The sequence below is a fragment of the Netta rufina genome (genome assembly GCF_964035555.1).
Source record: "Netta rufina genome assembly, chromosome: 8".
In the NCBI taxonomy this organism is placed as follows: Eukaryota; Metazoa; Chordata; class Aves; order Anseriformes; family Anatidae; genus Netta; species Netta rufina.
In genome coordinates, this window is record NC_140131.1 from 17,567,616 (window position 1) to 17,711,794 (window position 144,179).

A 144,179-nucleotide genomic window follows, 5' to 3' on the forward strand; every position below is an offset into this window, starting at 1 on the left:
GACTTGTTGTATCAGCTGGTTCCAAGGAGTAAGCTGTATTAAAGTCAGAGGGGCTGTTTGCACTTAAGCCAGCAGCAAATTTATCCTCAAGAGTTTTTAATATGTTTCAAATGTTTTCCCTTCCCTTGTGATTGTGGGAATCTCATCATCATGTTTAATAGCACAGTAATTTCCTGGCAAGCGGGCCAACTTTATTTCTTCAGTCTGTACTTTTCTGTTCTTTTATTGCAAAACGTGCCCAATCTGAAGCTCGCTATCACCAACAGTCTGACTGTGTTGTAGCCGAAGCAAAGACACACTCTGGAGATGGTGGGTACAAAGATACGATAACAAATCTGGATGTTCTGAAAATGTTCTTGAAAATAGAAGGACACAAGAAGGAAGTCTATGTCTTTAAGATTCTTTTGCTGCCCTCTGCTAATCAGGAACATGTTCACAGAAATCTTTGGTTATGTATTTGCTTGAAACTTTCATGTAATCATCTGTGGGTTTGACTGGCCAGCGCTGCCAGTTCTCTGTCTCATCTTCTGAGTTCTGGAGTGCTCCGGTCATTTGGGTCACAGTTTCATTGGGACTCTGCTGGAAAACAAAAATAGGCTCTGCTGGAAAACAAAAATACTCAGTTACCTGGATTTAAAACAAGGGAGGTTTATTTATTTTTCCAGGAAAATCATGGTAAAAACACACTTAATTTGTGGAGCTTCTAGACTAGAAATTTTGCTGTTGTCATCTGGTACTCCAAAACAATTAGTGACAGTGAAAATGATGCATGAATGGAAGGTATGTGAGGTCTGGGATCTGGGTGGCGGTGCTCCAAAGCAAAATACCATGGACAGTGATTGGGAAGAGCAGCTTGGGAAAGTGGGAGTATGCCTTAAATCCAAATCAGTTGTTTTCTTCTGGAATTATCCAAAAAAATGTGGTAGAAATGGTGGGTAGGTGGCACAAAAAGCTACTTCAGATTTAGGCAATATCTGAGCAAGTTTGGGCCCTAATTTTTTTTTGTTTTGTCTTCATGCATTTTGTCTTACCTCTGCATTTCAGCTACCAAAGAGGAAACATAAATCCACTGCTTGTGTTTTATTTCGAAGCCAAGAGGAGTTTGAGGGGATGCTTTCCAATATGGGAAAGTTGCAGTTTCTTTTGGCAACATCTTCTCATATAACTCTTCCCTTGCTTTTTTTATCAATTGTTCTTGTTTTAATCCTCTGATATTCTGGACAGAATAGTTAGTTTTACTTAGTAAAACTTAGTAAAACTAAGGTGAAATGACTTAATGTCAAATTGAACTAGTGACATGAGGTGTGGAATGAGACACCTATGCTCTTCAGCTTCATCGTGCTGCATCCTGGCCATTTTTTTCCCCAGTGCTGTCTGTTTGCTCTGTAATTTATTTGCCATTTATCCATAGTATAACACCTCTATAGAGCGTCTGCACACTTCTTGGTGCTTGTTAAATAGCAATTTTTCCCAAAACTAGACAGAAAATAAACAAGAACTGCTCATTAATAACTGCTAAAAATTGAATCTCAGCCTTATCCAAAGCAAGGGTGAGCTCTCTACTTTGGGAGGTTACTGGACATTAAATTCATGTCGCTTTAAATGAAAGTCAATCCACAAATCTTCAGCAAAAATGGCTTCCAGAATCAAGTGTTTTGTTTTTGAGCTGAAATGTATTAGACAATATTGCTCTTTTCCTCATTTGCAAACTTGGTAGTCACAAATTCAGTCCTGCTTGACTAGTTCCTGAAAAACAAGCCCTAAATGACTTAAACTCAGCTTGAAGCACTCTCAGATGAACTTTTTCCAGGGAGTGTAGGTGAATGGCATATGGAACAGAATATTTTTATCCTATGGGATAGTTTGAGTTTGCAGCAGAGGTTGACCCTGCATATTTCACCCTCACTATTTGTCCTATTTTCTTTAGGTGGCAAGACTTTGAATTTCTTTTATGGTTGAATTTAAAGGAAAAGGCCATAAACATAAGTCATCAGTTTCTGGCAGCCACAATACATCAGATCTATGGATATTTTTAAAATTCCAAATAAATTTTCAGAAGCCTTGTTTGGATGCAATTGACTGTGGGATTTTCTTCCTAATTGAACTGCACCTATTAAACAGACAGTATTTTTCATTGTTCCTTGAATGAAGGAAAACAAGTTATCCTTATTGACAATCAGCTACCAAAGCACTGAACTTCTCTGCTATTGTGATTTGGTTCTCTGGTGTTTTGTTGTTTTTTTTTTTTGCAGACTCCGTTTTTTGTCGATGTAGCCTCAATATGTTTTGTATTTCCTATGTAGACATTTGATCACAGCTGCAACAAATACGTCATGAGATTTTGTAACTCTCTTACATAAAGAAGCATCAGCTGACATTTTGTCTGTTTTTTGTCATCTCACAAGAAGGCTGTAACTCATGTTAGGGTAATTGCTTGTGTTATGCCATTTATAATAAGCATTTTAGATCAAAACAATCAGAAGGTTATCTTTCCATGGAAAATCCATCCATAAAGAGTAGATTTGCAAATACTACCTTCCTTATTGCAGATGCTGAAATTTGCTTTTAGCTACTTCCTGCTTAACTTTTAGTAAATCTTTTCATTCAGTCTCATGCTCTTTTGTTGTCCAGCTGAAAGCAGCTCTGTTGTCACACAGTGAATACCATATTTTGTAATTTTCCACCACTTTCCAGCACACTGACATTAAACTGGATAAAGGAAGCCATAGTAGGCTTTATTGAGTAGAAAATCATTTCAGCATAATGCTTTTATACATAAAACCTCTTTAGGTAATAAAGTTTTTTTAGGTTTATTCACAAATGCCTTTTCTCATTCACTTTTGAGAAAGTAAACATTATTTCTGCAAAGAAACTTTTTTTTTTTTTTTTTTTTTTTTTTTTTTCCTACCAGAGCATTTAGCAGATCTGTTTATAGCAGTGCATAAACTCCTGTTCTGTCTAGTTACTATTATTCTGCGGGGTTTTGTAAGGTTTCCATACACTTAATGGCTCCATAAGGTGAGCTGCCTTTAGTCACTAAAGGAAGCCCACAGATCTTGTAGATACAATGTTCTCAGGTGTGTTCATCAAATGCTTACATGTAAGAGCTAAACACAGAATATGATACAAATGCTCTTTTTATTGTGTCGCTGAAAGCTGTGCGTATTAGATCTGGGAATTTTCCATCATTTACCAAAGGGAAAAAAAGGGGAATAAAGCAGCACTTCAGCATAAGCTACGTAAAATGAACCCTGGCAGGGTTTCTCGATTAGAAGATTGAATCTAACTCAATGTAAAACATTTATCCACATAGGTAGCTATATATGCTACACACTCCATATAACTATATGTAACTATAAATCATCTGTAATTCACAGACTAATATGGCCAGTCTCTCAAAACCCCAAATTTGCAGTGCCTTAGTGCAGCTCATGTACCTCTGTGGGGCGCATGTGCCCGAGGCTGCCGGGCTGCCTCACTCACAGGCTGGGGGCTACACAGAGTGCTGCACTTCTGTGGGCACCACGAGCCTGTGCAGATGGATGGGCTCATTAACCCCGCTGCTTCATTGTGAAGCTCTGTCCCTAAGGCTGTGCTTATTGGAAACACTGGGATGGTTTTTACAGTATTAAAGGCTGAAGTGTAATTTCTCACCGCGGCTTGCCTTTCTGTTAGCTACAGAGCAGTTTTCATCGTGGTCTGATATATCATAGTATCACAGAACCATTAGGGTTGGAAAAGACCTTCAAGATCATCTGGTCCAACCACCATGCTGCTACCAATATCACCCACTAAACCATGTCCCTAAGCACCACGTCCAACCTTTCCTTGAACACCCCTAGGGACAGTTACTCCACCACCTCCCTGGGCAACCAATCCCAGTGCCTGACTGCTCTATCTGAGAAGAAATGTCTCCTCATTTCCAACCTAAACCTCCCCTTGTGCAACTTGAGGCCATTCCCTCTATGTCTATTACTAGTTATCTGTGAGAAGAGGCCACGCCCAGCTCCCCACACCTTCCTTTCAGGTAGTTGCAGAGAGCAATAATGTCTCCCCTGAGCCTCCTCTTCTCCAGGCTGAACACCCCAGTTCCCTCAGCTGCTTCTCACAGGACTTGTGCTCCAGGCCCCTCACCAGCTTCATAGCCCTCTGTGTGAAGCTCACAGGTGAACAGCTATTTTGACAACTTACACATACAGTGCAGTAAGGCAGACTTCTCGTTAGGGTTCTTGCATTTTTAACACAGGATGGGACTTTGGTGACCAGCACAAGATGGATACACCTACAGTCTGTCTAACAGCCTTCTGCGGAGATTTACTACGTTGCAACTTTGTGGAAGTGTAAGCTATCCTCAGCTTGTTCTCCACTTTTCAAACACCACTTTGCAAATATTGCAGATGCTTGCCTTGACACCGCTGTACTTACTGTGACCTGCAAATTAATTTTAATGTAACTCCATTGGGGGATGCAGTATGCTCTGAGAGCCTTGCTAAGTAAGCACACGCTATGCTGTGAGGAGGCAGCTCAGCTCTGCAAGCTCTTGTTGTCAGCCTTCACTCAGTGCCCACACAGGAAGGAGCCATCAGGGTGTACATCTCATTAAGGACTGGATGTGGATTAAGCTGCTGATGTTAAGATGTTGCGTTGATTAAAACTGACTGTAGCTCCTCACAATGGAGTGGCTGGACGAGTCACTTGGTGTCAGCCAAAAAAATGTTCCATGACACAGACCTTGTGGCAGCGTGCTGTGATGGGCAGCATCACAAATTAGAGTAGTAGCTCACAGAGGGCAGGTTCCTGGAGCAAGTTGTGCTCCAGGCAGGGTGCCCAGTGCCAGCTCCCCAGACTCCCAAGTCTCCCTTCTGGTTACCTCCACCTCCAGACTTAAATCAGTAGTGTTTTCCAATATCCTTGCCACCTTGCCTCCCTCTGACATGTTCTTAGGGTTGAAAAAAGGAAAGAGAAATTAAGAAAGTAAAGGTCTGTAAAAAGACTCAGAGACCAGAGAAAACTGTTCCCTGTGATCCTTTTCCTTAAAAGGCTTTTGGAAACTCCAGCTGGGTGGGTAGCTTGCTGTAATTATTCGTACTTACCAGTGGGAACTGAAGGCATGCAGGAGAACATCGCAAGTTGAACTACTCAGGTCAGAACAAGAATTATAACGCAGGGCTATTCTGCCAGCAAAATGTAGAGCTTGGAAGAGAAAATCTGGAGAAACTACTGCTTTTTTCAAAGTGAAATTAGATGATCGTGAAGGAGACATCACATCATGTTATGTCTTGCCAGACATATGACTCTAAGCAAAGGCAAATAATTTAGAAATTGTTCAAATGCTTTTATGCTTTTTAAGACAGCCAATTATGTAATGGCACCAACAACTGCCTGGCTCAGTAGGCTCAAAAGCAAGCCTTTGAGGGAAATAATGCCACAGTGATATTCATCAGGAAATAAAAACTTGCTGTTTACTCTCTGAAGGTTTTTAATTTCTTTTCCCTAGAATTTTCAATTAAGCAAAACGTGTAACAATCAAAAGTATATAAAAATAGAAAATAATTAAGGAGGTGTAAACACTACAGTGGCTGTACTAGATGAGACCCATAGTCTATCTAGTCTAGTATCTGCAAGGGAAAATATCTGACATTGTTGGAATTGTGTTATAGGTTTCAGCCTGTATAATGAGAAAGGAATGTCATCCACTTATAATTTCTATTTATGTTTGTTAGTGAACCAGAACACAGCAAATTCCATGGCTGAAATGCACCTTTTGCCTGTAGGACAGCACCTTTACAAAGAGCAAAAGATGAAGGTCTATCTCCTGAAAGGATATTTTCTCAGAAAAAAGTATGTGCTCATTTGATTCGGATAGAGTCAGCTTCCAGATGCTGAACTGACAGCATACAGTTTAAAGGATTAGCTCAGGTCTAGCTGAAAATGTCATTACTGTCAGTAAGAGGTATGCATATGATCCTGTGATCAGTTCTGATTATTGCACTCCACACGTTATATCCTATATCATGAATTTTTAATGGCATTTCTTTGTGGACCTGAAGCAACTGTTAATTTGGTGTAATGTCGATGTGACTCTGTTTTTCTGTTTATCCAGTGGCTGTCACTAAAATATTTTTGGATTTATTTCTCTTCCCAAGCCTCAAGGAAGAGAAGGTAAATCACATAAAGCCAGATGAAAGCTTTTCAGATTGTCTTCTTCAGTTGTTTCCACCAGCTGTGGAAATGCTGTGCTGGTACTACTCTGTGCCTTGCTGTGGGACAGGTGCTATCACTTATTGCTTCTCCTTATAGATAGTTAATTAAGCAAATGAGGGCTTTACAACATGTTATGGCAATGTGTGTTATTTTGGGTCTCTGCTTTGCATGGCATTTTTCCTGGGACTGTTTTGGAGAGAGTTGCCAGAGACCTCGGGCCAGGCAGTGTTGGCTTGAGGCCAGATTTGGGAGGAGCAGCTGAGCGCTGCCTTGGTGCCACCAGAGAGCTGCTTCCTGGGGCTGCCACCAGCTCCCTGAAGTGGCTGGCTCTGACCTCTGCCTTGTGGTGCAGGCTCTGGGTCAGCGGGTGGTGCCAGGGCTGCAGCTGACTGCCTGTGAGGTTTTCTTTGCCTGCAGCTCCTTGGAGTCGGCAGAGGAAATGTGTTTTGCAACAGACTGCAATTAAGAGTTTTAGCTCTTGCTAGGAGAAGAATGCCTGGCACCCTGCGTTGTGTCTTTCCTCTTGACTTTATTTTTGCAGGGAAGGGCTGTAGCTCCCATGCAAATAGCTTGCCGTTGCCCTTGCTAACCACCAAGCACCTCCCAATGGGCTCCTCCACCCTCTCTCCTGCACTCAGTGAACTCGGGCGATTCTGGGTTAGGCCCGTGGGCACCTCAGGGAGCATTAAATAGAATCATGGATTTGGTGAGCGAGACCTTGTGAACTTCCTCCTGGTGAACTCATTTGAGACAGTGCTCCTGTCTGTACCAATTATTACACAGTTTCACACAAAGTGGTTCTTAGGTGCTGTAACTTACCTCCTGGGGATTTGAAATGCTTATAGACTTTCCAGAGGGAACGAAAGCAGAGAAATATTTATATGTAGAACAATTTCTCATTTCACTTGGACAGCAAGAGTGATCACCCTCTCACCCAAGGCTCCTTGTCCTCTGCTCTTTAACACTGATGAATGTAAATGACATATTGGCAGTACTGTGAGAAGTCAAATATTGTCACACTATGAGCAATATAGAATTGGGAAAAAATCCCCTTCAAGTGCTAAGCACTTTGCACAGCAAGAGCTTCTAAGTAATCTGGTAACATCCTTTTTCTCCTGCACTGTGTATACCAAGCTGTGGTATCAGCTGATGGTTACCCACTCCCAAACAAGTCCGTGCAGCTGCATGGGGATTTACGTGGGAATGCTCTGGATACTCTGCCAGCACTGTCCTGGGATGGAATATTTCAGCATTTGCCAGTTACCTGGAAGTCCTTCTCAACACTAGCCAGCATGAGATTCATGTGAAATAAAGAACTTATGCCCAATATTGACATTTGGACAGTTGAACTGCTGGGCCAACAGGGAGTGAAGGTCCTGCCCATATGCAGAGCTCTGTCTCCAGATTGAGGCCGAAGGGCTTATACTGCAACTGGCTTGTCAGCTTGTCCCTTTTACCTGAGGAACCAGTTCCTCTGTAAAAGCTGTGCCTTTGGGCTTGCAGTCATCAAAAATAATGTTGATTGAAATAGAGGTGTTTCATTTTATACCCTAATCATGTTTGGATTTCATTCAGGTGAAATCTCAAAATCTGCCCTTTGTGGGCTGTTCTGATGCCAGTTGAATTAGGAGGTTAATTTTAGTCTTCCTTTTGCTAAGCTATTCCTTGTTGCTCAGAAGCTTTACTAAAATACTAATGAATTGTTAACTATTGTGGATTAAAAACAGCCTCTTTCACTAGGCATAGCCATGCCCTTATCTTAAGGTGAATCTTCTTCTCTGACCCTGACCTTCCCATTTCATACAGCCACTTTTTAACCATCTTTTTAACTACCAGCACCTGGGATTGATCAGTTGTGATGAGGAGGTGCTCTGTCCTGGGCTCTGATGCCCGAGGGTCAGGCATTCCTAAACAGGAGGAACAGGAGCACTGGGACAGGTACAGAATAAGTCTTTAAATATATTGGTCCCTATTATATCCATATTCATATCCAGGTCTGAAAGGCAACCTTCAAGCTTGCCACAGACAATGTGTTCCACATTTGCATTTTTTTTTTTTTTAAATGCATCACAATGGTCTTTCCTGAGTATATGCTAAGGGCTTCCTTTTGACAGGAGCTGATCTTTGTAGTCTGACCTGGCAGACAGATATGCCCCTCCGCTCATTCAACACATCTGTTGTAGATTAGAATTATGCCCCCTGGAGAGGTTTTTATGAGTATGGCTTATGGTTTTTTTAGTTGTTTGAATTGATGATGGAAGACAATGGGCTATTACAAAAATATGAAAAACAGAAGCTGGACAGACAGTTTTGGAAGAAAACTTGTTGTTTTATGTCCAAAAGCACATACAGAGCAGGAGAACTATCATGGCATGGACACATCACTCAGCTTCTCAGATACAACATGAACTGTGGCTGCAGTGCCTCCCAGATGCTTGCATCGATTTCCATAAGGACCCCCAGAAAACATTTAATTATGTCTTGCAGTGTAGGGAGGATTTGAAACTCCTCTTAGGCTGACAAAAGTCATGGAATAAGAATGTGTTTGATGTTAATTTGTGCCCAATTCAGTTGATGGATTTCATTGGCCAAGGGCTGATTTATTTGCTGAATTAAAAGTGTAAAATAACTGAAATATCTAAAATAATTGCTAAAATAACACTCTGTCCCTGCTAATTTGGGAACATGAGGCATCATTTTGTTGACTTCTGTACAAAACCAAGTATCGTTTTCTTCTACTTTTTGCTCTAATCTTTTTCCAGTGAGAAGAGAAACTGAAAATGCCTGTTTTGAGAGTTAGTGTGCGTGCTGGGTGCAGTGGGCAAAGGCAAAACCTCTAAAAAAAAAAAACACAGAATTTTGCTAACTGCAAAAATAAAAGATAATAACTAACAAGGTAAATGACACTAAACAGCAATAAATGTTCTGTTCAGTTACCGAACAAAGTATCGTTATGCAAATTAGATTGCGAATTTGACTGGATGTGCAAATCACACAGGGAATGCATCCCAAAGTAATCCACACAAATTTTGCAGTAATGATAACCACCTTTCTTGTTTTCTGAATTCACACCTCCTTTTGTCTCTATGACGTGACATGGTATGGGAATTGGGTGAGACGGTTGTTTGCCTTCTCCAGTTACAAGAACTTTCCAACTTGTAAAGGTTGTCAGAAACCCCACCTCTTGAAAAGCTTGGGGATTATGGTGAGCTGCAAGCTCTACAGCACCAGGTTATTCCTGTGTGGCTGGGATAATGCCTTCAGTTCAGAAACTGGACTTAATAAATAAAGGGTATGGCTAGTTCATTGGTGTTTCACCCAGAGAAGGTGAAAGCTTAGCAAGACTGAACGAGATCATCATTTCGCAGGTTCTTCTTCTGTTGTCTTCCCACTTCCTTTTTGAAAAGGAAAAATGTTGGTTTTGAAAACATTTCCCAACTGAAAGTGCACAGCAAGTTGCTCTCGGTTGGGTGTGTACACATGTATGATTCAGATCCCCTTTTGCTGAAATTCATGAGAGCATACAGGTACTAATAAGTCATGAATAGCAATGTACACATATGCCTGCTTTTGTCTCTTCCCTCAGGTTCTGAACCCAATATTTTCCTTGCTGGGTTTCTAGTTTTTTTTTTTTTCTTTTTTTTTTTTTTTTTAATATATATATATTTTCCTAACTCAGCTAGGTAAATATGCTGAAAGATGAATACAATATATCTTAGCATAACAAATTAAAATAAATTGTAAAAAAAATAACAGAAAAATAATATCAAATAAATTATAGTTTCTAGGAGGGGGCTCGAAGATTAGCTGATAGCCCCCACAGAGACTGCTGATCTGCTTGCCAGGGAATATACTTACAGAGGGCTGATTAGAGTAGGATCAAACTACATGCAGGTCAACACAGTCCACCCTGGTTTCGGTCTAGGAACCAGTGCAGTGAAATTTTAAATAAGATAGCTTTTTACATTTTTCATACTCATTTTAGGTGTAATAAATAATAAATTAATTGGTAAATAAGAATAATAAATAAGGCTTTCCTTTGGTGTATTTACTTTTTCAGACGATGATGATACTTGCAAAAGGATGAGGTTTGGGTATCTGGGGATCCACCATACAGGCATGGTATGTGCTGTTGGGTCTAGCCAAGCATGTTTCTGCATGTGCTTCTCTCCATATCTGCTCGAGTTTAAGAATGGTGACACCTAGACTAACAGGTCAAGAGCCCAACACATCTGTGTAGCTTTTCAGGCAGCCAGATTGACAGAGGTGTTTGAGCAAATCATGCAGACTCACAGATATTTGGCAGGAAAGGGGCTAACTGTTGTCAGCTGCCGAAGGTACCGAAGGCACAGCCAGAAACCCCTGTCTGCAGCAGATAAACGGAGGACCTATGGTGAAGAGTCAATAGTCAGTGTCTCTTGTGCTCTGTGTCATTCAAGGAAACCCAGCCACATGACCTAGACACACATTTCTTGGTGCATGAAAGCTGGTCACACACATCCTAGTGCTTGTGATGCTGTGGGCATAAGGGTGTGAATGTGAGCAAATGACATGGGCTTTACTTTAGAACAAAATCACCTTCCCTGTCTGTTGGCTCTTACATTGAGCTTTAATCTATTGTTACTGTGATGCTATTTCTTACACGCTTCGTTTTCCAAGGACAGCAGCAGTTTTTCACACGTTATTTTGGTGACCGATGCTTTATAAGACTTCAAATTTGAAAGAAAGAAATGTTGTATGTACTAATTATTCAGTGACATTTATTATTTCCTTTACTTCACAAAATCTTTAAATGCCTTTCAAAAAGCTTCTGTGAAATAGTAGTTCTCATTTTGGTGTCATACGACAGCTTAAAAATGGGAAAGCTAGGCACAAAATGAGGTTGATCTTGTGAAGTACTTTGATTTAAAAATACCCTGTGAATATCTGCATTGAGAGTGGTATGGCCTTATTGCCAGGCTTTATACACAGGATTGTGATGAGGAAAAGTGGACAGTGATTAATTTGCCATTGTGATAGTGTGTACAATTTATAAAGCTTAAACTAAAATGTAGATGAATACTATGCCTGATATACGGCTTTATACACACATATCTACCTTTGACAGGTATGGGAGTGATTTCATGACTCGGCCTGCTGCCCAATATGGGGTATTTGTTTTCTAACAGCAGCACTAGGTGGCACACAAGGTCAGGGCAGAGCACCTCATGTCAGGAGTAGGTGCTGAGCTGCTCCTTTGGGTCAACAATGGCAATGGCTGTGCTGAGCCCGTGGCTCACACCCAATGCCTCTTGCCATCTATTTCTGCACACTCAAAATCATAGAGGAGGCTGAAGCTCTTCATAATGACAGCAGAGCTTAGGAGCAACAGACATTTGCCACTCTTGGATGTGTTAAGCCTGCAAGCACACCTTGCTCCAGCTTTGAGAGGGAAAATCACATGAGAGTAAAGTGCACACAACCAACAAGGACAGCCTCAGTGTGAGTTAATCCAGTCTTATCTCTCAAAGCTTAGAAGGACAATGGAAGTTTGGTGGTCTATGAGGTTGTTTGGATACTAGATGGCTCCTGCTAAGAAGAAGAGAGCTCTGCACAAAGTCTGGGTGGTGAATCCCTGCTCTGCACTACCTAGGTGAGATCCTGATGGGGAAGAGCATCAGCAAGGGACCGTGGCTTACCACCACCACTGTAATGGGAGTTGTTTTCCAGTTCTCTTTATGGGCTGCTATCTTTATCTAAGTGTACTTAAGTTTAGAAGTGCCAATGTTGTAGTGTACTTGAGAGGAAGCAGACTTCAGCATTCCTCTCAAGTATCAAGATTAACTATAGAGACTTTTTTGACCTCGTTAGCTTTGTGCAAATGTATATATTTTTGTCTTACACTGGTTGGTGCTGAGGAACTTACAAACAAACTCCCTAAAAATGTCAGTGTGAAAGGGCAGTGGGCATGCACACAACTGCCAGCTGAATTTAGTGAGAGTTCCATGCTTAAGTACTCACGAACAACAGGATGGACCTAAAGTGGTGAAGAGCCAAAGGCTGCAGGTATCTCAAATACTCTGGATCGAAAGCTGAATGTAAAGTTGCAAAAGGATTTCTCATTATTTGGTAAAACCTGGTGTATGAAATTGAAAGTAATTCATTTAAGGAGAAACATTCTGTACATAGTCAGTGGTGGATACTAAAGCAGGTCCCCCATGCAAGACACTGTGGAGCTCCCACATTCTGTTTGAATATTTGAAGCCATAGAAAGAATTTGAAAATGTTTTCCAGACTAAAATGAGTTCTCAACATATGAATGTATGCTAGAGTTTGTTTAGGTATATCTGTGCTCAGCCCATCTCCATGGTTTTCAGACAGGAAAGAAGGGAGGTTTTGACCTCCCTTCAAAACCTCCCTTCTTCCAGGATGACTCCGTTTGCTTGCCCTCTCTGCTGCCTGACATGTTGCTGACTGGATATGATCTCTGTTTTTCCAGTTCTGGCTCATAGCCAGCATATTTCCATCCAAAGTTTTATGCTCCTGATAATGGTACCTATCCGTCTGTCCTTGGATCTGTCTCACTTCCAGCAAGTGTTTTAGCAGGTGTTTTAGTTTTTGTGACAAAACAGAAAAAGTGTTTTATTTTTTTCAAGGGACCTTTTGTCCCTTGTATAATTGCAGCGCAGTGGCATTTATGTGTCATGTCAACCTGTCACTGTCTGAAAGATTGTATTTCAGCAATCCTTCAGGCAAACCCAGAGGAGTGGCTGAGCAGCTCCATGGCTAGGAAGCTATGAGATGCCAAGTCAGACACCAGCAAATAGATCATCTGGGAGAAGAGTGAAGAAATAAACCCAGTTTTGCACCAGATTTGCAGTATGTGGAGAGAACATTAGCAAGGTGAAAATTAAATCCAGAATCAACGAACACTCACAGAATGATGAATCAGCCGAACACAGGGACCTCTCAATACACAGCGAGCATCTGGCTGCCAGAGAGTGATGAACGTCTGATGGAGAGCGGTGATCTGAATTCTCCAGCTTCATTAGCAGCAGTCTGCTAAATCTGAGTGGATGCAGCTGTATGGAGAAAACCTCAGCTGGTAAGGATTTCTCTTCTGGTTTCTTTTTATCTTTCTTGGTGTTGATATTGTACGCAACGATGGAGATTGTTTGCATTGCTTTTTGTGGGTGTTACTGGGTTCTACCATACTGGGCAGATGTACTTACATCAATACAGAGTATCTGTGTGCATATCTACGTGGCACAGCCAGCCACATCAACATGTCCTCAGAGGATTTTCTGAGAGCCCAGTGTGAAACACAACTCGGTGTGTTTGAAACTCTATTATTTTCAATCTGGGTCAGAAATCAAGAGTATGTGATTTATGAAAGGTCTGTCTGTGGACAAAATGTCTTTAAATTAATGATTTTTGGAACTTGGAGCCATCTCGGTGTAGATGTAAATTACTTCAAGCTAATACAAGTGATTCACATGGATGAAGAGGCTTTGTGTGGTGCTGGTGGTTTCAGAGTGCCACCATGGATGCCTGCTGAAGTCTCTTGTACCAGGGGCTTGTTGTGCTCAAAAAAGGTAAAATTAATGATGGCAGATTGGTTCTCTGGCCTTACTTCACATTCTTTCCTCCTGCATTTCTATCCAATTACTTGAGTCTCTGTCTGAGAAAATGGCACAGATATTTCTTTAATTTGGAAAAGAAGCTCAATACTATATGCATGTGCACTGGGTAGCATAATCTAAAGCATTGCATAACTCCAGTAAAAAACATGCAGAGCTGTTCTGGCATCAAAGGTTGGCATCGAAGAGAAGCAGTGTGCTTGGCTGGAACAAACAGTTCTCTATTAAGACACATTGCAAACGCAGGGGTGTCCTCCTTGAGATTCCTCTAATTCTGTAGCCCTTTTACCACTGTGCTAAATTTAAACTGGAAATGTCATTTACATGTAATAATTAGCAAAAGAACACTTTGTTTTTTCTACCTAATCTTTCCTTGCTAATGACCCCCTTCCCCCCCCCCCCCCCGCGTCTGCTGGGCAACTAAGCACTTTGACTCATTATACCCATCTAGCAGATGATTAAAGGTTGATTAAGATGATTACTTTGTATATCTAAATCTTATAAATCTACTGATAACAGTTATTCCCAGTGGGCAATAAGAATGCTGCGTGGAGAGTAGGGGTTGGTTATTTCTACTCAAGATTTTCCTAAATTTCAGTAAGCATGTCAGCAAGAATGGGTTCACTTTGGCGACTGGTGTTTTCTGAGAGGAAAAGCAAGGACTGTTAGTTAACCTGGATTTATAACCTGTGCTCTTTTACCTGTAACAACGTGGAGCTTCAGAGATCTTTGAGTTATTACTCAGTTCTTAGAAGCAGTTAAACACCTGGGTGTTGAATGCTGAAGGATAAAAACTGGAAAAAAAAAAAAAAAAGTTTAGGGCAAAAGTATCTGGATGCAAGATGTGCCTCAAACTTTAAAAACTTCAAATGTTGTGGTTCAAGCTCCAGTTGAAAAATGCCACGTTAGACCCAGGAAGAGTAATCTTCATGTTATTGCAGAGCACCCCCCTCTCTCTCTGCCCCTCCAAAATTCTAACATTCCTTCTTAAGGGAGCTTTGTAAAGCTACTGGCTGAAGAGATGGTGGCACATCATAAAACAAAGCTTAAGTAAAACATTGTCAAGAAGAATACAAATGAAATCCAGCAATTTCAAGTACAAAATTACTTGAAATTTCCTGTGGACTGATAATTGGCAGTACAGTACATTCAAGATAGGAAATGATAATGATTTACTTACAAAAGTAAGTATCCAGTTAGTTATTAATGAGGAAGTTGATTATTGCAAGTGAATGCTAACCAAATTTCAAATATTTGCAAAAAAAAAAAAAAAAAAAAAAAGAAAAAAAGAAAAGAAATGTTTTGATGAAGATTTTGATTATTTTTAAACTAAGAAATGAATTACTAATTACTAGTGGTCACATCAACAAGATGATACTGTACTCTCTTAAATTTGTGGCAATACAAAAGATGTCATAAACTGAAAAGATACAGTAATACTTCATTATGTTTTACTTCTACTGCTGGTTTTAAGCTTGCAATGGATGAAGTGTTACAAACATGTCTGTGTATGGAGAAACCTGAAATGACACTAAATGACATGGAGTTGTGAGGACAGGAAGGCACAGAAGTAAACAGGGTAACCACTAGCATAAGAAATTGGGACAAAAATACAGGAACTGCAAAAATGTGCAGCCAAAAGGAAATTGTCTGAAAAAGAAAGTGAAAGATAGAAATAGTGAAAGAATGATACCATTCTGATATAACGATTCACAACACGTTGGTCTCAAACACCCAGATCAACCCCAGTATGTTTTTGAGATTGATCCCGTCATGTACTAGAGTGGGACATAGTGCAAACACACCCAGATTGTGGCATTCCCTTCTGAACAGAAGGCAGCTGGAAGAAGTTTGGAGGGTACCAAGAAATAATAAAAAAAAAAAAAGGTAAGTGGCTGGAAGGTTTGAGTTATGAGAGGATATTAAAATACATAAATACACAGCATAACTTGGCTAAGTGACAACTCTCTGCACAGCTAACTATCTACAGACATTGGAAGGGTATATACAGGAGGATGATAGAAGAGCTTCAGGTGTCTTTAAAAATAGCAGGCAAAGTAATGGAGGAAGCATCTCATCTGGATAAAGGAAGGGGATCCTTTGACAATGACATCTTGCAGGCCATCACGTTCTCTCAGGGAGGTGGTGGAAACAATAATGAGAGTGCTGAATGAAGTACGAGGAATGGGGAGGAGGTGGCCTAGTAGCAAGAAGCAAAGCAGGCACAAACAAGAGTCAGGAGAGGGAGAAGATGAGAAATGTCTTGTTCTCTCCTCTTCCTAACCATGCTTGGCCAATCTTCCCATTACTGTGCTGGAACTAAATTCTGGGGACAACCTCCAGCAGCAGTGGCTTGATCCATGAGAGCTTTTCCAGATCCAGCATATTTGAATGTTTGATCTCAGCGACTGAGTATTCATTCAGTCCAGCTTAGAACATACATTCCATAGGAATGACAGTGGTTTTTTAGTTAGCAGCATACACATTAATTAACTTTTTTTTCAAGCGATTGGTAGGAAGGAGCCAGTGGGGAGCTCTGGTGTTGAGAGACCAGAGGGGGATGCATACCAGTCCAAAGTAGTCAGAGCAAGAAATGGTTGTTATCTGCAGTGACACCAACTAACTGGGTAGTCACTTCTGAAGTGATAATCTTCTGGGTATGTTCTTTTGGTTTTCAAAGAAATCAGAAGTTTGAGAACAAAACTGGAAAGATGGAGGATTAGAGGAAAAGCTTATGGCAGATAAATTTGTTTGGTGACCTTTACCTGTTGGTACTATTAAAATAAATTCTAAGGAAATATACCTAGGAAATAGGTTATTTGAAACAATTAATGGCCTGAAAGAGCAGTTTGCAGCCTTAGGCAAAGCTTAACACCAAAGACATAGCAAATTAATAATTAACCATAGTAATGTTTATTATAAGAAAAGTAGTATTTTAATGTCATGTCTGAGAATTATTATTCAAGCTTTAGAAATTTCTCCTGGTTAGGCTCAGGATGGTTTACGCATACAGAGTGATAAAAGCTTTTTCTTGAAAAAACTAATGTGTGAACACAAGAATTAATTCCCCTGAGGGAAATGCAAGACCCCATAGGATTTTTAATGAATGTAGTGGCCATCTATGACCCGTTTCAGACCAGCCTTTAAGTGTGCAATTAAAGTAAAGCATATGCTTAAATTTCTTTGACGTCAATGGGACTTCAACAGGGCTTAAGTGATGTCCTGATTAGAGAAGCTTCCATCACCTCATACTTCCGCTTGTTTAAAACTGGACACAAACAGAAGTCCTTAAAGCCTATGTGCCCTTTCATGTGGTATTAAAGTTCCACTCTTACAAATATGTGCACAATGGAATAAAAATACATCAACGAGTCATAGTCAGAACCAGAGCTAGCTGGAGTATTTATTGCATGTTTTTATGTAGCTTTTGCACAATTTTATATGCAGGAAGCTTGGTTGGGACACACAGAAAGATATTTCTGTATGGGTAGTAGCAGCAGGAAAGATTTTTCCATTCATTGAATTAGGTGTAGTCCTGCCACATGAGAAGGGAGAGAAGAGATAGCCAGAAAGGAAACAGTTTTATTCTGATACGCATAATGCTGGAACAAGCTCTTTGTTCTTGGCATCAAATTAGAGGGAATAGTGATGTAAACTGTGCTGAAGTTGCTGTTGAGTGCAGTCCACTGTTTAGCAAAAAAAGTTCTGCTTGCTAAGATTTGTGCATTGACTGCTTGCTGAAGGCTGGTGATGAATTATGTTACTTATGTAGTTTAAAAAAAAAGAAAAGAGGAGAACAAAAGAAGAGAGGTCAGGGTCTGTAAACACCAAAGTTTAGAGCACAGCTATAGGTGAGGTACCCGGTTTCTATACAGTGTTTTCCCTTGTGCTATCCTCAAAAGTGCTGCTGTGCAGCGCTACACCAAATGAAAAGTAGAACAATAAAAAGACAAATTCTGCAAGCATCTCATGCAAAAGTATTGGTTTGGTCTATTTTAGTTTATGCTTCTATTTCTAATAACTTGCATGCTTGATTTCCTTGTTGCCCAAACAATTCTTCAATGAGTCTTTATGATAGTAGAAATTGTTTGTCTACTGTTCATCTCATGTATCTCACTCACTTCACTCCCCCTCTAAGTACCCTGACACAAGACTGTGTCTTCCTACCAGTAACGGGCTGGCTTGTCTTGAAGAAACATCTCAGTGTCCCATATCAACAAAAACATTTTTTATACATCAACCTGTAATTATTTTTCTTTAGCTGCTTTCCTTGACAGCTTTTCAGGAGTAAGCCCTCTTGTGCTAAGTATGGGGCTATCTCCTTTAAGATAATTTGGGAATATCCAGGACTGCAAAGAAGCACATTCACCAAGGACTAAGCTGTTTCACCCACTTAGTCATTAATAAAAGGGATTATTCTGCATAAAGTAATATTAACATCCTTTACTAATTCCAGTATAAAGTTTGTTTTATTTGGCAGATCAGTGTTAATTATTTCCCAATAGATAGCAAGACTATAAGGGGCAAGTAGATGAGACATGAAGCTAAGGGGTGTTTCAAAAATTGCAACACTATTCTCCAATGCATCAATGCATTGCAGCTGTATTTACTGAAATGGGAGGGGATTGGGGTGGGTGGTGGGCTGCAGCCTGTTCTTTTCCAGGCAAGAAAGCTGTTTTTCTGGTCTTCTGGAGTCTGATTTTTGGTTCTCTGCTGTGGTGATGAGGAAGTCTGATTGCCAGTGTAACAGAAGGGAAGTGGCAAGGGAGGGGCCTGGTCTGATGAAGGGCAGACAGTCACTGTATGCGATGAGATGGTCGCACCTGTGGTCTCTGCTGCCTTTCTGGTGCACACCTCAGGAAAGAATATAAGGAGGGTCAAGTACTTGTTCCAGCATTCACGAAGCAGTGTCTGAGAACATGCTGAGGCCACTGAGGTGGTAGCTGTGGCACTGCATTTAATGGCTGCATGTGGATGTATTCATCATGCATTGCTCTAACTTCTGATTTCACTTCGTATTTGGACCTTTACAGCATCTTCTGGTGGGGACCTCCACAATTTCCTTATGTGACAAAAACTACCCAGTTCTTGGAAGACACAGTTCAATACACTCAGAGATCAGGGTTGTGAGGCATTGGAATGGGTTGCCCAGGGAAGTGGTGGAGTCACCATCCCTGGAGATCTTTAAAAGACGTTTAGATGTTGAACTTAGCAATATGGTTTAGTGGAGGACTTGTTAGTATTAGGTTAGAGGTTGGACTCGATGATCTTGAGGTCTCTTCCAAGCTAGACAATTCTGTGATTCTTTGATGCAAATCATAGGGCACAAGCCATGTTTATTTAGGAATCATGCAGTGCCGAGACATTAATCCTTCATTACTTTTGGCTGTGCCGGATGCCCCTGGGCCTAGCACAGCTCCTTCCAGCTGCAGGACAGGCCGCAGAGGGCAGAAGGGCTTGCTGCACCTTGTGTTGCCTGCAGCCCGTGCCGGGGGAGCCAGAGTGGGGCGCACGGTGGAGAGGCGAGCGTCTCCTTGCCAATACTGATGGCTATGGGTCATCAGCCCGGCACTGGCACTGCTTGGCGCTCCCCCATGCCTCCTGGGTCCCAGCTCTGCTATCTGGGGCCTACGGCTGGCTGTGCTTTCAGTCACATTGGGCCATAGGCTTGGCAGAAGGCTAACAGTTTGAGTAACAAGAAGATAGGCAATAATTAAAAGAACAGAAATGACAGCACTTGGATGAACCAAGCACAAATCTGGTCCCAGGCAACTTCAATATGTGTAGGGCTAAACCGGTGGCACAAAGCACACTGTGGAGCAGACTGCCTGCAGGCTGACATAGCCTCCACCATCAAGGTTCTGGCTTTTGAGAGTCTCTCTACAATGAAAGATAACTGACAGTATAAGAGAATGAGGGCAGGTGTAGGAAAATTACCTGGAGTGTGTTTGTAACTCAAAGTTGTGCAAGGAAAGCAAACCAAGTGGTATTCCCAAGCCCCAGGTTCTGAGACGTGAAATATATTTTTTTCTTGCTGTATTGTGTTGCCCAGGTTTGTCTACAGAAACATAAAAAATATTCTGATTGTGTCGTGTGTTTGTCAGCATTTCCATGTCGATCTCTGTGTTGGTCATGTCAGCTGTTTCTGGGTTTTATTTAAAATTTTTGGCTTCTACTTTCTGACTGTCAGTTTGTTATTTGGAAGATAGTGCCAGATTGCTGCCATGTGGGGTGGTGGTGGTAAAGTTTGTTGGGTCCTAAAGCTTTCCAGCTATTTCTAGGAGCAGATGTCTTTCATCATAAGAATACTTTACTTTAGAAATAAATAACGGAAGTATTTGTAACAATAGAGATACTCAAACTCATGGAGCAATTTCATAAGTAGCAATCCACTACGGATCATTTTAATAAGTAAGAGCAACTCAAGAACTCAGCTTTCAGAAAGTAGGAAGTCTTCAGGTTTACTGTTATTCTTGAATGCCTGTATCCATTTGTAACATAAATGATTTCACGGTTTATCTGTGAGAGATGTGTACATCTATAATCTCTGAGGAACAGCTGACTATTTTTTTTTAATTTTATTTTTATATTACAGCAAACATTTGAGACCACAGGGTGACAAGTTTAAGATGATCTATTCCTTATGCTGCAAAACAAAAAAAGAAAGAAAAAAAATGTAGTTTTCTCATTCCACAGATGTAGAAATTGTTCATTGTTAAGTGTGGGAAATTTGATCTTAATTCTTTACAAACTTTTGAAACTGTTGGTTGAGAGACTATTCAATAGGAGACTGATATTTGATTATTAGATACTTGGCCCCTGATAGCATTTGTACATTGAGGTTCAGCTATTGTAGAAATATTTTGCAAATTCAAGTTCAGCCTCAGTACGCTAAACTGTCTTCGTTTCCTCATAATGGCTAAAGGACAACGAGTCCATAACTTTTGCTGGTAGAACAAATTCCTAGTTGAGTTTAACTTGTTCTACAAAGTGTTTCTTGTGGTTAAAGAGTATTTTATGTGTGTTGCTTTTGTCATAATAATATAGTAGGTTTAGGTCATTGTGGAATAACGTTTCCTGATAGTCAAAGACTCTGTAAAGATATCCAGAAACTTTACTGAATGTGAGAACATGTACAAATGAAGCTGCTTCTCTGCCTAGTATAGTTTCTTATATGGTCTTTTATGCAGGTTTAGGTCTAACTGTGTTTATGGATATGAGAACAAAGAAGCAATATTCAAGAGAATGAAGCCAAAATAACCCAAAGAGATTAAAACAGAATTTATTGTCAGAATAACTTTCAATAACCTGCAAAGAAAAGTCTCAAAGGGTTCTTCACATTGGTCTGTCACACCTAAATTCCTGGCTGGTGAGCGTTCCCTGGAAAACTCTCTGCTTTCTAGAAGCTGGAAATCTGGTTTTCAAATTTTTTTTTTTTTTTCTAAAATTTTTTGAAATTTCCAAAGTCTCATTTAAGTAACAGAGGCAGCAGAGAAAGATGAAGGTTCATTAAAGGGATGCAGCTGAAAAAAATGTTTACCCTTCTTATCGCAGTGCATTGTCATTTGGTTAACTGCCTGAGCAGTTATTTTAGAGCAATAGCACTACAGACAGAATTGTATTAATCTGAATGAGAAAGACATTTCTGGTGTGTTTTAAATGTTTAATTGTAACAGACATTTTAACCACAAGAGGACAGGCTTAAAACAAACAAACAAACAAACTTCAAAAGGAAAATTTATGCAAAATTGAAATGTTAGAGATTCGCTTACAGTACTGTTTTACAGTAGTGGATATTCTGTCGTAAACAATACAATGAAAATCTTTACATCACAAAAACAAATAACAAAAAAATAAAAAAAAACACAAAACACAACAAAACATTATAACAGAAAGGCACTCATTTAGAAGAGGAAATGTGCAGATTACCCTTTAACTGGAGTGTTACCTTTGAAGAACCTGAATGAAGTGTGCAGAAAACCAGTGACCCATGGTGTAAATAAGAGTGTGTTAAAAGAATGGTTGTTATGCAGTACTTTCCAAAAGGGCAAATAATGAGCTTTTTAACAGAAATATTTTATCTCCTGAAAAGTGCCTCTCAAACACAGACTATGTTATGGGTACCTTTCAACTTTCCGGTGATATTCGTGTGAGTTCTTTGCTGAAACTTTGTTTGCTTGACTGAAGCCCTAGCCCTCTCCAGGACTACACAATCCAGAACAGAGTTTGAGCTTTTCCATAATGTCAATGTCAAAAACTTATTTCTTTTTTTTTTTTTTTTTTTTTTTGGTGTTGTGCAAGGGTTTTCCATAAGTCCCTATGCACATAAAACATTTGCAAAAACAGAATAAGCAGTGAGTCCTTCAAATACTTATTCCTGTGAATAGCACCATTTACTTTATTTGGACAACTTCTATGAAGAAAGGTTTGCTGGAGAGAACATGCCTGTAAAGGGCAGACATGATGAAGTCCCTGAATGCACTATATTCATGTTCTTGTTAGTGTTGTGATGATCAGAGTACAGCCCCAGTGTGTTTTCCTGTACTTCTCACAGATGTTGCCTTCCAAGTTCCTGGGTATTCTGCTTTGAATATTTTGAACCACTCTAATGTTTAGTAGTGGAGTTAACTTAAGTTCTTGTGATTTCTGTTTTAATACTTTTTTTTTTTTTTTCAAATCAAAGCCTTCCTTAGTTACTTATATTTTATTTTAAATTTCAAATAGAAAGGTATTTCATGTAGTTTTCTGCTTACAGTTTCTTTTTCTATTCCTTTCAATGAGTGTAAGTTGTGACAGGAGCACTGAAGGATAACAGCAAATTGTAGGAAACCTAAACAAATTCAATGCATCTGTCCTTCATACAGCAGAAGTCAATGAGATTCCTACGGTGGAGCTATTGTTCAAGGGATGGGGTTAGATGGAAAGTCTTAGCAAAAGAATTTGGGGACAGGCTGCTAACACAAATTTAGGAGTAGCTCAAGTAGAAAGATTTTGTTGTGTGCAGCCTATCATTTGATTCAATGTCACTGTGAGGCCAGTAGCTGGTATACTACTGATTTTTTTTTCAAAGATGGTTGCAGTGCAGAGCTAAGACTTCCAGATCAGTGAGTTCTTACTCCTTACCAGGCAATATTAAATTATGGCTATAAAATGCAGTAACAACATTTTTCTTTCAGAGGAAGTCACGCCTCAGAAATCTGCTTTGAAGATGTCAACCATTCTTTAGATGAAGTTGATCCGATCTAGTAAACTAGGATTTTTGAAAATGAAGATAAAATATCCACACCCCACTCAAGAATTAATAAAAGGTTAAAATGGTTAAAGGGGGTTGGGGGAAAGGTAGGAATAAGTGTTCAGTTTTCATAACTGAGAGCAATAATAAGTTCAGTTTTTGTAACAGAGCAATAACCTGTGGAATCTCTCGCTGGAAGCTCTTCTATTTGATATATTCATAAATGAACAGGAAAATAAAAGGTTGAATAATGGAAGAGCCATCTTTGCAGCTAGCAGAATTATTCAATGTAGTTGCAACTACAGTGCATACACACAGCCATAGGTCCAAAGCTGGCATTCCTGTTTAGGAAGGAGAGCTGGTCATTCCTGTGGCTAGCTTAGCAGTAAGCAAAAGGAATGTAAGCAGTTAAAAATAGTTAGGAAAGAATTAGAAAACAAGCAAACCATTGTTACTGTACAAACTCAGTGCTAGCCCATGTTTTGGATGACACATATCACACTAGACACACATCTTGCGAAGAATATACAAGACAGAAAATGTAAATGAAAGAGTGGTGAATTGCATGCCCCCCCCAAAAACAAACAAACAAACAAACAAACAAACAAAAAACAACTAAATAAACAAGGACTCTCCAACTAAATAAACAAGGACTTTTCCAGCCTGGAAAAGAGATGAGTGACAGTAAGTGATCAGCAATTTGGAAAAGGTCCACAGGAAATTACTCGCTATTACTTGCAACACAAAAAGTCATCTGCATCCCAGTAAAATGATCAACCTGAAGACAAACAAAAAGAAGTAAATTTTTATTGACTAAAACTGTGGAACTTCTAGCCACAGGGAGGTACAGAAATAGTGGGTATTCCTTCAATAAGATACAGCAGAGATGACAAAAGTTACGTTCAATGACAGCTAGTTAAAAGTCATGGTCCTGGTGCTACCCCTGGGGGAGGAAGTCCCCACTCTGTGCATTGCTGCCAGAGAGAGGAGCACATTGTGGCCTTTCTATTCCTCTTCTCCTTGGGCATCTACTGGTAGTCACAGACAGGGACAAGATGCAGACAGGCAGGAAGGTGCGGAATTATGGTCAGAACAGCAGCTCTTCAGAATAATGAACTGTACCACTCAGATGTCAAATGTTGACCAAATGATGATTTTTTTTTTTTTTTTTTTTTTGCCTACTGCTTTATATTTATTTGTTTGTTTATTTATTTAATGACTGATTTTTGTTCATACTGAGGCAGCTTTGCTGACTTCTGTAATGTAAATAGTACTCCAGGGTATACTTTAATTCCATATTCGGTCCTGTATTCATCTCTTTTAAAAGTGAATGCTCTTATGTGGCCCTATTATAAATAAGACCAGCACTAGTGTATAATTATTCTTCATTGGGAAGTCATGCGATTTTTCTGCCAAGCATGTGGCAAAGAAGCTGTTAATACTATATAGGATTTCTAAATACTGTAAAACTTCCTTGAAATGCTGACTGCTGTGACGTTACTTAAATTGATGTAGTTGTTCACAAAGTGGCTGTCAGGGGCACTCAGCCAGCTCTTCAGTTTGTACTGATTTGGGGAAAATCCAAGTGATTTGTGCCGTTGTGACAGACCCGGCTGCTTGCCAGCTCAGGACTGCACATGAAGTAGTTGTGCATGCTGTGAGGGGATCAAGAAGATGGAGCCAGCTCCTGCCTGGTGGTGGTGGTGCAGGGCAAGAGAACCTGAGATGATAAGCATGAGTTGAAGCAGGAGAGTCATAGGATCATTTAGGTTGGACAAGACCTCTGAGATCAAGTCCAACTGTTAACCTAGCAAGAGGCATGCAGAGGTATGGAGTGGATTTACAGAGGAACATTTTCCCCCATGAGGACAGTCCAGCAGCAGCACAGCTTGCCCAGAGAGCTTGTGCTGTCTCCATCTTTGGAGGTTTTCAAGTCCTGACTGGCCCAAGCCCTGGGAAACCTGGCCTGCACCCAGAGCTACACTGGCTTTGAGCAGAAAGTTGGACCAGAAAACTCCTGAGATCTTTGTCCAGCCTGAGTTACCCTATGATCCTATCATTTTATGAGGTCAGACGTTACAGATATAATAGCAGACAATTATGGAGACTAACTTCTTCCTTAATATGAAGGTTTCACCCAACATGCTGCACTTCAAGCTCTCAGAAGATATTTCAGGATCACAGCATTGTGTCTCAGGCCTGCTGTTATTTTAGCCCATCATGTTTGTTTCCATAACTGCCATGGGTGACTTGGCCACAACCCGAGACAACCACCATGTAGGTGGGAGGAAGGACAGAAAGAAGGGGTCTGCCAAAGAACTGGACACCTGAGCAGAATTCACTGTGAATGCAATTTTTCCTCATTCACAGTGGAAAGTCCTCAAGAGCAATTAGTTATTTTTTAATTGATGGGGGAAATTGATGGGGGGAAGCGGTTGTGTGCGGATGTGAGGGAGTGAGTACAGAGTGAAATGTGCGTAGAAGAAATTTCAGTTTTCCCCTGTGCTGATGAGTCTGATAAATTGCCTCAGAGGAGCAAACTGGAAAATCAGAGTGCGTTTATTCTGCCAAATATCAATGATAAGAGGCACTTGGATGGCTGCTGATAGTTGGGAGTCCGGCATTAGCCAGGAACCCACTTCAGATTATGCAGCTGATAAGCACATGGTTATTTTTCACTAGAGGCCATCTTAAAAGCAAGAGCTATTTTTTTTTTTCCTATGGTGTTATATACAATGGATGAAATTATTTTTACTACAGAAAGAGAGATACTTTATCTTGGCAAGAGCAAACATCTCAGGTTATGCTCTTCATGGAGGCCTCAGGGAGGTGGAACAGGAGGTGATCCTCTGTTGAATAGCTGGAGTTTGTGAAACGTGATCAAAGAGTAATTTTTTATTTATTTTTTTTCCCCAATGCACTGTGAACTGTTTGTGACTAAAAGAAAATTCCGTGTTTGTGTTAAGCATCTGGCAAAATATCCCTTTTTGTGTCCTTCGTTGATTGTTTGTCCTGATATGTCCACTCTTGCTCTCAGTGGTTTTGCCTAAAGTTTTGTCTGGGCCCTGACGCTTGAGAGCAGCACACTAAAATGGCCTCTGTAATTTGTCATAGCTTCCCTTACAAGTCTGCTTCAGAAAAGCCCTTTGTCTGCTTCGTACTTCACAATGCCATTTTCCACAGCCTCTAATTGCCTCACCGCAGCTCATGGCTTGTTTCCACTGCAGACCACACCAAGATCTGCCACTGTCGCGGAGAGGAGCTAAGGGGGTGGCTCTCGGTCAGAGGGCTTTGGCCGAAACACCTCCTGCCCGAGACAGGAACGCGGTGACATCCTCACCCTGTGGGATATTGTGGAACCAGTGGCAGCACAGGTAGTTGTTAGTGGGTTGATGGTCTGAAATGAAATGTAATCAAAAAGCCTTTCACATAAAAGAGAGTGCAAGGAGGTTTCCTAACTCAAGTCATTCAGACATTGGTTGACCCACCAACAGATTACATGGACACAGCAGGGTGAGTAATGGGCTGCAATGTGGGGGGTAGAGCAAGGGATCGGGGAAGGCATCTGTTCAGTTAGTTTGGTCACAGGAAAAAAAAATCACGAAATCCTACCCATAATTTTCTTGAAGAAACAGGACGAAGACCAAAAATAACTTTCATAATATCATAAGAAATAACAGGAATGTCATAATGTAAATGAAAGCTTTTCATTTTTTCTGTGTGCATCAAAAAGAGCAAAGAGGAATTTTTTTTCTATCCTCATTAGTCAGCTCCTTATCAAGAGTCTGCATTGCTTTCGTGGGCAGTGAAAAATCAGTTTTGCTACTCAGAACTAAAGCAGAGATTTTTGATGGAAATCCTGCAGTTCCCCTATTTGTTGTTTTTGTGTGCATGTGTGTGTGTGTGTTTGCATTTGATATGTGTAGAAAAAAAAAGAAAAAAAAAAGAAAGAATATATCCAGAGACATACCCTGGCAGTAGTGTTTTACATAAATTTAAAATGCTAGGAAGGAGAGTTGGAGATTGAGTCTGTTTGCAGACAACTGTTCCTTGGCACAGATCAGGGACGGGTAATCAAGCCTGCAAGCAACATGTGGGTTCACAGCAGTTTGAGTGTGAGCAGAGCAGGACACGTATCTGGAGTGATGGGTGCTTATGGTCACCTCTGAGACATGCACACCTTCTGGAAACCCTGCATTTCCAGCACTACAGAGTGTGGTACGTGTCTTCAGCAATTCAGAATCAGAAAGTTTGGGCATTTAGATAACAGGAAAGCTGCTCATGCCTTCAGCCTTGCCAACCAGGCAAAGGGAAGAAAGTAAATGCCTTGCTAAGAGGAATCACATGTATGCTGTCCTAATTTCCACACATGCTAAGACCGTTACTGAGCTCTACTGACACATTTTGAAGTCTCCTTTCATACCAAAGGGTGAGTTGACAGTGATCTTCAGAGAGCAGTTGACGTGGAAGTCAAAATGACTTGAATAATGACACCATAGTGGTTTTGCTTCCTTTTTCTGGCTAGTGTTCCCTCAAATAGGCATGATGAGGAAATGGGTGAAGAGGCTGTCCACATCAAATAAATGCTTTCTGAGCTGGCAGCCCTAGGTTTGCTTTCTAAACATAAACTTACCCTTCTTTGTGACAGCACTTACAGGACAGCACTTTCCTACCGTAATGCCTTTTTTCCTTGCAAGATGAGACAGAAAACAAGGTTAAAAGGAATGGCCAGAGTTGCTCAGCTCTTGCAGTGCATCATAGCAGGAGACCAGTAAGATTATGGAGAAAATGAGGTTTCTGGCTTGCGTTGCTTTATACCAAGGAGTGGTTCGCTTTCCTCTAATTGTGGCTACCAGCTTACTACACATTTAGGAACCTTGTTAACTGAATGTGAATATTTACCTCTCACTTGTGGGAGCCTAACCTTTGGTTTTCTGTGCTTTGAATCATCTAAGGCATTTTTCTTTTTTTCTTTAAAGCCCCAGCAAATTCCATTAAATTCCATCATAAAGCTTAAAACTGGAAAGAGCTTGACATCAACATCAAAGAAAAATTCAACCTTGTTTTTTGGTGCCTAAAGAACTAGCTTGTTTGATATCTGTTATGTTGAGAGGGCTAGTTAAGGTTGAGCAGCAGCTGAGGCTGATGCCTGTCAGGTTTTCCCATTGACTCAGTACGGAATCCACATCCCAAGTGGGATTTTTTTTTTTTATAGCAATAATGCAGCAAATAATATAACACTTCCGTTTATAAATTTTCAGTTTGAATAAGGCACGATGGGGGTGTGTTTCAGACTAAAAAATTTAATAATGCTAAAGTGTGCAGAGGAGCAGTAGTCTGATGATGAGAGACAGCAATAGGAATGATTTCCGTGTGTGTGTGAGCTCAGAGGCTTTGTCTTTGTAAGCTTTAGACTGGTAAAGCAGTAACTTGAAACTCCAACTCTCCATTCCAGAGACTTCCTTCTCTGAGCTGGAGGATTTCGGTGAGGCCCAAGACACAGAGACCATGTAGACAGAGGGCAAGCCCAGGTGCATAGCCACATGGGTTTGACAGGCAGGGGCCCTGGCGGTGCAGCCATAAGCATGTGTCCCCAACTGCTACTGCAGGCTCGTAGCACGGAGATTTAGGATGTTAGCTGCCTGTTCTCCATGCTACCCAGCTTGGTATCTGCAATGACAACGTGGGTCAGTGATCCCATTCTGGCAGCCTCCCACTGTGACGTCTTTTAATCTGATTCAGGCAGATGGAAGGGAGAGGAAGCATCGCCTGGCCGCTGGTTGATTGGAGAGGAGATTGTGGTGGATGTCATGTGGAACGAAGAGCGGCCATGCAGTCACCTGCGGGTCTGAGTGGCCCCTGGGCGTCCCACTGTGCTGGGCACCATGGCCAGGGACGCGAGGGGAGCACGGCATGTGCCACCATGAGTACCCACAGGCCGAAAGTTTCCATTTAGCCGCTGCTAGTAACTGAAATCTATTTTGCTTTTAAATTTGCTTTTATTTATGGACGTTGTCACCGTAGCTGCTCTCTCACCACGGCCTCAGCCCGGCGCCCCCTCACGGCTGCCCGCGGCCCCGGCCCGGCCGCGCTCCCCTCCGGACAGCCTCCCCGTCGCCTCCCCAGCGGTCGCAGCGGGACGGCGGTGCCAAAAGGGCGCTTTTTCCCCCCAAAACTACCGCGGCCGGCGCCGGACGCCTCCTTTTGGAGGCGGCGGTCAGCTGACGGCTGGCGCCTCCCCCGCCGCCCGGCTGAAAAGTGCCGCATGCCCACCGAGGGCAGCCGGTCCGGGCCGAGCCGAGCCGAACCGTGCAGCCGAGACCGCGGGACCGCGCGCAGCTGTAAGCCCTCGGCCGCCCGCTGCGGGGCCGGGCCGGGTCGGGCCGGGCGGGGGGTGCGCGCGCGGCGGTCGGGGACAAAGGGGCGGCCCCGGCGGGCAGCGCTCGCAGGGCGGCCCGCGCGGGAGGGGAGGGGGATGGCGTGAGGCGGGGGTGGTGTGAGGTGCCAGCGGCGTCAGGTGCTGGCCGGCGCCGGGCGCCGCGTCTCGGGGTGGCGGCAGGGGCTGGGGCTGGGGCGCGGGCACCAACTTCGGCAAAGATCGCGGCGAACGCCGTGGCTTGTGCCAGCGCATGAAGCAATCCGTTTTGAAACGTATAGGGAAGTAAAGCAATATGCCTGTTAGGGAGAAACGTCACAAAATGTCTGCGACAGCAGCTCTGGTTTTGTGGCAAGTACGGGACGAAGCGCACCCAGGCGTGCTGCTGGCGGTTCGGGGCGCGCACCGGGAGGCTGCCGTCGCCGCTTGGACGGGACCGCGCCGTGCCGGTGCCGGTGCCGGAGGAGGGACGTGCCGGGGAGGTGCGGGCAGGACGGGGCCTCCTGCACCTCGGTGCGCCCCGGTTCTTGCTGTGCTGGTTGGTCGCTGGGTCAGCTCCGCGCTCAGCCTGACACCTTCGGAGAGAAAACGTGAACCTGAAACTGGTGTGCTTGCTTTTTCCTCCTGTTAGGGGGGCAGTTTTGAATGTATGATGGGAAGTGTTCGTCGGCCGTTGTTGTCTTCCAAAATCTACTTCTTGTCCCCTTATGACCACCATCGGGCATTCTCTTGTGTTCCTCTAGCAGGGATATGCAACAAAAGAGACATCAAAATACTTCCGCCACATAATTTAATCTCCTATTGCACGGCCAATTAATCTGCAATGGAAAAATACCATTTTTGGCTCTCGGCAGCAGGTGCTATTCATGGTCTAATTTTTGTTTAAGTAGACAGAAAGGAAAAATTTCAAATCCTTTTGCTTCACTAAGGTCGTGTACTTAATTTCACCTCAATGTGAATTAGTTTTATTTAGCAGAGTTACCATAAGGTGCCCCTCCTGTATTTGCATGATATTTTGAGTAGATTTTGCCCACTGGCCTAAAACAGCCAATGTAGGAAGTGCTGCAACCAGTCTGTTTGGGCTTCAGTGCACTTTAATTTATAACACTTAGTGATTGAGGGGAAAAATGATGCGTATGGAGTGAGCCCTGACCATTGCCTTCAGAGGTATCCCTGATGAGCTGCCGAGTGCACTTCACAGGCCTTCCACATGAGCTCCACTTGTTTCCTTGGCATGTCTTCCCGACAGTACCCGGGGGCTGGATCCAGTGTGGCACAGCAGTGGCTCTCCAGGCACACATCACTGCAGGAGTAGTTGGAAGTGGCTCTGTTTGAAGACACTTGAATGGTACGCAGGTGCATGGCAACCTGTGTGATTGTGCAGATCAGACATGGACAGCCATGGCGGTAGAGCTGGAGCTGTTCTGGATGTTTAGGATCTATGGGTTAACTGAATGAAGCCCGTTGACTGGCTTGGGCTGGAAGACATGGGGACAGACTTGTGTAGCACCCAGAGAAGTAGGTATCTCCCGCTTCTATCTAGAAGTTCAAGCAGATGAAAGCTGACTACAAAATACAAGAAAATACTTAGTTTCCCTCTTAGGCAGTAAGGAGCTGGAATCCACTTCCAGAGCAGGTGTCATGCCACCGTGTAACTGGCCATGCCGTGGTGTGCACTGCTGATGCTTTCCAGTGCAGCAGGTTGGAGACATCTCAGAGCATGGCGCCAGCTGAGGGTTACTTCACGGAGTTGAGAGATGGGAGATCGTGCTCAGATTTATTCCTTCCCTGATACAAAGCACCGATAGGGATCAAAGTCTTTGTATCCTTCAGGACAGTATCCAAACTTAAGGAGTGACCTTGAGGGAGCAAAACCTAATATTTGATTAAGTGTTTACTTCATATTGATGGGAAAGCCCACATTTTAGTGGTTATTCTAAAGACAGATGTCAAAAATATCTCTAGCTTATAGTCCAGAGATGGTTTAAACAACACAGTCAAGCATTTTCCTACAGTTCTGGTTCAGCTGGTGTTTAAGCTCCCAGCTAAAGCCCGGGGGACCAGTCATGAGACACATGTTTAAAGTGAGTTTACAGACTGGCCAGTTGTTATTTCATTCTCTTTCTGACTGGGAACTTGTTGTAATCTTTGGAAGGGTTTCTTTTTGATTTCCTGGGCAGTGGCAGCAGAATGGGCTATCATCGTGCTGAGAGGTGATGAACTCTGCCTCATGTGTGTTTCCCATTCCTCAGTGATATAACTGTGTCTTTCTCACTAGTCTGAAAAACAAATTCCAGAACCTGGCTTAGTAATGGAAATTATCTCATCATGCCCTAGGTTATAATAATGTGATGTAGTAAGAGAACACTTTCAAAAGAACTCTTTTTTTTTTTTTTTTTTTTTTTTTTTCCTTAAAACTGGTATTCAGACTTTCCTGAGGGCTTTTGTTTGCTGTTTTACCTCAGAGAAATGATATGAATTTCCTGACTGTACCAATTTCCAGTAGCCTGTGTGTCAACGTCTGGAGCAGCATTACTCAGCCCATGATGCAGGGACAGGAGGTGGTCCCGAGGACATGAGACAGTGGTCCATGAAGCAGGAGCAAAGAAAGCACCAAGAAGCAATAAACCATTTTTTTTTTCTCTTTCCCGTAAACAAATTGTGGGGAAAGTAAAAGTAATTAATGACCAATTAAATGTGATCCTAATTTTTATGAGTGGAAAGATGAAGACATCTGTTAGCTAAATGGGGTGAATGTTGCCTCTGGTTTCTGTCTGAGCACAGTAGTCTCCTGTGCAGACTGCACAGCTCACGCACAAGCACTTGTATTTTAGTTTGAGGAACAAGCTGCTTTTGAGTGAATGGTGGCATTGGCAGTGGTGCATGCTGGGGCTGAGGAAAAGGAATGCATTGCTTCTTTCTCTCTTCTGAGAACAAAACTAGTTTGGCAGACATTTGTAGGCTTAACTACTAAATTAAATGTTGCTCATTGTTAATTTTCACCACTTTAGGATGCTGAGAGCACACTTTCCAAAATATATGGTAGTCTGTTTGCAAACAAGAATCCTTGCCTCTCTGCTGCCCCAGCTTCCACCCCTAAATAAACAGATTTGTGAAGAAACATAACTCCCATATACACAAGTTCGGACCTATACACGATTTGACTCTGTCATATTAGTGTTTTTTTTGTTTGTTTGTTTTGTTTCTTTTTTGTTTTTGTTTTTGTTTTTTTTTTTGGTGGTTATCTGATAATAAAGCCATCTAATTTAATCTTCTTTGATATTTATCTTGCTTTCTTTAAATGATCTCAGCAAAAAACAGTGAAACTTGTATTTCTTTTCCTATTAGTAATATCTAACACTCCTTAGTCTTAGCTGAGATCCACAGGCACAGATTATGAGAAGATCTGCATGAACGTGCACTTACTGCAATAAGTAACAGTGACAGCCTCCAGAAGGTTGCATTTCAGAAGCCATGGGTGATGAACAAGGCTGATAAATGGGATGGTGGGTGAGGTGGAGATGGAGGCGAGGAATGGTGAATACATTTGTAGGGGCTGTCGCGTCCCATACGGTTTGCTGCATTGGCCAAACTGCTGAAGAGAAAGATCTTGCTTTGGGAAAGCCTCGTCAGTTGGTGTGTGTTTGGTGGGGGTGTTTCTTCTTTTTTTTTTTTTTTTACCTGTGACCATGTCTGTTTCCAGGATATAGAGTGTAAACGGTGCTTAATTACTAGAACTGTTTTTCTGATGCATTTATCTTACTGCACTGTCAGTTGGACAGTAAAAATAAATGCCTCCAGGTAGAATATTTGTTTTGGCCTGTTCCAAAACCCATTAACGTCAGTGGGAAGGGAAAGCAAACAACACGCATGGGTAAATGTTGTACCAGACACAGAGACACTCTCTCTGCAGCCCAAGCCATTGCTTTGCATGCTCTTTCAAAGACTGCTGTTGTATTCAGCATGCAAAAGTTTATCTGTATGCAAAATCAGCAGCTGCTACATCACATTGCAGTCCTGTTAGAAGAAAACACACAGAACTTAAAAAGAGTTGTGGGGAGAAGGTGACTACATAGACCCTTGGAACTAATTAGAAATTTCCTGGATGTTACTCCTGGGTGCCATCTCTTAAAAATAGTCTGTAATGGAATTGTAAAAGAAAATGGCTTTTGAGGCACTTCTGCTCTTCAGTTTCATAGATAGGGATGCATGCGTAAACGAACATCTGGAATAGTGATGCAATCTGGACCTAGACAATTTCAATAAAGCATGAATCAAGCCATTCTTACGTTGCTGTTTTCTTTGGATCATTTTTCCCTCCTAATCCAAAGAGAATTGATAATGAGTTTCTAACCATTAGACTAAGCACAGCACCCCTTTATCTTCTGATAAAGGCATGAATCTGCTGAGGTTTCGCAAGCAGAGTGTTTGCATCGTCTTGTTCTGTGAAGGAAATGCATTTCTTCTCGTAAGCAAACACCTTCAATGATCAGTGAAGGACAGTGCAAGTGGAAGGACTTGTCTAGGCAAATGGGAGCAGTAGCTGGTACAGCATTTAAGGGGAAGATTAAAGGAAGCAAATCCTCACTTTACTTCCGGTTTATTTTTATGGGTTTGTGTCGGTTCAGAGATAATACTTGCAGACGTGTTTTTTTTTTTACCAGGCAGCGTGAGGTTCCTGTAGGCAGCTGGCAGTGCCAGCAGCACTGAAAAGCAGTTCTTCTCTAACTGCAAACACCTGCTTACACCTTGCATTTCTTGGGCATTTTCCACTTTGAAAATTGCGTGCTCACATAGACCTGCCTGGTAAGTGACTGATTAGGTTTGACTGTGACATACTTCTAAGAATTATTTTGGCTTTTCTACTTGAATTACTTTTTTGTCCAAGGATCCCAAACTTACGAATCTTTTGTGTGGGGTAGTAAATACAGGTTTAATTTTGATAGGGCTATTTTTGATATAGGAAAAATAAAATAGCTTCATAATGGTCATTAAGTCAAATCTGAATAAGAATTATATATTAAAAAACAAACAAACAAACAAAAAACGAAAGCCATGACTCAGTTTTACCTTCTTAGGTATTCCTCTCTCACAAATCTGAAGTGCTGTGGAAAAAAAATTCCCATTGTAACTATGGTGAATTTTACTAGGTGGTGTCTCAAAATGTGGCATGTGTATATTTATTATTTTGATTTGTTTTTGTTCCTTTTTGCTTATCTTCTGTGTGTTCCTGAGATTGTCTTGTAATTTAGGAACTGAAATAGTACAAGCAGGAAAAATGTTTGATATGGCTAAAGGGAAAGGAAAACAGGTCTTGCTGCTTGTAAAGCTTGCTTCACGTTTGCCGGTGGAAGAAAGGAGGTTAGGGTGAAGCAAGCTTGGCTTCTCCCTCCAGTTCCTTCATTTTAAAATTTCTGTTTTGCATAGGTCTGCCTGTGATCAGTGATGACACTGGAAAGATCCTGCTGAAAGAGCAGGATAGGGCTGGCTAACATGCCTGTGTTCTTCACAGTGCAGATGGAAAGCTTGCCCCAAATTTCTCGTGTGCTAGAGCAGAGCAGAGTTCATTAGTGTTGGGGCCATCGCTCTTGTTGGCACCATTCAGTGTGTTAACTGATGGCTGGCGGAGGACTGACTTGCTGAGGCGATTAGCTCTGGGGCAGACACGTTCTGCAGCGGAGTGGGGGATCAGACAGGCAGGGCTAATTTTTCTGGCACCAAGCCGCCAGGACCCGGCAGCCCTCGCGAGGGAGGTGAACGAGGCGAGAATGAGGCATAGGCGGAGCCAGCAGCACCCCCTCCCTGGCCGTTCAAAAGCTGCCTCTAGGGAGCCCAGGATGGGCAAACAGGGCGTGGCACGTCAGAAGGGTGTGGCATATCAGAAGGGCGTGGTGTAGCAGCACAGCAGTTTGTGCAGGCAGGGTGAGCAGGAAGGGCAGAGCGTGCCACCCCGCCCATACGAACACCTCCTCTAACGGCTACCGCTAGCTCAGCTGCAATGGTCTCCACCAGGCCCAGTGCGCTCTCCAGGAAGTCTGTTCACACCCAGACCGACTGCCCGCTCAAAACTGTGGCAGTTCTGGTCTCCGGGTGCAGGGAGTGCCTGAGCCTGTTGCTACCACCTGCAGGGGGCAAAGAGACTGTGTGTGTGAGGTGTGAGCAGGTGGACGACCTGGTCTGCCTCATGGCAGAACTCAAGGAGGAGGTCAAGAGGTTGAGGGTTATCAGGGAGCGTGAGTGGGAGAAAGACTTGTGGAGCAACTCCCTGCGTGGCCTGAAGGACATGTACCGGGATGAGACACCCCAAATGGGGGTGGACCCCCTGCCCTGCTGCTGTTGGGCAGAGGGAGGGGACCTAGGAGTTGAGGAGGAATGGAAACAGGTCCCTGCTCGACATTGCAGGCGATGCCCTCCCCCTACTGGCCCCACCTTCCCAGGTGCCCTTATGCAACAGGTTTGAGGCCCTGCAGCTTGAGAGATCGGTAGCTGAGGAACAGGTAGAAAGTCTACTCAGGAGGATGACCCTGACCCTACCCGTAGGGAAGTCTGCTGCCTCCTGGGAGCCAGGGTCAGGGACATTGCCAGAAAGCTTCCCAACCTGGTTCGCCCCTCTGACTATTATCCTCTTTTAATAGTCTAGGCTGGCAGTGATGACATTGAAGAGAGAAGCCTGAAGACCATCAAACAGGACTTTAGGGGACTGGGACTGGCGCGGGAGTACAGGTGGTGTTTTCGTCCATCCCTATGGTGGCAGGGAGGGGTATGGAGAGGACACGGAATGCCCATCTGATAAACACATGGCTCAGAGACTGGTGCCAACACAGAAATTTTGTTTTTTTTGACCATGGGGCACTTTACTCGGCACCCGGCCTGATGGCCGCAGACGGGTCCCTATCTCTAAGGGGAAAATGGATCCTAGGCCAGGAGCTGGCAGGGCTCATTGAGAGGGCTTTAAACTAGGTGAGAAGGGGGATGGGGCTGAAACAAGGCTTGTTAGAGCTGTGCCAGGGAGAACAATGGCAAGGCTGGGAGAGAAGGCAATGGCCCAACTGAAGTGCATCTACACTAATGCATGCAGCATGGGTAACAAACAGGAGGAGCTGGAAGCCATCGTGCGGCAGGCAGGCTACAACTTGGTTGCCATCACGGAAACATGGTGGGACCACTCTCATGACTGGAGTGCTGCAATGTCTGGCTATAGGCTCTTCAGAAGGGACAGGCAGCATGGAAGGAGTGGTGGTGTGGCTCTCTGTATCAGAGTTTTGATGTCGTGGAACTTGAGGCTGGGAATGATAAGGTTGAGTCCCTATGGGTTAGGATCAGCGGGAAGGCCAACAAGGGAAGCTTCCTGGTGGGAGTCTGTTATAGACTGCCGAACCAGGATGAGGAGACTGATGAGGAGTTCTACAGGCAGCTGACAAAAGTTGCGAAATCATCAGTGCTTGTTCTCGTGGGGGACTTCAACTTCCCAGATATATCCTGGAAGCACAACACAGCCCAGAGAAAGCAGTCTAGGAGGTTTCTGGAGAGTGTGGAATATAGCTTCCTGACACAGCTGATTAGAGAGCCTACCAGGGGAGGTGCCCTGCTAGACCTTCTCTTCACAAACAGAGAAGGACTGGTGGAGGATGTGGTGGTTGGAAACTGTCTTGGGCAGAGTGGGCATGAAATGGTAGAGTTCTCCATTCTTGGAGAAGCCAGGAAGGGGACCAGTAAAACCGCTGTATTAAACTTCTGGAGGGCCGACTTTGAACTGTTGAGGACACTGGTTGGTAGAGTCCCTTGAGAGGTGGTTGTGAAGGGCAGAGGAGTCCAGGAAGGCTGGGCGCTCTTCAAGAAGGAAATCTTAATGGCACAGGCGTGGTCTGTCCCCACGTGCCCAAAGATGAGCTGGCGGGGAAGAAGACCGGCCTGGCTGAGCAGAGAATTGTGGCTTGAGCTTAGGAGGAAAAAGAGGGTTTACAATCCTTGGAAAAGAGGGCAAGCCACTTGGGAGGACTATAAGGATGTTGTGAGGCAGTGCAGGGACAAAATTAGAAAGGCCAAAGCTCATCTGGAGCTCAATCTGGCGACTGCTGTCAAAGACAACAAAAAATGTTTTTGCAAATACATTAATGCAAAATGGAGGACTAAGAAGAATCTCCAGCCTTTACTGGGTGCGGAGGGGGGAACTTAGTTACAAAAGATCAAAAGATGCGAAAAAGGCGGAGGTGCTTGATGCCTTCTTTGCCTCAGTCTTTAGAAGCAAAACCAGTTGCTCTCTGGATACCCAGTACTCTGAACTGGTGGAAGGGGATGGGGAGCAGAATGTGGCCCTCACTATCCATGAGGAAATGGCTGGCGACCTGCTACAGCACTTGGATGTACGCAAGTCGATGGGGCCAGATGGGATCCACCCGAGGATACTGACAGAACTGGCGGAGGAGCTGGCCAAGCCGCTTACTTTCATTTATCAACGGTTCTGGCTATCGGGGGAGGTCCCAGTCGCCTGGCAGGTAGCAAATGTGATGCTCATCTACAAGAAGGGTCGGAGGGCAGACTCGGGAAACTATAGGCCTGTCAGTTTGACCTCAGTGCCAGGGAAACTCATGGAGCAGGTTATCTTGAGTGTCATCACGCAGCACTTACAGGGCAACAAGGCGATCAGGCCCAGTCAGCATGGGTTTATGAAAGGCAGGTCCTGCTTGACGAACCTGATCTCCTTCTGTGACAAAGTGACGTGCTTGGTGGATGAGGGAAAGGCTGTGGATGTGGTCTACCTTGACTTCAGCAATGCTTGTGACACCATTTCCCACAGCATTCTCCTCAAGAAACTGTCTGCTCGTGGCTTGGACTGGCGTACACTTTCTTGGATTAAAAACTGGCTGGATAGCTGGGCCCAAAGAGTCGTGGTGAATGAAGCCAAATCCAGATGGAGGCTGGTCACTAGTGGCGTTCCCCAGGGCTCAGTACTGGAGCTGGTCCTCTTTAATATCTTTAATGGATGATCTGGATGAGGGGATTGAGTGCACCTTCAGTAAGTTCACAGATGACACCAAGTTAGGTGCCTGTGTCGATCTGCTCGAGGGTAGGAAGGCTCTGCAGGAGGATCTGGATAGGCTGGACCATGGGCTGAGGTCAACTGTATGAAGTTCAACAAGGCCAAGTGCCGGGTCCTGCATCTGGGGTGTAATAACCCCAAGCAGAGCTACAGGCTGGGAGAGGAGTGGTTGGAAAGCTGCCAGGCAGAGAAGGTCCTGGGAGTATTGGTGGATAGTCGGCTGAATATGAGCCAGCAGTGTGCTCAGGTGGCCAAGAAGGTCAACGGCATCCTGGCTTGCATCAGAAGCAATGTGGCCATCAGGTCTAGGGAAGTGATCATCCCCCTGTACTCAGCTCTTTTGAGGCTGCACCTCGAGTACTGTGTTCAGTTTTGGGCCCCTCGCTACAAGAAGGACATGGAGGTGCTTGAGAGAGTCCAGAGAAGGGCGACAAAGCTGGTGAGGGGTCTGGAGAAGAAGTCCTACGAGGAGCGGCTGAGGGAGCTGGGTTTGTTCAGCCTGGAGAAAAGGAGGCTCAGGGGTGACCTTATTGCTCTTTATAAGTACATTAAAGGGGGCTGTAGCGAGGTGGGGGTTGGTCTGTTCTCCCACGTGCCTGGTGACAGGACGAGGGGGAATGGGCTAAAGTTGTGCCAGGGGTGTTTTAGGTTGGATATTAGGAAGAACTTCTTTACTGAGTGGGTTGTGAGGCATTGGAATGGGCTGCCCAGGGAAGTGGTGGAGTCACCACCCCTGGAGGTCTTTAAAAGATGTTTAGATGTTGAATTTAGCAATATGGTTTAGTGGAGGACTTTTTAGTGTTAGGTCAGAGATTGGACTCGATGATCTTGAGGTCTCTTCCAAGCTAGACAATTCTGTGATTCTGTGATATGATAATCCCTTTCCAAAAGGTGTGTTACCAGAACTGGTCTGGTTTGCCAGTGAAAGCTTTTTGCTTTTGCAAATTGACATTTCCTGACCAAAAACTATTGCTGAAAAGTACTTGAACAGCTCTGTTGTGTGCATTCCCCTGTGTTATAGTATGTTGTAGTCATTTCCCTTTCAGCACAGCATGAGCCCATGAGGCAGTGTCTTAATGTGCTGAGGAAGAGTTTGAGCTGGTGGGGGAGGTACCAAGTCCTTGCTGGCTTAAGGAAAAGTTAAATTAAAAACTTAGGCAAGTTTGTAAGAGAGTAGTCATAGTTCATTCAAATTATATTGAACTTTCACCTACTGACCAATTTTTGATGCATCAAGGAGAAACTTGAAAGTCCCTCTTGTGCCCCTGACTTTGCAATGCTGTTTTAACAAGAGAATACGTATATTTGGGGGTTTCTTTGTGAATTTGATTGCTCTGCATTTACTTTTTGAGTCATCTTTTGTGGCTTCTTAGTGAATTAGGCTGTATCACATTCCTGATGGCCACATTTAAGGTCTGGTTAGCTAGCAGTTAATGCTTTTTTGTTGGCTTTGTGCTTTTTTTTTTTTTTTTTTTTTTTTTTTTTTTTTTTTTTGTGAAACCATTGCAGTAGCTAACCACTTAGTACTGGCAGAATCAAGACACAGTACAGGTCAACATATCTTACGGTGGCTTATGATAGAAAAATGTTGAATAGTTATGTTAAATGAAAATATTATTTTTGTTTTTACTCATCCACAGAGCCTTAGTTGATAATGTTGTGCATCCATTAAGGGTGCCTTATAACCTTACATCACAGAGTGGTTTGGGTTGGAAGGGACCTTAAGGATGATCTGGTTCCAAGCCCCCTGCCATGGGCAGGGAAACCTCCTACTACATCAGGTTGCCCAAAGCCCCATCCAGCCTGCCCTTGTACACTCCCAGGGATGGGGCATCCACGGCTTCTCTGGGCAACCTGTGCCGGTGCCTCAGCACCCTCCTAGCAAAGAATGTCTTCTGAATAGCTAATCTAAACCTACGCTCTTTTAGTTTAAAGCCATTACTCCTTGTCCTATCACTCCACTCCCTGAGGAAGAGTCCCTCCCCAGCTTTCCTGCAGCCCCTTTAGGTACTGTCAGGCCACTATAAGGTCTCTGGAGCCTTCTCTTTTGCAGGCAGAACAACCCCAGCTCCCTCAGCCTGACTTCATGGGAGAGGTGAACTTTCTTCTCATCCTCTCAGGGTTTGGCTGTGTTGTTAATGGTAGCACTTGAGACAGGTGTCTAAAAGTGAAGCAAGCAAGGCCCAGTTGAAAATGTTCTTCCTAAATCAGCAGCAGGATTGCACTGAGCGCTGGTGGCAGTGGGGTGTCCTTGCTGTTCCTCTGAATGTGGTGGAAGTGGTGGAGCAGAAAAGCCAAGCCATTCTGAGCAGATGGGCGGCAGAGATGGTAAATGACCAGGGTGGATCTTCAGAGACTATGGGAGACACCGTGGAGAAAGAGGAAGCTCGAGAAGGGGCAGAAGAAGCTGCCATTCCCTCACACAGTTAGCTGGGAGGAAGACACACAGCTCCTCCAGCCAGCTGGGGGAGCAGGGCTGCGGAGGAGTCTCCTTTCAATTCACACAGAAAATCAGAAGCCTGGATTAAACAGTTTCTTTGCACTCTTGATGTAACTATGGCTTCAAACAAGTTGGTAACTCAGGAGATTTTTTGGTAACTGCTCAGATTTTGGGCTGAAGGTCTCTGCAGCTGGAGGCTTGACTGCATGGGGTTGGGCAGGCTTTGCCCCATGCTGTTTGGCTTTGTGTTACAGCTGTGTACCACATGTAGATCAATAAACAGGCATTGATACATTTCTGTTTCAATCGGTTCCTTATAAAATTACTAATGTCTGAAAAAAGTGAAGAAATCTTTCACAGTATAAATTCACCGCCTTGTCTCTTCCCTTTAGAGAGCAGCATATGCAGTAGGGATGACTGTAACTGCCTTTTGTCTGTGCTCATGTATGAGACCTACATTTTATTACATACTCAAACTCAAGCTTGGCAACAATCATAAAATATTTCCGTATAAATTTTACTCACATTGTTTAAAAGATGCTGAAAAATCTCAACGTCAGAAGTTTTATTTATGACTACTTTTACTAGAAAGTCCTGATGAATTTCCGCAAGGGCTCACTCATCAGTCATTCTAACTACTTTGTCATGCTTTCAATATTATCACCAGCTAGACCAGAGGAAGTGCAGCACTATTGTCCCCTTTATTGTGGACAGTGGCCAGAGCTCATATTTTGAATAAATAGTCCAAAACCAGAGCATGGAAGTTGTAACACTGAGTCATGTTGCAGAGATGTGCTGAGCATTGGATGAGGAGAGGCACCTTTGTGAGCAATTCTGTCACCATCCTTGCGGTGCAAGCGGGGCAGCAGCTTAAAAAATCTTTAAAGGAAACGTTTGAATCATAGAATCATAGAATATCCCAAGTTGGAAGGGACCCATAAGGATCATGAAGTCCAACTCCTAGCACTGCACAGGTCTGCCCAAAATTTAGACCATGTGATTAAGTGCACAGTCCAATCGCTTTTTAAATTCAGACAGGCTTGGTGCAGTGACTACGTCCCTGGGGAGCCTATTTGCCTAACTTTCAGCTAAATTTGTTTTATTGCTGACATGTTTTACCTGAACAGAAGCCAGCTGTTAATTTCCCCAGTTTTTTGCATATTTGAACTATTATTGTGGTTGTCCTATTGTGTGAAACCACTGCATAACTGTAACACAGAGGCATTTTCCTTTGCAGTTGAAGCCTGAGAGCATTGGACAACTGTGCATGCATTGCAGTAGCTTTCCTCATCCCCCCGAAAGCAAAACATAAATACTTAGCAAAAAATATGAGGATAACTTCTTTTAGTTCATTTTTTTTTTTTGCTTCCCTGCTGTTAAACAGGGATGGTTGAAACCGAAGAGGGAACAAAGGTGCAAAGATATGTAAGAACCAATCTGTCATTATTATTTTTTTTTTTTTAAGGCATTGTCCTGAAACATTTAGAAGTTGGATGACATCCCTGTTGTCACCAAGGCAGAGTGAAGGCTGAAGTATTTATTTGGAGTCTAAATCTAGTGCCCCAACTGTAAAATACTCAGCAGTAGTTAATGCCACAGTTCTAGAAAGACTTCTTTAAGGGTGGTCATGGAGACTTTTGCAAACTGTTCTCAGCCAACCCACTGAAAGTGGAAAAGTTGGGTAGTTTAGTGGTGTTTATTCCTTTTTACTTCTACCTAAGTTTTAAAAGAATATAGTCTACAAACACTGTCCTTTTTTTTTTTTTTTTTTTTTTTTAAGTGTTGCACTTCATATGCATCAATTGATTTTAGAACTTTTATATAAGTGTTTGCATTTTTGGCAACACTTTTAAAACTGACTGGTATTGAGTTTTCCCATTTCAGACAGCTGAAACATGCTAGTTAGTTGGAGCACCCACTATCTTGAAGCTGAAGAGAGAATGAATGTTGTCTGTTGCCTTAAGTTGGGCTTCCGAAAGTGAGAACACTCCTAAATCAACAGCTATTGTATAGTTAAAAATAAATAAATAAATTGTAGAGTAACTAAATCCCCAAATCCTAATGTACAGAAATGTTGTGCATTTTAAATCCTACTTGTTTAAACAGAAATGTGCATATAACAAATGGTCTGCATAGACAATCTTCTTAGAATGTTTTAAGCAATAGGTGAATTTGACTAGTGTATTGTAATTGTTTTTACTGGGAGTATACCCAAAGAATTCCTCTTTTTTGGAACTTGTGATTTCTCACATTCTTCTCTGTCTTTTGGCCTTCTTGCAGGAAAAACAAGATAGCTGGTTCCAGCATAAGGTTGTAGGGAGTCTGACCTGTGCAGTGGTGGTTACTGATCTTCTGTTTGCTTGAGGGTTTTTGATGAATTTTGAAACCCTACCATCTACATTATCTGTCTTGTGGTTTGGATTTCTGTAGAAAAAGATTAGCCAGTGATCTCTACCATTTTTAAAAAATATTCTTGGCATCCTTTAGCTGAACTTTTTAAATATTCATGGCTGATTTTTGTTGTTGTTATTGTTACTACTAGCACAATTTCAAGTAAAATGTGAAGCATTGGTGAAAAGTTACATTAAGTTAGTAAGGCAATCTTTCAGAATCTGAATTAATTCCTTAAGTATTTCTAGGAAGATACAGTTCTGTTCCATCTTCTAAATTCTGTAAGATGGATATGCAGTGAAATCTTGTATGATGACATAGCTTTTTTTGTAACCTCTTGTGAACCGTTGTAGTGAGTGTTTCTCGTTAACCCTTCCTTGCGTAAGCAATATAATTGTAGGACAAACCATTATGCACTGAATCAGTCACCTCTTCCTTCAGGCCTGTAGTTAGTGTCCACGGTGAAAATGCAATACTTGGCTAGAAAGGAAATGTACTGGGAACTCCCGTGGCCAATGTGTAATAGATGCCAGGTATGCAGGCAGAAATGCTTCCTGAATATTTGTTGGTAAGGTATTTGCCCGCAGAATATAACAGAGTTCTTCTGTTGGACTAAGCCCAGCTTAATTAAACTTATTATGGCAGCATGTCTGAATTTCCCCTGAATCACCAAGCCTCGTCTCCTATGGCAGGAGGCTGCTGTAACATGGAGATTCCCAGGAGATGCTGGTCAGCTTGTACACAGAGTACTGGCCTGGTAACAGTGCAGTTTTCCTCACTTTTGTCCTCTGAAGTCCTCCAGTGTAAATTTACCTCACCTCGTCTTCTGAAATGTTTTTGGAGTTTCAGTCCTGCTGGTGTGCTTTGAATCTTTTTTTCTTCTTCCATTGAGAAGAAATCTCGTTGCTCTCAGCGCCACCTATAGCTTCAGCAATTGCTCACTGGCCAGGAGGTCATCTTTGCAAACGAGATTCATGATCCTTTCATCTGTTATGCTCTCTTTAGCAGGAAGTCAGATATGGTTTCCCAATCTTAAAATCTCCTCTCCAGTAATTTATACAATGTCAACTTCCTTACCAGACATAGCCCTCCAAAAATGTGATAAAAAGGTCAAGCTTCTTGCTTTTCTGCTCAGAATCCTTCCCTCTACCCATGCTGTCTTAACAAGGCATGGGAAGAACAGTCATTATACATCAAAGCATATAATTTTTCACTTGTGGTGAAAATTGAGTGATGGATGCCCTACACAGAAGAAGAGGTAATCCTTGTTTCTTGTGTGGGAAGACCTCAATTGAGAAATAACATTACAGTGATTTTCCAGGATGCTTGGGAAAATCATGTAGAAGCAGTATTTGTTATTTCTGTTGTACAATCACAGGATCGATCTGTAACCAAATAAAATTCTGTAATCTGATTTGATAAAAGTGGATGGTGACATTCATACCAAAACCTTGAGGCAATATTTAGGTTATTCTGGACCCTCTACTTTTATCATGTTAATGACTACAAGTGAGTCACACTTACTATCTTTTAATTGTCATTGATTTTTAAAAGGAATTGGTGAACTTGGTATAAACAGTCTCCCTTTTATGATTTTCTTAACATCTCGAGGATTTAGTCTGGTGGTGATATTTATAGTGTGTTGCGCTTTATTCATTTTTGGAGTTTTTCCTGCTCAGTGACACTAACTATGGAGTAACCTCATATTCAACATGGAACAGGAAAGCCTCATTATTCTTCATGTCTTTCTTTCATCCTTGACATATCCTGTGAAACCGTAAGGTATCTGTAAGCAGTGTTACTGGATCAACACTGAGAAGTAAAACTTTTCCAGTCATAATCCATGTGTGCATTAACTTCTTTTGGGGAATTGCTCTGTTTATCGTTTGTCTCTATAGTGGTTTCCCTTACCCTTTTCAGTTTGTCACCTCATGTGAACGTGGAATAAGATCAAAAAGTCTTGATTTAAACAGAGAAATGCCTGTCCACTAACAGCTTGTTATTTTTGATGTCTGAAATTGTACCTAACAATTAGATACTTTGGGCTGACAAAGATAGTTAATTTCTGGGTGCAAGTGAGATTAGGAGTTTAGCAGAAAGCTCTCTCTATGTTACATGACCAAACTAAACAGTACTCTGTTCAAGATGCTATGTTTAATGTGGTGTTTTATAAATGTAATAATTTGGAAACGGGGCAATTGTTGGTAAAACATCAAGAAACGCATCTTTAATCAGTCAGGCTAGCTTGTTTAATTTTGGTGCTACTGTATTAACTGACAGCTTTTAGGCGTGTGTTCTTGTAGAGCTGCAGCGTACCAGCTATTGGGCAGCCCTTTAGGAAGGAATTCTGTTGGCCCTGGGAACCGCACTGCTCAGGGGCAATGCGACACCCACCCTTCGGGTCTGGTTAGAGGCTCATCTTTTTCTCAGTCCATCAAGGGCTGGCCTGCCACCAGCGTTACCTTGTGCTCTGCTCTTTGTATTTGCTTATGAAGTCTTTAATTAGCTGATGATTTTTCCATTAGGCTTCTGTAGCATGAGTGGTGCGTAGGGGCAGTGTAATGTGAGATCATTGTGGGATCACAGCTTTATTTACTACAGATGTCTGAAGTAAACATTCTTTGGGACTTTCCTTGAGGCTTTTGATGAGCTTAATAGGTAGCTTCTCTTAGTGCTGTATTTTGGTTCTTCTGTCACAGGAAGATTTTAAATAGAGAAACACACGAGTGTGATTAGCCCAGATGCATCCTGACAGACCTTCAAGCCAAGAGCAGCATCATGACCAGGGCTGGGATTCATCGTCCCATGAGCTGGGGGTGTGTGGAGAACCAGAATGGTTGCGCTGTGGATCACATCAGGCTCTGCTTGCTTCATGGCTGCTTTTTTTTCCTCGTATTTAAAGCCTCTGCCTGTTTATCCTAAAACGTTGCATGTGTGTTTTTGATAGTCGCTAATTATGCCTTTGCATATTTGTCTGCCAGCATGCCACTTGCCTCATGCAACATGGAGGACAGATGTTGCTCGGGAATTCATTACGGCTCTGTAGTCAAAGAGCCTGTTGTTTGCAGGATCACAAATGTATTTCCCGCAGATATTGAAATAAATGAGGCAGGGGGTTATAGGAAGAGCATGGATGATCTCAGTCGAGCAGAGGAGTGACCGGCTGGAGACCTCGATGCCTGCCTCCAAGCTGCTGGGCATCATAACTCGGCCCAGCCTTCTGCCTGGGCCTGGCCTGCTCTCCACTTCCCGCAGGCAGTCCCTCAGGTGGGGCGGCAGGCTGGTAGCATGGCCGTGTACTTACAGCAGTACACACCTGTTCTCAATCCGCTCCTAGGTTGTTTCCTCCGTGCTACAGTGACTGGATAGGCCTCACTGTTCCCTTTGCTTGGTGGCCTTCGAAGTTTGCAACATGTCCTAACTACCACTGTGGCCGAGCTTGTTTACCAACACTCCCCAGTGTCCTTCTTTAAGTGGGATGAAAGGCAAAATAAAGGAAGGTGTATGTAGCAAATCAGCTATACAACATATATGCAAACACAGTGCTGCTTCCCTCCCACCTGTCTGTTTATAGCACTACTGAATTTGGTTGATGAATTTTTCATAAATATAAGTCTTAGCAGTTGTTATTAGAATAGGGTTAATAAAGGCGTGTTATGTGTTAGCATCCTTTAGGTCTGAAAAGCTGCTTGCTTCCTGTAACAAAGATGGGTTGTTCCTGGTACCCTGACACTGAGATGCTTTAAATGAAAACTATGAACGGAATGTGTGTTGCAGTGTTTCTTATTCAGACTTCCTTAGATTAAAATAAATAAGTAAATAAAATCAGGGTAATTTCTAGCCTCAAGCTATTGTTAGGGCTGACAGGATCAAAGAAGGGATGCAGTGTGTTCTAGTGAGCTTGGTGATAAAAATCTTTTATGGGAAGGTGTGCATGTAGTTGCTTGAGTGAGTTTTTGGGAAATAACGTAAATCACCGTTCAGGGCTTATTCTGTCCTTCAAAAATGGGTGAAGAGGCAACATTTGCCTCACAGAATGCTTTTTGCTTTCCAGCCTGAGGCTTGTGCTGGTGGCGCAGGTGTGACTGTGGTCTACGTGAATCTGAGAACCAGTCCTGGCCAGCAGTTATTATCATTGTTATTATTATTTCTTAAGAGATACAGAAAGGAAAAACATTTCATAATGTATTTTACTTTGATGGTTGAAAAAAAATCTGAACCGTAAGGCCTTGGGTAGTCCAATTTCAATAGAAATCCTCACAAAATCTTCAGAAAATTGTGGCCTATGGAAAACCTGTTTAAATCCTGCAAGGTGGTGGGCAGTTTGCCCAGCAAAACCTCCTGTGGATCTCTGTAGGCAGCTGGGATGCCTGGGGGGGTTATCTACATGTACAGCTCTAGCTGGAATTTCCTCTCCAGGTTTACAGAGGGCACTGTTGCTGCTAGATTATTGATGAATGGAAAGCTGACTAATAACTCCCCTGTGCTGGTGCTGCTGAGATAGTAGAGTTTGTTTTCCATTACTACTTTCAGTGCAGTTAGGTGCAACTTTGTGAATTTTTCATTTGAGGAAAAAGCTTGGAAAGTGAAGGTGGTGTTAAAAGCTGCATTAAAAAAGCTTAACAGACCCTCGCCATGGAGGGCTGCAGTTGTCCGATGCAAGCTGCCGACTCTCATGCTAGAGTTCAGTTCTAAATTTCACAGCTCCTGGTGTGAATGTAGAATGTATCCTTGTGTAGTGAGGAAGACACAAAAAGAGGAGCCTCATCTCTGGTCTGTCTTGACCATGTGAACACCTTCATGTAGAGGCAAGCTCCAGGAGTCAAGAATTTGTCACTACAGTAAAAAGTGTATTACTTAAGCAGTGATTTAGTTAGTTCCATGCATTACAATGAACATATACATATGAATGCACCTATTGTATACATGAAATTGCTTTATTCTTTTCTTTATCTGTAGAGGTGCTGGAAGCACTTGGATGATTGGAATTGAAGATATTTTGTTTGTACTGTTACACTGAGTCAGAAGAAATAAACACAAGACATTTCTGTAGTTCAGGCAAGTAAATATCTCTACCTCAGTAGCTTATATGAAAATAAAGTTTTGTTTAACAAATGAATTGTGGGAACATTTTAAATGGATGAACTTGTTTGTTCTGTTACAAAATATAGTTTAAAAGGAACACAGGAATTTTACCTTTTTTTTCATTATTTAATAGTTAAAGGATCTGTCATACTGACCTCTGAATAACTGAGAAGCCTCTTCAGTGTGGAATTGAACTAGACATTTGACAGTTGTATTGAATAAAAATTGAGACAAAAATGTCCTTCATAGATCCTTATCAACACATCGTGGTAAGTAGCTATATGTCTTCTACTTATAGTTTCTCATGTATTGTCTTGTATCATGTATTCTTTTATAAATTATTCTAATAAGCACACAGAACTAGAGTTATTGTGAATTCCTTTAAGTAAAGTTAAGTGTGGTTAGAGCAAACTTATGAAGAAATTTATTTGAATGAAATTTGAAAGAAACTCAACTTTTCAAAAAGAGGTAATGACTTTGAGTTGTTCTTGTGTAAGTCACAACAGAATACAGGCTTCTAACTTAAAGTAACGAGGGTATTGTTTTAAGGGAATTGCCTGTTTGAAGTATTTCGTTAAAGTGCCTGTATTTGACTAGTTTATCATACAAGTTTATTACATGCTGTTAGTCAGTAGCCTACAAAAGTAACATTATGCTACTTGCTTTCTCCCTTCCGATACAGTTTTTCTATACAATTTTATGAATTTACACTTCTCCCTTCTCATCAGTATGGGTGGAGGGATGAATTGGCAAATTTAGATACACTGTTCTTAAACCAGTGTCTATCAATGATGTTGATTCAAAGAGAATCTTCAACATACAGCCTATAAACTCTAGGTAAGGATCAGTGAGAAGATCTGTGCCGCTCAACAACACATTGGTGCCAAAGTGCTCCCTCCTTCCCACTGCCTTGCAGTGGCCCTCCTGCATCCCTTGTACCAACTCTGAAGTGCAGCTGATCTGAGTGAGCTCACTGACTTTGCTGAACTGAGAGAAAACCAGTTTGAGGCAGAAGATGAGATAGGTGCTGTCAGAGCTGGCCCAAGCAAAGGGCAGGACAAGCTGTATGAGTGGAGAAGTAGGGGGCAAGGGAAGGAGAAGGAAAATGGGAACAAAACTGCCTGTTGTGTGGTGGCAAGCCAGCAGGATGGGTCAGTCAGCAGCTTGCTGAACACAGTGGCTGCAGTGTGCTCTCACATATCTCTGCTTGAATGACTTTCTAAAGTAAGCACTGAAATCACAATTTCTATCAAAACTGAAATCTCAAAACAAGCTGATTGTGTTCCTATGAGCTACTTTTCGTAATTGTCCCAGAATCTCATGGCAGGAAAAGTGATACATACTCAAAGATAGCTACCATATACTTGCCGTAATGTTGAACATTGCTAAAAATATAGTGTGTGCTTCCTTGAAATGATCTCTTATCAATAATGTGGTTTCCACCCCACGCAGTCACATCCTTTATGTGAGTTTGCAGCCTACAGATGTCAAACTTGTGTTTTACTCCCTATGCAGTTCTGTGAATGCTGCTGTAAAGACAAGTTTCATGTTGATGTCTCTATTTACAAGTGTTTAAAACAATATGCTAACATATTCCTTTCACTATCAGTGCCCTCTCCTGGATGGAATATTTGGTTTGCTGTGTACCTTTATGAAAGCGGTCTCAGATGCATTCACTCATTTCATTGACTCATTCACACAAAATACCTCTTTTGACACCAGTATGTGCACCATAGTGAACAAGATACAGTTTCACAAGAACAAATAATTGCAGTCCTCTGGCAGTGCTGAATTCTGATGCAGCGATGTTGTAATCGCAGGCAGGACTATTGTTAATGCAAGAGCTGATTCTGTAGTTGTTTGAAAAATGCATGGAAGTCTGAGTTCTTTTTTCATTCAAATTTAAATTGCAAGGAAAGTTTTACTAAAATTTGAACACTCGGGGCAGCAGGCTTATATCAGTGCAAAATAGTGCATTTTTATAACACTTGGCATTAAAAGTCTCAAAAGAATTCTGCATTTTCCAAAAGTCCTTATGCTAACCACTATGCATTTTCTGATCTCTTTTATTTTTATTCTTTCCTCTTTTTATGAAAGATTAGAAGGAATAAAAGAAGGTGTTCACAGAGTTGCTGCAGAGTTGCTTCACAAAATGCTTTTGGGTTCAGAGAAGAGTTGAGACATAATATAACTTGTTAACTTGGTATTGGGGTTAAATATTACAATAATGAATGAAATAACTTCAAAATGTATGTGTATACACAAGTATTTACCTTTATTTGTAATATCCATGTAAAAGAATGAACTTCATTAAAATCTGTTATTTAACAAAATAAGCATTTTCATTTGTCCAGCTCAATTGTCAGCTTGAGTGTCCTGCTTATAGTTAAGGAAGTAGAAGTAGTAAATCCTTATTACGCAAGGTATACCAGACCTTCCTGATTTGTATTTGGTTTATATCTCCTGATTGAGTGATATTTTGTGACTCAGCATTCTGGGGGATGAAAAATACTGTATTCAACACATGCAAATTCCTTGCTTTCCTGGTAAGTGTGGAAAGTTCACAGGCAAAACCTGATAGTGCTACAGCAGATTTTTAGAGCATTGTTTTGTTTCCCAGACTTGTAGTGCAAAAGTATGTATAAAAGTATAAATGAGGGGAATTAGATAATAAGAGAAATTTTACTGGGAGAAAAAACACAGTTCAAGGTGGAAAAAAAAGGAAGGAGGCAGGAGGAGGAGTTAAAGAAGGAGACGTGTGAGGGCAGGAGATACTGAACAGTTGTTCTGTGTACTTGGAAAACCTAGTGCTTGTACCTAAAAGGAGTGGACTGAGCAAGGAGAGCATATTCTGTCATAACTTAGAAAGCCCATCTTTAGAGAAGGCATATTGAAGGTGGCTGTTTCTGTCTTTTCTCCCCTCTTCTGCCTCTCTCCTTCCTTCTCAAAACTTATGGAAGAAGTAAAGTGAAAGAAATATGTAAAGCCAGGTCACCTTGGAAGAGAGGATTTAGGCTTTTCAGTTTTGTGAGCTTCTGCAATTTTTAACCTGTCTTAGATTTAAAGATATGCAGATGTTGCTCCACTCAGTGTTGCAATGTTTAAGTGATTTATACCATCTTGTTTTCCTCTGAAGTAATTGAGGAGTTGGCAATGTACAGATTTTTATCAAGACATAAGGTGAACTAAGTCACATCAGAAAACATAGCTTTGTCATCTAAATTAGCAAGGATTTAAGTGTTTAGAGTCAATATACTGTGTTTTCAGGGGGCTTTTAACTTCTGTAGGACTTAGTCTTTCCAAAAACTAACATCCAGCAAGTCTTTTGGGATCATTTCTTTGGTAATGTGGGTATTTAGGTCTCTTAGAAACTGGATCCTAAGTGTAAAATTGCCTTAATTTCCGTTTGCACTTCAGTTGCATTAAAAACATTTATTTTAGGATAGAAAAGATCTAGGCTTTCAAGCTTCCTGTGTATCTGTGTACATTTTTACTAAGAGGGAGATCATTTATTTTAGTCCTGTGCAAATTTCTTCTAAGCATGTGATTAAGTCTAGATATTAATAACTCTATAATTATGAGCCTCAGTTTGTTATTTTGGGTGAGGCATGGGGAAAGAACATAATGGTTTTCTGCTGTTTTACCAGGCCTCTGTGTATTCACATTGCTTTTGGAGGATACCAAATCCTGTGCCACAGTTAACTCTTGGCACAACAGCAGCTGGAATTAAGAGGTTTGCTGCTTACATCAATAAAAAACAGTTCTCATGGTAGCATTAGGTAGCAACTTGCAATAGAAAGTAATGACAATCTCCATATTGCTGTAATGAGAAAATTCCAGTGAGTGGTGTTTTATCCTCGTTTTGACAGTGGGCATTTTATTTAGGCACGTGAGATGTATGGATAGGACTGAGATGCAGGCAAACTACTTTCCAGAAGTGCTTTCTGTAGGTGAACATCTTGCAGTATCACCATTTTACAGCCAGGACTCTGGGGACCAAAATTGTCCTCGAGCTTCGCATAGCAGCTGAGAACAAAATCCAGCACGCCCTTGTCCTATACTCGTAACTTAATTATAACTTCAGCCTCCTCTTTGTTGCTAAATATTCAGTGATCTCTGATTTGTGGTCTCAAGCAAGGACAGGAGCTTTCCTAACAGCTAAGAATAAGGGGAAGGGTGGTGTCTTTGTACTTCGGGCTGTTTCTTTTTAATTATAAGGTTGTATATGACAAAGCAGTGATATAACAACATCAGTCTGGGTGAACAAATGCTGGGGCCAGCACTGCATTGTGAAACCAGCACTTCAGCGATCTGACATGGATGAATGTGGCACACACTGATAAAACAGCTTTGAGCATGCTCAAAAAGCAAGGTAGAAACAAGGGATGGAGAGAGAACCTGTTTTCTGGAGATTGACACCTTGTAAAAATTCTTGAAACCATGTAATTTCAGAGCTGGGGTAGTTTTATGTAGCTGTGTGAGAAGTCCTGACCTCCTTCCTGTTCTTCCATCCACTCGTGGAAACTGCAGTGCAAAAGATAGATATCATGAAATTATTGGGATGTCTTCCTGTCAGGACATGGCAGGCTGTTAAATAGGTGATTTAAATTAAGTAGGCGATAGATGTGAAGTCACACGTCTAACACCTTCCTGCTCAGTTTGATACTTCCGAGCAGGTTAACAGTCCTGGCTGGGAGACTTGGCCAGAGGCTGGATCCCATTTTTGCTGCAGTTGGCGAGCCGCTTGCTGCGAAATGACAGCTTCAGTATACCGCTTGTAAGCTAATAGTTTGCATTGCCACAGTTTTCCCACTGCTTGCTTACTTGTTCTCTGAACCAGACAACTCCTACAGCTTTACAGAGGAAAAATTACAGAGTTGGTATTTCCTGCTGGGCAGACTGTCATGAAACGAGCCTCCAGACATCCCCCTACCTGCGGGTGACTACAGCTTGAATGAAGATGCAGCAAGTCATTGTCTGGGTCAGCCAGTGTCTGCAGTGAAGTCATACCCTTAGCACCACTGGGGGCATTTTCCCTAGGTATTTGCCACTGTGATGTGACTGTGCCTTTGCAAACTTCTAGACTGCAGAGTTGGGGAGGAGTTGATGTTTCTGCTGTTGTTTTTTCAATGAGCCTTGACTCATCTCTTACTTAAGAATTCACAAGCCACTTTTGCTATCTATAGATGATGATTGATTTTTTATTTTTTATTTTTGAGCAGATGATATGTAACTTACAAGAGATTGTTGTTTCTTATCTTATTTGTATTGAAGCGGGATGCAGTCTGGTTGTGGTGCAAGAATATCATGTATGTGAAATAGTGAGGCTTGTCTGAAACAACCAGTTCTGCAATAACTGTGAGAACCTCTTGATTGCCCTTATAAGTCTAGCAGTTGAAGCAAGCTGTAGCTTAAATGGAAGTACAAGCCACTGTTAAAGCTAAACCATGAATAATGAATTGTAGTGTGTTTTTTTTTTTGGCTTGTCTGTTTCTTTCTTTAAAAAAGGTGTTTTGAAACAAAACACACACACACAAAAAGCACCGGGTGCAGCCTGAATAAGCATGTCCCACTCTTAAGGTGCTGTCTGTTATTTTAAGTAAACTTCAAGGAATTTCCTGATTCTGGTAGTTCCCTTTCTCTTCTGATTGGGATACATTGCAAGATCTTCAGTACGTGGTTAGCTGTCCTAATGATTCTAATGGGTGAGTAAGAAAAAACAGCAAGAATGTCAAGGCAGAGACCTGTGACACAGGTGTGTGTATGAGCTGTAGGTGACTGCCTGAGCTCCTCTGGGAGCTGGAGAACAGCTCGGACGTTGTGCCTAGCGCAGGAGCAGAGCTCAGGGGCAAGGGGGTGCCCCAGTTTCCATCCCAGGAGGGCTCATGGGCTGGTGCCGGGGATGAACCAGTGTCCAGGCAGTGTGGGCAGCCAAAGAAGCTATGGTCAGGCTGGGCGTTAAGGTAGCAGCGTAGGTATGAGCACACAGAGACAGTTGTGGGGGACTTGTGCCTGGTCGTAATACCGAGTGCTTACAGCTTACCCATGCTCTGCTTCCTTGTGGAAGGCTGATGGTGTCTGTACACAGTGATGCTACTCCTGATGGCATTCAGTAGTTTGGTCAAACTTGTGACTCTGTAAGCAAAATAGATGTGAGCTACTGGCCTCTTTCCATTGAGGTTTTTACTTTAATTTCTTAATCTCACTTGCTTCCATTCAGGACATATATTCTGGCTACTTTTAAAAGGCAGTTCTTTTAAAAAACTCCAAAAACGGTGTGAAATTTGCTTGTGGATGTTTCAACACCTTGCTTTTTGCCCTCACTCCATTGTCTTAGGGACACTTACACTTTGAATAATGATGTGTACTAAAAAGTATACTCTGTGCTTTACTAATTTTATCCTTTCCGTGTGCAGTATGCATATATCTGTTCCAGAACATGTACTCAGAAGTAATTGCACCTGTTCTTTTTACTGGGGAAAGGTAATTACAAAGATGAGCACATGGTAAAATAGCCCCCTTTTTATTTTATTTTTCTTACCATACCAAGTTGTCCTTGACTGACTAAATGCCTTAAAGCAGGTTCTGTAGAGAGGAGGAGAGTTATTTATTGAGATTAGTAGGTGTGGCTGCAGGAAAATCAAGCAACCCTAGTGTAAGGCTTGACCTTTCAGTAAAGCTGCAGGGTGCAGTTCAGCTTTAAGATGCTTTATCCAGTAGGCATTTCATTTGCACTTTGGCTTGGGGATTTCTCTCTCAGTTCTTGGATGAAATGAAACCTGTTTTAATAGAATAGCTGCTTTTTGATTCTGGAACTTAATCACCTCTAACTCTCTGACTTCCAGGTGGAACACCAGTATTCTCATATATTCACTGTGACAGTAAAGAAAGCCACAAATGTCACAAAAGGAGCCATTGGTGACATGCGTGAGTATTTCTCTTTCTGTTTTGCCTCTTTTTCTAGGAGACTGTTTCTGTAGGCAGGGGAAGGGGACACAACAAGATTGTCATGCATTAAAAGATTGGTTGTGTAGTTGTTTCTGTTTCTCGTCCTGCTTGTTAAAGCTGGAGTGGTGTAACCATTTCAGTGCTTGTTCACTTCAACTCAGAAAGCTGATTTGCCACTCCTTCTTTCCATCGATCCAGAACAGATGAGTGAGTTGTAAACAATTTGCCTACAAGCAGACACCACCTACGTTTAGTTTTTTGGCGTAGTCGGAAGTGCTGTTCTGAGTATAGTGAAACTGGCAACTGCTGTATATTCAAAAGGCTGTGGTTTGGTGGTGTGAACACTTGGAAAGAAAGAAGCCCAGAGCTCTGCTGAGTCAGTACAACAAAGTGTGGGGGGGGAATAAGCAGATCTCATGATGGGGAGCTATATAAGACTCCAGCACTTCTTCCCTTTTCAGTTGCACTTCTGAGTCTCCAGACTTAGCAGCTGAACAGGAAACAACTAGGAAGAGAGACCCATGAAAACTCTCATCTGTTCTTAAGGAGGGAAGAGAGAGAGAATAATATATTGGCTCAGTCTATAGAAAGAATACTCTTGCTTCCTTCCTGATGAGTGTTTTGCTGTCAGGTCATGTCTCACTTTCCCTGGCACTTGATCCATAGCATTACATAGCCTGAGACTGCAGGCTGAGTGGTACCTTGCTCCTGCTCTTTGATCAAGCTGATTTGAGATGCAGATTTCCCTCCCAGCACATTCCTGGGGTTTTGAATTTCTTTCAGGTCAAACTACAGCAGCTGCTCTAATGCACGGTCTTTGCTTCAGCAGGTGAATGATTCTTTTATGTTTAGTATCCAGCATTGATATCAAACAAGGTGGGTGGCTGGGGAGAAATAGCAGGGAGTGTTGGCTGGGGAAGAAATGGAAATCCATTTAGCATCTACTGTGGGGTGAAGAGAAAAGCACAAGCAGAAGGTGCTGTGGGACATTGTTCTGGCAGCTTCTGAAAGGGTGTTCATGTAAGAAAACCTTGGGAGAAGTGGTCTGGCCTAGGGACCCCACAGGTTTGTGTGAAGGAGAGGACAAGCAAAATGGGAGGACACAGGATCCTGGCATGAGCTAGAGTGTGGGGAGCATGCGAAGGGAAGAAGAGGGGTTGAATTATTATATTAAATGGACTATGGAATGGGTTAAAAAGAAAGCCAGAAGACCATCAGGGCAGGTATGGTCCTATTGCATAAATTCCAAATATTATGCATCAAGAACACTGAATTTTCTTCCAGTAAAAAAAGAAAATGTTTTGTAAAACTGACTGAATCATCGAAACTGAATAGTTACTCAGGAAGCACTCTGATAAAACCTGGCAGAACTGTGCTTAAGGGCTATTGAAACCTGCTTGGCTTCCTGTCTGAGGCAGCTACTAGTGCTCTGTAGCCCGAGGCACCTCGGGCATCTCACAGTGAGCTTCCAAATTCCCAGGGCTCGTTCTTGGAGTCCTGGCAAATCCCTGAAGTGTGTATGTGTGGGGCGACAAACAACAGAAAAACCCAACTCAGATGACTTTTCATTTTTCCAAAACAGAAACAGAAGCAATGTTTTTATTTCCCATGTACATACACATCTCTGTGTATTGGAGCTTGGAAGCTATTTGATCAAATCAGTGATCTTGTTAATACTGAAGAAAGATGCGTGAAGCTGTGAGCAGCACAGGGCCTTTACTGGTCGTGCCAGCCAGTATTTTTTTCATTTGATTTGTCAAAACTGCAACTTGTTAAAGGAATTTCTGAAATCTTACTCTTGGTTTCTGTTCTCAAGCACAGGACTTGCTAACAGGGGGAGTGGCTGTGATACATAACATCACATTCCCTGGTCAGGGTGGAGTCCTGATTGTTGCTGTCCTGTGTGAGAGGCACTACCAAGTTCTTGACTCTTCTGGTGGGTTTCTCTCAGCCTCTTCTGCTAGGGTTGCTCCACTTTCTATAGATAGTGACCAGCTCTGTGGGCAAGAGAAGTAACCTTTCAACATGGTGGTGATGGAGGCCCTGGGAACGTGAGAGATTAATGGTTTGTTTTTTTCCATGCCACAAGTGAATGCCTCAGGTGTTAAAAAGTCTACTAGAAAATTTTCAATTCATTTACATTTATTTATGTATTTTTTTGCCCAGTGTATGAACAGGAACTCTTCTCTTTGGAAAATCCTTCTTAGGTGCAGGAAAGTTTTATATCTCTACAGGTTGTCAAATGCTGCCTTCTGAGGAGATTCTTGTGCTCTGGCTTATGGGGCAAGGGTGGCCAACAATTTTGATCACTTTGTATTTTGAAGTACTGCTGTGCTTTGCAGCCACGTTTTACAGCTTTGCTATTTTTTCTGAGACTGATAGCTTTCAGGAATAGTTTTGAAGGTTTAAAGTAGACCCAAGTTATTAAATGTATGGAAGTGCTTATAATTTTGCTGTATATCCAATGTAAGGATCTGCAGTCAACTGCTGTTCAAGGGATCTTGGGTCTGGTGTACATGGTGCTCTGACTTGGCTGGGCATGGAGGCCCAGCCACTGTGGCAGTTATCCACACCTCCTTCTCCCCAAGCCTAGCTTGTGGAATTCCAAGCAAATTTTTAAAGATGTTCTACACTCTTTGTTAATGAAGAGCATACCTGGTTGTATCAGCCTTAAAACTTAGTCATAGGCAAACACTTCCATAGGTAACTTCCATAGGCTGCCACTTCCACAGGCTATGAATTTCCTTGTGTGAACAGTTCATGTACAGCACTGCTGATTCAAAAAGTTTTCTTCATTTCCTGGCCAATCTGGGTGACTGGAACAACAGAGAAAATTGGAGCTAGGATAGCTGCCAGATGTTTTTCTAGCTTCTATTTTTATTTTTTTGGCTGAGGTTTCCTATTGTCTCGGTGAGCTTTAAAATCTTTATTAGAGTGATGTGATGGAGATTAGCAATCAAATCTGAATCTGTGTCATACCAGTCTCTGAGTTACCAAGCTGCGGTAGCTTGGATTTGATTTCTCAGTGTTAAAGAACATCAAAATACTAAGAAAAGAATACTTGCATCATAATTTTTTCCATGCAAATAATTTTCATTTATCTTAGATTTTAATCAGTTATTCAGAAGACATTCTTCACTAGAAGGGTGCTGAGGCACCGGCACAGGTTGCCCAGAGAAGCCGTGGATGCCCCATCCCTGGGAGTGTACAAGGGCAGGCTGGGTGGGGCTTTGGGCAACCTGATGTAGTGGGAGTTGTCCCTGCTCATGGCAGGGGGCTTGTACCCAGATCATCCTTAAGGTCCCTTCCAACCCAAACCATTCCATGATTCATATATGAAATTATGTCTTTCTCTGCAGTTCAGTCTAGTACCTTCTGATTTCAAATATCTACCCATTTTCTGTTGTCTTCATAGAAGAGAACTTCTAAAGATTTCACTTATTTTAATTTCATGGTCCCACTTTCATGGTGTCTCTCACACTCTGGATGTTGTCCTAATAACATCCAATCAGGGCAGCTCTACCTTTGAAGAAGGTTTGAATTCTGTGGAAGTGATTGCTGCTCTAATAGTGGTAGTGAACTTTTCTGAGTAAGTGTTTTAACAAGCTGCATGATTTAGGAGAAGAGCAACTGCAGCATACAGAGTATCTCAATGTCTGTGTGTTTTTGGAGAGGACATCATCATTCCTCAGCTTTGTGTTGGTCACAGGGTCAGTAGACCTTGTAAAATCTTTTCTTTTGTGTTCAGTGTAGTTGATTCTTATATAATTGATGTTTGTTTTTGAATGTGTTATGAAGATACCACTCCATACTGCAAAGCCTTTCGTTACTTCCATGACAATACAAGAACCTGCAGAAAAAGATCAGAATCCAAAACTACAGCATGCTGGAAGAGAAATGCTTGAAAACAGTGATGGTTCTTACACTAGGACCCTGTTTCCAAAACTTGCTAATGTGGGGATGGATCTTCTATAGGATCTAGATGGATCTTCTAGAGGTAGCTCTTGGCTTGGCTAGCTCATGCTGCAGCAAGGAACAATATATGTCTCCTGCAAGTCAAGGAGATGTTCTTTCAGTGTGGTCGGTGTTCTTCCAGGCTGCCTTCCGCTTCTCCAAAGGAGATAAGGAGTTGTGGCATTTTGCAAGACAAATGGGTGTCTGTCCCCGCCTGCTGCACCTGCCTGGCCCTGGCACGAGGATCTAGTCGAGCAGCATGCATGGGAAGGGGAGGTGATGTCTGTGGTTTCATTTGCTGTTTGTTTCCTTCAAGTCAATAGGTTGGGGGAACTTACCCATGGGGTTGTGTTTACTTTGAGCCATAGGTCCTGGTGTTGAAGCTGGTTCATTTAAAGCCAGAGTCACATACTTGAGTGCAGTTCAGGCACACATATGCAGTGTTTTAAACCAAAAAGTTAGCCAAAAGGGAAGGAATTGGAGATTTGCTTGCTCGTAATAGATCAGGGATGCAACAGTTTCCATTACAACAGCTCATTTAGTACTAATCCAGCTGCTCACTTTATAACTTCTGGCAGGTTTAGCACCCTAACTTAGCTACAATACTTGATTTAACTGTTGACATGTCATCAGATAATGCTCTTCCTACAAGGCCATGAAGCAGGACCTGAATTTTGCAAGGGAGCTCCAACAGGAAAACAAGCCAAACCCTTCCCCTTTGTCAGCCCAACAACCTGGAAAAAGTAGGTCAGAGTTGGCCAGTTTTCCAAGTCCTACAAGCTGCACATGCAGATCTTCACGTGGCCAGAAGCCCTAAGATGTGCTGCATACCTAGCAGGGCAAAGAAGTGCTGGAATTAGCTCACTGTGATGAGATACAAGAATTTCTGTTTGGACCCATGCTGCATTGATCTGTGTTCGGGTGGCCTGGATGGGCAGCAGAGTCCCAGGATGACCATGCTTTGTGGGCTTCAGCATTCCTTCTCGATCTGACTCTTTCCAACAGCCTTGTACCATCTCTTCCATCAGTCATGTTTTGTGGAGGTCAGTGCTCTACTGCCAACCATAGGAGCTGTCTGACTCCAGAGCCATGGGTAGGTATCTTCAGAAGACACGGGTATGCCCATCTTCAAAAAGGAGCACTACGAATAACAGCTGCTCATGAAATGTCTACTGCATATCTCAGCCAAACATCGATGCAACTGTAGGCTTGATTATGGTTTCATGGATACATGCTGTGGTTTTGCCCTGTTGTAGGCTGCTGCATCCAGAAGTAGTGCTGGGAGGTGCAAGCTTTATTGGAAACAGGCTTATGAGTTCCACAGTGAAACTGATGCAAAAAATGCTGCTCTTCCTACTCATAAAAATATCTTTTTGATGAAAAATTCTATCTCTGAACGCTTGCCATGTAGCTATTGAGGCAGGGACTGGATTTTGTAAAATATTAGTGAAAGCTTGTTTTCATCCTAGAGAAAGGCTTTTCTGGTACTCTATTATGCTGCAGTGATAACATCAAAGCAGGCATGCGAGCTTAGACCAAGGACCCATCTTGCCTGATACTCTGGCTGTAGGACCTCCCTCTCCAAGCCGTGGCCATGTGCAGCCCCAAGAGAAGGGAGCTTGATGGTGACTGGAAATGGTTGTGTTTCATGTGCTGTCACATCAGCAGGCAGAACTTTGTGGTGGGGCTCTCTGTATCCCTCCCAGGAGCTGTGGACACTGCTGTTTCTGCAATTTGAGCCTTTCACCCCTTTTCTGTAAGGGGTCTCCCTCCTTTTTGTCTGTTTGTGCTCTGTAATAGTTTGATTTCTTCCTGCTTTCTTTTCTTTTCCCTCTCATCCCCTTTCTCAGGGAGGACTTTGAAGTTTTGTTAGGGTTGGGCTAATGCCTGATCCCAAGGGAGAACCAAGACGAACATTGGTCATAGTTGGATACCGAGCAAAAATAAGAACAGGATAAGTATGTGATGTTTTCTTCAGATCCTCTCGAAGCAATCATCTGTTCTCAGTAAGGGACTCCCTGAACTGGATGTGAGGGCTCCTAATTACATCAAAAGCAGAGTTTCTCTTGCATAAACTTCACTGGTTTTCCTTACATCCACATAAGTCTTCTCATCCACAGCTCCTTTGATCAGGAGTTCTGCAGGTTACTATGTACTGTGCAGAATAATCACTTTTTAAATTTGTGTTAAAACTGGGTTTTGTAAGTGTGACTTGGAGCTTCCCTTGGTTACTGTCTTGCATTTGTTGGACGTTAACTTGCCCACATATCTGTCTGTAGCAAAGGAGGTTCTCACAAATAACAAAAAGTGCTAATCTGTTGAAACACGAGGAATGTCTGCTGACTCAGTGCAAGGTTGTGCCATGCTTAGTAGGGCAGACTAGCTCACATGCACGACCATCCTTTTCCCTTTATGGGCCTGTTAATGTCGGTGTACATATGCTGTTCTGACCAAGTGCACAACCATCTGTTGCTCAGCGCTGCAAATGAAATGCCTGTGATAACCAACCTGAACAGCAGTGTTAGTGCAGAAACACTTTGCAGGTGTCACTTGATTTTAAAACCTCCCATGACTGCTCACAGCAGCAGTAGTGATGGTTCTCCTGGAACGTGGTGTTTAGGTAACCACCCTGAGCCTGTGTTTACCCACGGTTCTGGCTCGTTTGCGCAGCTCCACGTTTGTGGAGGCTTCCTGACAGGCCCAGGGAAGAGCCTCTTCTCCCTGCAAGGCGTTGAGGCCAGGCCTCAGCAGCTTAGTACATCAAGCTCTAGGGCTGCTGGTAGAGGACCAAAACCTCTAAAGCCTCATAATACCAAATACAGATCTAGTATAAACTTGTTCTGTGGATTCAGGGATGTTCAGAAAATGTTGACAGTTTAAATTTACTTTAGCAGACTATGCCAGACTAGGAGTAATCTATACTCCATCAGCGAACAAAAATCTGGAGTCAGAGTCACATTGTGGGTTTTGAGTAATTTACCAGGAATGTGACGATCTGCCTAAACCTACTCTAGACCAAATTATCGCTGCCTGGATCTGGCATTAACATGGACCTGCAGTCACAGGGGAGCTGGGCAGCAATGCTGCCTCCTCCTGCCTCTCCTGCTGCTGTCTGTATTGACAAAGTGAGATGATTCACAAATTTAACACTGTAAAACCTCTTAGGAGCTAAGCATTTCAACTGAAGAAGGCAAAAAAAAAAAAAAAAAAAAAAAGCAACCCTTAGATTCTGTCAAATCACCAGAAAAATGCATTTTTCTCTGGATTATTGTAAGCTAATGTTTTAGTTGCTTTTCACTGCTGTCTCTCCACAAAGGGAGCTAGAGAATCCAGAGAAGGGATTTACTTTTTTTTTTTTTTTTTTTTCCTCTTGGCTCTTTTACAGATTTGATATGAACCTGTTAAAGGGTTCATCTGACTTTTATTTTACTTTGTTTTGTTCAGGGCCTCATCAGCAAAACTGCCAGTGGCATCCCGCCTGCCAGTAAACTAGGTAGTAGTGCACTCCCAGAGCTGGGAGCTCAGTCCTTTCCATCTTCTAAATTATGCCGGAGATGAAAAGCGCTGCAATGCAAGGCACTAATAATCTCTAATAAATGCATTACTCAATGACAGGATTTCTCACAGCAAAGCTGCTGTCTCAGGAGCAGTCTTGCCTCACTTGTAGTCACCTTCTGCTCATGAAATCGAGCCCTGCATTATCACCCTTGCCAAATCCCTCTGTAAGATGAGGGACAGAAATCTTGGCAGTCCTTATCATACCTTGAACGTGACAGCAAATAACCTATGGCCTTCAGCTTGTGACTCCTTACAGATAGACTATGGCTGTGTTTGAAAGCTTCCAAAATATCCACTCCAAAGTAATGGGAAGCCTGAATGTAAATGTAGCAGTTAAACTGCATCAGTATCTATTGTGAACACTCTTTCAGAATTAAAATAACTGAAGTAAAATTCAGTGATGAGATGGACCACATATGGGTTTAAATAAATTTAGCCAATGTGCTTCACAAGTTATTTGTTTATTTCATTAGTTGCTTATGTATCAAGAGCTACAAAATCAACCAATCTGAAAAACTGAAATAGCTGAAACAGTCTTGTCTGATACCTGTGTTACAGACAGGGCTGGAGGCCACTGCCACTGGCTTAGGTGGCATGGGCTAAGCCACAGTCTTCTTGGAAAGTGGAAACTGAGAACAAACCAAGAAGATCAGAAGTCAGGCCTTGCTGCTTTTTGGGTCCTTCTGTTGGCTGCAGGAGGTGTTAACGTGAAGGTTACCCAAGAGAGCCACGAGGTGCTTGGCTGCCTTGCAGCCCGACACAGCCAGATCTGCTGTGTTGCATTCCCAGGCTCCACCTCTCCAAGTAGGAGAAGAGCTTTTCGGTTTCCAAAATCACACCTCCAGCCTCCATTAAAGACAGTACCCGCTTACGTGTTGCCTGCGAGTTGGCAGGGAAGGTACACTGAGCAGTCCTCGCCCTGAGTGCCTGGTGGCTTGGTCAGACATTTTGCTGCCTCTTTCCACGGCAGTAGCACTGCTGGCTGCTGTGTAGGGCACCTTGTGGCTCTGGCTCCTTTTTCCATTCCTGCCTGCCTGAGAGTGAGGTATGTAATTAATTAATGGTGCCTCTGTTCTCTTGAACACGGGAGCCACCTTGTCAGACCTTGCCTTAGCCTGTCATTTCAGCTACTGTCAGCAAAGCAAGGGGAAGCCAAATCTAATGATACAAATGTTTGCAAATACATTGTTTGAGGAACACTATTTGGGACTTACTGATGTTGGACAGGTATTAATGAACACTGCTTGTAGTTCCCATTTTACTCTCTTTACACATAAAATTCACTATTTGAATAAAAAATTGGGTAATCATTTATAAGCACGCATTGAAACCTATGAAAAGATTTATGTAGCATGTGTCATGCTGGTTTACAGTGATCGATGCTAATGCATTTTCAGCCTGTTGAAAATGCCTTCAAGCACCTTGCTTAGGGTTTCTCTCAGGACCCAGCAGGTCTGATAGCTTCCATAAGGCAGTGGAAATGTGGCACACATTCCTCCTTGAGTCCCTTCCCCGAGCAGAACTGCTTGTGCCTAGGGCAGAGCTGGCGTTGGACTAGATGATCTTCAGAGGTCCCTTCCAACCTCGGCCATTCTGTGACTCTGTGAGGAGGGCAGTCCAGCAGTTCCCAGTAGGGGCCTCAGCTGAGCAGCACCAAAATTCGTGTTGTTAGTGCTTAAATCAAAACAACAAAGCAGCATGTGGCACAGGGAGAGTTATCTGTGTGGCTCTCAGTGTCACGAGAGGAAAGAATATCAGGCATTGGGAACGTAGATTGAATGGTACACTGATGGGGAAAGGCTCGAGGAGTTTGTGGTCATTCACGTCTAGTTTCATACCTCAAACCTCACTGTTTGTGTTTAAAGGAGAATGAGATACAAGGAAGTTAGAGCTCCCATGTTAATAAGGTTAATAAAGTTGTACTTCAGTATTGTAATCCAAAAAGCTGATGGAAGGTGGTAAAGGTGGTCTTCTGGGACCTAGTAATAATTTATGAACCGGATAGCACTTACTCTTAGAGGATGTTGGTTAACCAGGAGGCAAAAAACTCCAATAAACCAAACTAACATTCTTCTTTAAGGAAGTTCTGCAGTATGCTTGCTGGAATATTCCTGTAGGTGCATAGGTGTGGTAGCTGGAGATCATGGGTCCAAAAAACCTGGATCCAGATTTACTTTCTATAACAGTGATGCATATATTAACTGAAATTAATGTTAATTTAGTTTTATTTAATAATCCATTATGGTCGCTGGTATTCACAACATGCTCGTGGGAGAAAAAGACAGATTCTTTTGTGACAAATCAGATTTTGCAATACTTCAAGAGCTTTGCTTTTCTTTCAAGGCTTGATGGATATTAGATAAAGTTTAATGTATGGTTGAGGTGGGTTTATCCTTGGTGGTTGAGATTTGAACAACCTTAATATTGTTTCTCTGTTATGCTATAGAAATAATTGCAATTGGAATGACTGAAATATGTACAGTTAATTATATTAATATGGGGGCCCGATGACAGTCATCCTACCAAATCAGTAACAAAAGAAACACTCATAGAAAATTTTACAGGTTTCTTTAATAGATTGCTTTGAGCATTACTCATTTTTAATGTGAGAATGATTGATCCTAATTAGTGTCCATTGTGTGTTTCACTTATGATTCACAGTATAATTTAGAGATAGGATTCTATAGGAATTATATATGTAGAGATAGATGAAAAGTCATTAAATTGTTACTTCCTACCTCTCGGCCATTTGTTAAGCCAGCATGTTTAAAAATAACTTCATGCCGAGTCTGCTTTAGATCTTAGATATCTGTTTTCAACCCCTGGGAATTTGGCAGATGCTGTAAATCTTTCAGAAGGCTTATTATGATCAGTTTGTTAACTTCCTTTATAATTAGTCCAGCTCGAAGCTGATAATTGGAGGACCCTGTGTTAGTCTTATTGAAATCAACACCGAGACCAGTGTTGTGTAAAGGTAGGTTTTTAGATACATGTATATGTCAGCTCATACTCTTCACATCTGTGCCATTACATAGGCAGCGCTTAGGCACTGTAGAAGAATGATATTTTAGTTGCATACACACAATGAGACACCATAAAGCGTTGGAGACTGCCAGGAAGGGAGGAATATGAAATCACACTCTACAGTCACTGTCTGGCAATAGTGCTTGTGTCCGTAGCTCTGTCATTTGCAAACCGTCCACGTACTTTACCTGCATTACAAAATTCAAATGCAGGGCAGATTGCTGGCCCACAAATTATAAAAGAGTCATGCAGGAATCTGTGTGCAAAGCATAGCCCTGCAGAGCTGTGTGGAAGTGCCATTTTCTGCAGAAGTAGCTTGAGGGAGAAGTACGATTGCTTACACGTTGTCTCTCTTGAGAAGTGTGTGGTTGGTCTTTCACATAGGTTTTCTTCCAAGTTTTGCTTTATTTTAATGAAGGAGCAAATCTGTGACAGTGCTGCCCCTACATATAGAATCTTCATTATCTTGTAGTGATTATACTTCTAAAGCATCAGCTTTTGACTCATAAGCTGTTTCATAAGGATGCTTTCTTTTTCCATCAAAATATAGATAATAGGAGTGATCAAGCTACTTCTCACTGATACTTTCGGATTCATTTTCTGAAAAACATACCTGGGAAATCAACTAGCAAAACCACATACAGGGCTAAATAGATCTGTGCAAGAGGATATACACTTCATCTATTTTATCTGCATATGATAAAATGTTTTAAAACACATTAAGTGAATAATTTTGCATGACTTGCCAGTTTGCCAGTAGCTAGTTTTTGAGTGTCATCCCCAACTGATAACAAGGAATAAAATTTTGATTTACATAGCATAGCTTATAGCAATATCTTAATCAGAGCACAGTCTTCCAGTATTTTTCCTCTTCAGCTGAAGAAGGAAGTTTGGAAAGAATAGATTTTCATTTTCTTAATTGAAAATAGCACAAAATAAACTTTAAAACATTAAAGGGCAGATGATTAACTCTTCGCCTTGGGTTAAAAAACATAATAAAGGCAGGGAGTGAGGGGGAGGCTTGGCAAGACAGAGTTACCAAGATATTTCTTTTATTTATTTTAGTGACTGATTTTCTAAGTTTAGTTGTTCTGTGCCTTGGGTTTAGTTTCTGTTTCAACACTCACTTGGAGTCTGTCTCATAGGAAGTTAGAAACGGCAGCTGTGTGCCAGCTGTGCCGTGGTTTGGCATTTCCATGTGCTTTGGGATTTGGAAAGCAGGTAGCAAGCCATTTTGCTCTTTGTGTTTAAAAGAAAAATGCGAGTTTTGTAACTTAGATTTGATCCCCTAACCACATAAAAATGGAACGGAAAGAGCAGCATTGATGTAAGCTCAGAACACTGCTTAGTGCCAGTATTTTTGTTAAAAAGCAAGTTTTTGGGGGCAAGTTCAGCCTCTTGGCACTGCGAGTCTGTAGTGTTTGTTGCCAAAATACTGCTCGATGCTTGGACTTAGCATATAAGATCTTGTCGCTGCTCATTTTGGTAGGTGTTTTGCTGTTTAGTTTCACAGGGCTTCGATTCCCTGCCTTCTGGAACAGTTTTGTGTAGTGATTCAAGGGAGCTAATGCATTCAGTAGGAGCTGGCAATTAAAAAATAAATTTTAAAAAATCTGTCAGTGGGAAAACAAAAAGATGTGAAAGGCACCTAGGGGTTGATCCCCCCTCTTCCTCTGACTTGAGGTAAGAGGCAAGCTAAGATCAATTCTTAGGAGCTAATGAAGATTGCCATTTAAAGGCTTTTCTCGCTGTTCCCCAACTTTCAGTAGCTGAGTGTTAGTTAACAGGTAGTGGTGTACCCTGCCAAGTGGTGGCAATTAGCTGAGACCCACAGGTATGGAGCACAGTGTAAAACTCCCTCAGAGTCTGTTTACATACAGATTTTTAGTTTCTTGAGTCTCCATTTCTGAACAGGTTTGCTTACTGTCCTTGAAGAACATCTAATTCACAGCATGACACTCAGATGTTACTCTGACTCTGCCACACTATTTGACCCACTTTTTGTGGAGGTTCAATGCTTCTGTTGGGTGGTGGCAACAGAAAGCATGTTGGGTCCAGCTGATGTTCCCCACTGGAAGTTTCGATTCCATTCTTCCCTGTTACACAAACAAAACCTCCTGAGTGTTTGCAAAAAGCATTATTTCGGTTTTGTGTTTTCTGGAATGAGATTGATACCCATTTGAAGGTATTGAGCTGTTTTTGTTTTGCTCTTTTCTTTCTCCTAGCTGAAGGACCCGGTGGTTCTGGGCTTCAGCACTCACTGATAATGTTTTATTGAAATTCTGGAGTTCCTAAACACATTTGGCTTTGTTGAAAGAAGTCTTCAGACTTCAAGTATGTACAAGGAGGGATGTTCAGACCTGTTTGACCTTGAGATGGGTTTCAATCACTTTCACAAAGACCTATTTAAAAGAAAAGGATTCTTATTTGTAGTGATTATTGCATTTTCTTGAAAGTGTTTCCCAAGAGTCAAGGGCAACCTTTGCAGAGAGGATACTGAAAAGATAATAGAATCATAGAATTGCTTAGGTTGGAAGAGACCATTAAGTCCATCAAGTGCAACTATTGATGTACATGTATGTGTTTTGCCATGTTACAGCAAATGGCTTTTAATGATCACAAAAATCTTGGAGATAACTTTCCATGCTCTCCTGTGCAGCAGTGTTGTAGAGTCTGGAACGGGCTTCATCAGACTGGCTCTTGGATTTGTAGGATAAGAAATTGTTGAAAAATCTACTTTCTATAAATATTTGATTGACAATGGTGAAATGGAGAAAAAAAGAAATTCCTTACTGTTACTGGATATGTGTTTGAAGTGAAATAAACTAATATGGACTTAGAAAAAATAAGTCAGAGAAATGTTGGTGCAGTTTCAAACACAGCCTATTTTATACTTTGGACCTTGCATTCAAAACTGATAGCATGAAGTTCCTATTTACACAGTGCTCTGTCTTTTAGAAGTTTAACTGAAATGTGAAAACACGATATAATCTCTTCTGGAAATACAATGCAGTGCTATACAAGGATTGCGACAACTGGAATTTCTCATTTAGGAATGAACTGTCATTCATAATAGAGATGTTGACACTGGTGATGGTTAAATCTCAGACAGAAAAGAATCTAATTTGATGGAAAAATCTCATTTGACAGAAGAAAATTACTAGCTTTAACTGTTTGGATTTGTCAGGCTGCCAACAATGCGTGCTTTGCTTTCAGGAAGAAATAGCCATCACTGAACATGTCAGGTGAATTTTTTCAAGGTGTATTTTTTCTCCTACTAGTAATTCTGATTAGGTACTGTTGGCGTATGTTACTATATTTTCAATCAGTGTTCTGCACAGTTATTTTTCAAATGCAGCATGTTCATAAAGTGTTGGTACTGTGGTGACCTCCACAAAACTGCAGGTGTAAGAGGCTCCAAAACTGTACTCCCAGTTACTTGCTTTCATTTTTAATTAAAGACTGTTTCTGTGGAATACTTCTTGGTGTGATAGAAGCCAAAGTAATTAAAGGCTAGAAAGAGAGGAAAGGATAAGAGCTTTTAAAAATAATTACCACTGCTTCATAGAGGTATACATGTTTCCAATAAAATTGAATTTATCTCGGTGTCCTGTTTGTTCAAGGTGCTCTCCTCTCTTAAACACATAATTTCTGTTTCTTTTGGCATATTGGTAATGCCACTGTATCATTTACGTCACTATATTCATAGATTTATATAGTTCCATTTAAATATATTCCTGTCATAGACCAAGAGATGATCTGTAGTTTAACATAACTGTTACAACCCAAACTTGAATTTTATCTAATGTTTGCATTGTTTTGCTGTGTAGTTGACACTCCAGACCCCTATGTGGAGCTCTTCATCCCCTCTGCCCCTGACTGCAGGAAGAGAACTAAACATTTCAATAATGACATCAATCCCGTGTGGAACGAGACTTTTGAGTTCATTCTGGACCCCAACCAAGAGAATGTTCTTGAGGTAAATCAAGTTACTGATCTGCATCTGTGAAAATGGAACTCGAACAATGTCTGGATGGTTAAAATAACAGTACCTTCTGTGTGTATGGCATCTGTTGTGTGAAGATTGAAGGGTTTGTTTTTTAATATTACAGGCTAGATTTTGTGTTTAGGCATGGTGCTCAGCAGGAAGTATTGTATGAATTCTTTTATTCAGGGAATAGTCTTGAGAGTCATTGTAAGATAGTTCTCTGAGTCATCCTTCAGAGTGCTCATGAGGGCTAGTGGCTTACTGTTCCTTGCATCAGCCATAAATTATTTTGTCTCTGCTTCCTTCACTGATTCAACTATTACAGACTGTGAATAGCTGGGGGTAAAGTCAAGTCTCTGCTCTTTCCCTGCTTCTCCCTCAGAAGGTAGAAAGCAGAATCATGGTTCTGCTTTCTCCTTGTGCCCATCCAGTGGTGTTTTGGGAACTCTTACACCATGTGCAGGCTTGTTCACCAAGCCACCATCTAATATCAATATGTTAAGCCTTTCAGGGTTGTGTACAATAAATGAGTGGTAAGTATAATTATTTTATCAGTGCGCATGGTAAGCATGTAAGTTTTACAGTGCTGTTAGCTTGGTTCTTCATAGGGTATGGCCCTAACATGCAAAGTCCTCTGACCCAAGCTTACAGGTTTTCCATCTAAATTAGTTGGATAGACAGGACAGAAGCCAGAGCCTGTGAAGCTAATAACTATAATCTCTTGAGACTAAACTGTTCAAGATCCTAAAACTGTGTTGTGTCTGCAGTAGTGCTCCCTGTCTTCCTTGGGTGAGGATCAGGATTTACTGTTTGGACAGGAAGAATTGCATGCTTATCGCACTGGAGCATGAAGAACAATCATGCACATGTAACAACACTAGTTTTTGCAGAAAGGAGGTTATGCAAAATAGCTTCCAGTTTATCAGGTGCAAGAGTCACCTGAGTTGATTTGATCTGTTTTGGTCATAGACATGCAACCTGGCTAAGTGAAACTAGAGAAAAGGTTGAAATCTCTCACATAGTTACTGCTTTCTTATAATAATACAGGCAAACAGTTATCAGGACTTCTGCATTTTCTAGCATTGATTTATTCAGTCATTAGAAAGTATAGGATTTTATGAGCTGCCAGGTGGTTGATTTCCAGCATAGTGTGGCTGTAGTTTACTGCTAGGATTATGCAAGTCCCTATTTCCTGTAGCAGAACACAGTAAACTTCATTAGAGTTAGAATTTGGAAATGTATCTTTATAGTACCTAAAGAATGTTTTCTGAGACACATGCTAAAAAAATCATGAAAATTGCCTGCAAAGCTTCAGTGATACCATGTAATAATGGTTAATTTTGGACCTGTTTGATATATATCTGCATACATACATATATGCTGTTCATGGTAAATGTTCTCTTCACCATGAGAAATATATTCTCTAGGTTAAAGCCAGTATTTGTGTTCTGTCAGTGTTGTACACGCTTACAGTTCCTAGCAGAGCCTTTGGGGTCTTGTGGGGGGTACAGTGTCAGAATTCAAATCTGTGAAACTACCTAGGCTATCTTCTGAGTGCAGACTTCGCGATCCTCTCTACTTCTTGGATTATTTTAATCTAAATCTTTAACTATGTCCCAAGTGCAGTTTTTACTCTGTGAAGTGTAAGAAACTCTCCAAAATCCTCTTAAGAAGTTCTTGCTATTGCTATTTGTTTTATGTCAGCCCTCAGAGATTACAGCAAAGGGCATAAAGTTCTGTGAGAAAACAGAGAAATGTAGATACCATTAAAATAATGAGTTCTATACTAAAACACAGTTCCTCATCTCAATGGGTTGATTGTGGCATAGGATGAAAAAGATTCTTCTTAGCCAAGAAGAGGTCGAACCCAGATATAACAACTAGTCATTCAAGTGGTTGTGTCTTGATTCCATTTATTTTATGCAAAAGAAACATTCTAAGCTGAAAACACGATATTTTAGAAGAAACTATTTCACAAAGCAGAAAAAACTCATAAACCAAACGAGTTTGGAGAACTCATTTACTAGAAACCATGGAAATGGTAATTTGAAATTCTTTCTGAACATCTTGAGAACTTGAAAGGCTACCACTGAGATAAAAGACTGCCAGATGTAGACCAATGTGGGTTAGAGCAAATGCATTGAACAACATTCTGCTGTGTCTGCATGAGTGTTTGTATAGTACCACATTTTGAAAAGGCATGTGCTTTGACATGGAGGATGAGAAGAGACTTGAAGATCTGGTTGGATACAGAGAAAAGCTTTGTGTAATTTGGAATGCTGTGTATTTTGCCAAATCATTGCTGTGAAATTCTTGGTCTGTGGATAGAAGGTTAGGACATATGGATTCCATCTTTGCTGAAAAGCTGCTGTATGTTTTTTGGCATATTGCATTTAAAATACTTAAAGTTTCTCTATGGAGAAGTTTTGCTAACTGGAAATTTGAAATAATTATGTATGTACTATATATAATTTGAAGTAATTACATCTGCTTAGTCAGGTGGTGATTTTTACTGACAGAAAGGTGCTCGCATGAAAAATGCTTTGTAAATGATGCTGTCCTACTCTTGCCATTGAATGCCTTGAAAATGCCACCTACGCTATGCGTTAACTTATCCTGTTTTAAAATGATATCACTGGGTGTTGACTGGGTTGGGTTAGTCATATTAATTTCCCTGTCCCTTTTGTAAATTTTAATTTTAGGCATAGACTGTATGGAATTAATAAGAGATTTATCAGTGTAGAATTGAATGTCCTTGTATCTTTTCTAGGTTACTTTGATGGATGCCAACTATGTGATGGATGAGACTCTTGGCACATCCACATTTCCTATATCCTCTCTGAAACTGGGAGAGAAGAAGGAGGTCCAGTTAACTTTCAACAATGTGAGTGGCAACATTTGAAGCTTTACCTGTGTTGATGCAGCTTCAAATGTGATGGGAAGTTTTTAAACCTGAACTGAGACCACCTAAACTGCTGTGTAGATCTGGATAGTTTCAGTCCAGTATCAGGTGTCTGAATTTTAACTGTGCTGTGTTGTGGTTAGACAGAGCTTCTTCACAAATCACGGGAAACTTGCTGCTTATAAAGGCTGTGATGTTTCCTAAGGAATCTCACTGAGTGTGATATTACTCAGAGTTTTCCCTTAGTCACTTTGTTGAAGCATAAGAAAAACATTTAGCCTGCTCATGATACTGGTTGGAAGTACACGTTCCTAGATAAAAGGAAATCCAAGACTATTTCCAATTGCATCAGTATGCCTCATTAGTATTTATGGCCATACTTTCTCAATATAGAACCAAATTTTGAATTCAGTAAAGGATTAGAATATATCATAGATGGGGTGATGGCAGCAGCATGCCAGTCAGGAAATAGCTAAATTAACTAAATGTGGAGGCTGGGGAGGGGTATCTCAGGCAAGGATGGTTCTCTGCAGGCCCTGTTCATTAAGTGTTGGCTATGGTTAAACATAAGGCTGACCCACTGGCACTATTTATCTCCTTACGCTCTTACTGAGAGAAGAATTAAGAAAATCGGCAGCACTGAATGCTTTTGTTTCTGAGAGGATCCTCTTTAAAAGCCTAGTTTCAAACTTTTGCTCTCTAGAAAAGTTTCTGCACCACTTAGTTCAATTTAGTTTAATGGTCTTTGTTAGTGAGAGAGGTTACATGGGTTTTGCTGTTCAGTATATTATCTCTACTACATATGCCTGTGGCTTCCAGAAAGCTAACAGGAATTAATTTATTAGCATACATTGCACTTATAATAAATGGCTGGTTGTAACACAGCCCTAGTTAGCATGTAATAATGCATTAGTGTGAATGCTGCTTAAAAAAAAAAAACAAAAAAAAAAAACAGCAAACAAACCCCGATTGGATTATTCTCTTTAAACTCGTATACAAAACAAATGGTGTCAATTTAACAAGGATGTGTCAATTTAACAAGGATTGCCTGTCTGCACGGAAGCTCCTGGAAGTAGTTGTTAAGTCCGTGTGTAATTGAATTTGTTCTGCATGTATTGAAATATCATGACCTATTAGAGTAACATATGGGAGGCCGTTCTGAATGTAATTCAGCAGCTGTAATTATATTCCTCACATCTGCTCATCTTTATATATACCATACGATACATATAAATACCATATGCATTTCTCTTTGGGGCTGTGGTTTATTATATGAGCAGAGGTCGTGATCTGTGATTGCTCTGCTGTTTTGTATCACTGTGATACAACTTTAAAAGTATGTTTAGTTACAGCAAATAACTGCTTAAAGCCCATTTACTGGAAAAGGAGAGTTTTGTGCATAAAATATAGCATTTAACTAGGAAATGCCTTAGGAAATTTATAGGCAAATGGTAAAGGAACATCAAGTCAGGCTGAGCCCAGTGTAGACTATTTGCATGCACAACATGTACTCCAGAGATTTCCATGGCAGTCTGTATAAGGGAAAAAAAAAAAAAGACATACGCTTTCTGTATTGGAACATTTCACTGGAAGGGCTTATTTAATAGTGTGCACATACATTTTTTCAATGATTGGATCACTGCATGTTTTCTGAAGTGCTTTCTAAATTAGTAATATCAGGTGCTGGAATAATGTAATTGCTAATCTGCCTTTGAAGTGTTTCCGTAAATGACTCTTTGCTCTGTTTCTTCATGTTCACCCTTTATTTCTTTGCCTTTTCTTCCTCCCCCCTACACCTTGTTAATTAGCCACCTCATTACAGCACCCACTGTGGAAGGCACCAGGTGAGCACCAGGTTTTACCTGGGCAGGTATGCAGGAGGGGGGAGGCCACAGGGAGCTTTGCAATTTCCTCTCAGTAGCTACTCTGTACAAGGGTGAAGCAAATGTGCAGAGCAAGGAGCTGGCCCAGTTCTAACCCTGTTCCTGCTGAGTACACAACAGAGAGGAGGAGAATGATTCCTTCATAGCTTGAGGTGGAGCAAAAGAATATGCCGTGTGAGTGTTACACACCTCCAAGGCTGGACCGATGTGTCAGTGGCCATTCCCTGTGAGAGAGCTGGGGACATGAAGATGCTTGCCTATTCTTAGTTCCAGCAGCCCTGTGCTTTTGGGTTTTGCCTAGCAAGTGTAATTGGTGCTTTAATCATCGTTTTTAGCCTTTTGTGTGCTAGGAACCCCTTTAAGTGCTCTATGAATGAGGCAGAGGAGACCATTCTGTAGCTTATGGGCCAGGTAGACGCATTTAGCCTGCAAGAGTGCTCTGAAATTCCCACCTCTTGCCACACAAATATTTTTTGTGCATGCAGCTATTCAGCTAGTTATCACCAGAGCTGTTAGATGTGCTAAAAAACAGTCAAATTGTTCCTTTTAGTATTGACAATGAACTAGCATTTTGTTGGACTTACTTTTCTGAAGAGGCAGGAGAATTCTTACTTTGTTTTGTTCTTTTTAACATATTGCCTAGCAGATGCTTAATGGAAGTGAAAGCATTCTGTAGTGACATTCATTAATTTACTTGCATCTTTCAGAAATTGTAATCAATCACTCTTCTTGATTGATAATTTAGACTTATTTGACTATGGAAAGACATTGGGTAGCTCACATGGAGCACAGAGCAGTCATTCTCTTGCAGGTTTCAGATGCCATTTGAGCATGAAATTTGCCCAGGGAACTGGGAAGCAAGGACCAGATGAACTGTAGCTGGCAATAGAAACAAAGGATCTTAAGTGTGTGAAGACAATTATATCCCTTCAGACTGAAGATGAGTAATTGTCATAAAGTGGTATATTTTGAAATCATACTGTGTGATTTTAAAAAGAAAAAAAAAAGTTACATTTCAAAGAAACTCACAATTTTAAAAACACCTTGACAGTAGTATTTTTATATTCCAGGTGTGTTAATGTTGTGTTTTTTTTTCCTCTGTAAGAGATGTGACCAGATTTGAATCTCTTTTGTGTAGGTCACAGAAATGACTTTGGAGTTGTCTCTTGAAGTGTGGTAAGTATTTCATATCAAAAAAAAAAAGATAACTGGAAAACATAATAGCAGCAAAGACATTTTTAATTTTATTCTGTTATAATTTTCTTGAAAACATCATGTAGAGATTCCTGGTTTTAACACTGAAATACCAAGCAGTTCACAAAGCAATTGTATCATTGACTTGACATTACTTGTATGAATACTTTTCCCCTTTGCAAATGCTTGTAGGATCCAGGCTATTGTATATGAATTTCTCATCATGGCTTATGTTAAGTACTTTCCTTTTTAAGGGCTCTTAGACATAAGCTTCAGCTATTACCCTCATTATTTTACCTTCTTTAGTAACTTTGCATCTCACGTTAGCTTTCACCATATATGAATACTCATTACAAAGCCTCCCTGAAATGTGTTGATACCATGCAGTATTAATACCAGGTTAATAAAAAAAAGTGTTAATACCATGCAGTACTGAAGTCAAAGGTGAAGATCTCAGTAGGAGCAGGATTTCCGTTAAAGCTATGCGGATGCCTACATTTTTAAAAAATGTTTTTAATTTTGTTTCTTTCTCTAGATGCCTTTCTCCTTTCTCAGCCTGTCTAGGTGAAAGACCAAAAATTGTCTTGAGGCATAATCAGAAAAATACCTTTTAAGTCTAAAAATGAGTTACTGAACACAAGGCATTTAAAGAGTCCTTTTATTTTGGCAGGAACTATAAATAGCAGTGCTGAGCACTGTAACTATAAATGTAATGACTCTGGAGGCTGACAGACATCCCCCAGGGATAATTTTTGCTCATCATTTTATTCTTTTAGAGATGATATGTGTGTGGTCCTCAAAGACCACCCCTAAAACTTTGAGGGCTTGTACATTATAGATATTTCATGTCTCAGACGAGGTGAATGTAAGGTGGCTATGTGTTGCTGCTATATAGGCAGTAGGCATTGAAGCGGTAAAACAAAAGCATCCGATCAAGTTCAACTCTGCTGTTCTCTGATGGGCATGTGGATTTTGGATTCTTGTATGGATTTCTAGTTCATGGTGTCATATATACTTCCATGGAACATTGCCTCTAGACAGTCTTTTTTCCTCTTTTTTCTTAATTACCAGTATTTTATTACATAATAGTTTTTAAGATAAATCTAAGGAGTCATTGTGTGTGACTAGATAGATCCAATTCACTATTATGTGTTTTTCATAAAGGATTTGTGAAAGTGCTATCAAAAGTATAACGAATGTGTCAAAGTATCCACAACATTTTTCAGCACATTTTTACAAAAATGGGAGTTTCAGTGAGGCAGATACCAGGAAGAATCCGTGTGCTCCTCACTGCTATCTCAGCAAATCGCTGAGTGCAAGTATCTGTTGCTCACACACACGCGGTTATGTGGGAGGGATCCTGCTGAATTCAGCGGTGCACATCCACAAAAGGAGTGTTCAGCATGTGATAGCTTCTGGGCTGGCAATATTGAGGCTTTTTCTGAAGACCTTTTGATAAAAAACAAGGTCTGTCAAACTCTGAGCCTGGAAGTATTGTAGTTCAAACCCTTGGAATGAGACTGGGTGAGTTAACCGGTCCGAAGGAGGAGACTGCTTGAATTGTTTGTCCTACCTTATCTGAAATGAGAAGTGGGAGCCGAAGTTGTAGCTATTATTTAAGTACAGGATTGAGGTCTTTACACAGCCCTATTTGCAATTCTGATTGCGAAAGGCAGGGAAAAAGCTGAAGAAAAGAGGCTTCGTTTCTCCAGTTGGCAGTCAGGACAGTTCCTGCTAAAAGCCAAACACTTATTAATTGTAAGGCTGAATGGATAAAGCATCAAAATTGGCCTTTCCTCCCTAAATATGTACCTTTTACTTAAGAGTAAATGTTAGTAGGTGTGTATGAACGTTGTTCATTGCAGTTCTTTTTACAATGGATAAGCAGAAAATTCAAATTTCTAAGCCGAAAATTTAACATTGGAATACCAAGCAATTGTATCATTGACTAAACAACTTTACTTGTATGAATAGTTTTCCCCTTTCCAAATGCTTGTAGGATCAAGGCTATTGTATATGAACTTGTCCACTCACATATATATTGTTTATGTATTTATTTTTAAGACTGCACAATACACCACCAGAAGCTGCATATTTAATGTCTGGTTTTCACTAGTATGTGAACAGTGAAGTTCCTGTATAAAATCCACATCTTAAATGTGGATTTTAAATGTGGATTAAAAGATGTGTATAAAATCCACATCTTAACCACACAATGTGTCATTGTTCCTTGCTTCCTTCATTCCATAGACCCACGTGATGCAGTTGTTGCATGTGTAACCTTTTATTTTGTTTTATTCAAGTTTGTTATTTTTCTTTGTTTTATTAGGTGTGTTTTTTTAGTTCTTTTTTGAATTATGCCTTTTCCTAAAGCCTATCTGTTTTGCAAAATAGCTCTTCAACAGATCTCCGATTCAGTATGGCTTTGTGTGATGAGGAGAAGAAATTCCGGCAGCAACGAAAAGATAATATCATGCATAGCATGAAGTCATTTCTAGGAGAAGAAAACAGCAAGAACTTGACCACTTCCCGTGATGTAAGTTTGGAGAGTTCACATCAAGATTAGTATCCCCTGTGGATAGTAGAAGGGGTTAATGTAAAGAGAGAGAAGAAAAGCAGAAAAGTTTCTTTTTCCTCTGTGTACATACTGCGTTTAGGATGGGGAACAATTTTTCTCCTGCCCTAAGGCAGGAGAAAAGATGCACTTAAATAAGTTATGTCCATTATATGCAAGAGGACAAGACTGCATAAATGCCATCATCAGATAGAAATCACAGCTCGTCATCTGCACTGGCACCTTAAACAAACTGATGTAACTTCTAATCTGGCTTGTTTTAATTCTTTGAAGGCTATGCTGGGGTTAGAATTCTGCATGGAAGGAGATGTATCCCTGTGTTTTATTCTACTCTGATGCTGAATTCCTTTGTTATTCCTGATGCTGAAGACCTTTGTTAAGGTCTCGATTCTGAGCCGAGATCGTCATCTGAAAAAACACCTGAAGGGCACGTGCAGTATCTGCTGCACAAGGAGCATGTGGTGGCTCTGGGCATGCACACAATGGTGGAACCTGCCCTTGCATGCTTGATCTTCAGATTGTGCTCTTTAACATCGCCTTGGCTGTATGGCCTTCGTGTCTAAAGGATCAGGCAGGAAACGAGCTGTTTTGATGTCAGAGTCAGTTGAGAATTGATTTTCTTTCCTTCCTCTCTTTTTCCTTTGCTTGTTTTATAGGATTAGGATTATGGAGCTTAATTCTTAGAGGGTATCAGAAGCTGCAGCTTTCATCAACTCACAAGTGCTCTGTACTTTAAAATGTCAACCCAGTAGAGCTAGATAGACTGATGAAGGTTTGGGTCACATTAAAGTGAGGAAGTGTGCTGAACCCTACTTACGCTTTCAGTGATTTTGTACAGCAGTGCTTTATTTCAAGTTAATGAAGGATACGCTTGGTCCAGGTCCAGTTACTTTTATTGTTCTAGCTTTTCCATCCTCCTCTTTCTTCCCTGTTTGTTCCCTGCCTAGTGTTTTGCTTCCAGCATTGGGACAGGATGACTGTTCGGGGTGGGTCAAGCAGTTAACAGAATCAGTGAATTAGTCTGGCTTTAAGACACTGGTTCCTTCTGTGCATTTTAGTATGAACAGAATATGACAGTCTTATGCAGAAACTGGAACCAACATAGAAGAATTGCCTTCTAAATTTCTATTAAGTTTTCAGTAGGTAATAAAGGTGTTATTGACATGCACTTTTGAACTTTTTCTTGCTTAATAAAATGTGCTTGAATGTTTTTTCTGAGGAAGATGAAAGAATTTGAGAATATTGTGGATATTTTATTTGTAGAGATATATATCACGCACATTGTGTACAAACATTTTGAAGGTTGTTTTTGTAAAAAAAAATAAAATCAATGAAGTTATTTTATTGTTGATACATGTAAATCTTATCTGAGCAGATATTTCTGGATGACATTGTTCTGATCTTCTTCAGCAGACATATCTTTCTCAGAAAAGATGCAAAGATGTTCTGCCAAGATCCAGGTAGGATTGGAGTGATGCTTAGTGCCTAAAGTGTCAGTTCTATGCAGGTGGTATATATGCATCAGTAAATCTCATTATTGCAAAAGCTAGGTAAGCTTTCATATTCTTTTTATCATCATCTTCCCTTGGTATCCTTCGCTGTCTCAAAGTTCATCAGTGTAGCTGCATCTTCCAAGACCAGGCAGTAATCTCTTTTTGTAGGCTTATCAACCCTAGAAGGACTGAGGTAATGTGATCCTCCCCTTTTTCATACGCCAAGTGTGTATTTCTAAGCTGACTTGTCAAATTTTTTAGCTGCTTCTAGTGATGAAAAATCCTTTTTGTTCAAATTAAAATACAGTTTTGTCCTTATAGCCTGTCATTTTTATTTTTATTGCTAGAGATGTGAGATAGCAGGAGGATTTATAGGATGTTTGAAGTCTTAACATGGCATCAGGAGACATAAGTATTCTTAGCTGCCTATGAGTCATTGTTTGATCTTAAACAAGTCACTTACTCAGAGTTCATCTAAGTTTCTTCATCTGTGAATAGCAACATGTGTGCCTTGCAGGGATGCTGTGGGATTTTAATACCTGTGAAATAATTATGCATCCCTGAATGGTAGATAAGTGTGTACTTCCAAATCTCCTTGCTTAATGTTGAAACACATTCTGAAAACACAAAGGATGAGATTTCTCGTACCTGTGTTATTACTTCATTTGATACTTTTTGTTGCTTTAAACAATTTTCTAAAAATACAAAAATCAATTAGACTTCTCTAATTCTCTCAGACTGGATTTGCAGAACAATTTTTAATAATATATATGTCCCCCATAGCAAATATTTTCACACCACAGGCATTTTTGTCTGGATTTTGTGCACTGTGTTTCCAGGGCAGTTGGACGAAAACATCTGCACCATTCATTCCCAAAACAGGATTTAATGTATTTCAGCTTTTTTTTTTTTTGCCAGGTTACTGAAAAGTATGACTGAGATGGTCTTTTTCAGAGCTCGCTTTTCTGAGATCTTGTTTCCCAAATGCTTTTTATTTTCACATCCAGTTAAAGAGATTAAACAGTCAGCTCTTGGTGAAATGAGGTGCCCAAGGGTTGAAGTAGAAATGTTTTGCACTGAGCCTTTCCCCGTGTTACAATGCTGCTTGGTTTCTAGAAGCAATACAAATGCGTTGATGAAATGCTTCATCGAGATTGTTAAATCCTGCTCAGCGGAGCTTGTTTGGATTATATCTAGACTGGTTTGTTCAAAACTAGCTTGGGTGCTGTGCAGACCAACCATAGGAAAAAGAAAGCCATGCTGGCCTGGCCCTTTGGTTGTTTAGGAAAAGATGCCACCATATAGAAATAAGCGTGGCAGTATGGCCAGGGATTAGAGCAGTAGGCTTTTGTCACCAGGACTCTTGAACTGAACTCACAGTTTTGCTGTTGGCTTCCTGTGTGACTTCTCTTGTGTACCACTTGTGAATCTATGTTTACTAATCTGCTTGAGTGGAATTAGTACCTCTCTCTACACAGCTTTTACAAAGGATTTCAGCTGCAGAGTCCCTCAGATGAGCGGAGTGCATTAGCCACAGCCTGTATACATGGAGACATATGCATGCCTCAATCTCATTTCTCCATTCTTTTTCACCGATGAGATGGTTTCTTGCTTCTTTTCCCTTTGTCCTCTGCCTGCAGCTACTTCCACCCTGCCTCTCCCTTACTTATCCTAGAGCAGAACATGTAAGATGGGTGTATGTAATTTCAGATTTCACCATTTCTTTCACTTAAACCTGCTGGAAACTGAATTGCAGCTGAAATGCTGCTTTAATAAAGCTACCTATTTGGTAGTAGCAAATATGTTCTTTGCTTTCCTCTTCATAGCAGGAGAGAACTTTTATTGTCATAACCTTGCTTATGATCTACATGTCAACTAGGATTAGATTGGCTAAAATAAATGGATGCAAAAGTGCAGTAGATGCTTCTCTCCATTTATTTTTTTTTTCAGTGTTTAAGAGGTTTATTTAATGTGGGAAGCTTGCTTCAGCTACTGCCCTCTACTCTAGAACTCTTTCATTGAACTGCACTTCTGGAAATAAAGTAGAGATTTCAACTCTTCATCCTTTGCTTTGATACCAAGTGGAAATTGAGAGATTCCTATATATACACATACCTCTCTGTATATCCATCCTCCCCCAGTGTAGGAATCTCTGATTCTGTGGGTTAAGTATACAGGAAGAATTTGCAGCCAGGATGCTAGTGACTCTTCTTGACATTCTTTGTTGATCCTCCTTACAGACATCTCTGCATTCTGAAGGAAACTCACATTTTCCCTTGTGCTCGTGCCACATTACTGATGAATAGATTAGTTGAATAGTGGTGCTTTGGAAGTGTTCATGCATACTTTTTCCAGGCTTGCACCTGCAAACCACCCTCTTCATCCTGTTAGGATTTGTCTATGTGGATTAATGAGGTAGTGTTTGTAAAGAGCTTTCAAAGCCTAACGTACATTATTAAATTTCTGATTAGTAATATGGCTCTTCTGTTCAAAGCAACTGCTCCGTTATTGGGGTGTTGGCTTAACAAAACAGGCATGTCCTAAATCTTTACCTTTGTTTTGTCATTTTTGGATAGATAGCTATCTCTGGATATGCATGATGAATGCTGATGCCAATAAATACCTGTGGTTTCTATTACTAAATCTTAACGCTTATAAAGAAGATAATCAAATAATCTTACTGCATCAAGAGTAAGTAATTTTTGCAGAACAGAAGCCTCAGGAAATGTCTCACCTTATTTGGTCATTTCCAAGGGGCTATACATTTTTGGTCCACAAGGGAATTTCACTGCTTAAAGTATGGAGCCTATAGAAAAAAACTCAGTAATCACGTGGTCCCTTTTCTTATAACTAATCCCATCCATTGGCAGCTTACGTTGAGTTTCAGTGAAATTTTTGACTGATTACTGGTTTGATCAGATACAGGCTTTCTGCACAAGTGTGTGATTTTTTTACGCTTAGTAACAACTAAGAGGTTTTTGTCTTATCACCATTGAACAGTGGAAAATTCTTCTTGGTTTCTGAAAGCCAGGTGGGACTCTTGCTTAGTCTAAAACTCTTCATGCTGGTATCAAGCGGGCATTTCTTTTTTTCTGTCATATTTCCAGAAGAAGGAAAGAAGTATAACATAAAACTCCTATAAATATGTTTTCAATATGGTATCACTTGTAACTGAATCTGCTCTTGCTCAGTTTTCTCTTAGCAGTTAAATAGGTGTAAGGATGCACATAAATTCTCCTTATCTCACTGATAGTTTTTGCAAGGTTGTTTTAAATCTGAGACTGTCTTCATGCTATTTAGTAATATTCTTTTTTTTTATTATCAAATGTGGGTTTAAACTCCTTTTAAACTCCTAACCAAAATACTATTAGTCTCTCTTCTGTTTCTTATTAGTAACTTTTGCTGTCTTTGGCTCTGTCACTTAGATATCATTTGGATTAAAGCTGGTCTTTAGATTGCTTTAAAAATTTCTGTGGTTTAGTGACTAAGAAGTTATTAAATAACTGCATTTAATATCTTCTCTACTTTGTTTATTTCCTCAATTAGGGATAATCAGGACAAACATTCAAAAAAAAATCAGAGTATATTTTTATTAAGAAGTCTTACTACAGGTGGAGATATCTTCAAATAAATTCTACTTCTAAAGATATTCAGCAATTAGTGTTCTAAGTACGAGAACATTGTGGGGGCAATAGCTTACTGTTGCTGAGACCTGACTTGGTTTACAGCTGATTTGTAGACTTATTGGCTGTATTTTAAAGTCTGAAGCAGTGCCGCAAATCTGTGCTAGTAAATTGAGCTGGGAATTCTGTACATTTTTTCAGTAGACGGGATGCAAAGGAGAGTCAGTATTTGACTTTCACCCTCTCTATATGTTTTACTATTTGACCTGAAGAATTGAAAAACTGAAGCACTACCCTTCTGTGCCTGTAAAGAACCTAAAATGAAGGATTCTGCACAGTGACTATATTGTCCCCTGTCAGCATGTAGTAAATGAAAAATATGATTCAACAGAATTATAGAAATAGTGTTTGGAAGGAAGCTCTGGAGGTCAGCTAGTCCCAGGTGTCTCTGAAAGGACTACATTATCAGTGCTTAATTTACAGTCAACAGAGAAAATTGGGAGGATTCCGTCTAGCAAGTCCCAGGATAATCCAGAGTTTAGAATATTGCAGAGTCCCAACTCTGATATTCATCGACTCTGATATTCATCGTCCCAGCCTTGGTCTGATCCTGAATTCCATCACCTCATGAGGACTAGCAGCCCAGGAAGCTATCAGTGGCCACATTTGTCCCCTGATCCTTTAATGTCTGTGAGCAGCAGTGAGGTGCAGCACTACTAGTCAGCCCCTCCAGCATGTGCTTTAGGTCATTGTTACAAACTTCTTTGATGGCTTGCACAGTGCTGCCCTTCGAGCAGGGGATTAAACTGCCCTGTGAGGACCACAGCCAGATCAGGAGACTTCTGCTGTTCTTTTAGGGAGAGCCTTACCTACCTCATCCAATTGATTAGGCAATGTGAATAGGACTGCCACAACTTTCTTTCGTCTTGACACACAAAATCCCAAAAGATGTGTGTCTAATTTCATCCCGATGTTCTGTGCAGTCAAGGAGCTGCCTTCTTGTAGAGCATAGCCCCCTGCACCGTCTTCCCTGCCTATCCCTCCTCAGCAGTCTCCACACCTCCATGGCAGTGCATCAGGTGTGCCTGTTGTCCCACCAGGTCTTTATCACTGGCTGTGCCATCCCGTGACTGTGAATGCACATGAGCTTCCATCTTTATTTGTTTCATGTCCAGTCTCTGTATGTTAATACAGAGACTTTCTGAGGTGAGCCTCTGAGCCCTCTCCCTCCTGAGAGGGAATATGCAAGTCTCCCCACTAGCTTTCTCCCGTGCATACCTCCTGCATTTGCAGTGTTTGCACCCTTTGCTCGTGTAGTTCTCTGTTGATGACTAGTTAGTCTGAAGTCTTCCTCATTTAATTAGAGAGTCTGTTCAGGAGGATGTTCCTCACTCTTTTGGTTAAGTTGATAGTTATTTTCTGAATGGACCATCCTCATCATCAAGCAAGGCTTCATGAGCAAGACTACAGGAGTCTTCTTCTGATGTTGCCTGGGCGTGGTAACATCTGCCTAAACCATTCCACTTCAAAACGGGAAAGATCAACTCCACAGGCCACAGCTGTGGCCCCCTGTGCCCCGCATTTCTGCTACAAGAGGGGGAAAAACGTCTCTCATCTGCTCATTTATATCACTTGTGCCCACATGGATGAGCACTGAGGTGCTGTTACACGCCTTTTGTTGGCACCTCTTGGTTACTGGTGGCCCGCCCCTGGGTGCAACATAAATAGGAAGCTCTTACACACGTGACACTAAGACACTGCAGAATACTTTCTGTTTGGCTAACCTGTGTCTGTGCACAGGCTAGAAAAATTGTAGGTTTCATCTCTGCTGTGAGGATCACTCAATTGTGACCTTATTAGCACAAGGACGGTATGCTTGGCCAGTGACTGATGAGTAACGTTTATTTGCTACTTTAAGTCTTTATCAGAAGTGAGTTGTTCATACTGTGTTCTTCTCATCTATGCAGGTACCAGTGATAGCAGTATTGGGTTCAGGAGGTGGATTTCGTGCCATGGTAGGGTTTGCTGGAGTTATGAAAGCACTTTATGAATCAGGAGTTTTAGACTGTGCAACTTACATTGCTGGCCTCTCTGGATCCACATGGTAAGGATTTTTTCTTTTGTTTTTCTTTCAGTATTTCTTCAGGAAGCTCAAGAACAATTTTTCATGAGAATTAACTTATTTCTAAGGTTGTGATTCACAGCCTATTTTATGTACACACTATCAACAGGTAAATTGCTTAGGGAGCCAGCTGTCTTACTATACAGCATGGCAGTGGAGCAGATCTGCTAGTGGAGGTGTTCTAGAGTGCCTGGAAGGATGGATGAGGACAGCTCAGACTCCAGGTGGTCTTCCTAGCTTTGGTAGCAGGAATAGATGGAAAGAGATGCTACACATATACACCCACGATTCTGTATCAGTGGTCAATGCTGTGCATATTAGAACTGTGTAACTGAGTTTTTCTTCTTATTAGGTGAACCAAAAAAATCAAGCTATTGATATAAACTCGAAATATTTTTGATTGGTTTTCTTTTTCTTATTAAATAAAAGAAAAAAATCAATTAGACTGAATGATGACTCATTCCATTCCAAGTGGATTATATCCTTTTGGGGTACTTCTTGAAGATTCTCAAAATCATTGAAAGATCTTTTGTCCCATTTTAGACTCAGTAGTAGATAAACTTCATAGTAGATTTACTGGGAATGTCCAAGACGTGTTCAGGGATCATTTCTTAGCATGAGGAAATTTGAGCAGATGTATTCCAGCTTGAAGGGAAGAATGCTGATGGCCATGCCGATATGTGATGTGATTTGCTTTGTATCACTGTTATTGTCACTGTTTCGTTTACAAAGTACCGTGGCTTTTTAAAACAATTTGTCAATCAGATGCGAGAGAAGATCTTCCAAGATGTCTCAACTTGAGAATGCCCTAATCAAGTAGTTATGATGTCCTTCTGTCTGACTCAATGAATACTTCATCCTGTCATTAACAGGAACAACATCAGCAGGAGAAAATCAGTGATGTCACTGTGAAAGGCACTCTCTGGGTGTTACAGGCTCAGAGCTTTGTAGGCAGTAGACTAATTTGAACCTGTGTTACGTCTGCCTTAACCAGTCTTCTGAATAAGAGGGTTGCTCTTCGCCCTGCCCAGTGTTATGAATCCACTGCCTTTTGTCTTGTTGGCTTTTATAAAAATTGTTGCAAATTACCCTTTTGGGTGATTTTGGGTGAAGCTTGCTCCCTGCTCCCATACTAAATAGGAAGTTTTCAGAATGCTGGAAGCATTTGAATTGACAGAACAACCTATGGACTAAAATAACAGCTTGTGTTCAGATTTAACTACAAGAGGTTGGCATCCCAAACTTGCCTTTGTTGCATTTTCTGTCACTAATGGTTGGAGAGGCAGATTTACCACTGACTATTCAGCCATCCAGATGTACTGTTTCAAATTTTCCTCAAAAGTTGAAGGTTTCATTTGACTGGATGAGGAGCAATTGAGTTGTGCAATGCTACATGAAGACTTTTCGTTGTCTTTCTAGGGTTGGATTTATAGTCCATATTCTTGAAAGGTCTCAGCTGGGCATGTGGTCTTTTTTCTAGAAAACTCAGGTGTGAATACAAGGTTGACCCAATGGAAACCTGTAGAATATTTATTAAAATAGCAAGATTATCCAAACTGATTCAGTCAGAAACATATGCTGCAAAAAGTTGTATTTAAACAAATTCACTTTTACTGTCACCTATTTGGACTTTCCTTGCTTGATGAATAAATAAATTAACACTTTGACTTCTCTCTTCTCTTCTCTTCTCTTCTCTTCTCTTCTCTTCTCTTCTCTTCTCTTCTCTTCTCTTCTCTTCTCTTCTCTTCTCTTCTCTTCTCTTCTCTTCTCTTCTCTTCTCTTCTCTTCTCTTCTCTTCTCTTCTCTTCTCTTCTCTTCTCTTCTCTTCTCTTCTCTTCTCTTCTCTTCTCTTCTCTTCTCTTCTCTTCTCTTCTCTTCTCTTCTCTTCTCTTCTCTTCTCTTCTCTTCTCTTCTCTTCTCTTCTCTTTTCTCTTCCCTCCCCCTCCCCCTCCCCCTCCCCCTCCCCTTCCCCTTCCCCTTCCCCCTCTCTCTTTCTCTCCTTCTTCCTTTCACTCTCCCTCTCCCCTTTCCGTCTTCCCCTTCTTCCTTCCCCTTCTTCCTTTCCTTTTTCCTTTCTTTTCTTCTATGCAGTCTGTTAGTTGGGAATAATACTCTCTTCTTCTCTTTTTTTTCTGAAGGGTGGAGTATCCCTTTCCTGGAGGGAGAGGCAGGTTTTTGCTTGTTCACTCAGATGCATGCCGAACTTCGGAGCAATGCGTTTACTTCCCTGATTGTTTCTGTCATCTTGCTTCAACCTTGTACTGAATTCTTCATCCTGCATTTTCCTTTCTCTGCTTAGATGGAAGCTTGCTGCTGTGTTTGTTCCACCCACGAGCTGACGTGCATGCTAAGCTTTAGCAACTGTGCAAGGCCTTAATGAATCAAGTCCTTACATCATGCATGTGACAAGGTTCATCATTCTGTCAAGTAAATTGCAGGGCAGTGATCTCAGAGCCAAACTTACACAGTGTGTGTGAAACTGCTACGCAAAATTATGCCTGCAGTATGGTATGTATACCTGAGCCAACTAATGGAATAAATAATAGTGAAAGGAGCCTCTGGTAGATTAGGAAAGCCTGTCTAGAGTCTTCAACCATCCTGTTACCTAAACCAATAAAGTGAAAACCACAGTTGTCTACATGCGTGTCTAAACTTTGTTTTGAGTAAACAAAACTTTAGTTTCCAAAGTTACTCAATGACAAAATTGAGATTTGCCTGATAGGCTTCTTCCAAATCCTCAGACTCAAATCCCTGCACATGTTGTTGTCATAATGCTTCGTGCTATTATGAAAACACCTAGATCCTGGAAAATACACTAATAAACTAGTATATTTTAGTAATTTTTGAATAGTGATTATGCACTGAAGAGCAACAAAAAGGGGTAGATCTTGGAGTGAATGAACTATCTATGTATGCTTATAGAATATCCAGTCCTCCAAACTTAGGCACACTGTGACAACTTGAAAGTCTGATTTTTCAGCCTTCAACAATTCTGTCCATTATCCCTTAAACAGGTAAACGATTAACGCTTTAATCTTTTACATCATAAATGTTATGTAAGTGTCTGAAGAATATGTGTTTGTATGTTTCTATTTAGAACAAATTATTTAGCTTTCTATGTCTTGAAAAAAAAAATGACTATTGTGTAAACAGTGAGTAAAAAATCTGATTTAATCAGTTATTGTATCCAATTATTTATGGGATTGTTGTATGGTTCGGGCACCTAAAAAAAACAACAGGGTTTGGCACTCACAGAGCCTATTTCTGTTGCAGGTACATGTCAACTTTGTATTCACATCCGGATTTTCCAGAAAAAGGACCAAAGGAGATTAATCAAGAATTGATGAACTCTGTGAGTCACAACCCACTTCTGCTGCTCACTCCTCAGAAAGTCAAACGCTACATTGAAGCACTGTGGAATAAAAAAAGCTCAGGACAGCCTGTCACATTCACAGATATCTTTGGAATGCTAATAGGTGAAACACTTATCCATAATGTGAGTGCATTTTTATGATTATTGGAGTTGTGAAACTATTGTGTAATAAGTCTGATGCTTTTTTTTTTTTTTAATATTTAAAGTTATAGTTGAGTGGATACTAGATAATAAACTCATAAAATACCTTCTTGCTCCGGGATGTGTTTCTGAATGGTACTCATTTCTTTAAGAGCTAGGAAAACATCATGCATTCATGTGCAGTGGAAATGAACTCAACTGCTGGATATTTGCAGCATCCTTTCAGCATTATATATCATCCATGAAAATTACAGCTCAAGCATTTTCAACACAAGTTTACAAAATATTGCAACCCCTTTATGCACATTTTGCTATAAGAAAAGCAGCATTTACTTAATGAAATATTACTTACAAGGGGAAAGACCAGATACACATCTCTAGTATTGTTTTTTCTGAGAAATAGCAGTAGCACTTCATAGCGTTGTATTTTATTATTGACAAATCCTATTTGACTGAATTGGGCACATAGTCTTCAAGTTCAAGCGAGTCAGGTAAGCAGAATTTAGATTTGATTTTATCATAAGATTGCAATGTGTTAATAGATTCACAGACTTGTTTTATATATACACTTACAAATTTCATAAGTGTGCTTTACAGTTAGTTTTTAAACACTAAAATACTGAAAAACAGGCAACATAGCTTTTAGTAACTGATATATAAAGTGAGTTTCTGACGATAAAGGAGTGTTGATGATCCTGTGAGGTTGGTTAGAAGTCCCTGTTTATTAAGGAGTTAAACAAATGCACAGATATTTAGCTTAAATCTGAAGCTGATACACTTGGTGAAAAATGGATATAAAGCTCTTGGTTATTCAGAGATAACATTTCCTAGTACTATTATGCTGTAATTATTTTCAGTCTGTTTTTGGTTGCTGACACCAGAATATTATTTGAGGAAGATGCAGGCCTTTGCTTAGCGAATGTAAGCCTCTTAATGGTCTGTTTGCTTTTCCTAGTGACAATCTTTCCTGACTTCTCAGAAACAGCGTAGATTGGAAAACATATGATCATTAATGACAGTTCTGAATAAGAGAAGGTTTTTCCTAGTTTTATTCGTTAAAGTAACGGAGGGGAAGAACTTGCACTGTCCAACAATACAGTTTTGTTTGTGGTCATGTTATCTTGGATTCTATAATGCATTATATAATGATGCAATGCACCTTCCTATCAACTCTTTGCCTACTCCTTTCCTCCTGAATTGTGCAGATAAAAGGCATTCAAGCAAATTGCTTCCTTTTACAAATTCTTTTGGTCTGTTTTTCTTGGAAGTAAACGAATTTGCCCATTGTCCTGTATTTGAGAACTCTAGAAAAAAAAAGTAGTCTCTGAAATATCAGCAGGCTGTTATAGGATCCTTTTGGACATAACTTCTTTCTTTTCGTGCAGAGAATGGACACCACTCTGAGTAACATGAAGGAGAAAATCAATAAAGCACAGTGTGCTCTCCCACTCTTTACATGTCTCCATGTCAAACCAGATGTCTCAGAGCTTATGTTTGCAGGTATGTTTTCAATCTGTGTGGAGTCATTTGAGAAAAGAAGAGAGATGTGCGTGGTTGTTTTTGAAAAACTTCCGAGAATAATTCCATCATGCAACTTGGGTACACTTTGAAATTATTATTGTCATGGCAAGGGTTAAGAAAGAATTTGGCATGATACTAAACATTCCTTGGGGCTTAACAAAATTCACACTGTTGTGAACCAACTACAGGGAGATTTAATTTAAAACAAGAATAGGAAGCTGTGATGCCAAAGTATATACCAAAGCAACACATCAGAAGGACAGTTGTGATAGTTTTAGAATATGATGGGGAAATGGACATGTGCTCAGTGACTTCTAGGAATCTGACAGCAGAATCTGATTACAAGGAGTTACTCAGGAGTAAGCAAACAGATCCTTATGTGGATACTAATTTGGTTGGTGCAGTATGTGGGCACCTGTCTATCAGAGTTACAGGCTTTGGAGAACAGATATTGAATAGGCATATTCCTCATGGCAAATCCTGGAACTGAGCCTTTTCTTGGCTTTTAAGATGCATCTTTACTTGTCTGTATTACCAAGTAAAATGGAAAGACAAAATGAGTGTATTTTAGATCAACTGCCTTTTTTCACTCTTTGTCCCTGGAAGTGAGTCCTACCACTGTTTTCGGTTTCTGTGGAATGATAAGTGATGGCCAAGCTTTGTTCTCTATCTTCTAAAAAAAAAAAAAAAAAAAAAAAAAAAATTCCTACCAACTGAAAAGAATGTTGCTTATACAGAAAGTAGGTAAGCAGATTACAGGAGTCAAAATAAAAAACTGGTGTTTCTCCAACAGCAGAAAGCTGCTTAACATTAATATATCAAACAGTAAAAGGGAAACGTTTTCAGACAGGCAGGATTATTCTTCTTTATAAGAAGACTGAAATTAAAAATGAACTCCTTTTTACTTCTTGCACAGTGTAAAGTACTGTTGGTAATATAAAAGAGGCTTTTGCTTTCATTTATTTCACAGCTTTTAGTGCCATCCAGTAGCCTCACTTGAGAAACGATCCAGTTTTGCTAGGTGCTGTACAAACACAGGAATATATATGCCTATGTAGTTATCTGTGACTGAGAAGGGAAGCACCAAGCAGCTTGCCCAAGGTTTAGAAATCAAATAATATCCAGATTTCTGAAAAAGAGTATGTGGGAGAGTTGCTGCCAAAAATTTGTTCATAATAGAAAACAAAGTTGTAAATGAATTTATAGTTTTCATAGAAGAATGTCTGCGTTTTTCCTTAAAAGTCTGAAGGCTTTTCATTTGAACATATGTGTAACTATTTTGGTTTTTGATGATGTGGTGGTTTTACTTGGGTGGGTGGCCGAGTTCCACCACGGCCGCTGTCTCACTACCCCTCCTCAAATGGGAAGGGGGAGAAAATATGACACAAATTGCTCAAGGGTTGAGATAAGGATGAGGAGATCACTGAGATCACTCAACAATTATTGTCACAGGCAAAACAGACTCAGAGTAGGGAGATAGTAAGATTTATTGCCTATTACTAACAAGCTAGAGAAGTGAGAAACAAAGGAAAGAAACCAAAAATGCCTTCCCCCCATCCACCCTTTTCTACCTCCTCCTCCCAAGTGGCACAGGGGAATGGGGGAATGGGGGCTGTGGTCAGTCCCTGATGCTTCATCTCCACTGCACCTTCTCGGTCACTCTCTGCCCCTGCTTCACGTGGGGTCCCCCCATGGGATGTTGTCCTTCCCGAACTGATCCTGTGTGGGCTGGCCACAGGCAGCAGATCTTCAAGTACTGCTCCAGATATGAGTCCGTACCACGGGGTCCATCCCTCAGCAGCAAACTGCTCCTCTCCACAGGCTACAGGTCCAGCACGGAATCTGTTCCAGCAGCAGTCCTCCACAGGCCACAGCCTCTGTCAGTGCTGCTCCACCTGCTCCACCATGGTCTCCTCCATGGGCTGCAGCGTGGAACCCTGCTCCACCGTGGTAATCCATGGTCTGCAGGGGGACAGCATACTTCACCATGGTCCTAACCACAGACCGCAGGGGACTTCTGCTCCAGTGCTTGGAGCACCTCTCCCCCTCCTTCTTCACTCACCTTGGTGCCTGCAAGGCTGTTTCTCACTCCTCTCTCTCTCCCAGCTGCTGTGTCCAAAACTTTTTTTTTTTACCTGTCTTAAATATGGTCTCACAGTGGCGCAAAGAACCTTGCTTATTGGCCTGGCTCTGGCCAGCAGCGGGGCCCTTACCTAACATGGGGCAGGTTCTGGATTCTTCTTGCAGAAGCCACCCCTGTGGTCCCCCTGCTACCAAAACCCTGCCACGTAAACCCACTACAGATGACCTTCTGTTTTCTGAGGAATTTTATTTGGGTTCCTAATTTGTTCTTTCTAAAAAACAAAATGATATTTCAGTAATAATCATAGAATTAGTAAGGTTGGAAATGGTCTCTAAAGAAGTCCAGAACTACCTGAAGGCTGGTCAAGTTTCTCAAGCCTTATCATTCTCAAGCTTACAAAAAAGGCATTGCCTCTGTCAATGGATCTTGTTTTCCCTTTTTGAGACCATCACATTTGTTATCATATAGAATGCTAGATCTTGATTGTTTCTGTTTAAGCTTCTTTTCTCCTTTTAGAACTGAACAGCTACTTCTTGTATGAAGTATGTAGAAGGTTTTGAATAAAAATGTTTACACTTTCTTATTTACTAGATTATAGTCATAGGTGAGTTCATGTTGTTTCAAGTTGAAATGCATTAATTATATCAGGTAACATTCCTTTGAGAAGTGATGGTGCAAGATTTCATGTAGCTAGTAATAGTTTTCATGCCCCAGGCTCTGCATGTTTTCCCAACCCATAGTATTCCTGACCCTGGTTGCTCCGGACATACTCAGAACTGCAATAATCATTATAACTGAACATAATTGCAGTGATTTAGTTAAGTGACAGCTTTTTATTTTATTTTTTATTTATTATTATTATTAAGATAGCTTCTTTAATGATAAGGAGATACTGATATCCAGTGTTAAAGAGGGGAGTGTAATTTAACGTTTGGCTTTGGTATTGCATGCTTCCATCCCTCTAACAGCCTCATTTGCCACTTCTCCTACTGCTGTAATGCCAGACCAGTTGAAATTTGGATTATAGGGTTTTGCTCTTGAAACTACTTGTAGTAAACTGACGGTAGCTATCAGCATTTGTGTGAGTGTGTGTGTGTGTGAGTGCTGTCTGTGCATTTATGTGCCCTATCCTGAAGCTGCTAGGTGTATATTGTTGGGAAATTATTACCTTTGTCTTCCCTTCTGAGAGCCAGCTGAAGGCTGGTATGTATATGCTCTTACATGAGGACCACATCCAAACTGCAATCAGTGAGCACGACTGAGACTTTTGACTTCAGTACATTTTGGCTCAAGCCACTAGCAAGGAACTAACCTGCTTAACTGAGACAGAAATTCCCTGAAACACCAAGTATTTCTCTTTGTATGGGGTTCCACTCTCACTTTCTGACCTTCGGGGAGAGACTTGTGTCTTGGGACATTCAAGTCCTGCTCATTTGAATGGCTGCTATCTCAAGAAGCTTCAGGAATGGCAGAGTTAAAGTCCTTTAATTTTAAGACAGACATCTTATTTCCTGAGTGGGGTACATGATTTGAGAAATAATCATCTTTAGTGGAAAAAAAAAGGTGGACTATCACAGATAAAATTAATTCTAATTCTAAATAGTTTAATTATCAACATGGTTCTGAAATATATATCTGCCAACTGCTGTTGATGGTACTCAAAGGGAAATAGCTTTAAATTCCTGGACTGGGTCTTCAAAGGAATTTCCCTCTGTTCCAGTAACAATGAAAATTTATTTTTGTGTGGTTGATATGGAAAATAGGATGTTGTCTCTGACAATGTAGATAGTGTTGCCCCACCAGTGAAACTCACAATAGTCATAATTAAATCTTTCCTTTTCAGTACAAGTGGTTAACGTTCTGGTTAACATTTCAATGGAAATATTGAATACCTGGATGAGTGGATGGCATCCTATGACCTGGGGGGATTTTTAAAGCTCTTTCTTTTGACTTTCCGCTTCAGAATTTTTTTTTTCTAATTTAGTTATAGAAGCAGTCAAATTGATGACTATTAAAAATGTGGAAGTTAAGATAGACGATTGAATGAAATAATGAAAACATATTTTTGTTCCTTTTTGCTCACTTTTTGAAGTGAGTTCTCAGATATTAGCAACTCCACTGGTACCAAAGAAAATATTTCAAAGTCAGCTAAAAATCCATTTTCCAAAAGGACATACACTGTAGAATGGAAATTGCTTTTGAAGTTTTTTTGATTGAATCAGAAACAACATTACAACATTTTGTTGTCATAATTTGGTACTAATAATTTCTTTGACTGTCTCTTAGCTTTGCATTTTCTTGTTGGGAACTATTTTTGATGGAATCCAAATGTCTCCTCTTCTGTAATCCTTCACAACATAACAACCTTCCTTGTGATTTCAAACAATGTTTCTGCTGCCTTTGTTGTCTTCATCTGCATATTTGGATGATATATTTGGTAGGATCCCAGTGAAAAGAAAACTTTGCCATGTTGGCACTTCATGTGATGGGGAATTGCATGGAAGCATGAGATGAAAAACAGATGTCATTTTGTTTTTTCTCATTCCTGATGGCTACTTTTTTACATCTGTTTTTCCAACCTTCTATTTTTCCACCAAATTTTGTTGTGATAAAAGAGAATGAGAATTCTTTCTTCACTGTGGCATGAGATTGTTCTTCATTTGAAATAAAACTTTTGACTTTGCATGATGTAAGAGTCATTACTGTTGGCTGTAAATTTAGTATTTAATTTACCGTCAGTTACTTTCCTTGGACAGGGTCTTATTCATTCAGGTATGCTCATCCTCTATTTCAGATTGATATTGCTAACAGAACAAACTTTTTATTTCTTATTTTGCAGACTGGGTGGAATTCAGTCCATATGAGATTGGTATGGCAAAGTATGGCACTTTTATGTCTCCTGATTTGTTTGGAAGCAAGTTTTTTATGGGGACAGTGGTGAAGAAGTACAATGAAAATCCTTTGCATTTCTTAATGGGTGAGTATGCGACAGAGGGAAACTTAAAACTAATTTCAGTAGCGTTGAGCATTAGTGGTTTTAAATGCATTCACAGAAAGAATAAAACGAGAAGTACAGTTATTAATTTGCTATTTGCTGGAAGCTAGACGTTTGAAAGATTTCAGAAACATGGGTTGAAATTTTGAGGTTTTGGTTTCTGGTAAACCTGAGTTTGTTCTAAAATCAGGGGTCTGTTCAGAATGAAAGCAACTACTTAAATAGTGCGGTAAGTGGTGGTTTCTTTCTTTTTTTTTTTTCCTTTCTTTTTTCTTTTTTTTTTTTTTCCTTCTACCAGCCTCCATTCATTGTTTACTTTTCCTTTTCAGGTGTCTGGGGCAGTGCATTTTCTATATTATTTAACAGAGTGCTCGGTGTCTCCAATTCCCAAAATAAAGGTCCCACCATGGAAGAAGAATTAGGTAATTTTAGTAAACACTTGTACTACTAAGCAAAACAATTGCTAACAAGATTCAGTGAATTCTCTGTGGAAGGTTGGCCCTGTGCAGGTAGTCATTTTGAGAATATGTAATGCAAAGAAGTTTAACTACTGGTATTGCTAGGTGCTAGTGAGGTCAGGGAAAAAGGATTAATAATTTTCTTTCTTTCTTTCACTTTTGTTTCTGATCAGTATCAGAGGTAATGAACATCACATGAATATGTCCACCTAATATTTTCACTGAGGTCGGATTCCAACACCCTTTCTTATGTTTTGCTAGTTTTTGGAGATTAAAAGATGACAAATAGCTACTTCTAAATTTCTAAACACTGTACTTTGCTATTCTAGGAGTTAAATGAGTAAAAAGAAAATTTATAGTCTCTGGATTGTTAGATTATTCCTTTCTAGCCACAAGCTGTTGGTATGTGATCCTTTGCTTACTAATTCAGTGAGTTCGGTTCCACTGCTAATGCTCAAATGGCAAAATAACTGTAAGAAAAGAGTTGCAATTTGCTTGGGATAGACTTTATTATGCTTTGTTTGAGAATGTTGTTGATAATGAAAAAGTTTCTTTTATAAGTTTTTCCTATTCAGAGGGCATTACAGGGAAATGTCTTTAAAACAAAAAATAAATTGTACTAGCCAGATTTTTCTAAAAGTGTGGAGAGAGAGTGCAGACTGAAATGATTAAAAAATAAATCCCTAAACTCCTAAGCTATATCTCTCTCCTAATAGATGTTTTTCAGTTGTTTGATACCGTATTATTTATGGATGAAAATGAAACCTGTTCCTTCAGGATCATGTTTCTAGTACACCTCGTGAATGTTAACGCCTACTAATGGAGGATCTTTGTCAATGACTGATAGTGGAAGGGTCTATGTTATGCTTTTTAAGATTCTGAGAGACAGAATTTTATCTCCCATCCCTGGCCAAAGTCTGTATTCATTTCACATAAACTTTTAAAAAGTATGCACAAATATGGAATAAGATGTGAAAATACTGATTTGAGCAGAACCACAATCTGTTGCCAGAGTTGCAAATGTCCCAGTAAAATCTTGGTACCACCAAAGTGAATGGCAAAATGCCAGTGGACATAGAAAAGACACAGTTGCACACATCAGGTATTATTCATATGTAGAAGCAATAAATAATCAATTTTTCATGGGGTTTGCTTTAAAGAGATTATTTGATGTCCAAAAATTGCATTTCTTCTTGTTACCTTCCTTTTGGGGTCACCGGTGTTTATTTTTACCTGTTTTTCATGTTATTGCTTAAGAATTCGTACATGGTAGGCATTTGTGTATGCTTGTCTACTGTTGATATTTTTGGGTAGTGTTTGAGAAGATCTACCAAGTATTAAAAAGAAAAAGTATCTAAAGAAAAATAGATGATGACAGGAGCTCTTTTCTTTCTGTAGGTATTCTTATAGTCTTGTATGCAAGTCTAAGAGGGCGTAATCCTCTTCAGAAAAAAACAGTAATGGTGGTCATTTGTGTTTATTTTTCATTTTTTATTTAACAAAGCTGTATTTTTTTATACTTGATATTACAGTGAATCTCTCTTCAATCTTCTCTTTCAACCTAGTATGCCTGTAAGAAATCAGATTTTATCCTTGAGCAAAAACTACAGTTAAACTTGCCATTGCTTTGATACTGCATATGATAGAAATTACAGACTAATTGATGTGTGTGCCATCATAGAATAGAATCATAAAATACCCTGAGTTGGAGGGGACGCACAAAGATCACCGAGTCCAACTCCTGGCTCCACACAGGAACACCCAAAAATCAGACCCTGTGTGTGAGAGCACTGTCCAAATGGTCTTCGAACTCCAGCAGGCTTGGTGCCATGACCACTGCCCTGGGGAGCCTGCCCCAGTGCCTGACCACCTCTGGGTGCAGAACCTTTTCCTAACACCCAGCCTGACCCTCCCCTGTCCCATCTCCATGCTGTTCCCTTGGGCCCTGTTGCTGTCCCCAGAGAGCAGAGCTCAGCGCCTGTCCCTCCACTCCCCTTGTGAGCCCAACAGAGACCAACATCTAAACTAGCCTTCTGTGAGAAAAAGTAGATGATTATTTACTTTCACTTTTCCTTGGGAAAAATAATTACTTGATCATACAATCAAGTTCATTCCAATTCAGTTTATTTCAACTGGTTCCAAATTTGAATTATAGAGATAATTCCTAACATACATTATACTAGGGAACAAAAGGGTTTTATTTTCCAGAGGTCTCTTTGATACAATTTCAGCACTGGACCTCAGCTTACATTTCCAGTTTCTGTAGAATATGAGCTTCCAAGATGAGGCTGCTCATAAAACGTAGAAAATTGAATGTATTTCAAGAAAGACTTTCTTCCATAATTTTAAACTTGGTTAATTACTTTATATGTGGTATAAACAAGACTTCAGCAAAAATAATGTTGTCAGTCCATAATCCATTTTCACTTGGGAGTGGAATGCGTTTCTTTTTCCATACTCATTTTTGACATTGAAATAATTCTCAAGATAGTGGTGAACAGTTTGTAATGACTTTGTGGTTATTTTAGAAACAAAGCTTTAACTCTAACAAAATACATATTTTTGCCAGAGGAGTTCCTTCATTTCTGTTTTTATTTCTTCCACTTCATGTTTTGAGGTAAAAACAATTGTCTCCTCTGCCTTTGTAACTGCACTGGCCTTTATTTTTCAGACATACTTGAGTAACACTTTAATAGCCCTCTTGGCTTTTGTTTTTTCCCCACTATTTTAATGGGTTCATATATGTATGAATGAGGCTGTGTTCTTCTTTTTTCAAAAATTAGTATTGAATTAACAGAACTCCTGTTGTCTTTCAAGTTTGCTAGGAGTTATTGAGACAATAAAAACTATAAATTTTATTTAAGATGAATGCATCAGATACGTGAAGAAGTAGCAGGTGGTGTGTACTGCTTTACATTTTCCTTTTGCTTTCTCAGCCTTTTGGCTTATCTTCTTAGTGCAGGAGCTATCCAAAAATTGCAAACTAAAGCCAATATATTGTGATCAGATTCTGACTATAGAGATGTCCACAACAGATAAAATCTCTTAGCTGTATTTCCTGTTACGAAAAGTATCAGTTTTATGCCTTATTTTTTTAAAAAACTTCTTAGCTATTTTGACAATTAAGTCATAGCAGTTTCAAGTAATTTTTTATTTCTTTCAACAGAAAATATTAGGCTAAAGCACCTTGTAAGTAATGACAGTTCAGACAGTGAAGATGAATCACAGCATCCAAAAGGTAAGGAAATCACCACATTTTATTTCATGGTTTACTTTCTTCATCAGCTTTCTTGTAGCATATTCAAGTTTGTGGATTGTCAAATCCCATTCTTAGTCATATCAAGAGTCCCTTAGAAAAGAGGGTGGTCATTTATACCAATAGTAAAACTTGCCTGCTTAGTACAAGGGTCTTAAAGAAGCCAGTGGCTCAGCAAAATAGAGAAATCTTGAACAAGAGACCTTAGAAGGCCTTTGGCTTGGCCTCATGTCTGCTGCTCAAGTCAATGACAAATTCTCTTGCATGTCTTCAGTCTTGGCATCAGCACAACAAGGCTTCACAGTGCTCTTAGATTTCATGTACATCCAAAAATTAGCCTTTTTGAGTCAGGGATCTCCTGAAGTCCAGCAAGATACTGTGCTCAGAGGCATGTTTGAATTGTTATCAGCACAGCAAACTAGCTCTACCCGTTGTTTTAAGGGTTACTTGTCAAATACTTGAGAATGGTTTACTTCGTGTTTACAGCATTCACAGATGTCTTTTAGCTCCAGTACAAATGACATCTGATACAGGGAATTCCAAGCTGGCACAGTGTTTTAAACAGTGCCCAAATCCAGTTTCCCAAAAGAGGCACAAGCACATATGGAATACTGGACAGTGGGGAAAAAAAAAAGACCCTATTTAAAAATTTAGGCACCTGAACCACCTACAGGTCTGTGATTTTAGTCAGGTTCTCTATCTCATTCTAATAATGCTTTCTGTATTTGATGATCTTTTTGGAGAATAGTGATTTTCACCTGAAAATTTTGATTATTTTTTGAAAACTAAAGCAAGGACAGGAATGAAGCTCTTCTTTGTAATTTTAGGATCTGCAGGAAGAAAACAAAATTCTGTGAAATGAGACTGTGATTGGGTCATTAGCTCAGCTGAATGATTACTTCTTCACTTCCCCTTATGTGTAAAATAATAGAGAGTGGGTGATACCACATCTTATGTTTATTTGCAGATTTCCTGTTTAAGTACTAGAAGCACTGTATAAGCCAGCAGCAAGAAACACTACATTTCTTTCAGTTTGTAGCCGTAGTGGACAACCTAAAAAGCTGATTTGTATGCACTTAGTAATCTTTCTTAATTCTATAGGATACTTTTGTACAGATGTTGGACCTCAAAACCCTGTGGTGTTTGATGTTTGTTTTCTCTCTGTTTATATAAAAAGCCTGAGCCTGAGTTATTTTCTTACACAAAACAATCAAAAAAGTCAAGTTATGACAGGTTATGAATGTAAGGTAACACCAGTCCAAGTCATTTTAATGTCTATAGCATCTATCTAGCTATAGACATCCAAGTTTGGACATTTTATTGTACTCTTTGATTAGAACTTAATATTCATTGTAGTCTATAGTTTTTTTAAATGATATTTTCAGATATTTTAGAATTGCTGTGTGATAGCATTCTTGTTTATACAGATATTACAGAATTTATATTTAGTATCTGCAACTTTATATGTACCCTGTATCTACTGTGGCTGCAAAGAATGCATCTAAGTCTGTGACTGCTTGCAGTAAAGTGAAATACAAATGACCTCTTTTTGAGCAGAGTCCACCCAAAGGTTTCTTTCTAAACCTAAAAGAGTGGTATTTTCCAAGGACAAAGTAGAGGGATGTTTTAAGGAGAATAACTGAATCTGCTTCTGTAAAAGACTCAGAGGACAAACTTCGGCTCCTTAAGGAGAGCTGTTTCTAGCAGTTTGCATTACACCCAAAGGATGGAGGAGGGTGTAATGCACATCAGGATGAATTTAGGTATGCATAGTATGGACATTCCTGATTCAAGTTTGTTACCTGAGGGCAGGAGAGTTTACATTTTGGCTGTCAGCACAGCTAAAGTTAAATCCTCATTGCCCTTGCCAGACTAACTAAGAGCAGTTCAGGTCCTCTAACACAGTCCCAGCATATTTTCCTGATGGACACATCTACACTACTGTACCGCAATGAGAAGTTTCACTGGCCTGTGAAGGTAAGAGGATGATTTCTATTTTCTTAGTAAAATTCTTGCAGCAAAGCTCCTTCATTTAATCCATAGCTTCTTGAAAGAAGGATATAGTTCTTTGTAATAGGTCCTTTATTTTACTAGACCCTGATTTTTCTAGATCTTGGTTTATACTCCACACATTAACAGTCTCACCATTGGTTATTTTCATTTTCCTCTACAGGCACTGAGAATTCTGAGGCAAACCAAGAATATCAGAACAGCAGCCAAGAAAGCTGGGTGCAGCGAATGCTGATGGCTTTGGTGGGTGATAGTGCCCTTTTCAACACCAGGGAAGGGCGTGCTGGAAAAGTGCACAACTTCATGCTGGGATTGAACCTCAACAGCTGCTACCCACTCTCTCCTCTGGCAGACCTTCTAACTCAGGAATCTGTGGAAGAAGATGAACTAGATGCAGCCGTAGCAGGTTAGTTCGCAGAAAGCCCATGTTGCTGCATATTTATTGTGAAGCTGTGAGTTCCTCAGTGTGGTAACATTTACTCAAACTGTGAAGTGCATGGTGGCTAGGACAGCAGCTGCACAGAATTAGGAATCATATTTGATCAGTATTTTGAAGATTTCCTGTAGACAGTGTTACTTATACTCTGCTCATTGGAAGCCTATGAATTTCTGAGTATTCTTCTGGCACTGGTGCCTTTCTTTTTTCTTCCTTGGTAGGCAACAGAGCACTGAGTTAACGATATGACTTTCCCCATAGAAAAGTTATATGGGAAGATGCATACTTTGTGGAGCCTCCACACACAGTTTCTGTGATTCAAGTTGCAATGCTTGGGGTTTATTGTTGACATCCTTCAAGTATAGGAACTGCAAATCTCCATTCCTTCTATGCTCTCACGTGGCAGCACAGCACTGCCAACCATACCTCATAATAATAACAGTCACTGCAGCCCCTATTTTCTGTTCAGAGGAAACAGATTGTCCTAGTTGGTCATTATGCAATAATAAATACCAGATGTCGTTTAAAAGCTTAAGTAGCAGACAGTCTCTAATGTAGATTTGTTAATGTAACAAATCCCTTTGAGTGGTTGTATAGTAATTTCCATCTGTGCTCCACTTTCTAAATATTTTTACCATCTCAGAGGTGTTTACAACTGGGTAATCTTAATATTTATAGTGCTTGTAAAAGAGGCAGGAAAGCGGGTAATAGATTCATGGTAGGAAAAAATGACAGTTGATGAGAATTTTGCCTAATTAAGATGTGGATAATCTTCGGTATCAACTATCAACTTCCTGGGTCTTAATTTCAGATGAAATAAAATGCAGGTTTGACAGAATGAGCCTGCTCCTCTGATACAATTACTTTTGAGTGCCTATCACCTGAAAATTCTCTGGCTAAAATGTCTGGCAGAAGTTTGATTTAGCTGCAATTTTTAGTGTTTGTTGAAGCCCACACTCATAAACCTGAACTAACAGCTCAAATCTAACAGCTGCGAATAGTCACAATGTAGCCAAGGGTAGTAGAAAGACAAAACAAAAGATGAAATTTCAGTAGTTGATATAAAATTTAATCATTCAGTAGTGTGATAAGTGTATCTACATTTTAATGGTGTTAGTGAATTTTACTAGTGAATATGTAAGAACCTAGGAGTCCAGAGGAGTAAATAGAAAGGAAACTTTAGAATAAATTTGAAATATTTTGTATTAGCAAGGCACTGGCTGCATTTAAGCATTGCATATTTATTCCTATCAGTGAGAATTTAGCTAGCAGTTTGAGTACAGTGAGAAGTCTCAATTGCTTTAGAACTTTTTTTTTTTTTTTTTTTTTTTTTTTTTATTAACAGGCCCCAAAGGGAGAAGTGAATCAGAAAGGATATCACTGGAGGTCTTTAAAAGACGTTTAGACGTAGAGCTTAGGTTTAGTGGGGACTGTTAGTGTTAGGTCAGAGGTTGGATTCGATGATCTTGAGGTCTCTTCCAACCTAGAAATTCTGTGATTCTGTGATATAAATAATGCTTTACATCTCCAGTTGTCTCAAGCCTTTCACAGACACACTGAGTCGGACTGTGGAGAATGAACTGTGATAGGCTTAAACCGATCCTACAGGCATTATGGAGGGCAGAATTTAGGCTCTGGAGTACCCTGAAGAGATCCCAGCTGCTTGATCTGAAAGTAAAAATCCTTTAGGAAGTGAAACAGGTACAACCAGGCAGTAGTGTAGAAATGGGATCACATGCTCAGTGTTCCCAGCATGCACATACCTGGTGGTATTGTTCTCCAACAAACCCATGGCATTTAAATATTTCCCTTTTCCCAGGAGTACAAATCATGCCTGAGTTTTAGGACTTCTGCACGGGTGTGCTGTCTACTTAGAAGGGAACATTCTTACAGCCCCAGGTTCTGTTCATACAGCAATCAGTGGGATTACTGCTGCTTACTTCAGTGGACCAGCATCTAACTCCTTCCAGTGCAGGAGCAGAGAGTATATATACAAAAACTGCTTTTGCAGTAGAAGTGTGAGATCATTAAGGACTTTAAGTCAGTGAAAATGCCAACTTAGTTCCTATATTTGAACTATACTGTGATTTTATTGTCTTTTTATCGTGTACCGTAGTTTGGTAATTCTAGCTTTTTAGTGCTTACATTCCTGGTTTATATGCTCAAAATAGTTGGCATCGTTCTGCTGTGGATTCAGTTTTTGCTGAGCATTTTCTTAATTGATCTCAAATATGCTTTAAAACTTTACACCTCATGAATAGTTTAACTGTGAACTTGGAGTTGTTTTGTTTCTGTGCCTTAATATTACAACACACCAAAATTGCTTGAGAAAATGCCAAGTGAATAACAATAAGGAAAAAAATAACTCACTCTCTGCTTCCTTACTTCAGTATTTATGGAAACTGTTATGGTAAATGCACGTCAGTAGCAAATGCCCTCTTTATCTCTCTTACTTTCATTGAAGCTGCCGTCTGTGACAAAGTTTGGCCTCCGGAACATTCTCTTTCTTTTATTTCTAAACCATTCTTAATACCCGTTTGTGTATCCAATTACTGCAAATGAGATAGGCATGCTGTGCTGGTTTCACACAGAGCTATACTCCCAAACATGTTGTGCTTCTCTCAGCTGGTAGTTTGGGCTGAAAGCTTCTTGTAATATGGATGCATCTTTTATAAAAGCAGTCTGCATGAGCTGAAAATTAATGCCGCAGGCTCTCAAAGCATAAATACTCCTTTCAGTCTTCACACTGCTTGATGAATAGTGATGGGTTGGTTGAGCAGGGCTACTAGAGTATGTAGAGTGATTGTCCTGGATTCATGTGTTGTAAAATGTAAAAAGAATAAAGGCTTCTTATTCAGCTCTTCAGAATAACTACAGCACAGGGCATAAAGTAGACAAGGCTTCTTTTAGCACCAGGGACTCACATTGTACATTACACATCTCCCATGGCAATTGCAGCCTCACCTGCAGTGCCCTGACCTGTGGCTCAGTCTGGCTGCGTACCTTATTTCACTGGGTTGGTGTGTGCTGCTTCTGGCCTCCATCTCCATTGTGTAAATCAAATCAAACTCCATGCCGAGCCTGCCTTGAAATTCGTGTCATTAAGATAAATAAATAGGCACTGGATAATGTTCATTGCTTTTGTAATTCTGGCCCAGTAACAGAGACATAAGTTACATTTAATTTTATTCTCAGTTCAGCAATTACAAGTAGACTTCTGAAAGGAATTATAACCAAAAAAAAAAAAAGCAAAAATCTTAAGTTGAATTTCTCCTGTAATTACAGGAGTCCAAAACTAATAAAAAAAATGTATGTGGTAATTATAAATTTATTGATGATATTACAGTGGTTTAGCATTTAAAATATCTTAATCTGGGTGGTACAAGTTTTGTTTAAAAGATAATTGATGACTTGATTTTGGCTTCAAATTCAGATTTTGTGAAGTGAACTAAGAGTAAGCTAAAAAGACGTTTTTGTAATTTTTAGGAATTCTATTGAGAATAAGGTTTTAAAATAAACTATAAATTGTGTTTGAAATATTGCCTTTAAAGAAGGAAGGGGGAAACAAAACTATTTTAGTTATCTTAAAAGTATCTGTAGTAGGTGTATGTTTATAACAGTGGGTTTTGAATTATAGTGAATTTGATAAACACTAATATATTTTCACTATATATTTATGGCAATTCATGGCTATTAAATATATCTAACTCTAAAATAAGAAGAAAATAAGGTAACGATGCCAAGTATTTTGAGCATATAAACCAGGAATTCTAAAATAAGCTCTCACTCAGCTCTTTAACACTAGGCAGTCATTTGAAAGTGTTTTCTCTCATGGAAATCAGTGCAAATTTTAGGAAATAGGCGGATCATTTCTCATCAAAGTTTGGTAAAAAATAATAACAGAAATAAAAATTAAAAAATACGTGATCTAAGAATTTTTGCTGCTCATAACTGTACATTTTTCTCATGCATCCTGAAATGAAGAAGGAAAGTTGTTGTAATGAAATAGAATTTTAATCGATTTTGATGGATTTTATTCACATTGCTCATACTTTCAGATGACTTTTATTGCCAATAGTTTGGTATTAGGAAATTTAATTATACAAGAAATAGTTACAGTTCATCATTGCTTAGATTACACTGCCCTCTACAGATATAATCATTAGTTTTTAATCAAATGGCCAAAACACGCATTAGAAATAGTTTTAAAATCTAGAGCAAGAAAAGACTGTCAGGAGCAAAGTAGTTAAACTACTGCAGGAGTAGTTTAGCAGTATCCAGGGACTTGGATAAGTGCAAAGATTGCTTGTTCTTTCCTGAGTTGCATCCAGGGAATGTTGGAATTAAAGAGAAAACATATCTTATTTTGCCCTCAGTTTGGTCATTAGGGATAGAAGACTATTTTATACAATACCATGGCAGTAAGTAGCTAATTCTGTTCAGTGCTTAAATTTTGTATACTAATATGAGTTCTCACTTCTTTTTGTTCCTAGTATAGTAATGAATATGAGGTCATGAGGTTTGCAGTATGTTGAAAAGCAAGTTGTTTGACTTGTTAGTCTTAATTTTAATGGTCAGAAACAAAGATGAGCAGCAAGCAGGAGCAGAGCCACTTCATAGCTTTGTGGGCAAATTCTAGTTACTTGGGTGAACAAGATCTGGGAAGGACAGAAGGTTTGGGAGGAAACCAGGAGGAGAAGGTTGGGCAGGGAGTGTAGGACCAGAGATGTATGTTAGGAATCTGTCTCAACATCCTGTAAAGACTTTCCTTTGTATCTTGGGGTTGTTAGGGTTGAAGGGATAAAGCTGGGAATGCAAGGGTCAAACCTGGGCATCTGTCCCCATCCATTATGCTTTGAGCCACCTCTGCTTCTGCCTTGGGACAGGCTGTTGGTGTGCATGGCCTACTGAGGTCCCTGCCAGCCATGTTTTTTTTCTCCTTCTCCAGTTGTTAAGATGAGAATTAAGGTTATACATATGTTCATGGTATGTGTAGCTGGAACACCAAAGATTAGATTCTGTGGAATGTTCAGTACTTGGGGAAACACTAGAAACCCCATCAAAATTGCAGTTCTTAATTGGTGTTTTCCTGTATTGTTTTGTTTTTATTTGTTCTACATAGATCCCGATGAGTTTGAGAGGATATATGAACCACTAGATGTGAAGAGCAAAAAGATTCATATCGTGGACAGCGGGCTTACATTTAACCTGCCGTATCCACTTATCTTAAGACCTCAAAGAGGGGTTGATCTCATCATCTCTTTTGATTTTTCAGCAAGGCCAAGTGATTCCAGCCCTCCCTTCAAAGTAAGTAAGACAGGCCATTCCTTTCTTTGTGTTAATAAATTTATGTTGACTCTTTCTTCCAGTTTGTTTCTTTCAGTTGGGTTGGCTGCACATTTCATGGTTCCAAAAGGCCATATTGCCCATCTACAGCATTGGAGCAACTTGTTTCCACATCAAGGCAGAATATTCCGCTTTGCCTTAGTTTCTATATGTGTGACTCACGTGATGCAACCGACACAAAGTAGACAAATACAGTTTTGGTCTCTGTAAATAATTGTTTGAAGTAGTAACTATGTTGTTTTTTATGAAAGTCTTGCCTTCACATTGAACTGCAGAATGTTATGTCAATGGGAAATAATTAAATTTACTGTTGTGCTAGCACTCTAGCTCTGTACAACCATTCTCAGTGATGCAAATGAATGGTTTTCTGTCATCATCTTGTAGAAATGTGTTTTCAGTCTGGTATTGCTAAATATTTAACATTTTGAAAGTGGGACTAACTGTTCATTTTCATGTCTGTAGGATAATCCCAGTACTGGTTTAAGTATAATTCCTAAGACCAGTCATGCCAGAGCAAAACAACCACAGAAAAATACAGATTAAATTACCTGCTTAATTTCTGTAGCAAGTGTCGAAAGCATAGCTGTCTGTCTGTGCAACCTGTACAAGTTCTGCATCCAGACAGCTCTAGTTGGTCAGAAAAGGTTAATATTGGATGATTTGGTAGCTGACATAGAAACAGTAACACTTGAAATGTCTGTTGAGAGGGTCTTAAAGAAGAGGCAACACTTACTGGAAACCCAAGTGAATTTTTAAAAAGAACTTTTATAACTGTTTGAGAAACACCTGGCATTCTTTGTAAAAGTGCTTTACAGACAAATTTCAATTAGAACATGGGAAAAACATTTTTTTCCTTCTTACTACCAAAGGACAAGAGCTCACAGCAACAGTGAAAATAACACCAAAATGAACTCGAGATCATTGTTGTCAAACGCAGAGAAAAACAAGCCTCAGATGACTAGAAAGGAGTAACCTCTGTAATCTCTGGGTCTTGTGGGGGCCACCTGGAAGAGTAGAGCACTGAGAGGAATTGGAGCAGTGCCTTTCATCTTTTAATTGATTCAATCCCAGAGTCTACTTTCTTCCTTTAAGTTTCTATTCGTTTAAGAATTTCTCTCCTTTTTTGTTGGGACTATTTCCCCTGTCTGCTAGATTTACTGATGCAGTGCCATCATCTCCCCTGAAATGCTTCTTCCCACCCGTTTTTTATGTTCAGCACACGGAGTCTGTGTAAAAAGCTGTTTATAGTTGTCTTTATTAGTCTGCCTAGGCATTCAACTTTCTGTTTCCAGCAGTTGCAATTTTCTGCGCCATTTTGGTGAACATACCATAACATGGAGAGATTGGTTGGAGTATCAGGATGTCATCCTGAAAGTTTTTCTATAAACTGTAATTTTTTAAATGCAAAGTCATTTTACACAAGAAAAGACAATGGGAAAATTAAATAATGCCTTAGGTTTTCGTGAAGCTGCCGGTGAAGGGAATGGTTCATTTGTTTCTGATGCACAAGTATGTGTATAATAAAAAGAGTGACGTACCTCCACTTAATACACAGCTATAGTCCACAGGCAGAGGTTGTATGGTGATGGCCTAAAGGACAGAAACCAGTTTTGTTTACTGACTCTGCAATCCCATTGGCTCTTGCATTACAAAGAGTAAATGTCAGTTCAAGAGTTGGGTCTGTTGTATCTATGGTTGCACTCTAATATACTTTTATTACTCCAACACATAGGAAAATCAGCCAGCTAAAGTTGATAACTCGACTCTTGTTTTATCATTTTACACCCACTGTCTTTTAATCTCTTGTGTATCCACAACAGTTGCCCCAATTTCATTCAAAACAAAGATTAAATACGTTGACCTTCCCTCCCCTTCCTCTCACACACCCTCATTACATCCTTTTGAGTCATTATTTACAAATTATTTTGTTTACTCAATTGTCACGAGGAAAAAGAAGACTGTTTTCCTAACTTACTTCTTTGCTTAGCATGCTTTCAAATGTTCTTCTGTGCTGTGATGTGACTACAAACCTAACAACGTGTGGATCGGTGTTTATTAACCCTCACTGGTTTCCATAGCACTGATACTCAGTTTGCAAGTAAAATTACAGATGGTTTTTTCTAGCTGTCAGCTCTGTAAATTCACCCAAAGATTTATATGACAGACCAACTCTTTCCTTCCTGTGAATCATCACAGGTGATGAAGATTGGGCAGGCTGAATGAGTTGCTCAGTTACTAGACTGGGTCTCTTGTCCAAAGATGGACTTGATCAGTCCTTCTGTGCTAAAGAAGTGTGAGATAATAAAACTGCTTCTAGTGTGGATACCTGTATCCATCTAGAGAAAATCCCTTTTTGCTGTGAGTGCTTATATATATTATGTTATCTTTTCAGGAAATTTTGCTTGCTGAAAAATGGGCCAAAATGAACAAGCTTCCTTTCCCCAAAATAGATCCAAATGTATTTGATCGAGAGGGCTTGAAGGAGTGCTATGTTTTTAAACCAAAGGATACCTCTTCAGAGAAAGACTGCCCTACTATAATCCATTTTGTTTTGGCAAACATCAACTTCCGGAAGTATAAAGCTCCAGGTGAGCAAGTAGTTTTGGATGCTGAATCTAGGTGTTCCTTTGAAGTTTTATAATGATGTAGTGTTTATAGACTACAAATGCTTTGTCCCTGAAATGACTCTTAAGTCTATCTGTAGTAGTTAGGGATTTCAAAAAAAAATTAAAAAGTAAGTTGGTAAGTTTTAGTTGTGTTTTTGTTTTGTATGCAGGTGTTCCAAGAGAGACACCAGAAGAGAAGGATTTTGCAGACTTTGACATTTTTGATGATCCAAATACACCATTCTCTACTTTCAACTTCCAGTATCCCAACGTTGCTTTCAAGAGGCTTCATGATCTAATGGAGTTCAACACCCTCAATAATATAGATGTATGTATGCCAGCGTGGAAGGGGCTTAAAGGGTCTAGACTGTTAAAGGGGAAAGTAGGTAAACCCCAGGGTCTGCCATCCTAAAGGTACAGAAGTTTACTTCAGTATTTGCCTGATTATTTTGGCATATAAAGTGCTTCCTGCATTTAGTTGTGCCCGTTGTTATTTTGAAAATTGAGCTAGATCAAAGCCCATTATAGTCAGTGGAAAAAATCTGCTTTATTTTAATGAGAGATGGAGTAAACTTAAGGTAGGTTCTTTATGAACTTGTGTATAAGCATGCTGATTATGGGTGCGCAGACAAACTGTGTGATGGTTGGACCAGATGATCCTGAAGATCTTTTCCAGCCTTAATGATTCTATGATTCTATAGACAACTTGCATCCTTCTGGCCTGGGAAAGGAAGTAGAGAATCCAGTTACTGGAAGTAACCCAGTGACTGGACTTACCAGAAGAAAGTTGGATGAGGTGCTCAGTAACAATTGGGTGAAGAGAATTTGGTCTTTCACTTGACCTCCATTTATATAGTGTCTAAATATCAGTTTTGTAGTAAGCATAACTATGTATGATCCTCTGTCAATAATAATATGTGAGGCGGCTGGAAAGGGCCAGGGGATACTTTCCAGAAGATAAAAATTCTAGATATTTTCAGGACCAAGAAGATTGACTTAATATGGTGGCTGTCTTCCAAATAGAACTATTGGAGTATGGTCTGTGTGCTTTCCATAATGGTTGACCCTGTGCTTGTTAGGATCCACTCCCATTCCTGCTCTGTTCTACTGCCATTTCTGTGTTGTTTTTGTCATTTTAGCATCAAAAGCCCTGCAAGGTAACTGAGCAAATGTGACTGCAGAGGATGTAGGATTTTATGGTCAGGTTTTTATACTCAGGCCTTTATGTATAATGATGATTTTCTAAGTTTAAAAAAAAAATAAAAAAAATTGAACTTATTTTGTGAAGATCTGTGGAAATTTTCTTCTCAGCTAACTCTATGGTATTTAATTATACTTTCTAACTGATACTAGTAGTAACACAGGTCTGTGATTGGTAACCCTTTTCTCACAGTATCTGCAGAGTGGCTTTCCATATTCACAGGTGTAAATCATCATCCCAGATAAAGAAAGGATTTATGTTTTTTTTTTTTTCAATGTAGCGAGCAAATCGTGTTGCTTTGGGAACAAGGAAGTGAAAGTGGGGATTTAATGTTTCAATATAGTCATGATTTCATACGCCCTTTAAGTATGTATTTTTACGTTGTTTTGATTTACCCTTCAGTGTTGTGCAGGGACTCAGGTGAGATGGTTCATTTAGTATGTTCCTGTGTGACTTGTTTGATGTTGGTGATAGATACCCTGTCATACCTATTAACTACATCTAAATAACTGTTTTTTACAATAAAACAAATAGAATTCATACTGATACTCAGCAATCACTTTGATCAGAGGATGGAGTGGAGATGAAATTAGGAGCAACAGCTGTTAAGATCTGAAGGGGTCTTTTCTTTCAGTTAATATATCATTAAAACTTAGTTAACTTTCCCAGAGTGACACATTTTAAATTGTTTTCCAGGTGATCAAGCAGGCTATGATGGAAAGCATTGAATACAGAAAGGAGAATCCGTCTCGCTGTTCTGTGTCACTTAGCAGTGTCGAAGCAAGGAGATTCTTTAATAAGAACAATCTTAACAACAACCATACGTAGAAGATGTGTCACAGGTCCTATTCCTTCAAGAAGCTGATTCTATCTTTATAACTGGAGTTGTAAAGACATTTAAGAGCATCACTACTCTTGAAAAGGGCTGTGCAAAGGTCCTGAAAACCTTTTCTTGTGAATTTTCAATATTATTTTGTATTTCTTTTTTTTAAAAAACATTGAAAACATTTCAGTATATTGATATCCTTAGTTTAAAAACTGTGTAATTAGGTTATTTTGGCTATAAAGTCACTGACTTCAGTGTCTTTTTTTTTTTTCTTCTTTTTTCTTACAAAATTGTAAACACTGGTTTCTTTTAGCGGGACAATTGTCTTATATTTAATTGATGTAAACTGGGCATATCTTGAAATGTAACACAGAATGAAACACAATAGAATAAATCTTTAATAGCAGAGATGGTACAGGTATATACCTGGCCTCAGGCCCAGATTCCTCTCTGCTTTACACGAATGAGAAGATTGTCTTCAAATTTAGTTTGAAAAATCGATAAAAGCTGACTATTACTGCTAGTCAGTAGCAGCTTCCTTGTGTATTAAGTTGCTTGTCTGCTTACGAGCACTGTTGCTTGCTTGCTACACTATTGATTTCTTAGACTGGAAGGTGTTTTGCTTGACAGTAACTGTTGGCTATGTTGGCCCAACCAAAACTCCATCATCAAGCTTGTGTTTCACCTTTTAATTTTCTTCTGTGAGTGGTGGCTCTTAAACAACACTTTGTAACAAATGGCTGTCAAAGAAATGGGCTCTGTACATCTTTGATATGATCAGTAGGATCCTCAGCTGGTTGTTAATGTGAGGAAAACTGTTGTTGTTGATACTAAGAAGGATCTGGTCTTGAATCTCAGAATCACACATATTTTCACAAAAATTGAAGTCCACTTTACTGTTGTTTAAGAATATATACATCCACTCAGCAAAAAATCCAGCCTCTTGCATTTTCTATTTCTCTTTTGTTCCACGAAATTACATTGCTTGAGTTTTAGCTAGTAGCACCTGTGTGTTAAGTGGTTAAGTTCACATATTTCTGCCCCAAATGTTTCCAGGTAAATTAAACATGATTTTGCATTTGATTATGATTAAAAGCAATACATTTCTGCAAAGGGACAGTGGCAATATTTACAGTGGATAAATAAATTGTTCCCGTGTAAGAATGTGAAGTAGTTCATCTGTTAAGGGCTATATTTAAAGTCTATTTTTAGTACTTTGAATAGCAAAAGACTGCAAATAAAGATAGATTATTTTAGTACCATCTGAAAACATGATTAAAACCTTCATATTAGATAACTGTGCAAATGCATAGGAAAGGGTAGTCACACCTCCAAACACTTCCAGCCTCCTTTGGAATAATGTCATCAGCAAGTGTGAAACGAACAAAAGGAACTGACAGGGCCACCAGGTGACACACATCAGCACTGCCTGCATACCAGATCTGAGAGCTGCAAAGTTTAGGATGCTTGGTCTGACGGGTTTCACTTAAAACAGCAACAACCAACCAACCAAAAACCCCTATGGGATTAACTCTCAGTGGGTGCACCTGGTAGTCCCAGCAATTTTTTGTTACTTGCTTTCTTGTGGGGTTTGGAGAAGGTGGCAGGGGCTGAGCAGTTTGGGTGAAGGTGAATTTAACTGTTTGGGAGAGTTAATGGACATGTGAAGGTACTTGTAGAGGTGAGAAGGTGGAAACCATTTCCAACTGCCCTGCGTGCTGCTTGGCCAGCAGCAGGTTGAGAACAGCACTCCTTTCTTTAGGAATTGCATTGTGGTGAAAACAGAAGGTGTAGGTGGGATTGTTCACAGTAGCGCAGTCGGATGGTATGGGTGTTTCTTTGCAAGAACTGTAAATGAAATTTTGCTCTCTGTATTTCAGTTGACATTACTGGGGTTCATATTTCACTCCCTTACCTTTATGATAGGGCTTTCAGGATTCTGGCAGGCACAGAGATAATTGTCACAAGGGTATCATTTTGTGTAAAGACTACCCAAAGCATATCTGATCTTGTTTGATAATTTTGCGACAAAACAACTTTACTATAACTGCTCCTTTATCCAAGTTTATTGCTAATTCAGTGACTGTTCATCTTATTGTGAATAATTGAGCTATTTTTAATTGCTAAAATCTGTAAGCCCAGAGGAAGGGAAGTAATTGTAATGCATAATAGATGCTGCATCATCCCTCCTTAAATCTACATGCAATGCTAGGTAATTAATTAAATTTTCTGTATTGATTAATAGGTTTTATTTCTGTTTGATGTAATGCATGTTTGAAATCAAGAGAGAAAATAAAAGTAACTTATCTTAGTGCTGCATAACTTAAACATTTTTCAGTAAATTTTGGAATACAGGAAGAAACTGGTACTGCTATTGTAATATTTTCTTTATATTTTCCCCTTTTTGTTAATGAGGTAATGTTTGTATTTTGTAAGATGCACCTTCTCTGTTTTATAGAAGTTTTATCATACTTTACACAGTTTATAATATTACAGTGTTATCAAACAATAAAAAACTATATTTGGCACCTACTGTTTTCAGTTTATTTTGATCATTTACATGATATTTTCACTTTTTTTTGGTGAAGGGTTGTGGAACAACTTTGTGGTGTATGTGGAACCTGGTGGAGCAGCTCATATGCAGGGAATTCAGGGCTTTCCTTGTTAGTCTTTCTTTCTAGTTTAAATGTTACAAATGCAACTTCTTTGAGCAGCCCAATGTGTGCTGATCATGCGTCAATCCATTTCAATCCCCACTGTTGTATTTTGCTGCCACCGCTCTGCCAGCTGCTTTGTGCTTTATCTTAAGAGCTTGACAGCATGGGCTTGGATGCTGGGTTTTTACTATCTTTAATCTCAGAGTTCTTAAAAAGCAGGTAAAAGTTCCTCAAACCTGTTTGGGTCAAATAGCTTTTGGCTTGTTGCTTCCTTTTGCTGAAAACCGAGCACAGTGTGTCATCTGCAGGTTCTTCAGAAATGCAAGGTCATCATTGTGATGAGAGATGCATAAATACTCCTCATCGCTCTTTGGCAAGTAAGGCTAGGAGTTAGCTATGACCAGTAGATCTCCGAATAAAATAGTAGAGGCATCAAAAGCTTTAGGTCTAACATGCATATGGGGGGGTAAACAAATGTTTACCTCTGCTAAAACCAAATCTATCAGAACAAAACCTTGTTCTAACTTTTTCAAGCATTTGAAATGTCTCAGCCTCTCCATAAGCTCATTGGTAAGTTCATAATTATAATTTCATTAGTCTCAAACTAAAACCTCACCTAATTTTAGTTTAACTTCAAGTAGAGAAATTCATCGTGATATGATCAGAAACTCAGAAATTGAAAACTATTTCAGCTCAGCTTTAGAGTCTTACCCAGTATATTAAAAATAGTCTGTAGTCTTAATATTCTTAGACAGTATATTAAAGTCTGCAGTCTTACCTAGTATATTAAGAATTACATCAAAGGACAAAAAAAAAAGGAAAACAAACAAACAAAAAAACATAAAAACCCTTCCACTTCTGACAAGTGATGGGAAACTAAGAACACTTTGTTTGCTTGTTTGTTTGTTTGTTTTCCTTAGCCTAAAGATCTAGTCTTCTGTTTCCCCATCCGTCTCCTAACTCTGCTTGATCTCTTTTATCCCTGTGATATTTTTTTCCATCAAGCATATTTATGTTTGGAGGAGATTCTTCTCAAATGCAAGTACAAACACGTGTGCTTGGGTGTGGATTTTCTCAAAATCTACCTATAAGATAGTAGAAGATGGATTTTGAGGGGGAAAAAAATATAATTTTTGCAATTTGTGCAAAAATGGAGGTGCCCCCATGCTGGCCCGGTGCCTGCAGAGTGCTCAGCCCTGCTGTTAGCTGGGTGTCTGGGGAAGGCGGGCATGCAGCTTTGCAGAGCTTCAGGCTGAGCCCCCTGCTGCCAGGGGAGGAATTGGAATTTTTTAGAGGGAATGAATGCTCAGAATGAAATCTGTGCCGGAAAGCATGAGAGCACAAGGACATTGGCCTCAAGACTGTTAGCATCAGCATGTAGAAAACATTCTGGCAGGGAGCTAGGGTTGTGGCAAATGTGCTTTCTGTTTTGACCCAGCATGTTTTGTCTGGGGGATGCAACCTGAGAAGTGTAAGCAGGTTCTGGTATTCTCTTTGCAGGCTGGATCGCCCACAGATCTCAGCTTTTAGAGCACTAGCTTGATTTTGAGGCTCAGCTGCTCTGGACGACCAAATGGATGGGATTTTAGCAGTGCGGCACAGGAGGTTGTGCAACCAAAGACATTTACATACCACATGTTTGCTCTGATGCTCACTCAAAGCAAAAGCATGTAGACATTTCCTGAAGCTGTAAATACACCCATCACTCTTACTGCTTTTTCATTTCACATATGGGTTAGATTTGTGTATCAATCTGACTCACCCAATTAAGTTGTTACACACTGGCTCTTCTCACGCTAGGTAAGCAGATCGTCATAGCAAAGAATTCCCCATGACAACAAAATTATGAGACTATTTTGCATGTGAAGAAAAGAGCACAATGATAAAGTTCACAGAGTGACCTGTTCACCTTTGGGCTAGCCAAAAAGTTAAAATTTTCAGTACAATAGTAACAGCAATTTCTTGTGTGACTGTTTAATCCCTGAGTGCCATGCTGCAGGTATTTGGCTCAAGCAGAAATCAGGGACTGAAGCCCAAGCCAGCAGGCTTCTGCTCTGTTTACGTCTTGTCAGAAGAAGTGTTGGAATAGAAGGGGAGAAGGGAAGAGCTGCGCTGGACGTCCATGCCTTGGTTGTGTTAAAGCGTTCCCACTGCCTTGGAGACCTGAGCACTGACCCAACTTTCTGCCTAAAGAATATTTTGCCTTTGATCAGAGTAGTGCTCCTCCCGTGCTTTCTCCTGGAAGCCTGTGGCCAAGCTAGAAACAGAAACTTGAGCACTTTAGGGTGACTTTTGACCTTCTTGTTCAACTGAGCAGAGAAAACTAGGCAGCTGCGTTTTTATTCAGTATCAAACAAGAACTTCTGCCGTGATGAAGTCACACGATTTCTTTCTTACCATTTTCTATTTAGCCTCACCTCTGTTCCCAGCCCAGCTTTCTGGAAGGGCTCCATGGGATGGGTCCCTGGGGCCAGCATCTGCCCTGTGAGGGACACAGGCACTTGCCCCCTCTGCCAGGCACCCGTAGCGCTTCAGACGAGGAGGTAACAGTGCAGGCATGTTCCCCACCGCACATTATAGCCATTCTTTTGCCAACACATTTTTTAGGGTGTGTTATGGAAAAATATGAGAAGGAATTAATGCGATGACATGAAAAGAAATCGAGACAAGTATTTTGCCAGTGTGGTTGGGAAGAAGAAACGCTGATGCTTTGCAGCTGCTGATTTAATACAAATGCTTCCTTCTGGTCCAGTTTTGCTAAATCCTGGGGCTTTGCTACAGGACATTTTTGTCTTATGGCCGAACGCTGTTTATGAGGCTAACTAATCTGTGCTAACAGACAGCCTGAATGGCTGATACCTGCATATTGGCAGACCCGGCCCCGAATGTCAATCTGTCTGCCTGTGAATGTCCATCTGTTTGGCTGCCACTCCCATCCGGTCAGAGGCATGGCCCTGGGGAGGGCTGGGCCCCATTGGAGCCCATGGGCAAAAAACACACAGGGCCCATGTGTGCTGTGGGCACTGAAGGCAGTTTTACCATCCTGGGGCCATTCATGTGGCGATGAACTGGTGGCCTGCAGCATTCAGTGTTTTTCCATTTGCCTAGGAAAGCCAGCAGAGAACACTGATGAGGTGTTTTTGCTTTTGGTAACCTCTTCGTGTTTTCAGCAGGACCTCACTCAACCTTGCAGAGGTCCAGAAAGTTAGTAATGCTGACAAGCTCATCAGCCGTTTCTCCCCCATTATTTTCCCTTCCATCTGTAGGTGGAGATGCCTCTTCTGAGCATGTTTTGAGCAGGTTTCAATAACCAACACACCACAGACCTGTTTCTCTTGTCGCATGCCCAGGTGTCATTTTTTTCTCTCTTCCTCTTCCTCTTCCACTTTGCGGGTGACAAGGGGGTGTTGGAAACAACAGGTACAATCATTTGACATCCCATGTCTTCAGTGTGTCTGTATTGGCTACTCCCTTCCCTCCATTTTGGCATCAGAGCTTGGTGCTCTTTCCCTGCATGCATTACTCTGTATTATCACTCTTCTTGAGCCTGAACCATTTCTTCCTCATTTCCTGCACTATGCCCAGCAAATGCTGTTCAGCAGCAAGGGGGCAGTGGTCTCAGGGTGCCGCTGTGAAAGCAAGATGCAGAAACTGTGGGTGGGCATTGTGTATTCTTGATTCCCTAAGGGAACAATCTGTGCTCTCTGTTCCTCATCACCCCTCTGGGCACTTTTGGAACAAGATACGGAAGCACAGCAGCACCATGGTGCATGGAAAGGCTGCCATCCCTCCTGCTGCCTGCTGGAGGAAAAGACTGCTGCTTGCAGGTAACCCATGTTCTGCAAAAAAGTGTAGGGGGCTGTAATGCACCGCCACTCACCTTAGGCTTTGTATTTGCCAAGTGTAACTGTGGAGAGAAAATAGGACAATTGTATTTTTCACAAATCCTACCTCCTCCTGCCTGCTCCTTGCTTTCAAGCCATGTTGGAATAATAGAAGTCTTCCCTTAATATTCAGCTGCAATGAAGCAAGAAGGCATGCAGGTGTCTGAAACTATTTTAAATGCCCCTAACTACCCAGTTAAGAACTATCATCTTCTAGATGAAGAATTCAGATACATGTTTATACAGATAAATATATGTATTTAAAATTTATGCTCAAGCTACTGAACTGTAAGTATTTTTCTTGTCCCTGTGGACCAGAGCATGTTTTCAGCTAAAGGTAATATTAAAAGTAAAAATGATCACTGCCATGATACTGAGTTCATACAGGCAGCATAGTGATGGGGTCAGGGTCTGTCTTTTGGCTTGTAAATGAATTGATATTGGTAGTGAAAAGAGCAGTGGTGAGTTATGTGTGCAGCAAAACATGATGAAAACTATGTTTAAGGTTTAAAAAAATGCCTAAGACTGGACGGACATGAAAAACAGATAAACTCTGAGAAATATCAAATTGCCTTGTATCAGGTTTACACATGAACAGAGGCAGAAAGCATCCCTGAACCTTGAAGACTGCAACCTCAGTTGTTTCATGCAGCATACACTTAAACACACTGTTTTCCTTACAGTGACGGTAACTGGCTGTCCTCAGTACTAGCCAAAAATCAATCAATTTGAATGACAATTCTAAGGCACAGACTTTAGTATACACTTCTTCATTCCTTAGCATGTGCATGGGGGTGTGGTGGTTTTACCCAGCTGGGCAGCTGAACCCTACCACAACTGTGCTCTCACTCCCCCTGCTCAAAGGAAAGGTGTGTGTGTGGGGGGGGAATAGAATGGGAAGGGCTCAAGGGCTGAGACACACAGACAGGGAGATCACTCCCCAGTTATTGTCACAGGCAAACAAGGCAAAGCAGACTCGGTGTAGGGAGATTAGTATAATTTATTGCCTATCAGTAGTCGACTAGAAAAGTGAGAAGATAAAAGCAAACTGAAATAAACAACAACAAAAGCAAACACCTCCTCCCTATCCACCCTCTTCTCCCCCCCTGCAGGGGCTGCCCACAGGCAGCAGCTCTTCAAGAATTGCTCCCACATGGCTCTGTACCACGGGGTCCATCCGTCAAGAGCAAACTGCTCCAGCACGGGTCCCCCATGGGTGGCAGCTCCCCCCAGACCCCCTGCTCCTGCATGGGCTCCTCTCCACAGGCTGCAGCTCCGGCCCAGGGCCTGCTCCTGCGGGGGCTCTCCATGGGCTGCAGCCTCCTCCAGGCCACATCCACCTGCTCCACCAGGGGCCTCTCCACAGGCCGCAAAGGAGCTGCTGCTGCATGTCTGGAGCACCTCTTGCCCTCCTGCTGCACTGACCTTGGGAGCTGCAGGGTTTTTTTTCTCTACGTTTTCCCACTCCTCTCTCCCAGCTGCTGTTGTGCAGCAGTTTTATTTATTTATTTATTTATTTATTTATTTATTTTATTATTATTGTTTGTTTGTTTGTTTTGTTTGTTTGTTTGTTTTCCTCCCTTTCTTAACTCTGCTCTCTCAGAGGCACAGCCTCGCTGTCTCAGCTCTGGCCACCAGCGGGCCCCTTTGGAGCTGGCTGAAGCTGGCTCTGATCTGACATGGGACAGGTGCTGGGCTCTGCTCACAGAGGCTGCCACTGCGCCCCCCCCTACCAAAACCTTGCCACATAAACCCAATAGAGGGAGTACATGAAGGCTACCAGAAAGCTTAGGTTACAAGTGAATTGTACCCTTCCAGTGTCATCTAAACACCATCTGCCAGACATCGTTTTGTCTCCTCAGTGTTTGTGTTTAAAGAAGAACTGGCATGTTAGAAAAAAAAGGATAAATCTGTTCTTGAAAAAAATATAGAGTGGCTGCTAAATAAGAAAAATACGAGAACTGTATACAAAAGGTTGCTAACTTGATCCTTGTATCAAAACCCTATGGAGAATTTTCTGTTTTAGATTTAGTTTTCTCTCAGATCAGAATGAGAATTGAACTACTTACATCATTTGTTTTGGTAAAGTTTTAACATTTCACTTAAATGTGAAATTTCAACATTCATGTTACAGTATGATGAAAGCCAACTTTTCCGCTATATTGTGTAATGTAATAGATGTCAGCCTGAAAAATTCAACTTAATCAAAATGTCTTTTTATAACTGCCTGTGGTGTTGTAAGATGCACTTAGCAAAATGTGTTGACTTAATGGATGCAATTGAATCACCACTTTCTGATGGCAAACCACAGTGAAAAATATCCTTTACTAACAACTTCCATGTTCTCCATGTGCCAGCACACTGAGGAAAGCTGTTGTGAAACACAAAACTTTGTCCTATGAGTCCATAGGTAATAATGCCCAAGTAATGTGCTTTTGCGTGCTGAATAAACAAAGGTTATTTAGGGAAAAGAAAATAGCAGCAAAGTGACCTTCAGATCCCAGCAGGAGGACACATTGCTTAAGTGCCTTTGTAACCCCAGCTTTGGCTCCTATGCATTTGCCTTGCCACACTGTCCCCTGCTCTCCACTGCAGGCTGAGGGCTTTGTAGCGCAGGCAGCCTGGTAGATGGGGCTTTAATGATTCATGAGATTTCTTCCCAAGGAACAAACACGCTGGTAGCAGGGCGCTAGCACTAAATGCCTCCGAGCAGCCTGATGGATTTGATTGCCTATCAGGTGTGGAGCATGTCACTTGCTGCACCCAAGTGAATCCTTCCCGTGACTCCAGGACAGGCCACCATGAATCAATCTATCAAGCTCAAAAAAAAGCTGACTACCATTGGAATAGAAATGAATTCAGAGTAAAACTGAATAGTTTTCCTTCTTCCTTTATGGCAGGGGATGTCTGCCATTTGCCACAAGATTCTTTTGAGGAATCTTATCCCCCAGATTTTCAAACTTCTGAGTGTTATCACAATAAAAATGATTGTAAGTCTACTTATTTGTGCTGATGAATTATGTATATGGTTATGAGACATTCATGAATGAATTATTGAACAGATTTGCTTTTTCATAGTCTAAGAAGATACTCTCAGTGCCTCGGATGAGCTGAGCCTCTAAGGCTATCTGTGTTCACTCCACCTGTGGAAGCTGTTTGAGATTGCTCGTTTAGTTAGTTAAAATGCAGTTATTTGCCAAGCAAGTTATGTTTCAATCCACTAGCTTCATTAATAGTCTGTAGCTATAAAAAAACCTCTTGCCATCCTGTAATTCACATTATGAACAAGGATAACTGTGTGTTAAAGCAACAATCCCTTGCTACCAAAGTTAGGAAATTTCAGATTTCCAATGGTTTTATGGTGCTGACGAATTGAAGAAGAGCTGTCAGCCATTTTTCTTATCTAGTAGGAATTGGAATGAGCTGATGTCCACACAGACAGTGGCCTTGGCTGTGTTGTTGGCAATCACAGCCTGTGATGCTCCCACGTCTCCTCCAGTGGGGCTATCAGTGTACATGTGTCTTAAGTTTCTGCCCTATCCGCATGTAGGCTACTGAAGAGTAGCTGTACCTTGGGGGCGTTGTGCTTCTGTTTTGGATCTAATAAACACTTATGCCACTGTCAAGTTACAGATGGGCTGATAGTAGTTTAGGGTGAATTTCAACCATAGGCAACAGAAGTAAAAAAAAATGTAGGACATCTACACATCAAGTGAGGCAACTTCTGCAATCAGTCCCTGCTGAAGATTTGGTCTTAAAAGTTAGGAACTAGGGACAAATTCCTGCGTTGTAACAGGGTTTCCTTCCCAGACTTCCTAAAATTTTGCTCTTTGCCCTGTTGTTTTTCTTGCCTTTAGGTATTTTCCTATGTAAAGAACTAATAACTTCATTGCAAATATATTATGATGTATCACTCTTTCCTGATCAGGCAAGAAAGAAAATAAGACTGTAGCCAGACTCATTAATTTTTACACATTACAATTTTATACATAGATACACATATATAGATACACATGCAAATGTGTATTTATAGTAGTTGTTCTTTAGAAGAGATGGATACAACACAGTATTCAAAATGTGTTGGACTTAATATCAGCTGATGGAGACATCCCCAGCTTTTTGTGGGTTTGGGTTGTGTCTTGTGCATCAGCTTTTGTGTGTGCTCTTACCACAGCTTGTGGCAGTTTTAAGTGCAATCATTGACATAGCATATTTTCATGCATGCAGTTGGTTAGCTGTTAAAAAATAAATTAATAAAATAAAGGTTTGATTCAGTTAGAGTGTAGAATACATGCATGTGCTGATATTATGATGGGAGATTTTATCTTAACCCCTCCCCCCCCTTTTATTTTTTTACCAGCAGTAAAAATTCCAGCCACTGTATCCCAGACTTGCCTGCTTTTCTCCCACCTCTTCATTTTCTTCTGTTTCTGTTACCAAGACGGCTATGAGAATTGGTTATACCACCTACTGGTTTATCCATATCCTCATGGTATATACTGGCCTCTGGAACTTGTCATGTTTTGTAAGCAATAGATGAGAATCTCTGGTTAAATGTATATTTTTTCAGAATTTTACAGTGATGGGAGTCACACAGCTGCTAGGATGGAGGAAGAGCTGGAACAAAGGATGTCAACCAGGCAAAAAAGAATACATTTCAGGAAAAATACATCAGATTTGAGAAATAAAAGGATTCAGATCCAACCTCGCGGTTACTTTAAGGATTCTTCAATTCTTTGAGGATTTGTATTAATTCTTTAAGGATAGGTATAAAGTACTGTGCTTGGGTATCCTCCAGTCTGCATGCCTGCTCCATACATTGCCATAGGTATCTACCGTATCTGGACATCCATCAGAAGACTAGTGAAAGTCATCCTGCTGTGTTTTTCTCTGGTTGCTAGCTAGTAACGCTTTCAAACTCCCCTATTCTTCAACCAAGCAGGAATACTAATTTGCTATCATGTTTTTTCCTTGTGTGTATAGCATTGTTTTAAGTCTCCAACCCAGAACTGAACAAACTTTTAGTTCCTTCTTAGTTAATATTTAACCATGCAAGTAAGTCGGTGGTTATTTCTCAGGATGTCTTGCAATACCTTCTTGTTTCTATTTTTTCTTCCTGATGATGAATTACGAAATCCTGAGGATGGAAGACAATAAAATATGTATCAAACTCTAGCTCATATTCATCTTGATTGCTGTTTAAGAACAGTCATGCTAGGATCTGTATTTGTACGCAAAACAATCTGTCTCATTAATAACTAAATTTGTCTTGGAATTCACTAAGTCCATAATGAAACTTATTTCAATATTTAAGAAAAATTTCAGAATTGCTTAAAAACTACTAGAAATATATAAAAAGGTCCTGAATTTTATAAGGGTAAGATTTTAATGCCTGTTACAGTTCTGGTGTTTAGTATTAATACTGAATATTTTTATTTGATGTAAACAGAAGAAAGATTACTGAACTTTTTGTCAGTCTAAATTAATTTTACACCTGAATTTTAAATTCAAATTTTGGAAACTCTTAATTGCATGTTCCATGTTCCTCAGTAAAAATTTGAACTGATAAAGGAGCTGAAGGTACAGCTTGGTACTGAAATCTCAAGTCCTTTTTAACATTCTGAAAACACACACCATGGTGAACTTGGTAGGAATAATGACATATTAAACTCATTTTTCTGAGTTACTTTAACAGACCCTTGTATCAAAAAAGGAGGCTATTTCACCCACATATGGCTACCATCATTATAGCAGTGAAAGGGTAAGTTAAAGTCTGTTTTAGTTCTAAAATACATGTCAAAATGAGTTTGCAATTAAGTCCGGTGAATTCCTGCCTGTGCCACATGTAACCCGACTTGATACCTCATCCATTCATCCACTTGGGAACAAGAGCTATCTGCTGGTTCAAAAGTCCAACATTTTTCATGCTTGCAGCAATGTTTAAATTTTGTTCCTTTTCCTCTTAAACAAAATGAATCAACCATACTACTTCTGTAACTTGAATGTCCATCCAGTTGAACCTTCCAAAAATGTTCTGCTTTTCTCTGCGTGTTGCCATCTAAATTCCCGTGATAGAAAAGATAAGGCAGGCCCAGTAGTGTGGGCAGGGGTGCATAGGGTGAAACACCATAATTCAAGCCACTGTAAAGACTTTTTATCCCGGTAGGTGAAGTGCTTAATTTCAGATGTCATTTTTGCAAGTACTTTGAAGAAATTTGTTTACCTATTTCACTGCTTGGCACAATAAATGGTGTAAATAAATACAGAACACGCACTATATTGGATAAGAGGTTAATTTCCCTGTGCTTGAAAAATCTCATAGAAAAGATGGAGAGTGCTCTTCTACAGTAATTTATGCTTAGGGGAAAAATGTAGAAGGCAAGAAAAGCAGCAGAGTTTTCCACTGATTGCTTACTTCTAGGAAGATCAAGCAAATTACAAAGGCAGCTTGAGGTGACTTTATACATAAGCCAAAAAAAAGTATGCTATAAGGAATGGAAAAATGTAATAAGCTTTTGCTGTATTAATATATGCATGGAAGACTCTCTTTTTAAGCTAAATAATTCAACTGTATGTTAAGCTTCATGGGGTAAATAAAAATATTCTTCAGTTTGCAAAATTTCTAGTTAAATCAGCACCTTGCTGGCAAAGCAGCTACTTGCATCTGTGTTGGTTTTTGCTAGTCACACGAAGATTGCCTGTTGTGCTAATGGCTTTTGAGTCTGTTGCTGTCCTGCTGTTAGGTAGAGAGCAATACAAGGGGAAAAATTAAAAAAAAAAAGTATGCTATGCAGGGAGAGAACAAGCCTATGCTGCAAATCAGCCTATAGACTTCCTAGGAATTATCTGCAAAGGCAAAAGGCAAAAAGACACTGAGGCTGTATTTGACTTCAGTGCTCTGTTGTCTTGCTATTATACCATGAAAATAGCTTAATTAAAGCTCTTAGAGCATTCCAGATGGAACATGGCTTTAAAACAGGTGCATATAGCATAAAATCTCCAGGGCTCTTTTTCCTTCTTCTGGAGACAGAAAATGGTCCATTGGGTTCTGTACAGGATGAACATTTTGGGATTTTCTCAAAAGCACGTTTAAATATGGCAGCCTTCCCACTTACTATTTATTTCAGCAAGAAGCAGCTATCGAAAAGTTGCTATGAACATGGAAAAATACAGCTTAATACAGTTATTAAAAGGTTGCTTCAGCTTAAGCTCCTTTCCCTTGATAAAATCATGCAGTGGGTTTACAGGATATTTTCCATGATGCTAATTGGGGTTAATCTTGGTGCATCCTTCATCTGTGTTCAGAAAAGCTTTAATACATGCAGCTGTAGAAGAACCAGCCCATAGTAGTTAGGGCCCTTCTCAGTGTCTGGGTATGCTGAAATACTGGTTTATCAATCTCTCATAATTCTGCAAAGATTTTATTTATCTGTATCAAAATGTATTTTTAAGTCTTTTAATGTCTTAGCCTCAGTGAATTTCATAGGGAAATTTTAACCATACACCTCCCCCCTCCCCATTCCTTTCTTTTCTCTCTCTGTGTGTATTGCCAATCATCAGCTTGTGTCTATAACCTGAAAAAGCAAGGAGTGATAGTCCTTATTTGTTTAGCATTATGATTTTCCTTTCTACAGTAACAGGTTTGTTTTTCCCCATATGAGAGTACACTGAAGCTGCAAGTCAAGCCAGTTGTCTGTCCAGTTTTTCCAACAGAATGGCTCTTACATGGTACCCATCATCATTAGGTTACAGAAGCATTTAACATGTATAACCCTGTTACATCTTCCCCACCCAGGAAAGCTGAGACATGTGGTGATAGATATTTCTGACAGTGTCTTGAAAGGTTGTTTTCCCCTCCTCCCCTCCCTAGTACATTTTGTGCATATACTTCTATTTATTCTGTTTTATCCTTGAATGCTTGTAAGCTTTGTTATTAAGGTATCAACAATGTCTGAAACTTCAAGATACAGTATAGGTCTTTGAACCTCCATTAGCATGTGCTTAAAATATGAACATCGGATATTCATTCCTAACTTCAAATCTAAGAAATCTCAGTTTAATGAAGGCTAGCCAAACTGGAAAAGGAGGAAAGCCTATGGGAGCTTATATGGTGGAATCAAGCATGTGCTTTGTTCAAATGTTCTTCTAAGGGGATGCATAAAGCTGAAACTGGGGCCAATACAAGAAGCCAAGAGCCTGTCTGGCATAAAGCAATCAGCAAAGATGTGGGAAAGGAGCAAATTACTCGTTTGCTCTGTTCAGGGCTGCAGTAACGTGAGATACAGGTGCTTGGAGGCTCGAATCAAGGCTGGAAGGTGATTCTCCCCTTTTAATAAACTTCACCTGAAGTTTGCCAGGTTCTGATACTTTTTGGCTTGCCTGAAGTCCGGTGTGAGCAGCGCTCTGCTGAGGAGGAACCCACCCAAAACCACTCTCGCGAGCGATGTCCGCTGGTTTTTGGGCGCCACCTCTTGGGCGCTGCAGGTGGATCATGGCTTCTGCGGGGCTTGGGAAGATCTTTCAACATGCTCTGTTCATTTCACATCAGACATTCTGGAAAATAATATTAAAACAAACAAAATGTAAATAAGAACTTTCCAAAATTTGGTCAAATTAATCACGATTTGAATAAAAGAAGAATAATGTTACACCAGTGCTCTGCAAAGTGGTCTTCAAGTTGGTCTTCTGCAAAAACTCGCAGCAAAACTTGAAGTGGTGTTAGCAAGAGCTCAACTGGGACTGCACGACTGTATTGTCTCTGCATTTTCTATGTCATGCTCCTGAGCTTTTCTGTATGTTGCTGAGGCCTGGGACATGTGGTCAGGTTGTCTCCATTCGGTGTTGTACGTGGGGCTGATGGATGGGATCTGCCCTGGAGCTCTGCTTGTCAATGAATATGAGTGGCAGCAGGTCATTTGGAACATCCCTCCAGCATCAGCTAGAAATTCAGTGACAGCACACCAAGGAAATAAGAAAAATCTTCCTCTCTAAAATCAGTTCCAAGTCTGCCTCTATAAACCACGCATTTGTGAGCAGAAACAGAATGCAATGTTTTGAATCAGATCAGGTTTGTCTGGTTGTTTGTTTATGTTTGGATTTTTTGTTTGAGTGTGTGTTTTAATCCCTAAGGTTAGCTAGTGTCAGATGTTTCAAAGAAAGCTGATTTACAGGGTGAAAGTAAGCTGATATGAAGCATCAAAGGATGAGAATCATCCTTTCAATTAACTAATGGAAATGCAGGTACTTCTTGGTTCAGCTTTCCATTGATTTTCTTTTTGTTTGTCCAAACTCTTAGGTAATTTGTTAGCTTCCCGATAACCAAGACAATGCATTTCAGTTTCTCTTCTATTGTTCTTGTGAAAACAGACTCCCTGCACAGTATGTATGAGACTGTATGATGGCCTGTGAGCCCCTGGTGGCATGTGGAAAGAACACTGAGCAGATGGAGATGTCTTTCTCTTGGGATCCCCTCCTAACATTTGGATGAAAATTAAATTTGTTAGTCCCTTAATGCCGAGTGTTTGAGTGATTCTTCCAGCATTATGTGAGGAACTGCAGATGAAGGAGGTCTGCACAACTATGGATGGGGTGGTAGGTGTGCCATGAAATCATTTATTTTAAAGTGAACCTTTCTGCCCTGTGTCTGCAGTGTCCAAGCTGTCACCATATCTGAGCCATCAAAGGTCACCATCTTTTGAGCCTTCTCATCAAACAGGTTCACATCCATGCTCTAAAGAGAAATTTACTTTACTTACTAATTAAGGGACTTGTGTCTTTTGACCACTTCCTACCTTCAAAGGGCATAGTAGCAGGAATCGCACCAATGATAGTGGTGTGAACTAGATAAACAGCAGTTTTGTAGCCTCGCTTAAAGTCCTTGAAAGAGGAGCAGAAATTGAAAGAGTTAACTGCTGCTGCTTTTTACAACAGAGATTTGTACTGCAAAGCTCCAGAAATGACTTGTTGACTTACGGTCTTCCTCTGTTTGCGAGTTTTATGATGCCACCCAGGATTAACTGATTTAGCCATTAAAGGAAGATAAAATGATAAAACTAAAAAGCAGTCCATAAATTCCAGTAACAAGGGGTGCCAACCTTTGCATTTTGTTATGGATGGGACTTTGACACTTTAATGCTCCTCTTTATTTGCAGTTTGGCTCTAGCTGGGGGAGACAACATTAATTGCCAGCAGGTAGAGAGAGAGCAATGCAACTAATAACTATGTGAGTTTATAGGACTGTGCATTGGTTTGGAAAAGCATGAGGATATACCTTCCAATCTTAACCAGGTATTAAAGAAACCTTAAATGAAGCAATAGAAACCTTTAAAGTCCTGGAGAAAGGCCTACAAATTTTTGAAGGATAGGCTGAGAAGTATCGGTAGTGAAGGCAAAGCAAAAAGTAATGGGATTAAGCTGCAGCGGTGAAAATCTAATTTAAATGTTCCCCTCCACAAGCAGTCTTCATGCTTCTCAAAGGTATGGCTTGAGCACCCATCCCACCTGAGAAAAGACCAGGATTTTACAACCACTGTTATTCAGGAGCAGGAGACCACCATTTGTGTGCTCTGAAGAAAACTCGGTAAGCCGACACTTTCCTCTTGGCAGAGTTTGCAGTGACAGCAATCCTTTTTGGGTTGTTTCTTTTTTGGCAGAACTCAGCTCAATGTATGTCCAGAGTTAGTGCAGTCATTAAGAAGGAAATAAATTGGAAGTTGGTACATCTCTGACTGGTTGATAATTTATTCTCATTACAACTTGAATTAACTAGGACAGCAACACCAGCATGGTAAGAGCAAAACACCAGGGAATAAAGTGACATGAGTTGATTTTTTCTTCCTTTTTTTTTTTTTTTTTCTCTTGTTCTTTAGGAGATGAAAAGGGTGTAATCTGTGTCCCTGTTCCCTCCACAAATGTATAAAGGGATTTATTACAAGTGCACAATGATAACAGCTCTATAAATTACCATCATATTCAAAAATTTTATTTTATAAATTTTTTTATTCAATAGCCAGTCATAATTTAAGGGACCAGATTTGTTCTAGGTCCTGATGTAAAACGTAAAACTGTTGTGAATGTTATATTTGGGTCTGAACTTTGAGGAATAGATTACGGACTGGTTTTCATCAACAGAAATATGTTTGAAGGAAGCACTGCCCACCTAGGATAATTTCATTTCTTACTCTTGAATATTAACGAATATATGGATTAATATATATTACTGTATTCCTGAATACAGCAGGGAGTTTATATAATTACAAACCATTTGTGAGGAACCTGTATCAGGACATGCTCAGCCATGTTGTCCTAGAGGACCATTCCTGTTTCCACCTGTCTTAGAGGATATATCATTGCCCATTTTCCATACAGTATCTTAAAGACCTATATTCTCATTGTCTGGATGATACATGCAAAAGTTGGTAGGCTTGGTGGTGTCTTTCTGCCTATCCACCTACATACTCACAAGGCTTCTGCCACTGCCATCTTGTTTCTCAGTATTCTTGTTTCTCAGTATTTGATTTATTATTTCTCAGTATTTGATTGATTTATTTATTGAGCTCCATGTGGTAAGCACCAAAACTGGAATTATTCCATCAAATCTCCTTGCCTTTTTTTCTTTTTTTCACTTACTAAGAAAATGCCCAGACTTTCCCAGGGTCAAGCAAAAGACAAGGAAAATGAAAGAAAGAAAGGTAGAAATTGAGTCTGCTAAAAACCTTCATGTTTTCTGTTTTCTGTCCTATTTGGCATGGAAGCAAGATGGAATAAAACTGCCAATTTTAATTGTTTAATCTGGAATTTGACCTCAGTGCCAGGGAAGCTCATGGAGCAGATCCTCTTGACAGTCATCACGCAGCACTTGCAGGGCAAGCAGGCAATCAGGCCCAGTCAGCATGGGTTTATGAAAGGCAGGTCCTGCTTGACGAACCTGATCTCCTTCTATGACAAAGTGACGCGCTGGGTGGATGAGGGAAAGGCTGTGGATGTGGTCTACCTTGACTTCAGCAAGGCTTTTGACACCGTCTCCCACAGCATTCTCCTCAAGAAACTGGCTGCTCTTGGCTTGGACTGGCGCACGCTTCATTGGGTTAGAAACTGGCTGGATAGCTGGGCCCAAAGAGTCGTGGTGAATGGAGCCAAGTCCAGTTGGAGGCCAGTCACTAGTGGTGTCTCCCAGGGCTCGGTGCTGGGGCTGGTCCTCTTTAATATCTTCATTGATGATCTGGACGAGGGCATTGAGTGCACCCTCAGTAAGTTTGCAGATGACACCAAGTTAGGTGTGTGTGTCGATCTGCTCGAGGGTAGGAAAGCTCTGCAGGAGGATCTGAATAGGCTGCACCGATGGGCTGAGGTCAACTGCATGAAGTTCAACAAGGCCAAGTGCCGGGTCCTGCACCTGGGGCACAATAACCCCATACAGAGCTACAGGCTGGGAGATGAGTGGTTGGAGAGCTGCCAGGCAGAGAAGGACCTGGGAGTGATGGTGGATAGTCGGCTGAATATGAGCCAGCAGTGTGCTCAGGTGGCCAAGAAGGCCAACGGCATCCTGGCTTGTATCAGAAACAGTGTGACCAGCAGGGCTAGGGAGGTGATCGTCCCCCTGTACTCGGCTCTTGTGAGGCCGCACCTCGAGTACTGTGTTCAGTTTTGGGCCCCTTGCTACAAGAAGGACATGGAGGTGCTTGAGCGGGTCCAGAGAAGGGCGACGAAGCTGGTGAGGGGCCTGGAGAACAAGTCCTATGAGGAGTGGCTGAGGGAGCTGGGCTTGTTCAGCCTGGAGAAGAGGAGGCTCAGGGACCACCTTATTGCTCTCTACAGATACCTTAAAGGAGGCTGTAGTGGGGTGGGGGTTGGTCTGTTCTCCCACGTGCCTGGTGACAGGACGAGGGGGAATGGGCTAAAGTTGCGCCAGGGGAGTTTTAGATTAGATGTTAGGAAGAACTTCTTTACCGAAAAGGTTGTTAGACACTGGAACAGGCTGCCCAGGGAAGTGGTGGAGTCACCACCCCTGGAAGTCTTTAAAAGACGTTTAGACGTAGAGCTTAGGGATATAGTTTAGTGGGGATTGTTAGTGTTAGGTAGAGGTTGGACTTGATGATCTTGAGGTCTCTTCCAACCTAGAAATTCTGTGAGTCTGAGTTTAAAAAGCTATATGAATGCAAATATTTCATTTTAAATAGAAATTTCAGGTAAATTTTGCACATATATTATGTCCATGTTGAGTCAAGGCACAGACTGAGGAAATTAGTTAATATAGGGTTTTGAAAATTTGGGTGCACCTCCTGGGCCTAATACAAACTGAATTTATATTTATATTTATATTTATATTTATATTTATATTTATATTTATATTTATATTTGTATTTGTATTTGTATTTGTATTTATATTTATATTTATATTTGTATTTATTTATATTATAATACACTGATGTATTCAGTTATACATCAGGGAAAAATGAAAGAGTCTCAAAGGAGGGTTTAACCGATGTATGCTCTGATCTGATCTCATGAACTGGAGATTTGAAGGAATGCTACTATAAATTTCCCAAGGCGTCAATATGGAAGTATTTGCTCTTGCAGCATTTGTGTTCGGTTACGGCTGAGTGCCAGCTTGGTGAGGCCGCCATCCTGCGCAGATGTCACGTGGCTCCTTGTCCAAACACAGCCTCTGCTCTCAGACACTTCAAGCTGGTGGTAGGCCCCGTCCTTGGTCCTTCAACAGCTCTGCAAATGCATTAAATGCAGTGAAAATGTCATGGATTTCCCTTCCTAATTTTAACCTCAGATTTGGCCATTGGTCAGTATTTTAATATAAACAATAGATGGGAAAGGATAGATTAGCACTGAAGCAGGCAATTTATAGGCCAATTAAGCAGTAAGCAACAAATTTATTTATTTTTTTTTTTTATTTTTATTTTTTTTTTTGGGGGGAACTTCTTTTATCAGTAATGTCAGTTCATGGCATCTTGTTCAAAACTGCATTTTTATTTCCTTGAAGAGAGGAAGACAGAGGGAATGAGATGGGAATGATGCTAATATGTCACTTTGGGGCCCAGCAAACCTGCCCTGAATACTGGGATATAGATGCCATTGGAGAAGTTCTAATTTGCACAGAGCCATTTAGGTTGCTAAACTGGTCTAGCACTACGTGAGAATTGAGCCTCTTCTCTAGCTAGTGCACCTGTCTTTAAAGCTAAAGGAGTATAACATGACAGATTGTTATCCTTCAGGGCTTTAAAGCATTTTAGTTGAGGAACCTTGAATATTAAGTCAGATGGTCCTAAAATGGAGTGTTTGGGAATTTGCTTTCAAGGCTGTGCTATTAGTCAGGCCTATGTTTGCATGAAGTACACAAGGCTGCCTCCAAAGTAATATAAAGCTTTATTGCTTTCCCAGTGGATGGAGCTGTGGAGAAATTCTCTGTAGGAACATATTTACGCACAATTTGCTTGGGTGACATACTATACCATGCAATATTTTCTGTGGAAAGTAAAAGACTGTGCAGACTCTTCTGGGTGTCTCTCTCTCCAGATATTCTTTAACTTCTGTGCTGCTTTTGACCTCTTTCTTTTGGTAGCTTGGTCCTCAGGAGTTCCCCTGCCCAGCATACCTGTGTCCCCAGATGACCACAGTGAACCAGGACATTATATCGGGGTGACAGCAAGACTGTCTCGCAGGGCCTGCCTGCTGGCAGAACTGATTTCTATTTCTGAATTCCACTTCCAGTTTATTCCTGATGGTGAAATCCTTGTGGCCAACTTAATGAAGTTTTGGTTACCTTTGGGAAACTTAAAAAAGTAGTAACCACTTATTCAGAGCTACTTTAATATATAGTAACTGGTGATAGGGAGAGAGTAGAGGGAAGGGGATGATACCTAATATGTTATTTATGTGGAAATCATCAGTCTGGACTAGAGATATTTCAGTGAATAAAGAGCTAACTGCAATGTTGATAATGTGTTCATTGTGTCACAGACAGGAAAGGTAAAGGTAAAAAAGAGAAATTTGATTATGGACTTGTTAAGCTACACTTCAGGCAAATTTGTGAGAGTGTCTTTGGGAGATCCTCATTGCCTTCAATTCAAGCAAAAAGGAAGAGGAAAAGTACCCTTTGATTAAAGACAGCCAAATAGCTGCCATCCTCCATCAAACCTCAGACTGCTGTTGTAAGGACAGAACAAGTCAAAGACTTGGTAGCATGCTCTTTTGCAGCTTTCACAACAGCCAACTTATCTAGGAAGGAGCTATGGGCTTGTGGGGGAGAGCAGACTGCAGGGGCCTGACTTCTCCAGTGACCAACTAGCAATAAGCAAAAAATCCCACCATCAAACTGACTCCTAACAATATCAACTGATAATTCTGGATGTATTTAGGAGAACACTAGAATCGTAGGTGGAATCTGATTTTCAAGAAAACAAGTTACAAGCTGGTAACCGTGTTAAAACTCATATGGAGCAAATGTAAATCCTTCCTTTACCACAGCCATTAACTTCATACAAGGAGCTAAAGCAAAAACTAAAGTGAACAGTGATGAATATTTAGGAAGATGAATAAATGAACCTAAGTCTGATTGTCCTGCTTTTTTTTTTTTTTTTTTTTTTTTTTTTCCCTCAGAGAAGGTAAATTGAGTTATTCATATTTATTTCTTTAGAATTTTAAATAAAATTTCAAGTAATCATTAATTAAGGTTGGTTGAAGGGTTCAGGGAAAGGTCTGCATTGAGTAGAAAGGTGTTAATTTGCCAAAAGATTGAAGAAAACTAAATAGTTGGTGGTAGAGTAATTCAGATATGCTTGGCTTCATGTGTAAATGAGAGAAATGTAATATTTCCTCTACAGATTGTGGCTTTCTGTATACATGTGTATGGCTACTTTCTAATCTTTCTAATCACTGTTTTTATGGGGTGAACAATTCAGTGGCCCTGGAACAAGGATACATGTGTGCACAGCTTGTGCTAATAAAATTTTAGCTAGATGGGGGAAAAACTTAAAATATTATAGTAGAGGGCCCCAAAAGTGCAAGCACAAGATGCTACAGAGGCCTTGAGAGTATGGAGCACAGAATGGCAACTGCTTGTCAGCTACAAACATGTCATAAGTAGTCATTACTGTTCCTTGAAGGGTGTAACCATGAACACTGGGTAACGCTGATTGTAGGTGTAGTAAAGAAAGCAAAGAACAAGTATCCAATGCACACCATCTCTGCCATGTACAGTAAAACTTGGGATAACATGGCATTTAAGTGCATCCTCTGGAGCAAAGAAGCAAATTGTACTCAGAAAGCCATAAAAATAACCCATGCAGACCCAGGAATGAAGAGGAAGAAGTCCCATTATCAGCTTTATAGCTGTTCTGGTACAGAACATGGGATGCTGATGCTGATACAACAACATTTGGTGAAGGGTAGGCATAGCACCAAGGAAAAGGGTAGCTGTGAGAAAGTTTTGCATATATCGGTTTTAATCATGTCATTTTTTTCAATAGAGATGTTATAATTGGATGCTTTGGACTATAGAGGTTCATATCATCATAGTTGGACTAATAATGAATCTTGGATTAGTCTGTCAAGACTTTAATTAGACTATCAATAAATTCTCAGCCCTACGTACAAGGTGTGTGTGTGATCACACAGATTGAGTAAGGTGTTCATCTGGTTGCCTGCCCTTGAAAACTGTCGTAAATTCTGGGTGAAGCAATATGTACAACAGATTAAAGGGCTTTTTGTGATCTTTCAGGATGAAAAAAATGTGGTACAAGGGGTTTGTCAAAACTAGGTATGTCACTACTAATATAATAGTTGAAAAATTATTCTCGAAAATGTTAATATTTCTGACCCATTCCTCTAAAACAGGGAGATTATAAGGCTAGCCAGGGCAAAATATCTAAAAGAACCTAGTGAGGCCTATCATCCAGGCCAGAAAACAGGGAACTATTTTGGCAACATCTTTGCTGTAAAGAACAGAATTGGAAGAGAGAAGACAATACCGATAAGCTTTGTGAAAGTTTCGGGTGTCAGCCATCTGCAATGAGTGGTTGTCTCTTGGGAGTGTAATACAACCATTGAAGGGCTTAGAGGGAATTGATCCTAAAGCCTTCACATCTTATTTGATTTGGGGCAGCTTCAACCTACGTGCCTATTGCCTTTTTATGGAGGCCATCTTTGTTTTCTAACTGTAAGGACATGGCAGTTCAAAAAAGTGCTGGGTAATTCTGCTCACATAGCTGGGCATTGTGTCAGCTATGATTTTTTTTTTAAATGAATAATATAGTAGTAAATGGACTGATTTTAGCATCTCCTCCAAGTTCTCCTGTCCTGCAACACACAGTACTCTTCCCAGATGCTGTGGGATTTGTGTTTTGTTTTCGGATAAGAGTAATACCTCTTTTGTTATCAGAAATGCCAAATTTTCCCATTTAACTTTGGCACATTTACAGTGAGAATAGACTAGTGCTGTTAGGTAGGTATATGTGCGTGCATATATTAAAAAAAAAAAAAAGGCAAAAGGAAAAAGTGGAAAAGTGGAAAAAGGCATAACCTTACTTTCTTTAATATGCTTCCATTCCTAATGGTGAATGTGGAACCACAATGTCCTGCTGCAGAAGTTTCCCCCATATCCACTAGATGCTACTGTTGCTCTGTAGAAATATATAATCTAAATTCCTTAGCAACCTCTGTAACAGTGTGAGCTCTTTCTGTGCCAAACCTTTCTCCATCACCAACAACCTCTCCCCCATCCATAATTTACTTTTTCAATTGTTACTGTCACATCTAGAATTTACAAAATTGTCACTTAAGAGTAGAAAGTGACAATTTTCTTCTAAATCTCCTAGTTGTGGAGACCTCTTTTTGCCCTTTTTCTAAGCACATTATATGCATCCAGTACATGGCAACACTTTAAGGAGCAGAACAGCAAGAAGTAAGGCTATCTTTTTTAACTCTTCTGTGGCTTCAGTCCTGCAAAGAATTACTAATGATCACTGCATTCTGTGTAATTAGTACAGGGATCAAACTGCAAGATCTGTCATTACTTTTGACTTTTGGTTCTCATGTTTTTGTCTTTTACTTTGTTTTTGTTTTGATTTGTTCTATTTTGTTATGTTAGCACTTAGGAAAATTCATTTTAAAGAAAGTTATTGTGTCTTTTCATCTCTTCTGTCATGTTTGCTCTCCCTTCCTCCCCTCATTTAAGAACACAGCCAAATGAGAAGGGCTGGTGCAAGCCCTTACTGACTTCCTTTATCAGGTCACACACAGTCATGGCTCCCATTGCACCAGCTTCAACACTTTACTCATGCTGTCATTAATATAGCAGATAATGAACCCAGAAAAAAAAAAAAAAAAAAAAAGAAAATCTTTCTTCTGAAGAAGTGAGCTTTGTTGCAGACAGACACTGAGTGGTCACGGGCAGGATCACATCTTCCATCTTCTTTGGGATTTTGTCCTCCAGGAAGGCAATATTGCACTATCTACACTGAAATCTCAAGTCAGTGGCTATCTCTGCAACCAGAGCTTTAGGGAACAGCAGCAGCTTCTGAGGTTGTTCCAGAGCTCAATGTGCAGAGAGATACTGGCCTCAGCAGGGTTAGGCTGTTTACAAGCTGGATCACATTCCTGTATCAGTCAGTGACTTGATGGGAGACCTCAGACTTTCTGTGCCTCTCCAGTCATAGTTCTTAAAATGCACTGGTCTGTCCTTCATTATCACCATGTGCAGCAACCAGGGGAATGGCCTTGTATGCTGAGTATGGTACAAATGTGAATTAATGGTAGACAACTTGCGCTGTAGAAGAGCTGGTTCTTCACCATTTTGAATGCTCTTTTCAAAGCCCAGAAAAGGTATGTACAACAAATGCTTCATCCATGTCCTTGGAGGATGGTGGTTGTTTCAAAGCTGTTAAGCAACTTTGAACAAAAGCCACAAAGTCTCTCTGATTGTCTATGACATACATGTGGTGTACTCTGTGGTCAAACATACATGCTTTCAGAGGAAAATTGCACATCTCTCAAAGCAAGTCCTGGTGGCTTTAGTTCATGTTCCTAGTTATTTCTTTGTGCCTTATTTTAAAACATTTATGTACAAAGTAATTAAACCAAAGCCGTTCATACATTTTCACTATTTATGGTAACAGTTCAATAAGCTGCCTTGATCAAGCCAACCATATCTCTAGCAGGAACTATGTAATGTTTCAGCATCAGAAGAGAGGCAACAGGCAGGTATGATTTGGAGATTGGTCTTGGCTGCATAGGCCACAAAAAAGGTGGGAAAACAAGCAGCCTGGTAGCATTCATGCTGCATGGGCCCAGGCAGGGCTGGCTCTGCTTCTGTCTGTCTGTGGCTGGCAGGGAAGGATCACTGCAGGATCAGACCTTGAACCATCTTTTGGTGTTAGGAACCTGTGGGATCTCTTTCCTGTAAAGCTCGTCCAGGGTAAAGATATTGTAGGGCTCACAGTCGTCTGGCATGCAGAAGAAAGCTTTATACAGCTTTCTCTTCCATCTAAATTTTTTTTAGCTCATGCCTCTGAGAAGAGTACTTTCACCGGCAGATTAGTTCTCTCTTTGTCTTCCTCCAAGCTGAACATTAATATTAGTTAGTAATCATCACCACAGTGGTTTCAAAGGCATTCAGGTTCTCAAATTCTATTTCAAAGGAGAGAAAAAGTGTGAATGGCAAATAGTTCTACTGTATAACCAGTCCAAAATAATTAATATTTACTGGGATGAGGAAAGTACTGAGCGTGACCCTGATGGTTAGAGCGTTTCCCGGTTCCACTTCCAGTGAAGTGTTGCACAATAGCCCTTGCAGGAGCTCAGTTGCATGTCACAACATCTTTCCTTCCTCACTATCACAGCTCAAGAAGCATGAACCAAGAATGTGAACAAGTTTCTCTGCATGTATTCTATATTTAGGCACCACCCTGCAGTGTGCCTTGTCCCAGCTTAAAATATGCGAAGTGTTGAAAGCCCTTCAGTTTCTTCCCTTGTAAGATAATCATGCCTATTTTGTCACCTGGCTGAGAATCCAAGTCACTTTTGAGTGTTCCTGGGAAAAATCTATGCAAAGCTTCTGGATCTCTTCCCATCACCAGTCATTTACTTCAGAAGATCATGAAAGATAAAAAAGAAAATGAAGTGGAGAAATTCAGAGATGTTCTTTTATATCAGCAATATTCCCATTTTATCCTCCTGACTGCTTGTCTCACCTGTGTGCAGTTGCACAGTGCACATGCACGTCTGTATGCACCGAGACCAGAACACCTGCTGTGGCTGAAGGGGCCCACACAGTCACATCTGCCCCCAAAGCTAAAATTGGAGTGGTTTTGGAGATGGTGTCTTGGGAATGCAGACCAGTGAGATTGCTGTTCTTTTGATTTTATTGAGGCATTTACTCCAAGTGGCTGTTCCAAATCACCCCAGAGGCCATTCTATTCGGAAGATAAGCATGATCTGATAAATAATGTTTTTGTTTATGTGTAAGGTGTTCGATATTTTGAAGTTGTGTACATTCTTCTAGATGTTTTACAGGTATAATTTTCATTTGGTTTGGTTTGGTTTGTGTCAGGAATTGCAAGTGGATTAGAATTTCATTGCTACAGATGGTGCCTTGACAGAAAACTTTGGTCTAGAATAAATGGAACTGAAATTTCAAATTATTTCCACAGGCTTAAAAGAGAAGAATCCAAATCAGTGATGCAGCAGGTGTTGGCCATTTGTAATTTCTGTTTCTTCTCATTCAGGCAATATCAAGCAACCTATCAGTTCTGGGATTTGAGCAGGTTTGGCTCTGATGTATCAATGTCAGCAATGCCTTTTAAATCCTCTAAAAGGTAATATCTCTGTGTATGAATTAACTAGGGTTCAATCTGAATGTCAGTCAAGGTTTTATTAAATTTTCTTTTGCCGTCCTTTTATAACAACTCACTTTCTACCTGAAATGAACAGACTAGGCTTTACTGGCATGTCTACTTGAGATCGTCCTAATATAAAACATTTGACTGCAAACTTCAGCAACTCTTGGCTCTGTATTTAGAATCTGTTTGAAATATCTTGATGATCTTGGCTAGCTTGCTATTCCTCCTCATATTTTAAAGGCAAAGTTTGAGAATAGATAATTTCCCTTGAATTCTCTTTTGAAACGTATCTCTGTATTGTCAGGGCAATGAAGAACAACCCAAAGCCATCAAGTTATTGACTTATGATTAAATTGGTTCAAGTAAATACATAACTCTTAAATATTGGAGATGAAAGAGCAGTGATTGGTCTTATGGATTTCAAGCATTGCACCAGAGTAGAATTTGCAGTGCTTTCTGATGAGAGGGTGATGATGGTCTTGGTGCCTCCCTAGAGTTTATTTCAGATGGTGACACTAGTCACCAGTTTCACCCTGTGGTAGATGATGTTTGTTCACAGTTGACCTCAGTGATAATAAAAGGAAGTCTCTGAATCCTGTGTTTGTTTAGAAGTCCCCTTAGAAGTGCCAACAATTCTTTCTTATTCTGATATGAAATAAAATGTTTCATCTCATAAATGAAGAGACAAATCTTATCTGGAAGTGTTCTGACTATTTAATTTAACTTTTAGTGAAAAAAGGAGATGGAACATATCTTTTTTTTTTTTTTTTTTTTTTTTTTAAATACAAAACAAAACTTCTGTGATCATTCAAAACTGCTACAGCTGTCACTGTTAAAATACAATAATCTAATCTTCTGCCTTATTTTGTTTGGTGGTTGTTCTTGTATCTGATCCTTCAGGAGATTTATTGGCTAAAATTGAAGAGTTCAATGCAGTAGATAAATTGCTTTTATTGGGGTTTGTATATCATGATTAAATCTCTCTCTCTCTCTTTTTTTTTTTTTTTTTTTTTTTTTACTTTTCTTTTGGTTAAACTAAGATGGTTGATTTCCATGTGGAGTAAACCCCCCAAAATCTCTGATTTATCGCTAGGATTTTTGAACTGTGTGCATCAAGACAAGGCAGGGTTTGGTGTTAGCGCTCTGGAAGATCCTTCCAGATGTACAATTTATTTTACTCCATTTAGAAGAATGCTGTTTGCTTTACCTGGTCCTCAAAAGATAAATGCAAGTTTTATTCTTTATCAATGTCTGTTCCTTTTCAGTGGTTTCCCCCCACCTCTGTTCTTTATTTCCCCTGAAAATGTTAGTGATGGTATGATGCAAAGCTTTCTTCTCATAACGAATCTAATCACTATCACAATAAAAAACATGAAAAGCAAGAATTCATCCTTGTGGGACCCTGCTGAAAACATTCCTGTTCAATTCTGTGCCTTTCTATGATTTTCCCCTTTATTATTTCAAGAGCTGCTAGGTAGTGATGCAGCAGCTGCCATGATGATTTTTCTGTAGTACTAGTTACTTTATCAAACCATATGTGATACTTAATCAAAACTTTCTGATAAGGAAAATGCCTGGATACTTCAGGCACAAATGCATTTTCCAGTGCTCCTGTGGAGTGCATAAATATTGCTAGCTGAGTCATAGATAAGAGGAAGCTGAGGATAAGCCATCTGAAATCTAAAGTGCATGGAAAGTCTGTGCCCATGAGGGAACAGAAACTCCCTTCTCTTGTCTCATCTCCTAGTCAAAAAAAAAAAAAAAAAAAAGTCTTCCTCCTTAATAACTCTGCAATTTAGTATTTCCATTCTTTGATTCTCTTTTATTTCCGTTTAATATGTTCAGCTCCTATTTCTGTGCTCTTATGCTCTCTGATAAGTAATTAGAGGAATGAAAGCTGTTGAGCTTGGATTAGAGGCCACATGTTCTGTGGATCTGTGTGCTGTCTTTAAAAAGTCCCTCACCCCACAAAACCTACACAGCAGCAACATCGTCTTGCAAAATAATATGTCCTCTGAAAAAGCACTGTGAGGAACTACTTCCTCGTGCCCTGCAGAAATCAGCTCCTCATGTGTGCAAGGATGAATGCAAGTACATTGTGCAGGGTTGGAGTCTGGCACCAATAGAAACTGCACCTAAAATCAAATGTTGTGCAAATTGTTTTTCTTGCATTCTTATTTTGTATAACCTCAAATGTGGTTAGTTTGAAAGAAGCAGACAGCTATAACATTTTCATCATCCTAAATGTGGTTCTTTTACCCTCAAACCCCTAGAAAATGAAGTTAGGTTTTTCTCTCTATCTTGGCTTCATATTGCATTTTCTGGTTAGAAGGTTTCTCTGACATTAAAATTAGAGCCAGAGGGAAACTTTTCTATGAAGATTTGTTTTTTGCATAATTGAAATGAAGAATTGAATACATTACTTACATGATATACTAGCCATCCTAGAAACAAGGTCCAAAAAGCCAGCTGGCAAAGGCACAGGATGGTTAAATAGCTATTGTGTCCAAATATGGATTGGTTTGCCAAAATGTTCCCATTTGTCACCTATAGATGCATGCGTTCCTGTAAGACTGAGGACGTTTCATCCCAGTGCATTCCAGCGACCACTGGCTACTATGACAGAATTTCTTCTTTGAAGAGACACCACTACTTGGAATCAGGAATTTTATTGCAGCTATGTAAAAGAGCAGTCAAAACCAGCGTGAAAACCAAGACATGGAGAGTGAGAGAGTCACAGAGAGTGAAAAAGGTTTTACGAGGCAAGGGGTGGGGAAGCCCATGCAGTGGGGATCACTTCAGCAAAGAATAAATCATGATAAATATAAACATTGAAATAAAAGCAAAATATCACTCGATGTTTCTGAAGGAAAAGAGAAAACAAAATGTCATGAAACTGGTAAAGGAGACTCTAAGGTCTGCTATGTCTGTGCACACAAGGAATTTACTCTGTGATTCTTATTCAGTGAGTCTCCACTATTTATTATTCAGAAGAGACTATGCAAATGGTAGGCATTAGCATTTTAACACATAGCCATGTTGAACTGCTTGAAAAGAATACACTGAAGCCTATGAATGCAAAAAAGAGTTTTTCTCATGGTTCACCTCTACCTTGTACCCTGGTATTTGCAAATTATTTTGGACGAATGTGGACATGAGAGAATGTCTAATATTGGAAGTTGTCACATAGGAGCTGTTTTTTCCAAGCTATGATACTGAGGGCATTTGTTTACTGTGAGGATGTTTGTCCTGAAATGCTTAATATGCAATTGAAAGATGAACCAAAAGTCTCAGTGGGTTTCCTGCTGGATGGATCATCACCTCATACATGTGAAGAAACACTGCAATGTATGTCATGAATTGGCCACCTCGCCCACAGCCTTGGCTGAGAGCTCAAAGCTTCACCTGCAGAGAAAAATATTTTCCAATGGCTATTCGTTATCTCTCCAAATTTTAGTAGGCTATAGAAATTCTAGTCCTATAGTGAAAAGGAGAATAACCATCTTGTAAAACCAATTTGGAATAATTCCTTACCTCTTACATTAGTTTATTGGAAAGCCTACCTTAGGTACAAATGTTGCACTCAGTTTAAGAAAGCACGAAAATGTCAGCATTGCTTTAACTGTGCTGCAAAGATACTGCAGTGTGCATGCAGAGATGTTGGTTAAAAACAGACAAACAAAAAACCAAACAATTTTCATGAGTACTATCTAGTTTAGTTTTTGGAAAGAGAGTAAATTGCATATTGGCAGATATACAGCATATATACACGTATAATTTTTATATGTGTCTAGTTGGAATTTAACTAACATATAGATCTAATAGTGTCTTTAAACGTTATAAAACAGATGCAGGGATTATGCAGAGAGTGGACCACTGATGAAATGAAGCTACATAGCTCTTACTTGTGGGCTTTCAAGTCAGGGTGAACTTGCTTTCTGCAGTCTGAAAAAATTCTTTATACATATTCATTTCTCTGTATTCATTCCTCATAGATTTTTGAGCTGGGATTCTCTGCATAGTGAGTAAGCATTTTTTGAAAGCTTTCGGGTATGCTGCCTGGTCCTTGACCCACTGCTGTCATAAGAAACACATGCACTTTTTAAAACAAAAGCAGGGCCCTCCTGAAAAATCCCTAAATGTCTTGGATGATAAGAGTTATAATTCCTGAGATGAGGGGTGGGACTGGCAAGCAGATGCTAAGAAGATGCTGTTCAAAGTGATTGCCTTGTCTTGGTTTAAGATAAGACTCAAGAAGGGACAGAAAAGCAAGCTGACCTACATCACTTTGTGTTTAAGTACTCTGACAAATAGTCCAGATAAATGATGGTAAAAATCCTTTAATCTATTAGAATGTTATTTGATTTCTTGATGTTTTAAGAAGAATTCTTTCTGTTTTCCTCTGTCTGTTAAAACTAAGTTGCCTAGGTAACACAGAAAAGGAAAACTGTTACGATGCATTTGTGGTGTTCAGTGTAACTCAGTGATCTGACAAACAAATATGGTCCAAGGAAAAGCAGCCTTCCATTGTGTGGTTAGATTTATTTTGCTGGGTGCTAAAGTCTATGAAGTGGCAAGATAAAAAGAGGATGTGGAAATCAACTTTCTTCATTCCAGACTGGCTTTTATCTCACTCTAAGCATGATGGTCTTAACAGCCCCATTTTTGGGGCTTTGTAATATTAGTTCCTTTCTATGGGTAATCTCTTTCCAATTTCTTAGCAATTGATTAACATTTTTTTTTCCTTTTTCTTTCATGCTGCAGAGAAAAATCAATAGAAAAAAAACCTTGATAGCTCAAATTCAATCTTAGTTTTGGAAAAATCTTTAAAAAAAGGATACATGAGGCTATAGATTGAGGCTAAAATCCACCCCACCCTTGTCGTG

The 144,179-nt window shown here is 40.4% G+C and overlaps 1 protein-coding gene across 2 annotated transcripts; it reads left to right on the forward strand.

The window, feature by feature from the left end:
• Positions 1 to 48,575: 48,575 nt before the first annotated feature.
• PLA2G4A (phospholipase A2 group IVA) lies at positions 48,576 to 112,200 on the forward strand. Of its 2 annotated transcripts, XM_084291405.1 has the most exons (17): positions 48,576 to 48,656; positions 55,233 to 55,314; positions 69,702 to 69,850; positions 72,630 to 72,743; positions 75,783 to 75,820; positions 78,233 to 78,374; positions 85,497 to 85,633; positions 88,925 to 89,147; positions 90,551 to 90,665; positions 95,609 to 95,746; positions 96,094 to 96,186; positions 99,389 to 99,460; positions 101,652 to 101,894; positions 107,047 to 107,231; positions 109,663 to 109,858; positions 110,047 to 110,204; positions 111,774 to 112,200. In XM_084291405.1, exons 1-17 carry the CDS (start codon positions 48,624 to 48,626, stop codon positions 111,903 to 111,905), a joined length of 2,250 nt encoding a protein of 749 aa, XP_084147531.1. In that variant the 5' UTR covers positions 48,576 to 48,623; the 3' UTR covers positions 111,906 to 112,200. The 2 variants fall into 2 exon arrangements, with proteins under 2 accessions (XP_084147531.1, XP_084147532.1); XM_084291406.1 differs by lacking the exons at positions 75,783 to 75,820; positions 78,233 to 78,374.
• The last annotated feature ends 31,979 nt before the right edge of the window (positions 112,201 to 144,179 follow it).

Bases quoted from the DNA above. Each gene is read 5' to 3' on its own strand.
- PLA2G4A (XM_084291405.1), top strand. From the start codon at position 48,624: ATGTCCTTCATAGATCCTTATCAACACATCGTG. The intron at 75,821-78,232 runs GTAAGTATTTCA...TTTGCAAAATAG, and splicing joins GAGTTGTCTCTTGAAGTGTG to CTCTTCAACAGATCTCCGAT. The intron at 89,148-90,550 runs GTGAGTGCATTT...CTTTTCGTGCAG, and splicing joins GTGAAACACTTATCCATAAT to AGAATGGACACCACTCTGAG.